At 39.4% G+C, this 134186-nt stretch overlaps 2 protein-coding genes across 2 annotated transcripts; both read right to left on the bottom strand.

Moving 5' to 3' along the window:
- Positions 1-57289: 57289 nt before the first annotated feature.
- SLC35D3 (solute carrier family 35 member D3) lies at positions 57290-60305 on the bottom strand. Its single transcript, XM_037520994.1, has 2 exons — positions 59674-60305; positions 57290-58640 (listed from the first exon to the last, which is right to left on the bottom strand). Exons 1-2 carry the CDS (start codon positions 60110-60112, stop codon positions 57820-57822), a joined length of 1260 nt encoding a protein of 419 aa, XP_037376891.1. The 5' UTR covers positions 60113-60305; the 3' UTR covers positions 57290-57819.
- Positions 60306-65361: 5056 nt separating this feature from the next.
- On the bottom strand, positions 65362-127718 carry PEX7 (peroxisomal biogenesis factor 7). Its single transcript, XM_037520454.2, has 10 exons — positions 127510-127718; positions 125745-125802; positions 124757-124907; positions 112375-112452; positions 111891-111999; positions 98023-98129; positions 96140-96253; positions 94139-94194; positions 78928-79027; positions 65362-65509 (listed from the first exon to the last, which is right to left on the bottom strand). The coding sequence occupies exons 1-10, from the start codon at positions 127637-127639 to the stop codon at positions 65441-65443; spliced, it is 972 nt and encodes a 323-aa protein (XP_037376351.1). The 5' UTR covers positions 127640-127718; the 3' UTR covers positions 65362-65440.
- Positions 127719-134186: the final 6468 nt, after the last annotated feature.

Below are 134186 nucleotides of genomic sequence, written 5' to 3'. Positions count from 1 at the left end.
CCAGTGCACAAGGATGGCCGGCATGTAAGTTAAATGAGAACATCAAACAGAAGAGTCTATCAACATGGACCGGTGCACCTGGGTCATAAATCAATTTCTTTCTGGCCCACACATTACCACCTCCACATCTTGAGATGAATTTTTGCTAAATTATTTGGAAAAACTGTTTTTCTTTGTTTCCTTTGTGGCTTCCCACATTTTATCTTCCATAAATCTTCTAACTTTTTCAAAGACTTTGCTCAAAACAATATGCCTATAATTATTTAATAGTGATCCAATTGTAGGTATTTTAGTAGTAGCTTTTATAATTTACTATAAAAATAAATGTGCATATATTAAATCTATAGTTACTAGAAATAAAGAGGGGGAATAAAATGTACTTGTCATATACCCATCCAGATTGAATGGCTATAAACTCATTAGGGTAGAGAAACGATTCTCTGCTAGGGGTGATTTTCATCCTCAGGGGACATCTGGCAATTTGGCACCAATTTTAATATTCACAGCTCTGGGGAAGGGTGCTGCTGGTGTCTAGTGGAAAAAGGCCAAAAATGCTGCTAATCCTACAAAGCACAGGGTAGCCCCCATAAAGAATAATCTTATTCAAAGATCAATATTTCCTAAATGATAAACTCTGGTGTAGAATTTTCCAAATATTTTCAATTGAAACATGTACATATTCATCCCCAAAAGAGGGATCATACTCAACTCTTTCATAATTTGTTCTTTTTGCTCAAAAATATATAACCCTTTTAACTATACTTATCTTTAGGGAGTCTCACTCATTCAAACTAAAGCTATCAAAATGGAAGATTAGGAATTATTTTTTCTAAACATCATGCTTTAATAATGTTTGAGTCTGACAACAACCAAATTTTAGATTAAGAACAAAGTTCTGGGAGTCCTTTAAAGATTATTAAACTTCTCACAAATGTTACTGCCTAAAGCTCATGACCTTCGCAGAGTCGCTGGAGGACTGAGCTGACTGGTTAGCTGCCCTTTGAGAAGTGGGACTTTCCTGCACTTAGTCCTCTGACCTCCCCACCTAAACTCTTGACTCTTGAGTGGCAGGTCCTTGAAGGCAACCTTTGCTTTCACTGTAAATTTTTGGTAAGCATGTTGGTCATGTTGGTCAACGATATTACTCCAGATTCCTTGGCCTGTGGCAGCTGCAAGATTTCTGTCCGTCTACTTTTCCCATTCGTTTGCATTCCTGAGTGCCTGTACAGATGCCGGGTTAAGGTTGTGGAAGCATTACTACCTCCAAGTCTTCCTCCAGGGCAGGTGAGGCTCCGGTGCTATGTGGTTTGTACCAGTTAAAGGAGGTTCCTTTTGCCCTCAGGAAGAGCTGCCCAATTTGTCTGTGGGTCACCCTAAAACTTTATCTCTGGCAACTTATTAAATTTGGAAGCAGATAAGGTATTTTCTCCCTAACCCAGCCTCAAGAGATTTCCTTTGATTTTGAATCCATCATTCTCTGGATTAGGTGATACCTGGAGGCTTTCCACAAACTTGGAAGATGGACACATGGTTTATGTGTATATTTTCCTGCACAGGTTGCTAAGGCAATGAGCATTGATGGGGTGAACATTATCTGCCCTTTGCCTATCCCTGGAACTGACTTCTTTGTAACATACAAATTAGACTCTTTGGACCAAATTCCCTCATCTGTGAAATGAAAATAATAATTGTAACTCCCTATAGGATGTGGGAGGTTTAAATGAGTCAATACCTTTAAAGTACTTTGAAGATTTCCTGGCATGAAGTAAGTACTCAATAAATGTCAGCAATGAAAAAAGCACCACAAGGCATATAAAAAATAATTTTTATAGAAGCACCATTAATTAACAAAAAAGAAACTGAAAATAAAAATTAATATTTACCAGCAAGAGAAAACTGTGAAATGAATGAAATATCCCTGTGCATGTCAACATGAAGAGCAAAAAGTGAATTCTAGAAGAATATAGAAAAACTAGTCTCTTACTTAGTTTTAAAACATGCCAAATTAAACACCATTCATATATATATGTATATATGTGTTAAAACTATAAGGAAAGGCAAAATAACAATTAATTTTTAAATTGTTTTTAAAGGCAAGGATATGATTAACACAAAACTCGGGACCCTGGTCCCTCCCTGCCTTTGGATTGAAGGAGATGAGAGTAAGACAGAGCTCACAGGGGCTTCAGTGGAATTGGTTTCCTTCCTTCAACACAGAAGGAAAAGGGTAATCTTTGATTATTCCATCAAGTGAGCATGCATGTTATACATGCCCTAATACATGTGTATTTGATTAGAAGAAAAAAACAATAATGTAACACCCAAAGCCCCTGAGTTTTGTGTCATTCTCAGTGTCCACTCTATCCCATTGGTCAAGGCATCTGGAATTATGAGAACTTTTGGATATTTTCCCTCAGGAATCAGAAGAAACAAGTATATTTATGGTCATCTTCTGTTTATAAAGCTTGGTTTTCAAAGTTTGGATTATGTTTAAAATTCCGAATAGGAAAGAGCTGTCAACAAATTGGTTAGTGGGGTTTCTATGGTGAAGGGCATGAGCTGAAAAACCTTGGCTGTACTGAGAACTGCCATTATTCAAATCTTCAATACCTGCTTTGGAAATGTGGGTTCCCTTCTCCTACTCACAGTTAATAAGTGACAAGCCACCAGGCAGCCAATCCCACTGACAAAAATCACACAGTGTTAAGAAATTCCTTCTTCATGAAGCAGCTACTAGCTGATCTCTGTTACTGATTTTAGTATGTAAGGAAAAAAGATTCAAATTTTAGATGCTCTGCCTTTACACTTCAGCTCACTGTTTCTTTCTGTAATACGCTTGCCTTGGTTACAAATGCTTGGTGATGACTGGCAATTAGAATTTGTTTGCTTTCCCTCAGTCCCATATCTCCTGCCAGCTTGTTGCTACCAGTTTCCAAAATGAAAGATTTGTGAAATTAGGGATTTAAACAACACTTTCAAGTGGAAACATCTTTTATCCAGGCACAATGAAGAACTTTAAACATTTAAACTTTGCCCAAAAATAAGTATAAATAAAAGCAGAATGAAGACATTTGCTAATATTTCTTATTAGCAGTCTACATCACCCAAACCCTAGCCTCAAAAATCTCAGTATCAAATTTCAACCAAGTTTTAACCCACCAGAAAACATCTCAGAGAGGGTCAGTTAGGCAGGACATGTGGGAAAGTGTGGCAGGAATGCAGGATTTAGTGAAGTCCTGGAAGCTGTCCTATGCATGGGTTTTCACACGCAGTAGACATGTTTGTTGTTAAAAGAATGGAATTAGAACACATATCTGGGAATTGCTAGAAGCCAGCATTCAGTTCCAAGTAAGGAAGCATTTTCTATTATTAAGGAACCTAATTCTCAACTTTACAAGGTGCCGAGTTCCCTGCTATGGGGAGGGTACAAGCTTAGGCTGGTTTCAGCTGAATCTTTTTCAAGAATTTCCTCCATGAGGAGTAGGGACTGGCACAGACAGGTATCTTCTACCTCTAAATGTCTAATACCTAACAACAACATTTGGGGGGGCCTTTCTGATGGCCTAGGGATTAATTTTCAGCTCTATCACCAATTCCTGACCAGGGAGCTAACACACATGGCGCAGCAGACCTCTCCTCTCTCATCTGCTGCTCCCCTCAGCAGTGTATTTCAGTCGATCCACCTGTTCAGTTGCCCACTCTGTCTCAGGTGAATCCTTTCACCTACTCCCACTCCCCGCACCTCTGGCCTACACCCCAGTTCTTCTATGCAAAAACAAACAAAAAAATTTGGAACTATCTTTATTCTCCCCCCTCTTTTTTTCCACGCAGGTCACTAACTATAACTTAGTCTCTGTTTTCCATGGACATGTGCTTTGTGCTAGAGAACCAAGTAGCATTTTCCCTACAATGTGACAGCCAGAACTTAGAAATTCTCACCTGGGCTCTCAGAGCAAGACTGAGCATTTTGAGCTCTCACCCATGTAAGAAATGAGTGTGAGTCTAGAAATATGACTTTTTAAAAAATGTCTCTCTCTTATTACTATCATGATTAAGACAGTCCCTTTTATTATCATTTTTTCTTAATAAACTTTTTTGGCTTTCAGAAAAGGAAATACCGCACAACCTAGGCTGGGAGCCATTTTGTTTCCATAAATTTCTTTTGACTCCTAGACCATATCTAGCTATGAGAAGTACAAATAAATGACATGTTAAGAACAGTTTCCATTTTAAAAACATTGCCTGTATCACCCCTCATTACCTAGAAAATTCCCAAAGGCAGTTAACCTTGGAATGGAAGGCTTTTTGCTGGAAGTATCAGGATATACTGTTAGATATAACTTAGTCAGTATCTCATTTCTTACTGCCCTCAAGGTCTCAGACATGCCTAAATCTAAAAAGCCATAATATTGTGCTTTTTCAGCAGGAAGACAAAGTGAAATGGAAAGAAAAGAGGCAAGAGGGGAGGGGTAGCTTTACATCTCAACATCTTGCACACACACACGACACCCAGCTCATCTGTGAAAGAAAAGGGAATAACTCTAAAAACATTCTCCTATGTTCCATAATGTAAGCTCCACAAAGACAGCGATTTTATCTTTTTTATTTACTAATATGTTCCCAATACCTAAAAAACTGCCAATCAGGTAGCAGTCATTCAATAAATATTTGATGATGGGGCTATATGAACCAGTCTTTAAAATTGTATGAAGTCGTGCCCTGAAATAGACCCACACAAATACAGTTCACTGATCTTTGATCAAAACTCAAAGGTAATTCAATAGAGAAAGGGTAATGTACTCAACAGATGGTGCCAGAACAATTGGACTTCAACATGAACAACAAAAAGGAATCCAGACAAAGACTTCCCGTTTTTCACAAAAAAAAAAGTAATTCAAAATGGATCATTAGCCTAAAAATTAAAATGTGAAACTCTTAAGAGTTCCAGAAGAAAGCGTAGGAGAGAAATTGGTGACCTGAGGTTTGTCAATGAGTTATAACACCAAAAGCATGATCCAGAAAGAGTTCTGGGCTACTGGAAGGTCAAGGGCTAAGTCTCTGGGTTGTACATGCACTTCTGGCACTTTGACAGGAAAGACAGAAAGAAGGCAGCTGAGTTGGAGTGATTCAGGAAACTGGAAGGAGATGATGGCAGAGGGCAGATAAAGATAAGGAGACCTGTGGCAGCTGTAAAGAACTTGGATTATACTTAACGACAATGGGAGCCTCTAGAGAGTTTTATGCAGGAGACAGATATGATTTGATGTAGCCAATAAATGGCAGTGGCTCTGAATCTGGACATGGGCACTTGTCAAAAAAAAAAAATATATATATATATATAACACAGAAGGAGAAAGTGAATTGTTTTGAGGATATGGAGGGTTGAGTTGCTTTTCCTTTTTTATTTTTGTACTTGTTTTCTAGAAGTTTGGAGTAGTATATGAGTTTAGTCTGGAGGTAACCACTTTTGCCAGAAATGCACATGTGAAGGAACCAGGAGGTGATTGGGAATATATGTCAAAGGAGTGAGGGAAATGACAGAATTCAAAAATTATTTATTCTCATAAATTAGAATCAGAGGGAGACTTAGCTGAGCTAAGAGACCATATAGACTGCAAAGAAGGGAAGCCAAGGACAGAATCATGGGAAATGCAGGCATTTAAAAGAGGGCAGAGCTATGTTAACAGAAGGGAAAAGGGTAATTATAAAGTTAACTTTGTCCAAACTCAATATAGTCTCTAACAAAGGAACAGAAAACCCGAAGTGAGAAATCTCTGGAGATGTAGCAACTAAAATGAAGACTCAAGGTTAGAGGAGCTATAAGAATCCAGCAGAAGCAATACTAGTTTCTACAATGGCAAAATCAGGATCCATTAAAGGGACAGAGTAGGTATATGGTCAAAAAAAATTAAGTTCCAGGAAATCTATGTCACAAAAATACTTGAGCAAATGTACAAGAATATAACTATATGATGTGCATTACAGTATTTACCATAGAAAAAAATTTAAACAATTAAATTTCCAACAATAAAAAGACTAAACAAAATATAGTACATCTATACAAGGCAAAATTAGTCCGTCTTTAGAATAATGAAAAATGTTCATGTGATTTGAAAGAGTAAAATAAGAAAAAACAGTGAAATGTATCAGATTTTTATAGACATACATGTACCTTACTATAAATACATGTTTATAGATATATTCATATCAATATATAGTTTTTCTTTCTAGTTACCTGTTTTCTCACTTTTCATCATGGTCTTGTGGTGTGGAAAAGAAAATTGCAGAAATTCTATTAAGAGCACATTTACTTTCTCTGTTATCAGCACCACCTTGAAGAACGGAAAGAATAGAGGAGCCTCTAAACTATTGCATTTTTAAAGACCAAAGAGTCATAGAAAAAGTAATTAGGATAGGATGGTGAACACTAAATGAACGGTATCTTTCCAATAATATCATAAGGACAGGCATAGTTTATAAGCTCACGTAGAAACATTCAGAACCGCATTTGAAATAAGAAAGTAAAACCAGATAAATACAGCTGAAAATGAATAATCAAAGGCTGTACCTGTTGGGCTAAAAACAGGAAACCATGAGTCTATAGTTGTAAAAATGATGATCAGTCTTCACCAAGTCACAGGAAAGGGAGTACATACAACCCTGTGAACTTTTTGCTTTCATTTTAGATGTTGTTTTTTTTTTTTTTTTTCATTTTAAATGTTTTAAAGAACCCAGGTAAACTCCATAGTTGCAAGTGGGGTGAGTTTTCTGAATATTTTCGTACTAGATATAGAACAGATGCTCACTTAGAGATGCATTTTTTGGTTTGTCCAGACTCTGAAGTACAAATACACAATGGTATAAACAAGTGTCCTAACCTCCAGTGACTCTGTCTTTTAAATACCATTCAAGGCTGGGCAGTAGGTATGATAGAAAAAAAAATTATAAAAGTGTCTGCGTTTATAAGGATTTTGTACAAACTAGGTGTCTGATGGGAGGAGTTGGTAAATGCAAACGTCTCTGTTACATCTGTATTTCTCGGGAAAGTACAGATGACAGTGCTTCAGGATTTAAGTTCGAGGTCTCCAGCAAAAATTTTTTTAACTCAGAATTTATCTCAGAAGGCATAAACTCCGCATGTCTTTGGCAGAGGAGGCCCTTGGTCTAGTTCTACGGAGCCATCAATGCCTGCGGGCAGTCCTCACATGCAAGCCCAAAGCCTCCCCGCCCACCCCCCCTTCACTTGAATGTTCAGAGCTCAGGGTCAGAAATCTGAGAAAGTTCACGTTCCAGACGCCTGCTGAGGGAGTGGGAAAGAATCGTGAGCAGGTGCAGCCTCTGCCGCTTTTCCCTCTGCTCAAGTCTGTGGATCAGCTTCAAGGAAGGTGGGTGGTGGAGCGCAGGGAACGGAGGGGAGTGAGGCAGCACACAGCAATTATGTCTTCCTGGAACTGCTGCAGGCAAGGCATGACATTTACATCCAAAAATGGCTCATTCTGATCCCACAGTCTTCCCAGAGGAAAGTCGGTCATTGCTTCATCACCCTCCCCTAAGTGCAAGGATCCTCCTTAATGGGGAGATCATATTATCAGAAGCCGCCTTGCACTCAGAACTGGAATGGGATTACTCCTGCGCCCAATGCTGCCCACTCCAACCTCCTCTGCCTGCCGACCTTCAGACCTGCAAGTTCTGAACTAACCTAGTCTTTGCACGGTAGTGTGGCCCATGGTGGGGCACAGCAGATCCACAGCCAGGTGATGAGTGTCCCATCCTTCCAAGCCCTCCCTCTACCCCCAGGAGCTAAACTATGCAACCTTTCCTTCATGCAACCCACCCCAGCTTCCATAATGATCTCCCCACAAAGAGGTTGCTGAAGTGGGTATGTCTTACCTCAGAGTCAACTCCCTAGGCAACTAGCCAGCAATTCTTACTGAACAACTTTCAGGTTTGCAGAAAATGACAGCAGCAGCAGGAGGATTCAAAAGAAATAAAACACATGGCCCCTCTAGCCAAGGGACAAAAGCCTGGACCGAGTACACCGATGTCCAGTGGCGACTCACACCGTCACCTGCCAGTGTGATGTTCCTTTAGCCAGACTTTGCATCAACGAACTCTGCTATTCCATTCAAACTCATACATCTGACCACCTTACTTACAATTTATACCCCTTCAGCAAGAACGAACTTTCTTGGAAGTGATTTTGAAAGATGATTTTCCTTGTGTTATTTGATTTTTGTTTTATTTTGGTTTTGTTCCTGCTTCAAAGCCAACAGAGACTTTATAGCTGATTTTTTTCAGACATTATCAACCATGACTCACAGCTGTTTGATAAAGGATAAAATGCTTCTATTTCTCGGGCTTGCCTTTCAAAATTAAACATTCAAGTGAAAAAATAACATTGCTCCCCAGTAGATGTCAGTGATTAAAATCATGAAACATTCTTTTTCAGAGAAGCTTCATAGTGCATCTCCTTCATTCCAGTCTGACCTAATTCTGAGCTTTTCTTTTAAGTGCATCTTGACTTAATTAATTGTTTGCAAGTTGCCCCTTGGAGCTGAGCTTATTTTGCAAATAGAAGCCCCTGAGGAACTTTGTAGGGTTCCGGAAGGCTCCAGGGGATATACTGCTTCCTGAGATTGGCTGAATGAAGCCTCCTTTTGTTCAGGGGATGACAAGCCTTCTAATGTATGCTCATCCCTGGATCTGCAAGCAAGCAGAGTGCCTGTGTACACACCGGACCATTCCCAGTGCTCAGAGATGCCACCAACTGCCTCTGTCTATACTGGGCAACGTCAGGGAGCACACTGGCATCTTCCACTTTGCAGAAGCAGCTGGACTCCTGAGGAGATGGAGCAGCTGCTGCCCAGAGTCTTCAGAAGATCTGATACAATAAGACAAATGGACTTTTCAATTCGCTTAAGACCAATTCTGTTTGAAGGAGAAGTAAGTCTGCAGCCAATGGCCATGTGCTCACAGGCAAAAGACATCTGTAAATTTCCTTGCTCTTATCTTTTTTTCCTTAAGGGAGGTGACTAGAAAAGGTTAAAGTCATTTTAATTGGTTTCTATAAGTCAAATAAATAAAGTATTATTTATCCTCCACCACATCTGGGCACTGGGGATATAAGGATAAACAGTATGTGTCCTGCCTGCAAGGCACTTATAAGGATTCTCTGTATACCGTTCATTTGGAATGAAGTATTTCACTTCCCTGCAGATAAAATCACTACTAAATTTATTTCACGCTTCTCTGATCTTTTTTTTTTTTTTTTAAAGATTTATTTATTTATTTATACAAGCACTGGGTACAGTCAGAAACACGGGAGGATGAGAGAATTCACCAGAGCCAGAGCGGGGAACAGAACAGGCAGATTGACCAAAATACACTGCTGAGGGGAGCAGCGGGCATGGCAGGAGAGGTCTGCGCGCCATGTGGGACCCTCACCTGTGGCCAGGGATCGAACCGGCGCTGCCGAGGCTGCGAGCAACTTCGCAGCCCAGCGCTCAACCGCTGCGCCACCAGGGGAGGCCCTTCTCTGACCTTTTGACAGCAATACCCAAGTTTTTATTTAACGTGGTAGCTGTAACAGGTAATGCCCTCTGCAGAGCCGGGATCTGATCACTCTTCACACCAGCAAGAAATCTGACAACAGCCTTGACTCTTCCTGCTCCCACACCTTCTCTCACAGCCAGACAGTCAGGCTGAACTGGAAAGTCTACCTTCTTGATTTTTCAAGTCTTACACATTTCTCTATTTCAGCTGCCACTGTCTTAGTTTAGGGTTTCATAATGTCTCACCTGGAATATTTTTAATGCATTCTAGTTCTTCACCCTGGCTTCAGTCTTATTCAGTGCTGAATCATTCTCCGTAATATATTAAACTGTCTTTTTATTTGCCAGTCTTTGTGCTACATTATAAACACTTGAAGGCAAGCACTGAGTTTTTTGTCTCTGTAACCTGGATGTCTAGCACAGTGATAAGCTAATAGCAGGTATTCAACCCATGCATGTTAAATGTCTGCACCCACAGTGAGTAGATGTGTATGTGTGTATGTATGTGCACTGAATGGTTTCCACTATGGTGATTTTACAGTTCTTCCCCTTCAGTTTACTCTCTGATGTCAATAATTACTTGGTATGTTTTTTAGCACTTTAGCAGCTTTTTACTCATTTGCTTCTGCTACCCTAATAAATTGTTGGTTTTAATCTGCTGTGAGCTGGCAAACCAGATAATTGAAGTTATTTAGAGAGTGTATAAAGCAAGGACGAATAGCTTCTGCCTGAGTCCCTCTTCTACAATTAGAGCAAAGGAGCTTCAGTGCATTGGTTTTGTGAGAGCTGTTTCTGCACCACAGGGAACTTGGTTCCACTGTCTTCCAGGTCATGGGAGTTGTCAATAAGCCTGGATTCTAGGTAACAAAGGGGTTACAGCTTAAAATTTTCTGGTGACCAGTGATATTAATTTCTACTTTTATTTCAATGGCAATCTTTCAAGTTTGCTTCTGGAAATGTTTAACCAAAATCTTGGTTTTACTGCATTCTAAAAATGCTAAATATGAATCTTACTAGAGAAAGTTAATGCAATTTGTCTCACTGGAAAGTATTTAGGATGCTATTTTTATCTTTGCTGTTGAACTTTTTCAAACAGTTTAATACTAAATGAGATAGGATGTCAAAATTCCTGTTAAAGTGAAGTTAGAGTACCCTCAATGAAAAATATATGGAGTTGAGCATTGTGCCTAAAATGTCCATTTAATCTTGTCCTTTATAGGTTCATTGTTAATGGATAGTTGAACAAGACAGCCCTAAATACTTCTCAGCCTTAAATACCAATACAGAAGATTGGTTTCTGCCATTCCTTTTTTTTTTAAAGATTTATTTATTTATGCATTTATGCATACAAGAGCTGGGGTACAGACCAGAGGTATGGGAGGTGAGAGGATTCACCAGAGACAGAACGGGGAACAGAACAGACAGATTAACTGAAGTACATTGCTGAGGGGAGCAATGGGCATGTCAGGAGAGGTCTGCTGCGCCATGTGGGTTGCTCCCTGGCTGGCCAGGAATCAAACTCGTGCTGCAGTGGCTGCGAATTGCTTCATAGGTTGCATCTTAACCCTTGTGCCACCAGGGAGGCCCCCTCTGCCGTTCCTTTGTATACTGTGGTTGATTATATTTAAGAGTGGAGATGCTGGATACATCTGGGGAGAAAATTGCACTGGGAATCAAAGTCAAATTATCCTCCATGCAAGCCTTTTAATGACCTCAGTTGAGAGCCCACACAGTCTCCTTTGAAATTGCCTTTCCCCTAAGTCCTTGCAAATGTAGACCTGGACGGTAAGGCACAATTATGTCCCCAGTCAATTGGAAGACAGACATCTGCTATGGACCAACAAATCCATAGACTGGACTTAGCCAACTATAGCTTTGACATGGGATTAGTGGATGGTTGTAGAGCACTTGACCTGCAAATTCATGTAGAATCCAAACAGAGGTGCCCTTGTTGGGTTATATGTCAGCAGGAAAAGCTGATCTAGAAAGAGAGGGAGCAGAGAGAACGTTCACTTTGAGGTCCTAGGAAAGGCACAGAGTGTGACCTCAATTCAGGGAATGATCAGTTATGTAATTTGTAGGGCCCAGTGCAAAATGAACACAGGGACCCTTGTTCAAAAGCAAGGGGAAATACTATTGAAGGCACTAAAATTAAGGATTTTTCCTTTGAGGATATTTTATTATTATAAAATATACAGAGGTGTTTTAATCATCTCTGGCTATCATAACAAAATACCACAGACTGGGTGGCCTAAGCAACAGAAATTTATTTTCTCACAGGTCTTTTTGAGATACACAGTTCAGTCCATAACAAGGGGTAATGGTGACACATTACATACATAAGAGCATACATTATGTGTATACAATGTAGATGTATACAAAACATATGTGTATGTATATGATGTATATATGTACATAAAGTGTATATAATGTGTGCATACATTATAATAGCATACATTACAAATTGAAGAAAATATTTTGTGTGTCATAATCTTATAAAATAATGAAGAATAATCATGTGTTAACTTGATTAATTATAAGACTTTTCTGGCTCACTTCTGCAAATATATTTGTATATCAAAATTTACGGTTTCAGTAACTTTGTTTTCAATTTATGTCACTGGTAGCAATGTAAGCTGTTCTTGGAAAATTCAACATTGCAAATAATTTTTGACAATTTTTAATTTTGAGGATGATCTGTCTGCTGATGCCACTGTTCCAGAGCTCTGAGGAGTATTTTTTTAGGCAGTGACAACATTGGGATAAATTTCTGTTTAATTTTTTGAAATACAAATGTTAGTATATCCAGAACAGATGATTCTTACAGAACAATTTTTCTAAAAAGCTTTAATCCTTCATACAAATCTGTTTCATGTAAGTCTGAATTTAATTTTAAATGTAAATTTGTACAATGGCATTTTAATATTTCCTCCTAATTTCCTGTAACTTGTAGAGATTATAAAAGAAACTGACTTCATACTATTTATATAATTCAAACAATGGTTTATGCATTCTACTATTGTCTTCAATTACAAGAGAAAATTAATTTTAAAGGTATTTTCTTCATTAAAATTTGGTTCATCTGATGCTTCATATGAAAATACTGTTTTTCTCCATCAAATATGGCGATTTTTAAATTTAAATTCTATTTCTAAGTTTGTAAATATTTGTTTTGCAAGGCGGCAGCAGTTTTCAAACCAGTATGAAAAATTCTAGTAACTCCCTGATAAGCTTTATTGCAATATCCACCCATACATTTTTATTTTGTAACAATTTACTGAAAAAAGTCTTACCTCCAATACTTACTATTACATCAATAGTTTCTGGCCAAAGATTTAAGATTTGTGCCAATGCCCCAGGGACCGGCTGAGGACACAGTATCAAACTGGCCTCACTCCATCCCAGGGCCCCTCCTCTCTCTAGTGTTGTGCTGATCTGCTACTGCCACTGCCAGAGCCATCATCACTACCAATCTGGGCTCAGGTCCCAGCCTTGGCATGTTAGCTAGGCTAACTGATTGGCATGCACACTGCTCAGGCCAACATGTATGTGTGTGTGTGTGAGATCTCCTCTGCTCATGTGCACGATCCACATCGCAAAACGTGAGTTCCTCATTGGCACATTCTGGCACCATCCCTCAGAAAAACAAGCCCTGTCTCTTGTCCTTATATTCCCATAAGATGATCCATTGTCTTTAGGAAAAAAGCCCCTATTCAGTGGGCACTAGAGGATGTACAGTCATTGCCCATTCTCTCTTCTGTACTAAAAGTTATCCTTTTCAGAGGCACAATATGCCACCTTTCCAGAATTCCTTACATCCAGAAGTAATTATATAATAATTAAAGTCAATGAAAAGTAATCAAAGTTCTGCTAAAGATCTCTAGGAAATGTGTGATTTCCTGGTGCATGCAAAACCTTCATTCTGTTCCTCTTCCTCCTGCCAGGATTGCAGACTTGAGGCTGGAAGCAGAACAATAGGCAGTGACAAGAATAGAGCGCTGGAACACTGTTCACTGATAACAAATGAAAGCAGCTACACTAACCCCAGAATGCTAACCTCTGAGTTTCTTGTTATATTAGAAGTATAAACTTTTTGGACTAGCCCTGATTCAGATTTCTATTACATGCAGCCAGGTGTAACCTTAATCGAGATATCCCTTTGCTTAAATTAGGTTGGCTGGGGTTTTGTTTCTTGCAACTTGCCGTCTGTGCCTTCTGTATATTTCATGGATCCCTCCCATGCACACGGGCCTTTGAAGATGCTTCACTCCTATCAACTTATATCTGCAGCATTTTGTTAGAGGGCTGCCCTCTGGGCAACAGTGCATAGAATTTGTATCTCCTGGCTGCTCTCTCTATCACTTGTCCAAGCCAGTATGGTTTAGCTTTAGAATTGAGCAAGAGTTATATCCTGTGAAATTTTAATGTAATACTTTTGCATGTTCTCACTCCCCCATGTTTTTCCCAGGGACATTTCTAAAGAAAAAAACTTCACGTGAAATTTCATCTCAGGGTTCTTTTCTTGGAAATCCAACCCATGTGCAATCCAAAGATCCCACATAGGTATTACCAGGTGCCATGGATTGAGAGTTTATATACCCTCCCTGATTGCTTTGTTGAAACCCTAATACCTAATTTGATGATATTTGGGGTACTTGGAGGTGAGGGTCTTTAAGAAGTAATTAGGCCATGAGAATCAGCGCCCTTACAAAAAAAAAGGAAGAACCAAGGTCTCTCTCTTTTAAAGCATGTGACAAGGGAAGGCCACAGCACACATCTCCAGGAGGAGGGACCCTCACCAAGAACCCATCCATGTGACACCTTCATCTCAGATTTCCAGCCTCCAGGACCTTAAGAAATAAATATTTGTTGTTTAAACCACCCAGGCTATGAAATTTTGTTATAGCAGGCCAAACTGCCTGAGATACTAGGGAATTAAAAGCCAATCAGTTTTGGCCTTTGTTCTCTTGTGGTTTCAATAGAAGTAAAGCTATCCTTCTGTCTATGCATCATGCAATAAGCTCCAAAAGAAATTCCATCCCTCTTCACATCCCAACTAATAGCAATCCAGGAATTTACTTATAATTCAAACATAATTAGATACTTTAAACAGACATGTATTTATCTGTTTGAATATAATATAAATATAATCACCATAAGAAGAGAATGCCGCTATCCTGATGCCAAAAAGATGAACGACACACACGCAATACACATCAGCCAAAATATTGACGTAGGGCTGTCTTCCACACTTAAGAAGAGCTCAAATGGGGAAGTGCTCCAGCGTGGTGCAGGCTGCAGGGGGCCACGGTTTGTGGCCCTCAGCCTTCTCACCACCTCCAACAACTGCACTTTTCTAAACCTAAGGTCCTAATTATCCTGCTGATACTTTCTGTTAGCTGTTGAAGACATGCATTTCAGAGGTTAAGTTACATGTAAAAGAAAATGTAACAGCTGTCTTCACAGTGTGATTATCATTTATCTTGATGCTGTGAATGTCCCCTTGATGTCGGCAGGGCTGGGAGCTGTTTTTAAAGACCTAAGTCAATACTTTCATTGAGAAAATTGGATCGTGCTGGCTGGAGGCTCAAGATGAAAAGCTCACGTCTGAAGGCTGGGATAGGGGCAGATGGCTCCAGGTTCCTTGATGTGATTTTATTACTTGTCTTTGCCCTATGCACTGTCTGGGGTACGTGAGGAGAAGCACAGAGACAGCTGGAGTTACTCTTCAGGAAGCAGAGGTATCTGTTCACTCAGTGACTATGAAGCAAAATGCTTTAGGTTTTAAGGAAACGCAATTTTTTGAAATTGGGGAAAAGGGACAATTCTTTTCTTAAAGAGCTACATCTTAATAACACATCCCCTTCTGGCTCCTAGCTTTTGCTGAATCTTTGTCACTCTAGAGTTCTACCCAGCCAGATATAGGAAATGTTCCAACAAAAACCACCATTATTTCATAGACTTGTAGAATTATAGAGCTGAAAAGGAGGACCATTTAGTGCCGAGTTCAACCCTTGTGCTTCAGAGAATGGGGCCCCTTGGCACTCTGGTGCGATGTAGGCATGTGCTTCACCAACAAGATAGCACATTCGTGTCAGCTGAAGATTTGGTGGTTGCATCAATCAGAAACCCCAACTACCTTCAAAACAAAAAAGGAAGGGAAGCGACTGTATGACCTTGAATACACTCCCAGAATCTGGTGGCACAGTCAGCATCCGAGACTGATTGGAAACTTGAGAAACTCAGGAACCCACCCGGCACCTTTCTCCTTCAGGAACCATGAATTCCTGCACATGCACACATGGCCACGAGCACCTGCAGCTCAGGTGCCCACCCGACGACTCAATGCCCCAACTACCCAAGAGGGAACCTAATTAGCCCTCCTCAGGGTTGCTGGAGAATCCACTGAAACTGCTGGCCAGATGTCCAGTTTTAGTGCAGTCATCCGAGGGAAGTCAGGGTCACTTGATCAGCTGTGTAAGAATCCCCCAGGCAGGAAATGATTAGCACATGAAATGATTTGTTCTCGTGAAAAGAACTGTCAGATTCAAACAGCATTCTATCACATACCAACAAAAGGCAATTCTGAAACAGAGGATATGAATAAAAATTTTGGAGTCCTTATTTCCAAATATGTTACTTGTCTAATACTCTCTCCTGTTTCTCCAACAACATAACAACCCTTGTGCTTCCTCACATGTATATGTCAGTGAAAACAGACAACTAGCTTCAGATCCAGCTTCACCTCTGGGTGATTCCACCTGTGTGGCTTCCAATAGATTGCGTCACTTTCCTGTGACTCACCTTCCATTGAAAATAGGGAGTAAAACTTTTATTTTATAGGGTCACCAGAAAGTTAGTAAGACAAAATACTCTCTTGGAGAGTGCCCCATGAATGGTGACTTTTATAAAAAGTACATGAATGCTTATTTTCAATGTGATACTTTGTAAGTTCCGTAACATTATCATTACAAATGCAATGAGAGAGAGAAGCTTGTCTCTCTTGGATTCCTTGGCGAAAGCACTCTATTTTTGTTAGGAAGAACTATTTCAATAAATTGATTGTGAGTGAGGATAAGACCTCAAGGTCATGCTTTACATGAGAAAAATGCGAAGTTGAGATGCAAGATTCAAGTTGAGGCATTTGTTTTGCTTTTGAGAAAGAGGGAAGAAAAGAGAGGAAAAGCAAAATGGTAGGTGGGGACAGAGTGAAAGGAGAGACGAGAAACTCTAGAGTGTTAAGCTCAGGTTCACTAACTACATAGCCAGAGGATGAGAGGGTATCAACAATGATCCCAGTATAATGCTATTCATTAAGGTTTTATTATTTATTTTTTTAAGATTTATTTATTTATGCATACAATAACTGGGGTACAGGCCAGAGGTGCAGGAGGGTGAGAGGATTCACCAGAGACAGAGTGGGGAGCAGAACAGGCAGATTGACTGAAATACACTGCTGAGGGGCTTAGTAGGTGAGTCAGGAGAGGTCTACTGCACCATGTGGGTAACTCCCTGGCCGGGGATCGAACTCATGCTGCAGAGGCTGTGGATAGTTTCATAGGTTGCATCTTACACCCCTGCACCACCAGGGAGGCCCTGCGCTAAGGTCTTAAACTCAATTTTAACAACCTATATTTGCACAAACATATAAATTGAAATGCACAGTTTTTTTTAAAAATATTTTTTATCTAGAAAAATAATACATGTATGGAAACAACCCAAATGCCCCACAATAAATGAATGGATAAAGAAGATGTGGTAGCTGTACGAAACAGAATACTACTAGACCATACAAGGGTGAAATCTTGCCATTTGTGACAAGGATGAAGCTTGAGGGGATTATGCCAAGTGAAATAAATCAGAAGGAGAAAGATAAATACCATATTATTTCACTTACTTATGGAAATAAAGAAAAAAAGCAAGTGAACAAACAAAACTGAGGCTAAAACAATTCCTTAGACTCAAACAGAATGGTGGTTACCAGAGGGCAGGATGAGGGCAGGAATGCATGGAGGGGTCTTTTGGTTGGTAACAGATGGTGACTGGTCATTTGTTGGTGGGTATGGTGTGATACACAGTTGATTAGGTGAAAAATTGTGCACCTGAAATATACATAATGTGGCAAACTAATGTCACCTCAAAAAAAAAAGAAAAAATTCAAATGAAAAGTTTATACCCATCTAAAAAGTAATAATACATATGTATTGGGTAAACGATACTGGAAATAGGGTCATTGCAGATGCAATTAGTTAAGATGAGGTCATACTGGATTAGGGTGGACCCTTCCTTCACTGATTTAGGAAAAAAACAAAAACAAAAACACACAAAGAGAGAACACCAGGTGAAGACTGGGACACTCGGGGAGAAGACAACCAGAGGCTGGATCAAGGCTGCCACAAGCCCAGAGACACCCAGAATTGTCTGCAAATCTATGAGGCGAGAAAGCGGCAAGGAAGGATTCTCCCACAATTCCCCCAAGGGAGGACTGCCTTGTCTACACTTTGATTTCAGGGATCTGTGAGAGAATAATTGTGTTGTTTTAAATACCCCAGTTTGTGGTACTTTGGTATAAAAGCCTCAGAAAATTAATACACCTTTTTTATCATGCATAAAATCCTTTATTGGAATAGTGTCTTTCTTGCTTCCATCAATTTATGTCTATGATATATACCAGTATAATGCTATTTGTTAAGGTTTAAACTTTATCTGAATATTAGAGACTTTCCCCTTATTATGTATCTTTGCTGAATTTTCTCAGTAATCTTACATCAGCATCTTATTTTCAGAATGAATATGTCAGGTCCCATTCCCTCCAAACTCAAACTTAATAATTTCTGTATATACAATGATTTATCACTTACTGACAAAAATTCACAATATGCTTACATTAAATAGCAAAGTCTCCAGTTCATTTAAATTAGGACTCCAGTCTCCAAAATTGATCTGCATTTATCAGTTTATTTATTCCAGAAAATTGGATCAATATGTTTTCAAAACAATTACAGATTGTAAAGCATAATTTAAAAAAATCAGTCTTTCCTAGAAGTAAAGGAAACTGGATTTTTAAATAATAATTTTATTAGTTATTATTAATATTAACATTATTATTAATAATGCATGCAGCTTTGATTTCCACATCATTTAAAACATTTAGATATGCTTCTAGCTCCACACCTCAGGGGCAAGAGAACTGGTCTCATAACATGTTTAGAAATTCTGTCCAGTCATTCATTTCAAGTAAATGATATAAGAGATATTCTGTCTCAAGTTTATGTTTCCACATTTCCACCATCCACCCAGCCCAAAGCCCCCACTCCAATCATGAATGTTTTTCCAAAATCCTCACCGCCTTCCCCAAAGTCTTCCCCCTCCCTAGATTGTAAGTGTTTGGACCCCACCAAATGCTTCAAGGCCCCCTCAGGAGCCACTGCACTTTGAAGCCTTGAAGCCATCCTCATCAGAATATCTTCGCCCTGGGGAACTTGCTACTTTCTGTCTACATTCCTCTCTCTCTCCCCAGATATTACACAATGGTTATCTTTTATCTGTGCTTAGTGTTTGAAATATGATTTATTAAGTCACATTCATTTGAGCAATATCAATTGTTACATTATGTCCTCAATTTTTTTTTTCAAATCAGATAATTTAAGTCCACCCACTTCACCTAAATCTGTGCTTCCAAATCGCCTGTTCTAGAAGTAAATGATGAGAACTGGCCTTACCTAAGACATTTTGTCAAGGGCCACGCCCAGCATTTCAAGCATGTCTGATGTACGCCAGGGTTGGTCCCTCGGCTATTTCTCTGAGCATTAGACACAGACACCAGCGCCAGTGAAGTTTTCTGACGTGCTTCAAACAGAACTTTCTCGGTGTGATGAAACAGTGGCTGGGCAAAGGGTCAGAGAGATTGGGCCCCTGTTCTACTTTGTTCCAATCTTTCATTTTTCAGGGCCCCAGTATCTTCGTTTGTATAGTGATTTTTTGTCCTAGATCTCTGGAGGTTTGGGGTTTTTGTTGTGCTTTGCTTTGTTTTAATTGCAGCAGCAGTAAAGACTTTTTAAAAACTTAAATGGGAGGAGGGATGATAATAGATAAAAGGGAGCTGTCCTGTGGGAAGTGAGAGAATGGGCCAGAAGCTGGCCTCCTGATCATCCTGCTCCTCAGCAGCCCTTGAAGCCTTCATGGCTTGAAACCTGGGGTGGCTCCTGGGAATGTACTGTGAAACCATTCAACTAGGTCAGGGTTTCCTAAGCTTCAGGCATCCACATACCAACTTATGATCTTGGACAGAACCAGCATCTACTGTGTGCTATTTCTTCATTCCTCCACTCAACGGGGATCTATTGAGTCCCATTCTGTACTGGGGGTTCAGCAAAAACACAGCCCTTTCCCTGGGGGCAGGGAGGTGGTGATGGCATTCCAGACAGCCAAATCTCAGGCATTAAGGAGTCCAGACCTGAGTTGCAGGCAGATTCACGTTTGTCTGGCTGTAGATAGGTCTACCCCTTATAATTGTGAATTTGGGCAAGTTATGCAAGTTTTCTTTGCTTCAAATCAGTTTCCTGTAAAATGAAATTCTACTTAGGACGATTATGGAGATGCAGTGAAGAACTTCCCACAAAGTACTGACTTCATACAAGAGTAGGCAAACAGAACTTGGTAATAGCTGCTATTTTTCTAAGGTACTTAGGTTTTTAACTTAAGTCATTTCTGGCCTCATTCTAACCAAATCAACTTAATCTACGAGTTGTGTATTTCCAACATATTGAAGATAAACACATGCAAATTCCATTTCAAAAGGTTCCTCACACCTACAGCCATTTCAGTACACATAGCCCGTGTCACGTCTGTAACGCCTTGGAGAAACATCCCCATCTTCATTTCTTCCAGCCTGACCAGTCTGTTGAATGCAGTGGCAGGACTTCATTTCCCCTTGCTCTGCTGTCCTTCCCAACCATCCTCAGAAAGCAGTCATTAAGTGCATAATTGTTGCAGTGCTGCATATCTAGGGATGACCTCATCCATTTCTTCATCATGAGGATGATGATGCTCCCAAGCCACAAAGGTGTGATGCAAACACATATCACCCAGGTCATACAGGGACCTCAACAAAGACAATCAACCAATACACTGAAAGGTGATCAAACATTTAGAAATCACATCCAACAGGAGAAGGAGTTTTCAAGAATAAAATCAAGAGTGAAGTCCCGGAAGTTGGCAAGGGGAGCACCATGTTCAGACCACAAGTTACCTGTCTTCCCAGGAGCCCTGTCCCTCCCCAAGGGTGGGGCAGCTGCCCAGAGAAGGTTGGGATACTCCTTTCTCCTGTCTCCATTTCCCCTGAGACAGAGACTGGGAACTCTGGAAGGCCAAGGGCTCTGGGGAGCTTACTAGCCTCCCACCTAGTAGGCCACAACATAGACACAGCCTTTTTTGGCCACCAGACCTTTCCAACCCCACCTCTTCCAACTACACATAACTCTCAGTTACCATGAATTACCTGTCATTTGTTTGTTGCAAGACTACTATGGCAACCACATAGAGGTGGAGAATCTCAGATGTGAAAGCAAAAATATTCCAGTGAGTGGGCTGTGGTTGGTCCCTGAGCATTATATGAACGCTCCCTAAATATATCCAATTTATGCTGCAATCTACACAGGGGCCACCACACCCCACCCCTGGGTACAGCTTACACTCAGATTGCTGACCACATTGGAAGCAGTCAAAGATCTATGATCTGGCCCCGTTCTGCCAGTTACCAACTAACTGTGTGACACTAGGCAAGAGTCAACCTCCCAGCCTTATTTCCCCTTTGGGAAAATCAGAGTGCTGGGTGGGAATTCTAAGCGATCCTCCATAAGTAGCATTTAGTCTGTCTGATTCCAACCATTTCTCTTTGCCATGACAGTCCTTCAAATATTTAACTGCAGCTTCACGTCATCTCTTTCCCAGCAAATGTTCCCCTTTCCTCCCACACATCCCTGTCCCTGTCGCGCCTGGTTTCCAGATCCCTCTCTGCTCTGGTCACCCTCCTCTGGAAGGGAGCCAGCTCATCAGTGCGGTTCAGATAAGGGGCACAGCAGAGCCTGCCTGGGACCTCTTCCAGAGCACCTGCTCATTGCCAGAACCAAGACTGTCTGCCTCAATTAGAACATCTGGTCACCTTCCCTTGTCCCCCTAATTCTATTGCAAAACCACTGGCTTCACAGATACAGAGGATTAGATTTAAAAGACTGGCTGTTAGGAAGTCAGAAAAGGTACCCACTAATGCATAACCTCCTATTTTCTCAACTGTTCGTTTAACAAAAACTCCTTGTAACTAGTCATGGGAAACTCCTCAACTCCTCTAAGAGTAGCTTGCTTTGGGAAGGATTAATGGGGAGCAAACCATTAATTCCACAGTTAAAGGAAAAGCGCCCACTTGGCCAAGAAGATACTGCTGCCACCTTGTGGTGGAAGTTGTATTGCATGTCTGTCCATCAACAGGACATGGTGCTGAAAACAGGGCATGGACACTAAAATATGGTAGGACTTCTGAGATAGAAGAAATTAATGGACATAGTCACGTAACAGAAACTTCCCCTAGTCATTCCCCTTTCTTCACTCCTCCACTCACCTTGTTTCTAGTCCTCTTTCCTATCAGGAACCAGATGAGCTTTGCTAATACCCAACAGCGTGATGCCCATCCGCCCTAGGAGAGTCAGGTGAGGCAGCATCTGCTCTGTGGTAGCAGACGTGGCAGTGACTGCCCAGCTCTGGCTCCCTCAGAATGTGGCAATTTCTGAGTCATAGTGACTTGCTCACTCTCGTTGACTTGCTCCTGCCTGAAAGGGGGGAAGCAGGGGCAGATTTCTCTCTCCTCTCCACATTCCTTCCAGCGACTAGAACCAGAGCAAATGTCTTTGTCCACAGTCTGCTAAGTGTGTCAAGGAAGCCCCTCGGGTCTGATTTCTATCTGTGCAGAGAAGGTGGGCTGTCTCCCCTCTTAGTACTGGTTGGTAGCATGCATGGTCTCCACCCTAAACTCTGCCTCGGGGCCTGCAGCTTGATGGGAGCTGTGGGATGCATGGCCATGGACTCCTATGGACAGTCCCTCCACATTCCAAGCTCCATGTGCTGGTCTCCACAAGGGTCAGCAATATGAGCTCCTCACTCAGCAAGGTGTTCCCATTCTTCTCAAGTGTCTTTCTACAGGGCTATCTATGGCCAAGAGGTCCAGGAGCAAGGATGACTGTGCATATCTGCCTAGCGATAATTCCCCAGGCTGATTTCAGGAAGCTTGTCGACCTTAAAATAACTTATTTTCCCCATCACTAGTTCACAGGTTTAGTAACTACACACACAAAAAAAGGTGCAAAAAGGAAGGTGGTAGTAAATTAATCAGTAGTGGGAGAGTGTGATATTAAGCTTATTTACAGCACAAACTGAAATTTACCTAAGGACCCTTTCCAGAGAGCTACAAAAAGAACTGTTGCTAACTTAGAGACAGAACTTGATGGTTCTGGTTAAAAAGTGATGAGAAGAAATCATGAAAAAAGGAGGGGATGGAAACAAGCAAAATGGAACATACCAAATAATTGCTGCATAGTCTGCTGGTGCACCAGGTCGAGAAGCCTCTGCACATCATAAGCCTATCGTTTATGAGGCAAAGGATTTGCAAACCAACCAGCTACCAAGTGGAGATGCGTAGCAACCAACCAGGTGCGGGGAGGTCATCGTGTGTGGGGACAGGGTCCCTGCCCGAGAGCTCTGTTTTTGTACTTACAGTACAGCAGGGCACAATTAGCTGTATCATATACCTAGAAAAAGATCTGGAAAGATCCATGTGGAACCGCAACAGTGGTTACCTTTGGAAGGTGCAGGTGGAAGAATAGGACTAGAGAAGAGTGGTGATGGGAATACTCACCTGAGACATATTTTTTTATTTTTTGCCAAAAGAATGTATTCCTTTATAACATGTGTGATTTAAAAAAACATGTTAAGACATATTAACAAAAGTCCAATAGGAGGAGCATGGGCATTGGCGGCACCACTGGTTGCGGCGACAGCTGCACACACATCTCACTAGCATCGCATTTTGGGCAAGTCACTAGCACTTGCCCAATAGCCTCTGTTTCCTCATCTGTAAAATGACAGTGTTAACACATAACTCACATGGTTGTTGTGTCAATTGAGACTGTAGCAGGAAGTACCTGAAATTCAGTTGGTCCTCAATATTTACGAGCGAGATCATTACCCAGACAGGAATTGAGGCAGGCTGCTGAGGATGGTGGCAGACGAAGAAAAAGAAAAGAAAGATGGAGAAACATTGCAGACACATGAGAAAATAAGATGACTTGCCAACAGGATTGAGGTATAGGACCTAAAGCCCCTTCCCTGCGCCCTTGATCACCACTAAGCTATCTTTCTGTCAACCTTTTCCCTTTCAGTCCACCAGCATGGTGCTATATGTGAGAATCTGAAGGAGACTGTGAGAAGAGAATGGAACAGGATGAATTCAAGACCAAATAAAGCTTGTAGTAATTCTTTTAAATATTTACATGTTGCAATACTACTTATGAAAGAATTTACAATGCCCCTGCTTCTGGAAATGAGTAGGCGCCCCCGAGAGAGATCCTAATCATTATATATCTCATCACTCCTTCAAAACACTCTCACTGGAGGTGTATCATCCCTAAGGAATCAAAGATTACTTCTTGAAGAACCAAAAAATGTTCATGTGTAAAAGACAGGTAAATGCATAATAGATACACAGACACAGAGAATTCTGTTGTATTACTTCATGGGGGACATTAGAAAGAATTCCTAAAAAAGGAATTCCTTCCTTGGGTGGAAGGTGACAATGAAATAAAAGTAGAAAGCCTGGGCAACTCTGAGGCCCAGGATTCTGAATTCGTGTGCATTGTGGAATCTCCACACTGAATAATAATAATAACCCATGAATAATACCACCAACAGCAATACACTGAAGGGATGAAGGCAGAAGAAAGGCACCTGCCTCTATGCATCCTTTGTGGGCCACAAACAAGGGAAATCATTCAATGGGCTTAAACAATAAACACCACTCACTGGTTCCATTGAGAGTTTAGCAGTAGGTAATGAGATGTGAAGGCAGGTCTCAGTTCTGGTCTCAGGAGGGAGGACATCCGGAAGCTCCCCGCAGGAACCTCCAGTAGCCTTCCCCTCTCAGCTCAATTGCATGACTTTTCAGAGCCAATATAGACAAGGTGCAGGGGGCAGGCTCCACCCAAGACCTGTCAGGACCAGCCCTGAAGAAAGGGATGGTTTTGTTTCTGCTGAGACTGGGGATCTGCATGCTGGGAAGGAGGTCCACAGAAACCCAAACATAACTGAGGTCCTGAGAGGAAGAAAGAAGAAATGGATGGACACTGGGCAAAGCATGGAGCCACTTAATTACTGGCTCAGATGTTCTTGAGCCATTTTAAGACAAATGGGCTTCCTCCATGTTGGCCCCATGTTTTACTGTATAGCTCTTTGCAAACCAAACCATTTCTAAATTATCTTGATCACATTTACTCTGGCTAGCTATTTAATGCAGACACATGCAATAAAGTTATATCTTTTCATGCTGTATGTACAATTAACAGTTCATTGTGGTTGCTTATTTAAGTGATGTAAGATATCTTTAGCTTAGGATTTTTCTGAGGGACAGAATATGGTATTGTTACAGGGCAGGAAGAGGGGCACCCCAGACCCCACAAACCTACCTGCTCTAAATGGGTTCTGCCATCCGCCGCATCAACACAAAACATATGAGACTTTAATGGGAAGGAACTTTAACACAATTAGGAAACAATACAGAAAAGACAAAGAATATAGTTTCTAAATCAAGCACCCAAAGTTACCCGGCCCCTCGTCGGTAAAAGTCCATGCAAATGGGATTGGCCCAGACAAAGGCCCCAAAGCCTGCCACAGTCTAAAGCACCTTCCAGTGAGGACCCACAGAAAAGGATCAGAAACAACCAGACAAGTCTGGAAGGAAAAGAGCAAAATCAAAAGCAAGACAAAACTGCCATTGTCACCTCCCCACTGGTCTCTCACCCACATCTGTGTCAGCCAGTCCACGACCAAAAGGCAAGAGCAGTTTCTTCATGTGTGTCTTGGCTCCATGTGCCTCCTCCAGGCCTCCTTCTGGCTCTCCCTGCTTCCTTCCTACCTCAGTCTCCTCTGCAGCTTCTTCTCTCTCTGCTCAGCTCTACCCTCCCTTGGGTGGGGCAGGAAACCTGGAACCTCCCCCTTTCCTGGGGACCACCCTGTTACAGTGTCAGAACAGGCACATGGATCTGAGAAAGTGGAGAAGACAAAGATAGTGGCCTTAGTTAACTGTTCTGAGCTAAGTGGGTGACAATGGGGAAGTCTTCCTTCCTCCAAGCTTTGATTTTCTTACTTATAAATACGAAAAGATTACCAATGACCCTGCCATCCCTCAGATTCTGTGTTTTGAAACAGGCTTCTACTATATTATCGATTATAGAGGTTTGTGGCGTTTCCCTCCTATTGTTGCTTTTGCTAAATATTTTGGATCCAATTTATAATTTTTCTGTTATTTTAAACAGAAGCAAGCCCTTGATTACAACGATTTTTTGATAGGAAAATATAATTTATTTAACCATAAACCATGTCAGCTCACTGTTTCCAAGATGAAACATTTGTACCAACAAAAGAAGACTATTGTACATAGTTTCAGACAATCAAGCAAACTTTGGATGGATGCATGGATAGATGCATGGATGGATGGACAGATAGCTAATGAATAAATGTTCTCTCTAATATTAGGTATAATTCACAGGTGACACAGGAAATGAAGAGGCAGGTGCATGTCTTTCAGCATTTAAGGGTGCTGGACATGGGCCCTATTTTAATAATTGGCCTACGGATGGCTCTGCATCTTGTGTTCACATTCACAGCACACTCTATTTGCCAGCATCCCAAAGGACTTACTGGCATTTTCATTAGACTATCTGCTTTCTTTCTATTAACACATCTGAACTGGATGTTACCCTTGCTGAGGGGGGACCTTATCGAGGACTAGATGGCAAGAATAATCTGTGGTGGCAACTGCTTTTCCCTTCTCCCTTTTCTCTAAGGATTATGAGCTTATAAAATTGCTATAAAAGAGTCATAGTGTTTTCTTTGTATGTAATCTCTGATGTAAAAGTTAAATAATAATAATGAAAACACTACACTTTGAACCATTTACAAAGTCACTAAAAAATTAGATTATTAAGAGCAATGGCAAACTTGCTGTTTCTAAGAGGATATTTTAATCTAGAGGGACATTTTTGAAAGCACTTTTCCATTTTGTTCTAATAAATCTATATAATCAAATAGCTGTTATTTTTATTATTTAAATGTTCCTAGCTAGTACATAAAGGCTCCTTGACAAAAGCAAATTCTAATACCCAGACTCAGAGCCGCCAGGGCATATGCTTCCTCATGTTCCCCATTCAGTTGAAGTCCCACTGTCAACACTCCGGTGTGATTGTTGCTTTAGTAGCCACTTCCTGCAGCTGCCATCTGGCTGATTAGAAGGGGTAAGGCCTAGGGTGACAAGTCCTCAGGGCATTCCTCCAACCCTTTGGGAAGCAGAAGGAAATGCTTGGGACTCTAATTAGATACCCAGGAACCACTAATAAATAGCTCAAGCAGCCTTGGAGAGAAGAGGGTATGGGTCTGCAAGCTGATCCCTTCACGTGCTGTCTTCCACACACTCTGCATGCTCCCCTTTCATTTAAGGAAAATCTTTGTGTTTTGGGTCCCATTATTAGGAATAGAAGAATTTCCACTTTGCATCAGGGCTATGAGCTGTAGAGACATTTATCTGTGAGTGTCCGTTATGCACCAGGTGTGGCATTAAATTCTGGGAATACAAGACAAGTAGATAAAATCCTGACCTGCAAGTGTTTAAAACAGTCAATTCCATACACCCTCCTACCCTTTCTTTACCTGTATCCCACACCCTGTGTTGCCGGTCTTTTTTTTTTTTTCCATTGGTGTGCTTTAAATTTTGATCCAAAAAATAAATAAATAAATAAATAAATTTTGACCCATCTAGTCCATGAAGTACAGATTGTGAGCTCAGACTGGACTGGAGTCCCAGATCTACCTTTTATTAGAATGTGACTTGGCCAAGTTACTTAGTAATACCTCCAGACCTTGGTAGTCTACTCATCTACAAAGTGAGGGAAAAGGATCACTTCTACTTTTTAGAGGTGCCAAGATGTTAAATGAATAGGACCTGTTAGCTATCATGAATAACACATCATTTTCTCTTGTGTTATCAACAGTGGGTGTTGTCTTATATTTCAATTCCTTAAAAAAATCATATCTGAGATCAGAAGACAGCAATGGCACAGTCATACAGTGTCAGAAGGAGCTGAAACACATCAGTTGGTTTTCTGATCATTGTTTATTAATAAAGAAGTTGAATGTTTCTTTACAGATTTTTTTTCTCCCTTGTGTCAGGGTCAGACTCTCAGAATCCCTGGATGTGAGTATTTCTTAGACATCTGGGGATACCCCAAACTATGTTTTTAGAGAACAAGAAGTTTGTGCTTTCTTTAAAAATGGAATTACTGTCTGTCACTGTTTCCTGTGATTATAAGACAAAAGCATGTTCATTATATAATTAAAGTCAGCAAAGTATAACAACAATGCAAAAAAAAAAATTCATTCGGTATCCCAACTGAAATAAACACTAGGGACATTTTCACATCTATCCCTCCATACACTTCATGCACATATATTTCATAAAATGGTAAAGATAAAGCCAACAATTGTTGAGAATTTACCATGTGCCAGATACTATTGTTAATGCTTTACATATATGTTCACAACCACCTTGTGAGATAGGTGGTAGATACCAATGCTACCCAAGTCCAGCTGAGGAAACCAAGCACAGAGATGGTAAGTAACTTAGTCAAAGTCATACAGCCTTGGGCCTCCCCGGTGGCACAGCGGGTTGAACACTGCTCTTGTGAAGCTGTCCGCAGCCTCTGCAGCACGGGTTCAATTCCTTGCCAGCCAGGGAGATAGCCGCATGGCACGGCACGGCAGACCTCTCTTGCCTTGCTCACTGCTCCCCTCAGCAGTGTCTTCAGTCTGTCTGCCTGTTCTGTTACTCGCTCTGTCTCTGGTGAATTCTCTCACCCTTCCGTGCCTCTGACTGTACCCCAGTTCTTGTATAAATAAATAAATCTTTAAAAAAAAAAAGTCACACAGCCTTTAAGGAATGGAGCTAGAAAGAGGCAGTCATGATTCAAAGCCACACAGTGTGGCTTCTGAATCCAGGTACTAAACCACAACATACTGCTTTCCCAAACAACACGTGCTTTTTTCACTTCAAAGTATAACATAAAATTCTTTCCAGGTTTTTAATATAAATCTATGATTTCATCACTTAATGATCCTAGTAGTAGTCTATCACTACATGTATTTATAAACATATTTATAGACTTCATTAATTTATTTCATGATAGTATTTATTATTTCTATCCTTACAAATATATACTTATATATTTAACTATTCCCCTTTTGTTGAATATTTAGGACCATATGCAATTTCTTGCCATTGGAAAGAAATGTTACCATCATCTTTATAAACATAGATATATCTGTGTCTTGTCATTTTCTCAGACTACCTCTAAATAAAATGACAAAACAGTGAGTATCCACCTTTTAATACTTCTAACTGCTGGTGCCAAGTTGCCCTCCAGGAGGCCTTCCGGCAGCAAGGCAGGGGACATGTGTCCCCCACTTTTCCAACACTGATAAAATTTTTGTCAAACATAAAAGTGAAAACATCATTACTTTTCAAATTTTTGTTTCTTTTGAGTAATAGTTGAACATGTCTTTATTAGTTCAGGGCCAAGAAGCCTTCTTTTGAGAATTTCCTGGTGGAATTTTAACATGTGTCATATTGATTGTAATTTTATTTGATTATTAAATCTTTTGTCTGATATTACATGTTGATATAGTTAATGATCATGGTAGGGAAGAGTTTTTTACCCAATACAAATTAGGAATCTCTATATAGATGACTGTAGGGTAAATGGTTATCAGACTTTTCTGCCCTCCTGCCATTAGGGTTGATGATGGATCTTCAGTCCTGAATGCATGCCTGATGGTAGACACCTGGAGTAGGGTGTGGGCATATGTAAGTGGGTACACCTGGGATGAGAGACTGGCCTTATAAGGGCAGCATCATGGGGACGCCAACAGAACAGAGCAAGAGACCAGACCAGACCAAGAGCAGAACAGCAGAGAGCAAAAGAGAGGGAAAAGAGCAAAGAAGCAGAGGCCACGAGAGAACACCAGAGAACCCAGAAAAGTGTGAAGATTCACTGGGGGCTAGGAGGCCTGCCAGCCTCCTGGCCCCCCAGCACCGCTGCCTGCCATGTACCTGGTAAACTCAATAAAAGCCTGAAAAACCCACTGAGGGCTCCAGGACTCTCCTTGACCAGATCTGCTAGGATCAGAGAGAACCAGCACTGGCGCTTCCTGCTGCTACAACGACCTTTCAATCTATGATTAATGCCTTAATCACCACATAAAAATACTAATAAGTTGAAGCCCCGGCTTTTATAATAACGTTAAAGGAAAACGTTGGAGGAAAAGCAAAACACCAGTGTAGGGTAAGGTAAAAAGTATCAGGTTTTTCTGCCCTCCCGCCGTTAAGATAGATGAGGGAACCCTGCGGTCCCGAATGCAGGCCTGACAGCGGGCACCTGCAGCAGGGTGTGGGCATATGTAGGTGGGATTCACCTGGGCTGAGACTGGGCATTTTTAAGGGCGGCGTCACGGGGATGCCAGCAGAAGCCCAGAGAAGAGAAGCAGTAGAAGCTGAGAAGCAGAAAAGCAGAAGCGAAACCACGAGACAGCCCAGAGTGAATAGTAGGCAGGTCTCCCAGGCCCCCAGCGCCCCTGCCTGCCATGTGCCTGGTAAATCCCAGTAAAAGCCTGCAAAAGCCACTGAGGACTCCAGGACTCTGACTCCTCCCTTACCCTGTCTGCTGGATCAGAAAACCTGCCCTGTGTCTTCCTGCCACCACAACCAGGTTGATAAACAATTTCACAGGCAAGGAGCTGCAAGCTTAGCACCTCGGCTACATCCTTTAACTTCTCTGAAACAACTGAGTCCACTTTTCCCAGTCCCCCAGCCCCAAGGTGCTTGCCTCACTGTGGCTTAACAGCCATCATGATTTCCTCCTTGTCCCTTCCTCTGGCCAGAGAAACTTTGGGTTCACCAGTGAGTGGCAGCCTCCTGGCCAGCTCGTTCTGGTCATCTGGGTAGCTGGTTTCGCTTGGGGCTTTTTGATGAGCATCAGGCTTCGGTGGTGTCACAAAGCCCTGGCTCAGGGCCAGCTACTTCATTTGCAAAAGGAAAATATGAGGCCCCTTGATTTAAAAAAAAAAAAAAAAAAAACACAGAGAAAAAGTTTGACCCTTTTGATTAGTTTGTCTCCTGACCTTGGGTGGTGTTTCTTATTTGCTATTTAATGACACACCCCCACGAGCACAGGGACACTCACGGGGCCAGAACAGACGCTCTAAAGCGCTGGGACCCTGTCCCCCGACTTCGCGCACTAAACTGAGCGCAGCACCCTAAACTCCCGGAGCCCAGGCTCGGCCCAGGGTGGGGCATGGGGCGAGGAGAGGCGCCGGTTGAGACAGCCAGGGAAGCGGGGAGGCGACTGGAGGCACTCCACTGTCCCTTGGGACTTCACTTGAAATCATTCAGAATTGCAAAGGCGGCGACTGCAGAAATTGGGGGGTTCTGGGGGCTTCTGGCGTGCGGCCGTGGCGCGAGCGCTGTGGTGGCCGTCCACGCGCCTGGCCCGGCCTCGGCTCCCCGTCTTCGCCCGAGCTCCGCCTTCCTGCCCGAGCCCGGGTGTGCGTGCACGGTGCCACATTTATCTTACTTCCTCCGCCTCGCCACCACTGAGCTGGTTGAGATAAGCAAAAGCAGCCACAAGGAAAGACAAGATGCCCTTCTGTGTGAGATCGGTGAGAGCGCGAGAAGTGCATTCCACTTAATTACCAGGAGAAATTCTCTGGAACTGCTTTCCATACTATTCCTGGAACCAATTAGCCAGAACCGTTCATTTAGATGCAACTTGAAGATGCAAAAACAAATAACTGTGGTACTGTATGTTAACAGCTTAAACAGCTCCATTTGTTTAGCTTAAACAGATGAATAGCTTTCCAGAAATACACAGAAGAGCACTTTGGGCCTGATGAATGCATAACAATGACAGCTGCAAAGTCACAAAGGAAGTACCATTTAGGTGGCATTTGCTAATGGGTTGTATTTGGGGAGAAAGAAAAATAAGTTGTTAAAATAATGTGAAGCCAAAGCCAAAATAGAAGCCATCTCTCCCTCTATTTTATTTTATGAATTAACAGCTGGATTACCAGTTTGGATTAGGACCTGGTGGAGAAGGATCATAGTATTTAATAAGAGGAGACTGTCTCTACTTTGAGTTCACATTTAAAGAAACCATATTCACAGCATACTTTTATAATTGTATGAATATAACATTTGCTTTTTCTTTTGTAAAGCTATATGCTAATGATGAGATAAATACTTATGCTTAGAGACATGTTTTTATAAATTCCTGCAGAATTTCTACAAATAGGCAGGTGACTTGCAATTCCATTGAACACAGATATAAGCAGTACTAAAAAAATGAAACTGGTTTGCAAATATTTTCTTCACTTTTAAAGGTGGGTGTTCAAAATAAGTTAGCAAAAGTGTTTGATAAACTTTCGTTGAAGGTTGTTAAAATGTTAAAATTTTATTTCATCATTTTGTTTCATCTGTTTATTCAAAGATGATTTTTAAAAATTAACTTACTGGGGCCTCCCCGGTGGCGCAGCGGTTGAGCGCTGGGTTGCGAAGCTGCCCGCAGCCTCTGCAGCGCCGGGTCGATCCCGACTGCTCCCCGGCCACCGGAGGAGGGTCCCACATGGTGCGCAGACCTCTCCTGCCGCCCGCTGCTCCCCTCAGCAGTGTGCTTCGGTCCTTCTGCCTGCTCTGCTCCCTGCTCTGGCTCTGGTGAATTCTCTCACTCTCCAGGGTCCCACATGGTGCGCAGACCTCTCCTGCCGCCCGCTGCTCCCCTCAGCAGTGTGCTTCGGTCCTTCTGCCTGCTCTGCTCCCCGCTCTGGCTCTGGTGAATTCTCTCACCCTCCCGCGCTTCTGACTGTACCCAGTGCATGTATAAACAAAAACAAACAAACAAATAAATAATAAAAAAAAAAAATGCCTCTATAAAAAAAAAAAAAAACATTTAAAAAAAAAAAAAAAAAAAAAAAAAATTAACTTACTGTTTTTATACCTAAAGAGTCTAATCTTAATGCAGGTGATTGTGAATTATGTTGATGACAGTGTAAGCCTGATAGCAAACGTTTCTCTGAATTTATACAGACCTGTCAAGTTGTGGATGAATAGACCGACCAGAAAAACAGCCTGATTCTAAATGAACTTGAAATGTCCTTATAAGTATTGCACGTAAGATAAAGCTTACAAAATAAAGACTCTTAGCAGTTTTGAAAGTGTGGAGAGGTAATATACTCTGGTTGAAAGATAACAACCACATTATTCCAGCTCTAAGGACATTTAAATTTAATTTGAGAAGAGTAAGCAAGATCTGCTGCCAAAACAGTGCTAATGTCAAACCAGGAACATAGAATCAACCTGCCCAGTCTCTCTCCTAAGTCCTCTCTCCCTTCAAGTTGCATCCTGTCTCTCTTCTAATCTTGACCTGTTTTATAAACTTCTCATTGTCATCTTAGCCTTCATTTTGTTGGGGGGAAAGGATGCCCTGAATAAACTCCACAAATAGGTTTTATGGACTCCACCCCCACTCCAGACCAAAGAGAACCACGACACCAAGGACTACAAATCCCATAATGTCATCATCACCGAAGGGAGGATTGCTGGGAACTGAGGGTAGAGTTAAGCAGCCAGGTTTGTTATAACACCAGACCATGGGGGTCTCTTGATTTTTCACCAGTTCTCAGTGTGCCATTGGGATTCCAGCTCAACGGAACTGGTAGGACGCATGCACGAATTTATCTCCTTCTCTTTCCCTCTGAATTACTCATTTCTTCACTTCCCCTTCTTTTGTAAATAAACCTTTTATTAACCTTTTTGTGTGAGCCTGCAGTTGAGTCCTATTATAAGTCGCTTTTCAGTGCGCAGGTAAGGACCCACAGTCAGGCCACCGATCTCATATCAGGGTTGCCCTCTAACAATTTCTCTTTTAATTGAAATCCTGAAAAAAAAAAATCAGTCCATCCAACAACCCAAGACAAAAACTCTATGTTCTAGAGCTATGCCCATAAGGGTGAGTCAATGCCCAATTTACAACACAAAAGAGGAGCCAGTCATGGTCAAAACATGAATTAACTCTTCTCCTGCCATTTCAATTCACCCCAACGTGACTGGTGCTGCTTTCTTCCTTCCCACTCCTTCTCTACACCCCACTCCCACCCTTGCCCATCCCTTCCTTCAAAAGAGTGCTCATCACACGCTCATCAATGTCCAGCTTGCCCTATTCCAAGGGTTCTTAAAAAGGGTTCAGGAAAGTGCTAAGGGAATGAGTTCCCAGGTCCTCCACATCTCTATTGGCCTTTTACTAAAACCATTCTACTTGAGAAAGCACCTGTGGTCCAGGTGTCCTTCTGGCTCTCTGCTCCCATCTCCTTTTTCACAGGCATCTCCCTTCTCTACCTAAAAAAACTGAAGGCACACCCTTCACCTATCCAAGACTTACTACTTTTAAAACCCCTTGAGGCACTCACAATAAAGTCAATCTGAAGTAATACTGTTGGTGTTGAGACTGCAAATGACTCTAACTGTAACAGGGTGGTCCCCAGGAAAGGGGGAGGTTCCCTGCCCCCAACCAAGGGAGGGTGGAGCTGAGCAGGAAGAGGAGAAGCTGAAGAAGAGACTGAGGAAGGAAGGAAGCAGGATGGAGCCAGGAGACCTGGAGGAGGCGCATGGAGCCTAGAGACACGTGAAGAAACTGCGCTTGTCTTTGGGTTGTGGACTGGGTGACACAGACGTGGGTGAGACCCTGTGGGGAGGTGACAATGGCAGCTTTTATCTTGATGTTGATTTTGCTCTTTTCCTTCCGGGCTTGTCCGGTTGTTTGTGACCCTTTTCTGTGGGTCCCCACTGGAAGATGCTTTAGACTTGTGGCAGGCTTTGGAGCTTTGCTCTGGGCCAATCCCATTTGGATGGACTTTTACCCACGAGGGGACAGGTAACTTTGGATGCTTGATTTAGAAACTAGATTATTTGCCTTACCTGTATTGTTTCCTAGTTTTATTAAAGTTCCTTCCCATTAAAGTCTCATATGTTTTGTGTTGATGCGGCGGATGGCAGAACCCATGTAGAATAGGCAGGGTTGCGGGGTTTGGGCTGCCCCTCTCCCTGTCCTATAACATAACGACTGACCAACAAATATTTTTTTTTTAAGATTTATTTATTTATTTGTTTGTTTATTTATTTATTTATTTATACAAGCACTGGGTACAGTGAGAAGCGCGGGAGGGTGAGAGAATTCACCAGAGCCAGAGCGGGGAGCAGAGCAGGCAGAAGGACCGAAGTACACTGCTGAGGTGAGCAGCGGGCGGCAGGAGAGGTCTGCGCTCCATGTGGGACCCTCCTCCAGTGGCCGGGGAGCATCCGGGGATCGAACCGGCACTGCAGAGGCTGCGGGCAGCTTCAAAACCCAGCGCTCAACCGCTGCGCCACCGGGGAGGCCCTGACCAACAAATTTTTGCAAGTGGCTTCTGATTCTTTTGAAAGAAAAGCTGATTGACCATAAAAGGGATAGATAGATAGATAGATAGATAGATAGATAGATAGATAGATAGATAGATAGATAGATGATAGATAGATTTTCATGATAGATCACTATGTGACTTTGTTAGGATAGATCTTAAAAGAAATGAATTTCCTAAAACAACAGTAGTTTCATTAGCAACTACTCATTCAGTGATCAAAATGTCTCAATATATCTATAAAAATGACAAATATAATGAGAATTGGAGCTGAATCCTGTCTCTTTCTGACCATTAGTAATATTCAACCATGAATACATGAAACATCTATTAAATGCCTCATTTATCTCATCATAGATACAGTTCTAATAGAACTATATTTTTAAATTTAGTAACTATTAACATTTGTAATGTAATGAGGACCAATTCGGTGCTACTAATAATTGTAATGATAATTTAATTCTGGAAGAAAATCTTTAAACACTGTGGATGTTGTGGTCAAAAAATTAATTATAATTTATATGCATATTTTTGTTTCAGAAAAACATTTAAGGCTTTCAAGCATAGAAAACACTGGATAAAATTCTATCTGGGAATGGGATATAAAGGCACCAGATTGAGGCAGATGAAGAGCCCGGGATGCAAACCTTAAAACACTTCCAGGTTCATGAAGCATCAACCTACACTGCATAAGTCTGAGGCTTTGCCTTCAAGGTTACACTCTATGTATTTCTTTTGCTTCACCTAGTCTTCTGACTTACTACTGAGGCATCTGTATATTATTTAGCTTCTCTGAACTTCAGTGAGCCTAGTAAAAAATGGGGGACACAATGCTGCTTTACAGACTTGCATGAAAGGATTGAAGTAGAGAACGTGCAGAGGAGTTAAAGTGCCCGCCTGTCGTCACTCATCAGTCAATGGCTCTGCTATTGTTTGACCCTGAGGATGGTATCTGATAAATAAATACAAAATCAGACAATAATCACTAAAATACATGAAGGATTATCATCCCCAGAATGTTTGATTTTAGAAGAGTTATAAACAGGCCATATTTTATCACATGTATGCACATATGCCACAATCACACACATGTGCTCATGTGTGCACACACATAGAGCAGGTTGTCTCACAGGTAGAAGTTTTCCCTGTTTTCCTTTCCCAATGCCTGTCATCTTTGCTGACACTGAGATGTGACCTCTCTGTGTTCAACAATGTCCGTGTTTTCCAAACAAACCTGCAAATGGCAGAGAACGTGCTTTCCCTTTGCAATAATCATAGCTATAAGCACTTAGTCATAATACTTTAAGCATAATACTTTAAGAGATGAGAAGACACAGTTTAAAACTGAGAGCGTATGTTTGATTTCCTCTTTTCACTGCTTACTTAATCTTTTCTAGTCTCACAACACCAAAACTGATATTTTTCTGTTTGTTGTTAATAATGTGCTGAGTCATGACCAGAGTCACAGCGAAACTGAATGTTCACCCAAACCTGCTGTGTAAGATAATTTTATTCACTCAAATATTTATTCATCCATAAATGTTTTGGAGTGCCAGGCAACTGTGGTGGGTGCAGAGGATACAGAAGAAACAAGTAGGAAAAAATTCTCTGCTCTCAAGGTTTTTTTGAGACGAATAGGGTAGATCAGTTTTCTTTCAATAGACTTAAACCCAAACCGTCAAGGCTTAGACAACCAGGGAGAGGCCAGCTGATCTCCTGAACCACCTGCTTCTTGGGCTTCTCTTGCTTCAGCTATTTCTATCACCATTTACTTTGCCCCCAGGGATGAATCATCACCCCTTTACCTGTCTATAGAACAGGTGAACCAAAAACAGCCTGTCAACTTTTTGTAAATAAAGTTTTATTGGAACCCAATAAAACTCATTCATTTATATGTTGCCTGTGGCTTCTATTGAACTGCAACAGCAGAGTCGATGGTTGTGACATAGGTGATCTGGTCCCCAGGGACTAAAATATTTACTATTGATAGCAGATCAAATTGATAGCAGACCAAACTGTTAAGAGGGGGAAAAAAAGCCATGATATCCATTCTAAGGATTTGTGCCACCTACCCCGCCAGGCAAAGTAACCAGACTCTAGCGTGCTTGAAGGTCTTTAATCCGTAAGAGGTTCAAAGGAGAAAATGAGGTGGGGAGAGAAAGACTCCTAGTCTAACTCTGAAGTCACACAGCCAAGGAGGCCAAGCCCAGAATGAGGTGGCTGAGGCAAAACTCACTCACCCACACTTCCCAGGAGGAAGGTAAGGTAGAACCCCGAGTTCTGGAAAAGAAGAGGAGCTAAAATGTACCACCCAAGATGAATTCATGAGTGAGCCAGAATGGTGGCTGCCATTGTCTCCAAAGAGAGCTGGGTCTTAATGCCAGCCAAAGCCCTAAAAACTCCCAGTGAAAAAAGACCGGAAGACTTGTCCTCCTCCACCCCATGTCTTCCTGTTCCTCTCCCTGTTCCACTTCGGCCAAGCCACTCCTTCCCAGAAGCCCCCCAGCCCCAATTTCAGGAAATCAGGTCCATAACATGCTGAGAGTTATAACACAATGTCTCTGGGATGCCTGCAGGCAGGAAATGGGGGTGGATTCGGGAAAGCTCCACCTTCACTACAACCTTCTCACCAGGCCTGTCTCTCCTAGCACTGTCTGTCTAATAATAATAAAGACCACACCTGGTCTAGAGGTGTGACCCCAGCCTGCACCATCCCTTAGCTCCTCTTAGAATAACTGAAAAAGGGTCATACTTTAAAAAAATATTTTACTAAATATTTTCAGAAAACAAACCAGAAATGAATAGAGAGAATAAAAAAGCATATAAACATTTTGACACTGGACTTTGGCATCGGACCCTGTCATAATTGTCTTGGCACAGCATGTTCCTTGTGTCATTAGTTTCTGTTTTCAAATCCAGCCCCAAATGCCAGGCCAGAGCTGCAAATTAATGAGCTCTTCTATTCCCAGTCTAGTTCTCTGTGGAGATCACCAACTTCAGATCCAACGTGTGAGAGCTGCTTTCTGGATAACTTGAGGCCCTTTGGTCAAAACCCCAACAGATTTCCAGTCTGGGTTCCTCCTAAACTCTTTTCTCTCAGCTTCAATAAATATCCAAGTGCTGCAGAATTTTCTCTAATGACTGAACCAACTATTGAACTCACCCTTCAGAAAAAAAGCATGCTTGACAAAGAAAATCCCACAGTATTAAAAACTAATGGTGTCGGGGCACAGGGGGAAATACACTGACCTCACTGGGGTTCCTCTGCAACTGGGCAGATGAACAAATTAATATCAGATAGGTTAGGGAAAAAATAACACGTTTGGAGAATTTGCATGGCTGTAATTCTAAAGAAAAATGAAGCAGACTAGTGATATTTATCCTCTGGTTAGGGACCTGGGGCACTCAGCAGGGGCAGTGAGACATAACAAGCAACAAGATCACCTCCTTTTTACTCTTGCAGTATAAATATTAGCTTCCCAGAGAGGACATATTTACTGATAAACCAACACCTGATGATACCCCCCCCAAACTATATTCTTCTAGGTTTCAAAGGGGAAGCAATGACTGTTTGCTTCTTCAATTAGGAAAAGTGACAAAGGTCAAAAACCTTTTAGGGCCGTCATAGCTCTTAACTTAAAATAATCTGCCTTCTCTTAGTAGTGGTGATAGATTTCCCCAGGCTCCCAAGGTCTTTATGGACCTTTAGTTTTTATCAAGGTGACAGTGATTGGAAGAGACAGACCCATTCTGAAGATACTGACAAAAACCCATCTGACCTTTCCGGGAAGACCACCCCACAATGGTCAATACAATATCCTAAAGAAAGGGCCACCTTCATGAAGCAGCAGAAAGTTGACTCTATTTCTTAACTCCCAAATTAAGAAACCCTGTGTCCTAGAGAATATATAAATTACCCGAGGAAATCAAACTTACTGAAACACAATAATCTGAGAACATGAGAAAAGTGCATAAGTAAGTGTAGTTATCAAGGTAGCTAATGGAGGGCTATGAAACATGGTCAGAGGAGCTGGAGAGGGGGAAGGGGAAGACCCCTCTGAAGGGGTGGAGCTTGGATAAAAAAACTGAGAGGGGCGACCTGTATTATGACTAGGACCTCTCTGCTTCCACTCCCAATTTCTCCTCTTTCTATTTCCTCCCTGGTAAATTACCTCAACAACAGTTGCCCAGCAACTAAGGTATTAATTTTGCTCAAATAATCACACTTTTATTCCCATTTTACTAGTAAAGCATCCACTCAAAATGGAGGGAGTCTGACTAAATAGTAACTGTGAAAGGCTGTCTCTCACCTAGGCAAATGAATTTTTATAAGTCTAAGGTAGCTGCTTTCAGATATTGATTTCCACATAAGGCACAAAATTTCCTCAGTATTGCATACTCCCCACCCCCCCACCCACTCAATAACTATTTTTTAACTCAACAATTTCCCTTCATCACAGAGAATAAATATTCTTTTCCTTATAAATTAAGTTGATCTAGATTTTGATATAAAATAACCTGAAGAGACTTCTTAATAAAGATAAGATTACGTGTAATCATTTGCCTTTGGATTTTATCTTCTACTCTATATTAGCACTTTGAAGGGAAAACAGAGGAGGTAAAAACATTTTATAACTAGTATTTACTTCATTTCAAAAGAACAAAATCTTTGTTTCTATGGGATCATTCGCTGCTATTTAGCATCCATTTCATTCTAATGGACACTTTGTTTTGTTTTACAATTTACATTTGAATTCCAAATATTTTACTTTGATGCATTTCCAAAGGAAAATTCAGATACTTTGTCTGGTTTTTTCTTTTAAGTGTAATATTAAAATCTCATTCTATGCTATTCCTCTAAGTGCCTCAATAAAATTTTCAAAAAGTCATCACCTTTGTTCTATCCATGGAGGTTTATTGAGGGGGGGTGGGGATGTAAGAAGAAGATTAAGGGAATGTTTTCATCGCAGAATTGTTCCAGGATGAAAGACTCATAGGAATATAAAATGTGTTTCAGAAGAATTAGGAGGAAAAAGCAGAGGTTGGGAGGAGCCTGATGCTGTGGGTGTCAGACCCACAAGAGCCTGCTCACTCACGGCGCGCACAGATCATCTGACACGGTCATGCGAGCAACAGAATCTTATATGGTTTTTAGTCTTCCAGGTAGCAGAGAAATGATAATGTGGGTGGATCAGGAAAAAATGAACTCATTTTTTTATTTAAATTACTTTTGAGCTAGTTCTAGACCGTGGAGGAGTTGATAAGCCACCCGGTTCACACACACTCACACTTCCCCACTCCTCCACAGCCAAACCAGTTTTTCACAGACTTCTGGTCAACACATCACTCATCAAATCACATTTATGGCGGAATCGATACATGGAGGTATTGTGTTATGGCCTGGAGCGACAGAGGAAAGAATGCATTTCCTGGCCCTAATGGAAAAACCAGAGAAGTGCACAAATAATCACAACCCAGGTGAGAAATCTACTGCTTGAGCGGGAGGCCCTGAGCCAGGCACCTAACCCCGCTGGGGATGCGGCGTGGGGAATGAGGGAAGCCTTCCCGGGGGAGGTGCCCCTGACTATGTTTTGAAAGATGCACAGGAGTCACCCAGGAAAGGGAAGGATGTCCCTGCCAATTCCACTTGCACAATCTGAGGACGTGAGACATGGAGTGGAAAAGCTGTTTGGAAAAGAAAGCAGGGACAATTTCACAGGGTCTTGGGGGCTATATGAAAAGTTCAAACTTCATCTGAAGTAGATGGGGAATGATTACGAGGACTGGTAAGAGGGGATGATCCGATTCACACGCCAGCATCATCACTGTATGTAGGCCGCACCTCCTCTTCAGGTGGCTCGATCAGGAAAACCAACTTGAACAGAAGGCAAGGCTAGAGCAGTGAGTGGGACAATAAAGAACCATGGGATTTCAAAATATTTGTAAGGAAGGGACATCTAGAATACTGGATGTGGTTAGTGAATGAGAGCTAAGGTGACAGCAAAGATAGTGCAGTTTAGGGCAAAGGAATAAGAAGCTGCAGAGAAGGAGGCAGTGGCGTGAGTAGCAATGGTGAGCACAGTTGAGATGAGCTGAGTTTAATCCATGGAAATATTCCATGGTTAACTGATAAAGATAACTGACACTGGAAGACAAGGCAGGGTAGAAAGACACATTTGGATGCCATCCAGGGATTGGGAGACAGTCAAGGTGTAACAGGGTGGTCCCCAGGAAAGGGGGAGGTTCCAGGTTTCCTGCCCCACCCAAAAGGAGGGTGGAGCTGAGCAGAGAGAAGAAGCTTCAGAGGAGACTGAGGAAGGAAGGAAACAGGATGGAGCCAGAAGGAGACCTGGAGGAGGCACATGGAGCCAAGACACACATGAAGAAACTGCGCTTGCCTTTTGGTCATGGACTGGGTGACACAGATGTAGGTGAGAGACCCGTGGGGAGGTGACAATGGTGGTTTTTGTCTTGCTTTTGATTTTGCTCTTTTCCTTCCAGACTTGTCTGGTTGTTTCTGATCTTTTTCTGTGGGTCCCCACTGGAAGGTGCTTTAGACTTGTGGCAGGCTTTGGGGCCTTGATATGGGCCGATCCCATTTGCGTGGACTTTTACCCATGAGGGGACGGGTAACTTTGGGTGCTTGATTTAGAAACTATATTCTGTGTCTTTCCTGTATTGTTTCCTAATTGTGTTAAAGTTCCTTTTCATTAACGTCTCATATGTTTTGTGTTGATGAGGCGGACGGCAGAACCTATTTAGAGCAGGTAGGTTTGCGGGGTCTGGGGTGTCCCTCTCCCTGCCCTGTAACAAAGGGGTCTTATGAAGCCCTGGAGAACACCTACATTTCAGGGCCCCTGAGAAAGTCTGAGAAGGAAATAGCAGGTGGATGGAATGAAGGCCGTTAGAGCCGTACACAACAAGGAGAGGAATGTGTCTGAGAGAGAGAGAGAGTAGTCAAAAGGAGCAGATGCCGCAGAAAAGTAAGCACGGCATCTTTGAGGATCTCTGCAGGGCAGTTTTAGTGGAATGATCAGGTTGAACCCAGATCTCAAAGACAAACTAAATGAGAGTGAGAGATGGTTACACAAGAAGAGCAATGCACATTTGAATTTCAAGAGGCCCGACATGGTAAGAAGAAGGGACAGAAAATAGAAGGATATGGACGTTATGGAAGGTTAGGGAGGGGAGGAGAAATAGAAGGGGAGAGGGAGAGAGAAAACATGAAATTGAAAGAGAGAAAGAGATTGGCAGAGAGTGAGAGTGGGGTAGAATGGGGAGTGAAAGAGAGGAGGGAGGAAACTTGAGTTTTGTTTTAAAAAGACATCATATTCTATTTCCTGCCTGGTGAGAACTCAGACTAATCTAATCAAATTCTTGTGTCTTAAGTCCAAAAAGAATGATGTGTTTGGTACAGGAGTTAAGTATGGAACACATACTACATGTCAGAAGTTTTATGTCTTTGTTCTCTTTAATCATTCCAGAAGTTCCACAACATTTTTATACTGTCTCCCTTTGAATGATGGAGAAACTGAGCCACAAAAGCTCAGTGGTTTGCCCACCACCCCTGTAGGTGACAGTCGAGCAGGAGTTTGGCCCCTGGCTCTCTAAAGCACTAAGGCCCTGGGAGTGAAAGAGTCAGCTACCTTCGGGTACTTTCAATTCTAGCACTCTGTTTCCTTCTCTGTGAAGTGAAAATTTGGACTGCAAGGTCACAATCACAACTTGTTTACTCCCTCTGGGGCGCCATGCAGTCAAGGCCCAACTGTTCCATTGAAGAGGCAAACCACTTGGTAAACAAAGCATGTGAAAATTCATCTATTTATCTTCTTGCCATTTGAGCTCCCCTCTACACTTGAGCACACAATTCTATTATTTTCAAACTCTAATTTAAGTATAGGAGGAATTGAGTTAGTTTTAGCAGCGAAAGTGGCTGTCTCAGCATGCTGAAGACCCATTACATTAAACACAAATGCCCTTCCTGGGTAGTTTCAGAAGAGCTAGTCTGGTAAAAGAGATCTTTCTTTTTCCTCTTTATACCAGAATTCTTATATATATATATATATATATATATATATAAAGAATTATATATATATATATAAAGAATTATATATATATATATAATTTCTTGAGAGAGAAAACTTCATTTTATATATATTATATATATATAATTTTAACTTTTCATTGATATTTAACATAGTGTATATGCCCTAAATATTTAGCTTGGTGAATTTTCAAGATGAACACATCCATATAATCAGCACCCAAATGGTTGACTCTTTTTAAAAATTATTTGTTCTTTGTTTCCACAGTTATAAAGCTTACTTGGTAATTCAACTCTCTACCTCACAGTGAATTTAGAAGGGCTAGCTAATTATAGCTTTAACTGTAAAACACTTTGACAAACTTGAAGTAGTTAGAGAGCTACTTAAATTGATTATAATGTCACATGGTTTCTACTTAAATTATTTCACCTGGGAAAATGTCAAACTGTCCTCATTAGCAGATCATGAAGGAGAAAGATTTGAAATTCAACTTAATGGAGACTTGAGAAATTTTTTAACTGTTGGTGGCTTGTTACCTGAAATATTCCTGTTTAAGGTTTGAGTCAAACTCCTTCCTCTTCCAAAACTCTAGCATTCCTTTTTCTGTAACAATGGGAAATTTTGTGTTTGAAAGTAATGGTGGTGCCCCAAACCTCCATGACTTATATGTTGGTGTAAGGTAAATGAAGATTGCTCAGGCATTTGCGTGGTTGGCTTCTGTGGCTATTACCTGTGGCCTGATGCAGGAGGCATTTGGGAGCATGGCCTTGGGGTACGCATGCCTCAGGGTATACACCTGGAATATGGTGTGGGCATGCGTAAGAGGGCACACCTGAGCTGAGAGACTGAGGCTAAAAGGGCAGCATCACAGAGAATGGTGTGTGGCAGAGGACAGTACACAGAGAGCAGTGAAGAGAGCATGAAAGAGAGTCAGGGAGAGCCCAGAGTGAAGATTCACCAGGGGCTGGGAGGCCTGCCAGTCTCCTGGCCCTCTGGACCCCCTGCCTGTCCTATACCTGGTTGCTCACTACAAGTGGTGTAGAAAGATCATTAAAAGACTGAAAAAGCCACTGAGGGCTCCAAGTCTCTCTACCCATCTGCCCGGATCCATAGAGAACCTTCCCTGTACCTTGCTGGCACCACAGTTGGTCATTGTCATTAGTTTTTACTGGTTCTCAGCCTCCTTCTCAATTCTTGGTTTTCAGGCATTGGAAATGATATTTTATACAAAGCTCCATGCAAATTCCAATCTTCTACAGGCTTCTACAGGCTTGGATGGCCTTTCTGAGCCTGCTCTTGCTCTAGGTCTTTTCTAACGTAGAGGGGCACAGTGAGAAATAGCTGGATGTAGGAGCACTGAACAAGAAAACAACAGGCCTATTCTGGGGACTATGTTTCCACTGCTTCAAGAGATGAAACTTCTGGGCCTCCCCGTGGCACAGCGATTGAGCGCCGGGTTATGAAGCTGCCCGCTGCCTCTGCAGCACCGGTTCAATCCCCTGCTGCTCCCCAGCCACTGGAGGAGGGTGCCACATGGCGCGCAGACCTCTCCTGGCGCCCGCTGCTCCCCTCAGCAGTGTGCTTCGGTCCTTCTGCCTGCTCTGCTCCCTGCTCTGGCTCTGGTGAATTCTCTCACCCTCCCGTGCTTCTGACTGTACCCAGTGCTTGTATGTATGTATGTATGTATAAATAAATAAATAAATAATAAATCTTTTTTAAAAAAAAAGATGAAACTTCCGTGTGATAAGGACTCTGATGGTGAAATCTAGAGAATCCCAGAGTGAACAGCATGAAGAGAAGTCAACTACATTGGGCGATATTTTGATTCCAGAAAGTCTATAGCTCATCAGCCCTTGGAGTTATGCCCCCAGTGCTGTGAACTGAAAAATTGTGCTGCTTCCTGTGTCCCATGAACAAGGCTCTCATTAATAGTGTTTATATTTCCTCATGCTGTTTGTGTCCAATCATTCCAGTGTGTCTGGGAATTGCTGGAATGTTAAGTCCCCTTCCCAATAGTTAGTTTGATAAAGCTAACACTTTTACATATTCTATATGGAATTAGTTTTTCTTGCTACCTTTCCCCAAGATCTGGCTCCCAATCCAGGTTTGTACTCACTGTGGACAGATAGGTCTGGTGCCTTGTCTTCCATGTTTACAGACTTAACCAACTGAGTGAAATTTAGCCTAACTTGAGTAGTTACTTTATTTTTTCTTGGTACAAGAAAACTTGCTTGAAAACAAGTTAGTTTGCAAACTGAAAGTGTGTTGTTTCTTTTCTTTCTTTCTTTCTTTCTTTTTTTTTTTTTTTGCTTTTGGTACTGACTTGTGTACAATTTGGGATTGTTAGGTCATTTGTGTACATAAATCTTATCTCCCCAAGGAGAATGTTAGTGCCAAGGAACTAAGTCTTATACATAATCCAAAGTACCTAACAGCATAATGTGCAAGAAATATTTGTTAAATGGTTGGTTGGTCAAGGGAAAAGATCTAATAAGCCATATTAATATCTCATTTTTTAAAATTGAGGAATATGCTACCTGATTTTGATCTGTGATAGTACTGTATATATATTCAAGGAGTCTTTTTCACCTGTAAGTACAGCTTTAGACAAAAAAGCAAATCAGCCACTAGATAAGGTTGAGACCACTCAATAGCTTCTTTTAATAATTCTAATAATAGCTTCAGATGAGAACCAATCATAATACATTTTAGAAAATGTAAGACTTCCCCTCTATGAGCAGCCCTCTAAGACCACGCCTCTAAGGCCACCACATAAAAAAAAAAAGCTAAATGTTTTGCTACAAAGTATTTTAGATTATATTCTTACTCTCAGCTTTTCCCATTTGCACAATGTCAGGAAAACATCACCAAATATATCTCACCATGAAAATTATTTCTCAGCAAAGGGCAACACCTCTCTTAGGCAAATACATGAGAATGACATAAATGGAAGAAAATAAGAAAGGTAATTTAGGCTGCATATAAACAAGCAACGTATTAATTTCAGTGACCTTAGTGAAGACAGTCTTTATAAATCTTGAATAGTGGGATTATTAAGTATTTAAATGCAAAATGTGGATATATCTGTTTTGCTAATTAAGATGTCTGTTCAACACAAGTATTGGGCATCCTCATTTAAATAATTATCTCTTAGGCTACACTTCTATGTTGTATATTAAGAGTGTTCAATCAGGAGAAATTCTAACCTGCTTAGGAATGTTTGTTAATGAAAATGTAATGTTAATGAAAAGATTTGGAGATTTAATTGGAACAGCTCCAGTTTTTTAGAAAAATCCTTAAAGTGAAGCCAAGTGTAATTATAACTCGTATTGTTCATCTAGAACTAATAACATGCTCTGCCAGGTATCTGAATGCATCCTCAGTATACACAGAAGCAGATCCATCCAATGACCCACCTTTACTTACCCTCCCAAAGCTGGACTCTCTATTTGCTCCCACTTTGTTAGTCTCCCCAAATATCTACATCTATTCTGAACCTAAAACAAAACAGTTTGTAACTTTTCAGTTTATATAATAATGACTTGCCTAGGAGGCTTGAGGACAACAAAATTTGCAAGTAAGAGATGAATAGCCAACTTCACAAAAAGGGAAAAAGAATTAACTGGATATCTCTGGTATACTTGGTTTTAATATTTTGATGACAAAACAAAAGCAGGAAATTCAAGGAGGATCTTGAGTCTTTTCTCGTGGTCTGCCGCCATTGAAGGGCCTGTGATCCCTGAGCAAAAAGATGAGTGGTTACCTACGCCAGGGAAGGGATTAAATAGGCAGAATTCAGAGGATTTTTAGAGAAATACTCTGATGATATCATAATGATGAATATGTGTCATTATACATTTGGTCAAACCCATAGAATATATAACAAGAGAGAACACTAATGTAAACTATGTTTGTGTCAATGCAGACTAATTACTTATAACAAATGAATCTTGGAAATTGAGGAGGTAATGCGCATATGGGAGCAGGGCACACAGGAAATCTCTGTGCCTTCCTGTATGAACCTGAAATTGCTCTAAAAATGTTAAGTAACTTCGAGCTTTATGCTCCTTAAGATTCCTCTGTGGCTTCTTCTCTCACTCATTTCTTTAACTTTCTTGTTGTCTTCTTTTTCTTAGTGTTGTCTGTGGATATTGCCCCACTTCTCTGCCATAACTCAGTAATAACTTAGCTGCAAACTGTTCTCTTAAGACTTACAGTTCTTAAAACTTGGGGGTGACTGGTATCCCACGATGTCTTTTATTGTGGGGCCTCATTAAGGAGACTATTGGTTTCCAAGGGGCTCAGTCATTTCCTGCTTATTAGTTATATTGATTACCGCCTCCAGAGAACTGTCAGAAATTCTGCACAGATATTAACTCCACAATACAGAGAAAATGTGTTCATTTGCCAAGAGCGATTCCAAACACTTCAAAAGATTAAAGTAAGCCCAGGACAACCTCACCCTTCATTTTTTTTGGTCTGACCTATTTCTACCTTCCCTGTCTGAACTGTTAACAATGTTCTATATTATTTTTTCATGACAAGCATCCAAGCCAAATAAAAAAAAGTTTTTAATGAACATTTTTATTGGATTGAGTCAAAGCAATCTCCTAAAACCTGACTGTGTAGAGCCCCAGGGCACCAAGAGTGCTCTTCTCACTGAGCAGACCTCCAAACAGCCCTCACCATGCCATCCTGTTTCTCTGCCTTTATGTAGAATGATTCTTCATCCAGCAAATTCAATTTATACCACTTTATTTTCCAAGAATGGCATTATATGGAAATCAGGCTTACCAAGTGAGCTATTTAAAAGGAGCTTATCATCCAGCACAGTTTCCCATTAAATGTAAAAACTGAAGCTGTGTTTTGATTTCAAGACTTTGATTTCTTTTTTTTTAAGTCGGTCAACAAACATTTAGTGGTATGGTAGACCAGGTTCCAGGCACAGTGTTGGGCAGAGGGGAAGAAGAGAGCAGATAAGCCAGAGGAATTCTTGCCTTTGTATGATGGCCTACTGTCTCTCTTTCTATAATCAGCACTCCACATAGTTATGGAATTAAAGGGGATGGTATTTGTTCACAAAGTCATTCATCAAATGAGAGAGGTCGTGCCAGCCTGTGATTGCAACAGGGCTCTGGAAGGCTTAGGTAATATTAGGCAAAGTGAATTTCCCTTTCTACCATTACAATGACAGTAAGTGACTATGGAAATGGCCACTTACCAAGTCAGTAATAGTGTCAATAAAATGTATTGCAAATTTTGGAAGACAGCCACCAGGTAAATTGCAAAATGTGGGAGTTTTCTTTATCTGCCTACCCAATTCATTTCAAAATTGGACATCATTCTTCAAGAAAAACAGAGAACTAGCAATTTGAGTTGGCTTCCTTATTATGGGTTGTTTTAAGTGTAACTGGGCATGGCTATTATTGACGAGAAAGACTGGTGACCCTCTGGGGAATTGGGCAATCAGTGTGAGAGCTCCCCATGTATGCCTGGAGTTTTAAATTTCAGTCATGACCTCTGTAAACTCCCACTAATCCAAGACAGAGGTGCTACGTAGAAGAGATTTATAACTGGTGGTGTTTTACTAAATCAAACAATAGATTAGCACTCTAGACTCATTATAATTGTATGGAAAGTCCAAAAGCAACTCTCATTCATTAAAAGAACTTTAATACAAAGAGACACACAAAGACAGATACACACACATACACACACATACACACATTCTCATTTACTCACTCAGTGTCTGCATAAGCCAAATAGCCCAACTAAAAGCAAGAAATTAGGCCACTGTCCAGATATCTCTAAATTGGGTACTCTGCATCGAGACACAAAAATATCAGGATGATCAGAGTTTTGGAAATTTTTCAAGCAGGTGTTTTGGCATTAAATGGTTACATTCAAGCTTCCTCTCTTCCATCACACCAGAGAAGAAAGTTGGCCCCGAGGCAGGAAGGGATCAAACATATTTGGAATGACATCATGTTGGAGGAACAAAACTCAAACACAAGCCTTTTGTTTTTTTAATAAGTAATGCTTCTTTCTTTTGCATCAAGTTTATTTTGCAGATTATTTTCAGAACATATGACTGAGATTAATTTGCTATTACACTCTTGCGAGCTTTGAAGATCTATCCAATTAGTTTACAATAAAGGAGACACTTGAGAATAACAATGGTTTCTATCCTTTTGTTGTCACATTCTAAATTGCTTTCTGTAGCGAAATAAAAGGAACAAATAATAAATGAACATGACTCAGAGAGGAAAAAACTGGTTTTGTTCTTCTAAACATAGTTGATACATTCAACTGACCCTCTGTTGGCATAAGGCATGTACTATTTCTTATTTGAGTTCTACTGTAGTGTGTTGTCCTCATTGAAACTATCAGCTGTTGATGAAATCAATTTAAAAAATTGCTTGATGGCATCTTAACTTATATACAGTTGTGTGCTTTGGGGAGTTCTGCAAATTAAAAGTGAAATTACACAGCAGATACAGAGGCTGTGGAGTCCTGGACTAATCCTGGTTGTAAATTGAGAACTGGCAGGATGTGGGAGGAAGGAGTAGAAACAAGAAGACAGGAAGAAGTTCCCCATTCCTGTCTCTTGCTTTGCAAAATCATTGTCTTCTCACTGTGAGAAGTGAGCTTGGGACACTAGCTAAGCTGCTGAACTCAGATTAACCCTGAGCACGAAAGCTCCATAGACGCATGTGCCTTTCTCTCTCAGGAATCTGAAAGTAGGGGTAGGGCCTGAAAAGCAGAAAGCCTCACTCACAGGATTAGTGAGGCTCCCAGTTTTCTTCTGTCTATGTTTTGACGTTCCCAAGCTCTGTCACAGCCGGGTCAAATGTCGTGCCCACAGCTGAGCCCTGAGGCTAAAAAGAAAGGGAGGGAAGGGCGAGCAGGTATCTTTAATGTTTTTTTAAACAGCTTTAGTGCCAGGCAATTCACATACCATACAATCACTCATTTGAAGTATGCAATTCAATGGATTTGGCGATTACATTATAAATCTCTTAAGTAAAAATATAGCCATAGGACCTGTATGTGCCCTCCTCTCTCCCCTTCCCATGTCCATGATGCCTTAATCCCCAGTGTGGTGTTTGGAGGTGGGTTTTTGGGTGATTGAATTAGGATCAGGTCAAGGGAGTGAAGCCCAGGATGGGGTCGGTGCACATATAAGGGGAAAAAATAGAGCAGATCACTGCGTTGACCATGAAGGGATAGCAAGCGGGTGGCTATGTCAAGCCAGGAAGAGCCTCTCGCCAGAACCCCGCCATGCTGGCGCCCTGATCTTGGACTTTCAGTCTCCAGGACTATGGAAATAAATGTTTGCCGCTGAAGCCATCCAGTTTATGGCATTTTGTTACAGCAGTCTGAGCAGACTAAGAGATATATTTATCACAGAATTTGCCATTTTAATCATTTTTATGTCTACAATTCAACGACACTAATCACATTCAATGTTATGCAGCCATCACTACTATCTTTTCCCAAAACTTTTTCATCAATGAGCAAGCTTCTTTTAGGCAGTGATATGGACATTGTCAACATCCTGTCCATCCACCTTTCCTGGCTGCAACTAACTGTGGGGAGACTTGGGAGCAGAGGCCGAGGTAGGCAGGCGGGAGCAGAGCTCCCTAGAGCACAGGGCAGTCTAGGAAGAAGGGAGAAGGTGCGCCTGGGGAAATCTGCAGTTCCCACCGGAGACACTTGTTGAAAACAAGTTCTTTGTCTTAGCCTGAGATTTTTGGGCTGGTTTCACAAAATACCACAGAATGGATAGCTTAAAAATGACAGAAATTTATCTCTCACAACTGAGGAGTCTCAAAGTCCAAGGTCATGGCACTGATGTCTTCGGGTGAGAGCTCCCTTCCTGGTGGCAGATTTCTCACAGGGCAGGAGGCATAAGGGATCACTGTGGGGTCTCTTGTATAAAAACAGCAATTCATTCATGAAGACTCCCCCCTACTTCCTCACTTAAACACCTTCCAAGGGCCTCACCCACTAATACCATCACAACTGGCATAGATTTCAACATTTGAATTTGGTGGGGAAGGAATACAGACTTACAGATCCTAGCAGTGGTGTAGGGCACAATCACATATTTTGAATAATATTCTATAAATTTATTTATCCTCTATAGATTTTGGGGGCGGGCTATATTAAGGAGTCACCAAGCCCTCAGTGTCTTTATTAGTGGGTTATCATACTCAACAGCAGCAAAAAATGAACCATATTTATCAAGAACTCTTGGAAAAAGGAATTTGGGAGAAACAGAGGCTTTGTTCTTCTCATGAAAGAATGTAATCATAAGCTATTATTCTGATTTTGAAGAGGCAGTTCACAAGACAGAATCCATGATACCAAAGTGCACACAGTATCTTCCTCTGACCCCTGACTCAGCCCCTGACTCCCCTCCACTGTGACAACCATTAGTGCCAATTCCTTGTGCAGTCTTCCAAAGATATTCTACACATATAAAAGGATGTCATCCTTTTCTATAGACACATTGTAAGATACAATATGTACTTTTATATACACTTTTTCTTAACATATTTTGAAGATCATCACCAAACAGAACGTTGTGTTTGTTTCTGAATAACAGATTTGAGCTAGACCATAAATTATTTAACCAGTATCCTTTGAATAGAAATTTAGGAATTTTGTAAATTTTGGTAGGGCAAACAATGGTTTGTGCCTTTTACATACATTGTTTTGCCCACATGCAATTCTATCTCTGAGAAAAATTCCTAGAATTAATTGCTGGATAAAATGTGTCTGGGTTTGGCTTTTATGCCAGAACACCATAAATGCGGTGGTTTAAACAACAGAGTTTCTGGCTCATTTTTAAAACTTTGGTGAATACAAATACAGATACATTGTCAGGACTGGAAGATAAACTTCAGAGCTTATATTGCACTTTCAAAAATGTTTCACTGGTTTTAACTGCCAAGCCAGCATTTTAGAACATAACCTTTCACGTATATAAATCACTAGTTACATTAACTATCAAGAAATATTAAAAAGACAACAAGCCACTCAGAAGTTGACACATTATGCATACTTAATGTTTGTTGAATCAATTAATAAATAACAATGGATGGGTGAGTGAACACTGGTGTTGCAATTTAAAAAAAATTAGCTTTTCAAGTATATTTTCTTTTTGAAGCAAAATTAATTTTCAAATTTCAAATTTAAATGACAGTTTGTTTCAATTGGAAGAAAAAGAATGCTAAACTAAAGGTGACATGAGAACAGGAATTCAGTCTCTCTTGCTCTGCCAGAGAGAATGAGGTGGGCAGCCCCAGGCTTGTTCCCTCAGCAGCACGATGAAGGAAGGAGGATACAAGTTCTTTCCCTCCTCCTTGGTTGCCATCAGCATATGTTTGTTCATCCTTAGGATTGGCCATTCATGGCTGCAAAGCAGCTGCTGTCATTTCAGACATCACATCCTAGCCAAGTGTGTGTAAAGGCAAGACAAAGGGAGTCTCTTCTGAAGAGCTTCTTGCTGTCATAGAGAATGTGCCAGAACCCTCTCCTAGCACACTTACTCATCTCATTTACTGGGTGAGTCACAAGCTCATCCCTAAACATCACTCACATGATGGCATACAGGTCCACCACGACTGCTTTAGAAAAATGATGATTAATCAACGAGTGAACCTGCCCACCTTCCCTGAACACACTGCTGCTTATATCTGTGCAGGGCAGAGTCGGGGATGGGTGTGGGGATGGCGGGTGTGCCACCAACCAACCTTGTACTAGTTATAAAATTTTCAAGAATTTTCAGAAAAGGTGATGTTTTAATAATTGTGACTTTCCATATTTTAGGACATGGTAAAGATTATTATTGGAGAACAACTATTCCTTTGTTAGAGAACCTTTCTGTTCACTTCTTGAGAGTATGAGGAACAGAGGGACTTGAGTGCTAGGGCCAGGGAGATGGGAAAAGAGAGTCTCCTGAGGTGGAGCAGGCCCTGCCAGGTCGCAGGAAAAAGGAACATGTAGAGCCTCTGAAGGCAGGGATGTATGACCTTGGCTTTCAAGTTTTCCATTTTACATGGCCATGCCCTTATAATAGGTGGCTTCAAGAACCTGATAAATCTTGTCAAATACATCCTTCTGTCAACTTTTCATTAACAATACCTTATGTAAGAAAAGGGAGTACAGGAGGAAGAGCTGAAAAAGCAATTGCAGAATAGCGAGAAGCAATGAGTCCAGAAAAGACAAAGACTTAGACCCAGAGGGCAGATTAGTGTTTGCCAGGTGCAGGTACAATGGGGAAAATGGATAATGACTCCTAATAGGAACAAGATCTCTTTAGGGGATGATGGAAATGTTCTGCAACTAGATGGTGACAATGGTAGCACAGTTGTGTAAATATACTAAACATATTAAAGACTAATGAGCACTTAAAATGAGGGAATTTATGGCAAGTAAATTATATTCTAATAAAGCTGTTGTTTTCAATTGACCAGCATAGGAGTCACAGCAGGAAGTAATTAGCAACACACAGCATGAAGGGTGAATCCTCAGAACTACTAGTAAAGGTCTGTACTCCCAAAGGCTGTAGAAGGAGAAAGAGTTAAATTATTTTATTTGAATATTAGAGGAGAGATTAACCCAAAAGCCTGGAGAGCTTGAGGGTACTTGGTATATAGTACTTTATAATACTACAAACAATAATAATTAAATAAATATAATAAAGGGTCCTTTATAATAGTAATTCACCCCCTTCCTCTACTCTGCTTTTCATGGTACCTCAACTGCTGTCTCCATCCCTTAGTGCTCACAAACAGAACTATGCACACACACACACACACACACAGCTTGCTTCTGAGGACATAAAGTATTAGCCAGGATTGGCTCACTGATTTGCAGGATTAATAAATACTGGAAATGCCTACCTTTGCTCCCACAATCTCCAGCTTTATGATATCAGAGGAAAGGCATCTCATGAAAGGATAGTAGTAGAACAGAAGGGCACTGGGGCCAGACTATCTGTGTTAAATCGCACCCCAGATCTACAGGTTACCAGCTTCAAGACTCAGACAAGTTATTTAACCTCTTCGTATCTTGTTTTATCCTGTGTGTGATTGGGATAATATTAATACTAATCTATATGAATGCTTTGAAAATTAAATGAATTAGTTCATGTAAAACATAACTGCACCTTGCAATAGAAACACTCCTAATAGTAAACATCAGGTATTATTAGTTATAATAATATGAAATACAAAGCATTTCTCCCATTTCTAGTGAACTTGTGAAGCCTGAATGTGGGAATCAACTGATTTTTGAGCTGAAGAGAAAGGTGACAGGTAAAAACCATGGTTGTTTAGACCATAGGTGATACCTGCTGCATGGTAATTTGCTAGAGACCAGAAAGGCCTATCTAGCTGAAATACAAAAGGAAATCTTCAATCAGTCAAGCACTTATAAGTCTCACCCAGCTTTGTCCTCATGAAATAGTGCTATTTATTGCACAGACTATGTGCCCTTCTGACAATAAGTAACAACTTTTATAGGACAGTTTCATCTCTGCTTAGCAAGCCACAGTAACATGCCCACACCCTCTCACCTGCACAGCTCTGGACAATCATTTGCCCCAATGTTTCTGACTGGTCTATGCTCAATTAACAACAGAGGGCTAGGCGACATTTAGAGCTAGGACTGCAGCTGGGCCAGCACTGAGATCTATCTGACATCATGCTGTGCTGAAAGGTGAGAAAAGGCAGGTGAACACGAGGCAGGCCTTCATCTTGAAGAACTGATACAGGAACAGATTGTCAAGGCAGGAACCCAACACCTAGCTGGGTACAGAGTAGGAGTATAATCTCAGGTGTGTGGGAGAATCTGAGCTGTCAGCTTGACTGGCTGGTCAAGCAATAGTGGAGACTACCCTCCTGCAGTGATGTGGTAGAGACAGAAATTTCCATTCTGCTCAACTTAAGGTCTGGCTGAAGTCCAGAGGTCGGGGTGGTCCTGAGTCCATATCTGGGCTCAAGTTCTGCTGGCAATGGAAGGAGGTAGAAACCAGGCAAGGCTTGTGACCTGCTCATGCCTTCTCTGACTGATTCCTAGGCAATCACAGCCTGCCCTGCAGGTTTACTTTCTTGCCCCATGCAGAGACCCCCACATCTTGCTCAAATCAGTGGATGTGACAGAGCTTTCACTTTTGATCTTCCTGAGTTCTTCTCATTCTTTCATACTCATACTGTGCCTTCTTACCATAGGTTCCTGTGGTTACTTTTATGTGGCAACATGGCTAGACTGGGACGTCCAGTTGTCTGGTCAAATAGTAGTCTACATGTTGCTGTGAAGGTGATTTTAATGTGATTAATATTTACAAAGTAGACTATGAGTAAAAGGGATTGCTCTCTAGAATGATGGTAGGCCTTATCCAATCCATTGAAGGCCTAATGAAGAAAAGACTGAGTTTTGCAGACAAAAGAGGCAATTCTGCCTCACACTGAAAACATGAAAACTCTGCCTGAGTTCCCCACCTGCCAGTCTGCCCTACAGATATTAGATTTGTCAACTCCCATAATGGCCAATTTCTTAAAATCCCAATCTCTCTCTGAGATCCATATACATATATGCATACCTATATCTGATAGCTATCCCTTTCTATCTATAATCTATCATCTATTCATTCACATATATCTTGTTTCTCTAGAGAATTCCAAATCTCTACAGGAGCTAATTTTTGGCAGCAAATGCAAACACATTTTTAACCAAACAGGAATTTTTTCAGTGAAAAACATTCTATCCATTTATCTGACAGAGTTATTTAAAAATATATACTTTGTTCAACTTTGCTGCTTTTCATTAATTTGCAGCTTCACAGGTTTGCAACAGGGTCTTGCTTTCTGGTACGCTGACATTAAAATGAATGTTTACTTTTAAAGAAGTCATTACATCCCTAGCCAACCATTGCTAACTGCAGCCATTCCAGGTCTCCTACATCTTAAATGGCTCAAAGAGGTACCTATGGAAACAATCAATCGCCCATTAAAACCAGTCACCGGGACCTGTGCAAACCAGAATAATTGCACTTGTTCATCAGCTTGTGATGCCCAACTGAGGGAGCCGGAATTTCATTTTTACTTCTGCTTTTTCTTAGCTTTGGCTTTTGGAAAATACAGAAAAACATAGGATGCTACCATCAGCCTCAGGAACATGCTGCAAATCCTAGAGCATCTTCACTTTCAAAGAACCTCTCCCAGAGGGATTTGAAAGCCAGGCATCTCCTTTGTGTACCCTACTACACACCCCAAACTCCAGGCTAAGGGGTGGCAGCTGGGGGTGGTTTTCAGGCTAAAGCACAAGGCAGGGTTTTCCTTCCTTGGAAAATGAGAGTGTTTTGTTGTTTTAAACTTCACGTCCATGCTCACATAGGACACTTCCCTTGCCTGCCTCCCAGACAGTGGGCACATTGAAGGCAAACATAAACTGAACTTAAACGCCTATGAAACAAATTTCTAACGACCACCCTTTAGTAGATAGACTCATACTTTATTTTGACAAAATTAGGATAGAAAAATACCACAATGTGAATATAACCTTGGCTCTTTTTGTAACATGGGTTGTGATGTGCAGGGCGACATGGAACAGATTGTTTCTGTCTGGGCTTCAGTTCACACTGAAGTAGAGCTCAGTCACTGCGTTTGCTTGAGCGACTATTGGACACAGCAAAACTGGTTTTAGACAGGGCTGTGGCATTCAATAATATATATGACAAACCAGTGAACCCAAAAAACTTTTTAAATAGCTTTATAATGACTAAAAGTCAACTCCTTTATTAAAGCTACTTAGATTTTCAAAATAGCTTTAACACACTAATAAATATGTAAGAATAATAGAGCACATATTGAAAAACAAGTGAAAATTATAGTAAACATGATATATCAATGTCTATAAACAGTAAACATTGATTCAGTGTGTAGATAGATGTCATTTCAAGAATCTACTCTTTACCCAGCTGGCCATAAAAACTGCAGTTCTAACTATCATCAAAATGCACCCTGTATGTAACCTCTGAGCTTATTTCAAGCTGTCATTTCTATACTCCATCTTTGGAAAGAGGGGCGCTTAGTACATGCAGATATTTGATTATGGTTATACGGACAAAATAAAATGTGCCAGGAGTCTGCAGCTCAAACTGCTGCCTTACATTGTGAAGCACCTGCACATTCTTTTGTCTCCGATGCTTCAGGTAAACTCATGCTAAATAATTCATGTCAGTGCTAATTTTGTTGCTGTAGTCCCTTTGAGCTTCTATCTTTGCTTCCTTTCCCCACTCCTCAAAGAATAAAATCGGATGGCTCCTCATTAAAATACGTCATCTGTAACATATAAAATAAGTGTATGTACATATATACATTATATGCATTTCCTTTTCAAGGACTGGGTAACTCCTCATTTTCTATCAAATATTCCTTCTTCATATACTTGGTTCCCCTAACTAACCTCCACACTTCGAGGTAGGCGTCCTTCAAGGACTTCTTGCTCATTTCTTCTGAGGTCTGAGAGCTCCTAACCGCCAGCGGGACTCCTCTGGGGCTGCCCCCTGCCTCTCCCCTGCCCTGCTGAGAGGAGCCACCTGCTGCCTTCCCACCTTCTGACCCACCATTTCCACCCTCTGCTGGCAGCTCCTCCATGACAAACGGCAGCTGGTCTCCACTTGGCTGAGCCTCCTCTCCCGTGGGCTGCGTCTCCAAGTCCTCGTACTTGCTTTGCTTTCTGGTCTCCAAGAACTTGGCCACACAGTAAATGATGGAGCCCAGGGTGTTCACCACGACGCCGGCAATGAAGAGAGAGGTGGGCTCCACGTCGCTGAAGGCCACCATGCCCACGGTGATGGTGGCGATGCTCTTCACCACGCCCACGAAGCTGGTGGTCACGGCGGAGTTGATGTAGGTGCAGTGCAAGGTGGTGAAATTCATGGCGCAGCCGATCAGGATGCAGGCCAAGAAGATGCAGACCATGGCCGGGTCCTTCCAGCCCGGGAAGGTCCAGGCGTGGATAGAGTCGGTGCTAGCGAAGGAAAAGACTATCAGCAGCGGGGTGGCAGAGACCGCGATGACATACTGCGCGGTGAGCGGCCCGTGCTCGGTGTCGGCGCTCGCCTTCTGGATGAGCACCAGGTAGGCGGCGTGCACCAGCACCGCCAGCACGCCCGTCACATACCCGATGGGGTCGCCGGTCAGGTCGCCAGCTCCTGGAGCGCGCAGGAAGACGAACACCCAGGCAGGGAGGAGAAAGAGAAGACAGCGAGTTGAGGGGTGGGGGTATCTACTGCGGGCAAGTCATAGGCTTGGAGAGTGGCCCTGGTTCGCGCCCCTGTTCTGCCCACTAGTCAAAATCGGGAATGCAAGCCCAGTCAATGCCCAGCGCAAGGCAGGAGAAGAGGCGCCTTCTTTGCCCTGTCCTCGGGGCACCCTGCCTAGCTCTGGCCGCAACAAGGCCCCCCCCCCGCCCCCCGAGAGAGCAAATGCCCTCGGGGCAGGTGCGTGGCTTCTCGGGGCTGGCACAAAGGTCCATGAAGGGCCCGTGGGACCCCGATACCCCCTTCCCGTCGGGGGACGCCGGAAGGAAGAGGGAGCCCCAGCTAGTGGCTTCTAAGCGCGCAGGGCTGACCAAGGTTGAACAAGCCCCCCTTCACCCCGCCTCGGAAAGGTTCCCCACCCGCGGGCTTCCATCTCCCTCAGTTTCGCCCAACCCCGAGCGCAGGTGGGTCTCAGTTCGCCCCCTTCTGCCTCGCGCCGCCACCCGCACCCCCGCGCGGGACGAGAGACCCCAAACTAGCTCGGGCGGCCCAAGCCGTGTTCCCATCGTTCCCTCCCCCCAACTCACACCAGCCCCGCGTGACCCCAGGAAGTTCGCGGCCCCCCTCCTTCCGGCTCGGGCTAGGTTCGAGCCGGGAGGACTCCGGCCCGGGCTCGGGCGCGCTCGCCACCTCTCTCCGAGGAGGACGGAGTGTCGGGGGGTGCGGGAGTAGAGCGGGACGGGGAAGGGGTCCGCGGTGCGGCTGGGGTGCGGGTGGAAGCCTGGCCCCGGGTCGGGGTGAGGCCAGAGTGCCGGGAAGGCTCGACTGGGTCCCACACGTGCCGTTGGCGAGCCGCGCGTTCAAAGCTCTCCGCCTCTGCGCCTCCGTCTCCCCTTCTGGAAGTGAGGGCGTTGTCCTAAGTGCCCCCCGCGGTCTCTGCCCGGTGGGGAGGGGTGGGCCGGGGGTCGGCGCGGGTTCCGCTCACCTGCCAGCGCCGCGCCGCAGGTGGTGATGAGCACGGCGGCGAGCACCCCCGGCGAGGGCGCGCCGTTCTTGAGCACCAGGACGCCGATGAGCATGGTGACCAGGGGCAGGCAGCGCTTGAAGACCACGTACATGGGCAGGCTGAGGCCGCGCAGGGACCAGAGCGTGAGGCTGGACTGCAGCGTGGAGAGCACCGCCACCCCGGCGAAAGAGCGCGCCAGCCTCAGGCCGAAGGGGGGCACGGCGATGAAGCCCAGGCGCCGCAGCAGCTCCAGGCTCAGCGCCGCGGTGGAGCTGGTCAGGCACTGCACCAGGGTCAGGAAGGTGAACTGGTAGCGGCTGATGAGGAACTTGAGCAGGATGTTCAGGGAGCCCGAGAAAACCCCGTGCGCGATGGCCACCGAGATACCCAGCACGCGCCCCCGGCACAGCCGCCGCATCGCGCCGGCCCCGCGGCCCCCGGCGGTGGCGAAGCTCGGGGATCTGCGGGCGGGAGCGCAGAGGGGAGCCGGGAGACGCCGAGCGAGGGCGGCGGGGGTGCCCGCCCCACGCCGCGGCGAAGGGCAGGGGGCGCCGGCTCGGCCGCGGAGGGCAGCTCCAGCCGGGCGTCCTCGCTGCCAGGCGGCTCCGCGTCCGACTACCCCGCGGCGCGCGGGAGGCAGTGACGGGGGCGGGGGACTCCGAAAAGTGGCAGGGGTGGGGGGGCTGGTCTGAGAGGAGTGGCGGGAATCCTAGCGACAGCGATTTGTAAGTAGGTGACGAGCCACGATGGGTTGTGTCCCGCGCGGCTGCACCGTCAGGGAGGCGCCCTGCGCAGGGAAGCTCCGACGACCGCTGCGCGCGGGCCGGACCCCGCTCCCGCCACGCCAAGCGCGCTCCTTGGCCGGCTCTCGGGGCAGGGCCCGGTGCTCCAACAGCGCCGGCAACCCTTGCTTGCTCCCCTTCCTTCTGTTTCTGAGTCGAGGGGCGCGTTGGTTGGCGGGGTGGAGAGAATCCCCGCCATAGCTAAAGATTTTAGAAACCAAAGCGCTCCTGGGACAAGCACATGTATTAGCCGCAACCAGGCAGTGCCCCCAGCCTCCCTCCTCCGAGTTGGTCTTGCAACCCACGGTTCCTCCCGCCACCCCTAGTCCAGCTGCCAGGGGAGGGAAAACGCTGGTGCCGGGAGAGCTGAGCTGCCGGGCGTGTTCCTGATTCCGGCGCCAGCGCCGGGACGTTGAAGGAGCCCACGGTCCCGGGCGTGCACGGGCGCAAAGACCAGCCCCATAGTGTCACCAGCACAGGGCGCCCCTGTCCTAGAGCCTTCTAGGAAGGAGCCTGGGATTACGCCCCGCCGCTCCGGGGGAGCCCCCCGGGACGCCAAGGGCTGGTGGGGTTGCGGAACCTGGGGGTGGCTGCAGACGCAGACGCTTGAAGTGCGGCAAGGATGGGAAATAAGCAAAAGGGCAGAGACCACGGTCTGGACTGAGAAGCCTCCACGGTCCCGGAGTTCCAGAGCAGCGCTGCCGGCCGGGGAGTGAGCCCGGAGGAACTGGCGGCGTCGCGGGGCGGGGGGAAGCAGGAGAGGCGGGTGTGGCCGGGGTAGGAACTCCCGGCCTAGACGGTGTAGACTCGGGGCAGCGGTCTCCACATCCTCGGAAACCTAACGCAGGCTCCAGGGCCGTCGTGGGTCGACTTGGGGGGCAGGACAACCCCTGCTGGGAAGGGGTTGACAACCTTCCTCTGGCCAGGGCACGTCTGCGCCCCACTTTACTTCCCATTTAGCTAAGAGAGCAGCTCCAGCCAGGCGGAGCTCAAGACTTCGGTGACCCTTTCTTTGATCTGAATATCGTTCCCTAGAACGCAACGCCCGGATCCGTAAATTCAGCATCAGCAAAGGGGTTCCATCAGCCGAGGTCACCGCCAGAGCTACAGTTTTGTGCTACCTAAAATTTTGGGGGAGAGACATGAGAGGGAGAGATATGAGGGAGAGAGTTGGAGAGTTGGAAATAACAATTTCCAACAGGGATGGCAGCATAACTGTTGCCTTTCTTCCCGGCCAGCTTGGTACCTGCTGGTTGCACTCTTTAGCGACCAACCCGCCAGCTCGTGTGCAGAGCGCCAGGCGGGTCCACTTCCCTGTCCCTGACTGGTGGGCACTAAAGAAAATGCTTTGGAATTGGCCCACAGTGCCAGCTTTCCAGGAATGACACGGAAAGCATCCTGAAAACCCATGCTTCCCTTTCCACAGGGAATCATGGTTTTTGTTGCTAAAAGCTGTAATTGCACGCTATTGACTATTCCGGGGACTCTTTTTTCAATTGTTGATGTTCTTCCTTTAGGAGATAATGAAATCTGAAGAAACAATTGTAATTATGTGTATGTAAGTGTGGTGTGAACATACATTTAAAATATACTCACAAAAACCTTGAAAATGAACTTTTTAAAGACATCAGCAAATAACGTATCTGCTTCTGGGGATCATTCCAATTAGAGCCATCCTAAGTGACTATTATAAAGAACTGTCTGCACAGACCTAGTTTTGGAGTGATTCATTTCTACCAGTAATTATAATTGCTTCCATTTGTGATACTAACATTAAGTAAAAGATTTGGGGCTGATTCAGCTCTCTTACCCTTCTCATTTAGGCAAGAAATTTAGCTTAATATTTGAAACCTACACTGGCATAAAAGAGTACATTTTCTATATTTTATTGCATATAATTTTTTCCCATTAGGGCTTTATTTAAAAAAAAGTTAATACTTTCTCCCACACCAGTTACTAGATAAGTTCCTAGGGAAAAATCAGAAAAATAAAGATACTATGTTTAGCAAGATTAATGGAACAAGAAGATAGACATGACGGTTAAAAAGCTATTTGATCTACAGGCAACAAGATACTAAGGTCTACACTCAAGCTCCATTATCTTTGGAGCTACTCAGTAAATCTGGATGGTATTCAATAAATCATTTGGTTCATTCATCCAGCAGAGCAAGTACTTTGTGCCAGGCAGTGTGTTGGCCACAGAGGACTCCAAGATAAGCACACATCTTAATTGTTAAAGGTTCACAGTGGAGGTGAGATGACTTGATGAGCTCACTGGGGTCTTCTTGTAGCAGAAAAGGGAACAGCAAGGATAGCAATAAAACCATCTTGAGGGGAGGAGGTTTCCTGGACAAGCACATGCATTGCAGCTAGGTTATCTCTTTCAAATAAAGGCCTATTAAATAAGAAATTATTGAGTTCATTTTTGAATGAGCCAAATTATAGTCAAGACTTACAGTTGAAAAGGTGCCAAAGCCAGAAGGGACTGCTGGCTCTCAGTCTGGATCTTCTGGGACCTGTGGTAAGGTCACTTACTTTTTAGCTCTGTAGACTTGGAAACTCAATTTTATTAATACTCTTAGGAATGATCAGGATCTAGTCACCAGAGTTCCACATCTTTACTAGCCCTCAGTGGATCAACTTTTATTGTTTCTAAGAAAAGGAGGCCTTGTGGCATGGCATAGGTTTACGCACTCACACAGATTTCAAATGCCAGCTCCATTACTTCCCAGATATTGTAACTCCTTAGAGGCTGTTTCCTTGTCTGGAAAAGTGGGTAGGCTTCCTTGCAAGCATATTATAAAGATGAAAAGGGGTATCATGGGCCTCTCTGGTGGCGCAGGGGCTAGAGACAGAGCTGTGAAGCTCTCACCAGCCAGTGCAACATGAGTTCGATCCCTGGTCAGCCAGCCAGGGAGCAACCCTCATGGTGCAGCAGACCTCTCCTGTCTCCCCACTGAGCCCCTCATCTGTGTATTTCAGGCAATCAGCCTGTTCTGCTCCCCATTCTGTCTCTGGTGAATCCTCTCACTCCCCGCATCTATGGTCTATACCCCAGTTCTTGTATGCACAAATAAATAAATCTTAAAAAAAATAAAAAGGGATAACATGCAAAAAGCATCTTACAGGGAGTCCAGACCCCAGAAGATGCTCAGGGCTGTAAGACCCCTGCAGATGGGGGAAGAGCTGGGAAGATGACAGGAGAGAGCTCAGAGCTCAGCAGCCTGGAGATTAAGGCTGGTTTTCCAATCTGGAGGGAATGACTGGTTGTCCTCTTAAAAGTCCAGAGGCTGTTTATGAACTACCAATATTAAAAACCTTGATCATTCTCTTTCAGGATCATATCCATTTCCCTTTTTTCTAGTTTCTCAACCTTAGCTCCAGGGAACCCAGTGAGTAAGTGTTCACCCACACTCTTTCACATTGATAGACTTTAAGAACTTGAATTAAGTATTATGAAGTTAATATCTCCAAACATCTCTGTCTGAAAAAGAGGGAAAAATAAATCAAGGAGATACTAGTTTTTAAATCACAAGTATTTGTTTCAAAGCATGTATGATAGGTTATTTTGTTAATAAAATCTCTTGCATTCTAAAAAGAAAATGTTATTTTGTTTCATTGTAAATAAGATCTGGGTTAAGTATTTTAAAAGATCTATTAGAAATCCCATGATACAGAGAACACCCACTGTGAACCTGCTTTTACTGAACTGCACTGGGGATGATGCCACCAGTTCACATGGAGGGAAACAACAGAAACAGCTCTAGGAACCCATCATTGTGACAGCTCTAAGGATATGGTGAGATCCTTGTTCCTTACAATATACTATTGTTAAGAAGTGTTTTATTTTGGAGGGTTTCTAAATAACAATTAAAATTGATGACCTCAGAACTAAAAAGAATTGCATTTTCCCTAAGATTATTCATTTATTCATTCAAAAATATTTATTGAGCACCAATATGTGCTCATGTGCTCCAAAGGTGCTAGGGCCATGCCTATTTGGCTCTAGGACAAAGTCCTCAACTTCAGGTCTGGGTATGAATTCTGTGCCTCACCAAGCATCCCAATTAACCTGCCAGTAGCCACTTTCTAGGACTCTGAGGCCTATATTTTCAAACCTCACTCCCAGCTCTACTTCATGTCTCCTGTTCTATTTTTTATAATGATTATTTTTGTACTTTCTCTTAATTGTTTCTAGAACAAATAAAGAGGTATATAATATGCAATTTCCTTCATTCTGATTAAAATTCTCAAAAACTTGTTAAAAATTTAATAATTTATGTTATTTTTCACAGTGACTAGTCTTTAAAAAGTATGATAGAAAGGTGAGAAAAAATAGAAATATAGGGTTCTGGGTAGAATATCTAAAAAGCTTTGAATAACTACGTATGCTCTTAACTTATCTTAAAGAATGGCACCACGTTCTTGAATCATCAGTTTTTCTGTCAAGCATATAGTAGATGCTCAGTGAATAACTGCTAAGTAAAGTAAATTTATACTAGAGTCTTGTGTTCATACCTATACTATATTTTAAAAGTAATCTTGTTGGGGATGCCACAAAATGATAAATGATTAAGAGATGTAGTTTATTTTTCTCAATAGCAGTTATTATGATTTACATAAAAATGACAAATTAAAAATGAAATATTTCACTATCAATATAATCTGTGGGTCTTCCATAATTTAATCCATTTTACAATACAGAGATTAACAGACACTACAAGATAAACCATAACATTAATTATTTCTTAGGATTTTAAGACGTATGGCTTAAGTATCAGGCTTAAATAGTGAAGAAAGTCTTTATCAGCTGCCTCAAAATGGATTGCAGAACAAGTTTTTAAAATTTTAAATCTGAATAGCACATAAAAGCATTATGTCTCTATTATCAATAGTTAATTTATTTCCTGTAAAGTAGTTTCTTCAGTCAATAAGCCTCGTTTCTTTGTTTCTTATAATGTATCTCAGACAGGCATACTGAGACAAACAGGGTCATATATCTTTATCGTTTCATCCCAAGCACAGTCAGCCACCTAGAAAACAAACAGAAGAAAGAAACATAACCGACAGCCACTCACTACAAGAATTATTCAATGCCAAAGGGATAACTTTATACAAAATAGATAGTCATTCTTCATATAAATTTTTTTTTAAAAAAAATACCGACCTTCAAATAAACCAAAACATAAGATTTAATCTATAGTTTTCTGCAGGCTTTCTGCAGCTGGTTCCCAAGCTTTAGCGGGCATTAGAATCACCTGGCGGGCAGAAGGCGGTCCCAGTCTTCACAGTATCAGCGTGACTGGTATCACCTAAGGCTGATCTACAACCTGGGCTCTTTAAACCATCGCACACAGACAGGAGTCAGAAAATCCATTAATGAAACATTTTGTACACATATTCATTTTGGGAAGAGTCAAGAAAGAATAATATCCTTCAGATTTATCAATTCCCAAACTCCCCCAAAGTTAACCTAGAGCATTTATGAACTGTGAAATATAATCACCCAGGGAACTTTCTAATACGCAGCCAGAATCGAAAGAGAACCTTTTATAAAAAATTTTTTGATGTATTTCAATGTTCTCAACTGGACTTTTGTTACATGCACTACGCTGGAGAATTTTTGAAGTATTTTAGGTGCAGCAATATTTTTGCTGTTGACTAGTAAGAAATTTAAAATTTAGCAGGATCCAAGTATTCTCTTTAAAGAATGAGGGGAAGGAGAGACTAACTTGCCATCAATATAATGAAAAATACGTTGTGCCATATTTTCACATTTTTATTTAAAACCTAAGTTTCAAACCTGGTAGACTGCTATGTGGTAGGAAAAGAGCATGAGAAAAGGACTAAAAGAGATGAAATATAACAGAGCCATCCTTTAAGAAAACTACTACCCCTGGGCCTCCCCCGTGGCACAGCGGTTGAGCGCTGGGTTGCGAGGCTACCCGCGGCCTCTGCGGCGCCGGTTCGATCCCCGGCTGCTCCCCGGCCACCAGAGGAGGGTCCCACATGGCGCGCAGACCTCTCCTGCCGCCCGCTGCTCCCCTCAGCAGTGTACTTCGGTCCTCCTGCCTGCGCTGCTCCCCGCTCTGGCTCTGGTGAATTCTCTCACCCTCCCGCGCTTCTGACTGTACCCAGTGCATGTATAAACAAACAAACAAACAAATAAATAAATAAACATGCCTCTATAAAAAAAAAAAGAAAACTACTACCCCTACCTGAAGTATTACAAAACCAAAAGTTTAGTTTCTTGATTCTATTCTACTAAGTCATGTATCCAAAATTTCTACCTAGAATACATGAAAAGAATTTATTAAGCTGTTTATTAATTTATTAATCATTTAAGCTGTATTTAGTAACTATTTTATTTGAGATTTGCATACTGCTGAGTTCCAAATAGCCTGAAGTGGTTTGTAGGTTAACCCACAGGATCAAATAAAGCAAGTTACAGATTTAAAAAAAAAATCTCTTCTAAAAGGAACAAATGAAACTAAAGCTTCTGATGCTCAGCATCAGAACTGAGCATATTATCATACTCAAATAGTAACTGGGCCCTACACTGTATGATAACTAAAGAGAGGACAAAAGCAAGCTGGGTTCTATAGCTGTTTTCTAACAACAGACACATATGGATGTAACCACTTTCGTATACCTAAATCTGGACAGGATCTTCTCTTTTAGAGTCAGGGATTATATCTTGATCAAATCTATACTGTTTTATAAACAGAAAACCTTTAATAAATGCTTGCTGAATGAGATAATCCATGTATGAACAGTTTTTTTTCCTTCCTTACTAGGGCTAGTTGAATAGAGCCTTGTTGATAAACAGCACCTAAATGGGTATGTGGTCAGAAATCTGGGTCAAGGCAACAGGTTTTACAGGACTTTCGCATGTCATGAACATTAGAGAGGCTTCAGAGAGCTTTATTCTATATCAAATATTCCTCTATACTAAAAGCTAGTTTAAATGTAATTTAAAACAAAATTCGTAGATAGATACATCTTTATATTCAGTCACTTATTCAACAAATATTAACTGAGCGCCTCCTTGTAGCATAAGGTAAAAGTATCAGGCTTTTCTGCCCTCCCGCCATTAGGATAGATGAGGGAACCCTGTGGTCCTAAACACATGCCTGATGGCGGGCACCTGAAGTGGGTACACCTGGGCTAAGAGACTGAGTTTATAAGGGCGGCATCACAGGACCTCCAGCAGAAGCCAAGAATGAACGGAAGCAGGAGAGCAGAGAAGCAGAGAGAACACGAGAGAAGGCCAGAGAGCCCAGATAGAGTGAAGACTTGCTGGGGGCTGGGAGGCCTGCCAGCCTCCCGGCCCCCCAGCACCCCTGCCTGCCATATGCCTGGTAAATCTAAATAAAAAACCTGCAAAAGCCACTGAGGGCTCCAGGACTCCTCCTTTACCCGGTCTGCATGGGATCCTGGAAAACCTGCCCTGTGTCATTCCTGCCTCTACACTCCTTTATGTCAGATGTATGCTGAGGATTGTCCTCAATCCTGTATGCTGGTCTCTGTCCCGACAGATCTTGGCTCTAGGGGAGAGACGGATACAGTGCAAAGTGATGAATATGATCACAGGGGTATTATGGTATGGGGTCCGGCAAAAGCATGTAAGTGGTCATTATAGCCAAATGGGAGTAAAATGCATGCTTTCAGAAGGAATTATTATCCAAACTGTACCTTAAATAAGGAGTGTGCCTTTGACAGCAAACATTTGTTGTTACTATTTGTGGGGTGGGGACATGATAAGGAGAAGGAAAGTCTTCTAGCCAGTGGAATAAAGGTAAATGAAGAACTAATAAGTTCTAGCTGTAGGACAACTAAACTGCATTGTAACTCCTCTGATGAAACAATCTTTCGAGAGAAGGCTTTTTTTCTAACTTCTGTCTAGGGTTTCTTGAAGACTGGTGGCCAAGGAATATCTTGTTTGAAGCTCTTCCCTTACAGTAAGTGTGCAAGTGGCTCTACCTCATTCCAGATTCTACCTCTTTGGCCTAAGGATATTCAGGTAGAAAATTTCTTAACCTTCAAGCCCCATTTGTAGTACACTTCATCCCTGTGCCTATTTGGCTTCCTTTAATCTAAAATTAAAATGCAAATCTTTTCATTAAAACTCAAAAGTAAAAAAATCAACATTAGAAGAAAAAAATAGTTTGTGAAAATGTTATATTTCTTTACTTAATGTAAAACTCAGGGAATCAATCTTCTTCATTATTATTTTTAAAACTGTCATCTTCTAGAGTAGTGAAAAATAACAGGTTAAGATTCCATAGATGTTTTAGTTATTTCATTTTGATTTTTTAATAGCAAAATAGATCTAAGTTTTAAGAATCAGTGCACTAATTAGAAGTAGACTTTTTTTCTATCGTATTAATGTGTCAATTTCTTTAAAACATAATGAAGCATTCTTGAAAAACTGAGTAGAAATTGATTATCTACCAATATATGGCCTATTAATGTCTAAATACGGCTATGGCATATACACCATTACAACATCCTACATGGAATGCTTAAGAGTGACTGTATTGACACAACAGACTAACACCCAGTGATCAAAAAAGATAAACTCATGCCATTTGTGGCAACATGGATGGAGCTGGAAGGGATTATGCTAAGTGAAATAAGTCAAAAGGAGAAAGATAAATATCGAATGGTTTCACTTACCTGTGGATTATAGAGAAACAAACAAAACTTGTAAGCAAACCATAGATCTGAGGTATACAGCAAGGGAAGGGGAGAAAGAGGGATCAAAACAGGACAGGGAAGAGCACAAGGCACTATGGTGATGGGAGAACTATGGGGACTACACTTGAGGGCAGAAATCAAATACTGTACAAGAATGAACAACATGGGCCTCCCCGGTGGTGCAGCGGGTTGAGCGCAGTGCTGTGACACTGTCCGCAGCCTCTGCAGCAGGGGTTCATTCCCAGCCGGCCAGGGAGATTCCCACATGGCACAGCAGACCTCTCCTGTCGCACCTGCTGCTCCCCTCAGCAGTGTATTTCGGTCATCTGCCTGTTCTGTTCCCCACTCTGGTGGATCCTCTCACCCCCCACATCTCTGGCCTGTACCCCAGCTCTTGTATAAAAATAAATAAATCTTTAAAAAAAAAAAAAGAACAACAATGTAATAAAAACATTTAAAAACAACAACAAAAAGAGCAACTGTATTAAATAAATATTTCAGCATTTGCTATGTGCAAGGTACTGAGCTAGATCCCATCACAGACCCAAGGTTACTAAAGAAACAAATCCAGTCAATAAGTAGTTTATTATAAGAATTTATCATTAGTGGAGCCAAAAAACTTGTTTATAAAACATCATCAATGATAAAGGTCTTAATAAATGCAAATTTTGGAAAAGGAAGCACTTCATAATGAAATACTAAATGTTAATACATCTACAATTTATAAAATCATATTCCTTAATCTTATCAATTCTCTTCATTTTATTAAAATGTATACACATGCCACGAATAAGGTTAATTATCACGATTGATTTACTGTGGCTGTTAATATAACAAAGAATTCCTACTGACTCATTAAGAGATTTATTTTTTTTAATATTTTATTTTATATAATTCTTGTATCATTTTTCATTTTTGCACAATGTATGCATTTTCATTTTGGTTATATTCCCCGTACAATTCCCACCCCCCTTATTTTGGCCCTGATCCCTCCTCTTCTCCCGGCTCCCCACCCCCATTAGTCTGTCTCTGGTTTATAGTTGCTTGTTGATTTTGATTTTTTCTTTATTATAATTAGTCTTTTTCCTGGTCCCTTATTTAGGTTTTCTAAATTCCTGCTATGAGTGAGATCATCCGATAGTTTTCTTTTTCTTTCTGGCTTATTTTGCTGAGCATGATCCCTTCCAGCTCCATCCATGTTGCTGCAAATTGCATGAGTTTATCTTTTTTGATTGCTGAGTAATATTCCATTGTGTATATGTACCACATCTTCTTGATCCAGTCATCTATTTTTGGGCATTTGGATTGTTTCCATAGCTTAGCTATTGTAAATAGTGCTGCTATAAACACAGGGGTGCAGGTGCCCTTTGGAATTAATGTTTCTGTGTCCTTTGGGTAAATACCTAGGAGTGGAATTGCTGGATCATATGGAAGCTCTATCTTTGGTAAGTTGAGGAACCTCCAGACAGCTTTCCATAGTGGTTGGACCAGTTTGCACTCCCACCAGCAGTGCAGGAGAGTTCCTTTTTCTCCACATCTTCGCCAACATTTGTTGTTGCTAGTTTTTTTAATATGTGCCATTCTCACTGGTGTAAGATGGTATCTCATTGTAGTTTTGATGTGCATTTCCCTGATTACAAGTGATATTGAACATTTTTTTCATATGCCTGTTGGCCATTTGCATTTCCTCTTCAGAGAAGTTTCTTTTTAGCTCTTCTGCCCATTTTCTGACTGGATTATTTACTTTGTTTTTGTTGAATCTCATCAGCTCTTTGTAGATTTTTGTGATCAGTCCTTTATCATTAGTGTTGTGTGCAAAAATTTTCTCCCAGTCATTGCGGTTTCTCTTTGTTTTGGTTATTGTCTCTTTTGCTGTACAGAAGCTCTTTAATTTGATGTATTCCCAGCTGTTTATCTTTGCCTTCACTATCACTGCTTTGGGTGATGCATCTGTAAAGATGTCTTTGAGGTGCATGTCATGTAGTGTTTCACCTATATTTCCTTCCATATATTTTATAGTTTCAGGTCTTATGGCTAGTTCTTTAATCCATTTTGAGTTGGATTTTGTGCATGGTATGTTAAGAGATTTACTTTACTGACAAGTTTTCTAATTCCTATTTATCATTATATGCTTTTCTCTTCTTGGACAACTGCTTTTGTTCTTGGGAAACAATCTGTTGTAATAATCTGTATGACATTTGGCCACTGTAACTAGAAAAATAGGCAGAAAGATGTAGAAAGAATGAAAGAAATCACTAGTAGTTAATTTCTAAATTTCTAATTCTGAAAAAGCAACCCAGTAATTATGTTACAGTTGCGGTATAGATTAAAGAAAAGACATGTTTTACTGATTCAACCAGCTTACAATAGAAAGTGAATATAGAGGAGGACATGGTTTATTATGTTAATCAATGAAGCTTATGTAAAGATACAAGTTGATCAGTATACTAAAAAGTCCTTTACATTCATTCACTCAATATTTATTTAATTGATATATATCAGGTAGTTTGTATTAATCCACTATGTATGCAGCTCCTGCTACATAGTTGGCACTCAAATATTTACTGAATAAAAAAACAGGAGGGAAAAATTTGTCCTGAACTTTGAAAATCTAGGACTTTGTACAGGCAGAGGTGAAGGACAGTAAGAGAAACAGCCAAAAAATCAAAAAGACTTCAAAGCAAAGTCGAGTAGGAACCAAGAGCCCAAATTAGGTTTTTTTAAAAAGTAGTTTATGGTATGTAAATCAGCTTTTTAAATTGATTTGCAGAAGCAAATATATTTTCTCTATATTCTTGCTATATTCAAATCCATATACTCTATATTCTAAAGCAAGGAACATGAATGAGAAAATAAGATTACTCAGTAATGGAAGCCCAGAGACAAAGGCTTAGTTGCATAAATCTGGAAGCTCTCAATGCAAGAGTGTTCCACAGAGTACAGAGGTAAAAATTACACAATTATGAAAGCATCAAGAAGGAAACAGCAGAGACTAATGCCTGAGGACATTGGATGCTTCTGGCACATGTTCTTTCAACACTAGGCTGTGACAGATGCAGAAGGTATCACCTCAGATAAAAGGTGAACAGGATACAGTTATCCTAACTACCAATAATGCTAGTCCTCTTCTAAAATCTAATCTTCCAACCTCATACTAAGAATTTTTAAATACTTTTATTAACTATAATTGTATAATTTTTACCTTAAAATTATATAAGTACTTGTTTTCTCCTAGCCATAACATTCCCCAGACACAGCTCTGAAGGGTCGGAGTGTGCTCCTAAGATGGGTGTGTTAGCCTGCGTCTACTTCCCTCTGTACTCTGGACAACCCTTTCTAAAATAGTGGTATAGGTAAATCTTTGCTCTTTCTTCTAATTTCCCAATTTAATCATGGGAAAACAATAAACTTTATTAAATATATAAAGGTTATATAATGGGATAAACTAATAATATCTATTTTGAAACTAATAATATCTATTTTGAAATAACAATCTCCCAGGGCCTCCCCGGTGACACAGCGGTTGAGCGCTGGGCTGCAAAGCTGCCTGCTGCCTCTGCAGCGCAGGTTCGATCCCCGGCCACCGGCAAGGGACCCACATGGTGTGACAGACCTCTCCTGTCGCGCCCACTGCACCCCTCAGCAGTGTATTTCAGTCAGTGTGCCTGTTCTGTTCCCCACTCTGGCTCTGGTGAATTCTCTCACCCTCCGGCACTTCTGACTGTACCCAGTGCTTATATAAATAAATAAATAAATCTTAAAAAAAAAAATAAAAAAATAACAATCTCCCAGAAGGAATATATAAAGATATGTAAGCCAATACCCAATTTATAAATGCTTAACTAAACATCAATGAGCATTTGAAAAAGTAGAGTTGATACTGCAGAGCACAAAGTCAGGAATTCTAAAAATACAATAATATGGAAAATCCCATTATATAAATGGGTATATCTCAGGTCCCGATGCATAAAACTAAAAACAGAATAAAAGGTATCCAATTTAGAAATAGCAAGGATAAGAGGAAATGCCATGACTATACAAATCATGATCAGAGGGGCAAAAAAATCAAAGAAAAAAATTTTTCTAAAGTGAAAGATAAGGTTGGTCTGGTTAACAAAAGCGGGCACGGAGTATTTCTCAGCAATTACCCTTAAAGAATGACCCCAGACACTTATTTGTCAAGTTTTAAACCTTTAAAGATAAGATCTTACATTTTGTCAAGAAGAAAGGAGGTATAATAAGAATGCTTTTGGATCTCATTTTTCAGATCTTTAAGAAGGAGAAAGTTAAAAAGAAAAAGAATTATAAATATAAGAACTCAGATAAATCTCTTTTAAGGCAGAGAATATATTAAGATACAGAAGCCCTAAAATAACGTCAGCAAAGACCTGCAGCTATTAACATCACCACAAAATCAACAGGTTTTGAAAGCTGATGAAAAGGCACTTTCCAAGAGATGAGAGAAAGAAACATTCTAAGAGAAAAAAACTATGAACGAGGGTGAAATTAAATTAATATGCAACCAGTAACTTGACTACATAACATGTGAATGAAGGATAAATATGTTAAAAATAACTTAAAATTACCAGCTCTCCAACAAAAGATTAGTATGGTAGATTTCTAATGATCACAAATTCTTTGCAGCTACTCCCATCAAGAGGTATCCATCTTTCTCACTCTTAGAATCTGGGCAGGCCTCATGACTTACTTTGCAACAGAAAAGATGCCATGTGATGGCCAGCTCTAGTCCTGAAGACAACTTGCAGCGTTTGTCCCTACCCTCTTGGAAACCTACAGCCACTAAGTGCAAATCCTGGGCTCATGAAGTCAAAGAGCACCTTACCTTAGACATGAGAGGCCATCTTGGATTACCCAGCTCCAGTGAAGCTACCAGATAAGTGAGCCAGAGGCACATTGAGTGACCCCAAGCAAGACCGACAGAAAAACTGCTCAGCTGAGTCCAGTGCAAATGGCTGACTCACAGAACCGTGAACAAGTAAAATTGCTTAGGCTGTTATGTTGTAGGGTAGTTAGTTATATAGCAGTCGATAACTAGAGAAAAATAAATGAGAGAAAAGTAGGGAGATACCCCAAGAACTTCATTCTTATCTCCTTCAAAAGGAGCTTAATGTTACTTGATATAAACATGTTAATACAAAGTTTGTATTAAAATGTGTTGAGGATATGTAAAAAATAACCAAAATTTTTGTTTTGAGATTATCATCTTAGTTTAAAAGGTAAGAAGAAAGTTTAAAGTTCAAACCAGAGGGGCCTCCCTGGTGACGCAAGGGGTTAAGTCTCAGCACTATGAAGCTATCCGCAGCCACTGCAACATGAGTTTGATCCCCTGACCTCTACTGTCTTGCCTACTGCTCCCCGCAGCAGTGTATTTCAGTAAATCCGCCTGTTCTGCTCTCCACTCTGTCTCTGGTGAATCCTTCTTTTTAGAATTCCTAACTTTGTGCTCTGCAGTATCAACTCTACCTTTTCAAATGCCCCCATCTCTGGTCTGCACTCCAGCTCTTGTATGCATAAATAAATCTTTGAAAAAAAAAAGTTCAAACAAGAATATAAATAAAATGGAGAAAAAAAAGATAAACTTTTAGAAAAAAAATCTATGGGGAGAATAGTAAAAACTCATCATTGAAAACAAAAAGTAGATCCAAAGACTCAGATTTACAAAACCCTTTCTTCAAATAGGTCCCAAATCTAAGAGGTCACAAAATCTTGATCTAGTGACCCTAGATCACATATCTATCACTTTTAATCTGTTTTTTAATTTGTGTGTTTTGACCATTTACTTTTTATATAATTGTTGAAATGACTGGATTTAAAGGTTTCTACATATTAAGATGTCATTTGTAAACACAAATTTTTACTTCTTCCTTTCCAATTTATTTAGATCCCTTATATTTCTTTTTCTTGCCTACCTGCTCTGGCTAAAACTTCCAATATGATATTGAATATAAGTGGTGAAAGAAAATATCCTTGTTTTTATTCCCAGTTTTAGGGAAAAAAAAAACACAACTTTCAGTTTTTCACCATTGAGTACAGTTGGCTGTGAGTTTTTTCTATATGGTCTTTATTACATTGAGGTAATTGATTACTTTTTATAATAATCTCCACTACTGGCATATTAGTTATACCTCTTTTACTGTAATTTATTAGTAGCTATTATATGTGTTATAATATACATCTTGAATTTATCAAAATCTGCCTTCATATAAAGCTACATAACTTCACATGCAGTAGTAATTTTACAAGTCTAATTCTCCCCTCCCCCCTTCTATTATTGTTATACATTTTACTTTTGCATATATTATACAATCTCTTTTCACCCTAGGTATTTATTTTTTAAAGTGATAAAATTAAGTTCTCTCTCTCTCTCTCTCTCTCTCTCTCTCTCCCAAAAACTTCCTTTAACATCTCTTGTAGCAGAGTTGTGCTCTCAGCACAACTTGCTTATGTCCAAAAATGTCCTCATTCTTTATTTGCTAAATGAGGGCACATCAAGAACTGCCTATTACATATACTCCCTAGATAAAAAATGAACTTCAATTACTAAAAAAGTCTCTAAGTCTCTTCCAGGCCCTATAGGCTTTGCAAAGAGCTTAACTTGGTCATCCATACTTATGAAATGTTACCCTGGCTTATACCAACTTATAGTCTAAGAGCCAAAATAAACTGGAAAAATTCCTTAGATTTCTCAGGAAAAAAACTGATCAAATAAATGTTCTTATATTAAGAATGATCCCCCAGAGCCATCTTTGACATCTTCCTCAAAATTACAGACAGAAAAAAAAATTAACAATGCACTCAAAGATCTGAAAAGAATGTGCTTGATTGATTTAAAAAAAAAATTAAACAATATTCAGGTATAATCATGTAAGCTATAGTAACTTTTCCCTGTTCAATTCTTCCTTTGATTAATGGGCTAGAGGAAGAATTTGCTCTTTTAGTGACATGGCACCAACTTAACTACATCACCCAGGCAACTCATGATCAGGTGAATTTGAACAACTCTGTAAAGCCCTTCAAAAAGCTACCAAGAAGATGATGACACAAGCTCAAAATGTACAAATCTAGGCAAGACAAATTCAAATGCAGCAATTAACGAGTAAATTACCCTTTCAAAAGGACATATTTCCAAGCTCATTATAACAATAGTGCTGTTCCAAGGAAATACAGGCGGAACTTACTGCTTTAACCCTTGTCTGTTACTTGGCTGAAGAATAGGTTGCTAATATTTATACATTTATACTGATAGCAGGGGGGGCGGATTTAATCTCTTCCAGGCAACTAATAAAAAAGACCTATAAAGTCCATTGGACTTTATGGCTCTTGGGAATACAAAAATATTATCAAAAATAATATCACAAGAAATAGTATCAAACAATATTATTGGAAACCACCTCCCCAAATTGCCCATAGGTTTATCACAGGTGCTTTATCTGCCCACAACATAATCTGGGTAAGCCAATTCATCTCTGTGGGCCACTTTCCCTTACCAACAAGCTAAACTGAGAGATGGCAATCGGATTTAACCAACAGCTACCTCTGAAAGGGTAGAAATGAATAAAACGGTCTACATATTTTCTCACTGGGTTGAAGCATCCCTGTGTTCAGAGTGATAGCACAGAGGGATTAAAATACACTTTAGTGATTTCCTTTAAGCTTCATAATGACTCATTTTACAGGTCAAATCATACAATTTGTTTGGAAAATCAACTAATCTCACAACATTTTAACATTTTTGTTGCATTTTTCCATCCTTAATCTTCTGCATTGGTCAAAAGAAGAAATGGAATTTTAAAGACTCAACTGGTAAAACTGATTGAATCCTTCAGCCTCCCCATGCCAAATACTCTGCCTCTGGTTTTGCTTACCCTTAGACCAACACATTCTGGCAAATATAGACTATCATTGTTTGAAATAATTATAGGCAGGACTGTGAAATTAGATCAAGGCCTATGCAACCAATCCTTATAAAAGGGGCTATTCTAACTGACTGCAAAGAACACATCTGAGCACTTAAAAAAATAATTTGAATTTGGCAACACAGTCATTCCACAGTGCATACCTGGGAGAGGAAGACCACCGCCATCATGTCCTCCAGCCAAGAGACTTCATATACTGGAAAAGACATCTTCAATTCCTTTTGGAAGGGACCCTACCAGGTATTGCTGACAAATCCTTGTGTGCTAAATCAATAAGTACTGACTCATAGATTCAAGTTTTTCATCTTAAAAAGAATCCTCCCCCAAATGGATCTCTCAGGTTTTGGACCCACTAAAACTAAATTCATTACCAACAGAGCTCCTCATGGAAAGGAAGCAGATGACTTCTGATAGAGACAGCTAGCCCAAGACTCTGGACCAGGCCTGCATATCTTTCTTTCTCTACAATGAAATGCCTCCCTGAAACCCTTAGGCTTCTGGTCTAATAATTGGAATACTCTTACTTTTAGTATTACTTCCCACTATGGATAAATTATCCTGGTGGTTTTACTAATAATACCTTTGAGACCTCATTAACCCTCCCCCTCATTTCACTTTACTCTTGGTGCTCATAGTAATTGATCCTCTAATAAGAACTGACAATTTTTCTGAACTAAACTGTTCATTCTTCACATTAAAAACTGCACTGATGTCATTTGGTCTTTTCCTGAATTCAAAGCACAAGTCACTATTTATTCTTTAAGATATATACTTTTAATTTTATTTTTATGTATGAATCATTCACTTTTGTCTTATTTTTCATACCGTCATCCCTTACATCTCTTTAACCCTTTTTCTTTCCTCTTCCCTCTTCAGCTCAAAAATCTCAATTTGTTTATTAGCACCCACAAGTTACTCTTTAAATCAACTATCTCAAATTTTCTAACTCTGTCTCAGAAATTTCTTACTTTTATATTTAGTGCTATTGTAATACAGAACTATTTTGTCTGAAGGTAAAAAATTGCCTTTGTTCAAATAGCCCCCAATTTGGCTCAGGCAAGGAACCTAATTGCTGGATATGACACATATCCCTGACAACTAGTGAAAAGCCTACTTTTGATCCTATTTTCACCCTTGTCCCAGATTTCCCTTCTTAATCACCAATACATGCACCCTTCATCATTTCTCTCCTATCAAGTAAAATTATACCAACCCAGGCAGCCTTTACCTTGCCTTTACTTAACTCCCCATGTAGACTAATAACTATAGCATTTAATTCCGACTATAATGACATAAATGTTTATAACCATAATTTCCCCATCCTTCCAAATAGTGGAAAGATCCACTTACTATCCTCCTCCATCTTTGTTTTCCTGCTTCTCTTCCAACATGAGGGTGACAATCCTGAGAGGGAAATGATTAGTCCATCGTAGCATCCCAACTACTTAGCAGGAGCTGAATCTCAGACCACATGCTCTAGAAGTGTATCAACCATTTCATTCTTCAACTGTCACCCTTTCCATGGGGCAAGGTCAATGTGAAAACTTCAACATGTTAGGCACAATACTTTTGGGAAAGGTTCATTGAAAAGCCAATCTTTCATGAGAAGAGAGACAGGGCCAAGATTCTGGATACCTTTTTGCTCCTAGTATTTCAAATGCTCAAGTTCATATAATAAGAGAGATCAGACTGATTAATGTACACTGTTCTACCCTAAAGCTAACAATATTATTCATAAAAACAACAATGCCATACGGATGGCTACTTGTGAACTGTATGGGTTAAAAAAAAAATCAGGTGACAACACACATTACCTGAGTAGGACTCTGAAGACTAAAATCTAAACCACAAGTAAACTCTGTATGATGTTCCACTGTTTCAAGAAGAGGATCAGGATTTGAAAAGTTCCAGAATCTGTAGAGACAAAAAGAAATAATTTAAGCTAAAACTGCTTAAAATATTTGGTCAAAACAGGTTCAGTCAATTCATAAATGCAGAGCCCCACTATCCTATAGGAAAAATCTAGTAAAACTACTGGATTATGTAAAAAATGAAATTATTAGTCAATCTACCATTATAAGAGATTATTATATCCCCATCAGTTTACCTTATAGGATGATAGCTTAATAGCTTTAGGTACATTTTTTAAAAAAATACACTGCACAAGTCATTTGAGATGAGAGACACTAGGCTTTTGTAGCAATGTCTTATGGCACTCATGACCATAAAATAAAGATATTAGATTACATAAACTCTAACATTTTATAGTTTCAAATACTACTTCATTTATCAATGCTGACATGAAAAGACCTTGGGTTTTATTTACATTTCAACACCAATTCAATTCTTTAAAAAGAATCTGTTTTCTCATGAAAATCTCTTTAATTCTAAAACTTTTTTGAGGCACTGCCTCTCTTATAGATTCCAGTTACTATAATTTCTAGAGTCAAGAGATACTGAAATACGTTTTCCTGGGCCAATATTAAGTGTCCTATTTATCTCCTAGAGGCTGGGGGTTGTAATATTTACCACAATATATTTCTGATTTCTACTATACAGAGAAGAATTTGATGATATTTTCAACACACAAATGAGTATTTTATTTCTAAAGCTTATTTGCTCATCAACTTTTTTACCTGACTCCAAACACACCATAAAAATGGCACATTCAGAATCAGAGTCATACCCCAATTCAGATTCTCAAATGATCTATGACATGGAACTGAAGGTTTAGCAGATCTCTTTGAAAGAGTAAACACACAAAGCCAACAGTCACAGTTTGTTTAACCTGGTGGTATTATTTCCCTAATAAACACAGAATTGGCATTATTAAGTTAGAAAAGGACTGTTGCTATGGATAATCCACTATGTGGGTGCCAGAGAAACAATAAAATGAGTAATTTGCTGATCATTTAAACTGAAATTTACAAAATATTTAAGAGTGACTTTACTTTTCAAATAGATGAGGTCAAACAGATGAGGGAACAAGCTGCTGTCCTCAGAAGTCATAACAGTGGTCTCCACTATGTTTGTGTATTTGTTCCTTTGGATCTAGAGACAGTGAACTGTACTGAAATCTAATTTTCTAGATCTTGATAATGTTTATATAAGCAAAAGTAAACTGTAATTGTGTAATTTCATTTCTAAAATATGGTTATTCATTTGCATTATCTGAAACCACCCAATGATTTTGCATATAACCATTATGTTGCCCAAAATACTCAAAATAGTTTTTAAAATATGTATTTAATACAGAAAAAAAATTAAAGAAAAAAAAAGAGTAGAAAAGTAAGTCTGAACCTGTAATGAGATTTGTCAATAAAAATATATTCTATGGGGCCTCCCCGGTGGTGCAGCGGTTGAGCGCTGGGTTGCGAAGCTGCCCGCAGCGTCTGCGGCGCCGGTTCGATTCCCTGGCTGCTCCCCGGCCACCGGAGGAGGGTCCCACATGGCGCGCAGACCTCTCCTGCCGCCCGCTGCTCCCCTCAGCAGTGTACTTCGGTCCTTCTGCCTGTTCTGCTCCCTGCTCTGGCTCTGATGAATTCTCTCACCCTCCCGCGCTTCTGACTGTACCCAGTGCATGTATAAACAAAAACAAACAAACAAATAAATAAGTAAAAGCATGCCTCTATAAAAAAAATATATATATATTCTATGAAGCTATATACACTGGGCAGGGGAAGGACCTGAGACAATAAGCTTTCCACAAGCAAGGGAAAAGGGAGATGTGATCAAGTTCTGAACTAGTAGTGTCCATAGCCAAGTTGTTCCAGGGGCTCAGAATGAAATTCACCTGTGGGAGTTCATGGAGAACCACCTTATGCTTATGTAATGAAGAGCATCTTCCACATCTCTTCAGGAGACATAGTAATGTTTCTTGGGCTGCTCTTCATCAGTCAGTGGTGTCTCCCCCAAAGGGCAGGTTATTAGAAATCATTCTATGAGAAGGTCAATTTGATGCAATCCAGGTATTTGGTTCTCTGACTTCATTAGGGATTCAGACTTTATTTCAGTAAAATTCAGGAGCTAAATACATTTTAGACAAACCATAAAAATTGGTTTCTTTCAGTAGAACTTTCTAAAGATAATAAAAAAGATTTGTTTATACGCTCCTGATAAATTATTGGAATACGGAGTCTTTTTTTTAATGGAAGGTCTTATGGAAAATTAGGATGGCTAACAAAGACACATGTGAAACCATCTAATTTTAGTCTGAATGTGTGATAAGGGAAGTAACACATGCAGAAGGGCTAAAATTTTATAAAAGTTACTTTGAATTTTCTCTAGCATGTAGCTAAGCCTGCAGTCAAAGTTCCACATGGTTTCATGCCACAAAGTCACACTCATCATCATTTTAACCTGGGAAAAACCCTCAAGTATTTATCTGCATCCTGCAAAACAACTTCATCACACAAAATTCATGCTTTGTAAAACTCTAGGCGGTGAATAGAGGGTTTGTCTAAAGGATGAAATAAAAATGCTATTACTGGCTATTAAACTACTCACTGGTCTTACAGAAATTATGTAGGACACCAAGTGTATATCATGGTAAAAAAAATTATGAGATTTATCTCCAGGAGAATGACTAAGTAACCAGACCAACATCCTTGCTGGAGACAACTAAAATGTCTAGATAAAACAAAATCAAACAAACCACTAGCACAAAAATTTCATTACAGTTATCAATGAAAAACATTCAGGTGAAGCCAAAGTGAAGACAAACCCAGAACAGTAAATGAAACCATGAAGTCAGATTTTGCCCCGCTAAGATTTGTTAAACAGGGAGATTAAACTTCAATTTTCTTAATCTCAAGGGGAGAAATAGCCAGGAAAATCAGAAGAATTACTATTACTATTCATCACTTAAAATTAGTTTTCAGAAAACTGAATGATCAAAAACAAACTAAATACAGTAAGTTACACAACTTATAGAGTTTCTAAATACAGTGATTTCTAATGTAAGTTGAGAAGACCAAAGGCTAAGCAATTTATCTGTTACAATTTTTAAACTGCTAATAGTATTTTTAATAACCAAAGAAATATATGTATTTCTTCCCTCACTCTCGAATGGCAACCATTGTAAACAGTTTGATATATATACTTCCAGAATTTTTCTGTGTATCTCCATCTAAGTTCCATGGGAAGCGGTGAGTTATAAGGAGAAGATGACAGGGGGAAAGTAGGCAGTTCAGCAGATTTTCTTATATTAAGAAAGTGGGCAAGGTCTCTCTTTGCAATTTTCCCTGAATTTCAGGGTCCTATGATTCCTATATATCCCAGTGTCTTTAGCATCTACCACACAAGTAAAATGGCTCCTTTTTATTGAAAGAATTTAGGCTACATAGATCATTAAGTGGTCAAATAAGGCATATTATTTTTAAGTGAAATGTTTGTTATGGCTAGCATACATACTTCTTGGTGCCTTTTTGTCTCTTTGCTGATGAAATCACTGACTATTTAAGCCCTCTCATGGGAAGTAAATATACTGGACAGGCTTCCAATGATTAAAAATATTACAGAACTGTAGGAACATTTTTCATTTAAATTGGAGATGGAGAGAAAAATTAATCATAGTACTATGTCTTGGTTGAGTCCCTTCTGCCTTCTGACTCCACAATTCTTTAACAAAGCAAATATGCAGCACTGTGTTAAACAAAACATTAACACGATTTCAAAAATTAAGTTGAAATTACACTGACTAAAAGGTAATTTGAAATCTCTGTACTAATGCTTTTGAAATGTAGCCAATAGATGAATTTAACAGAATGTTTAAGATATATATCAAAGTTCTTCCTTTCCTTTCCTGTTCTCAACTTATGAGTTAGTCAATAATTCTATCACAGTCTTTCCTAAAAGCAAGAAAAAGATGGGGGGAATGTTCTGTCTACTTTTAATGCCTTCTGAGTACCTTGATTTTAGTTGGTTTTTAAATTTAATTTTAAGCATATCAGTTATACTTTCCTATATTTGCATGACAGTGATGAGAAAAAAATGTTACAGTTTCTTTTCCTGTCATTTACTCATTCATTCATTCCAAGTACATGCCAAGTATTTCTCAGAACACCAGAAGGAAGAGAGACATGGTGTCAACCCCTCTACAGTTTACAGAGTGGTGCAATAGACTGATTTTTCTTTAAAACAATCACAAAAACACAAATGTAATTTCAATTGGCAAGTGCCCCAAAGACAACAAAAGATGATGTAACAATGATGTCTTGAGGAAGTAACAGTGAACTGAAATATGAAGGTGAGGAATTAGCTGTGGAGGGAGGAAAGAAAGCACTCTGCACTTTGTCAGCCAGGAGCCTGATGAAGTGTGAGAGAGAGCCCCAAGCCACTGGGGCAGGAGACGGATAGGCAAGCAGGACCAGATCACACGGGTCTTTCAGGCCAAGTGAAGAATCTAGCATTTTCTCTGAAGTGTTCAAAAACAAAACCCAAAAACACCTACACCTTAAGGGTTTTAAATAGGAGATTTCTATACCCAGTAATACCTTTTTCAAAAATTTTTAAATAAACTTTTTAGAATACTTTTAAATGTACAGAAAAACTGTGATGATAGTAGAGAATTCCATATTTATGGCTTCTATAATAATACTTAAAACACTTTCATGTATTTATTTGTTTATAGACCTATTTTTCTCTTAATAGCCCCTTGATGTCAAGAACAGCAGCCTCTTCTTTGTATTTCTTGCATGTACAAAAGTGTTTGACACATGGCATCCAAAGAATGTTTCATGTATGAGTAAATAAATTATAAATGCCTTTATTAAAAGATAAAGATAAATATATAACAAAAGCCACTTCATAAATAAGACAACTTTTAAATCACCCAAAATATTTGGTTTCCAAATAATGGACCCAAGACTCATTATATTAGACATTCAGAAAATACACATCCCTCAGCTTTGCTTAGGATGGTTTTCCCCCCTGAACATTCTGATTGAGTAGGTCTGTATGGAATCCAGAAATCTATTCCCAGGAAATATTAAAATTTAACCAGCTAGGTTGGGAATCACCAAAAGATATAAATTTGATAAAATTACCTTTTTTTTTTAATTTTAGAAGATGATGAAATGAAAGTAAAAGCTAATAGGGCAATGATCTTCAACACTGACTACATTGGAATCAACTGAGAAACATTTAAAAAAAATACTGACATGTGAATGCTATCCCGAGAATTCTGATTTAACTGTAAAGTTCAAACATATTTCAGGGGATTGTAATATACAGCCAACATTGATACCTCTGCCTTGGTGCAAGGCATTATCCATTAATTGAGAATCACTGATCTACGCCAGCAGTTCCTAAACCTAGGTTACATCATAATCACCCAAAGGGATTATGTTTTAAAAACATATTCATAAGATTTGGATTGAGGATCTGCTTTAGAAATAAGTTCCCAGGTGATGCCAATATTGTTACTGGTCATAGAACCACACTTTGAGAACCACAAATCCAGACAGTTGTTACTGGTAAGAATTTATGCATACATTGCAGATCTCTTAGTGAAGGCAAAACTCTGGGAGAGGGTACAAATGATAAGCAAAGATCTTCATAGGAAAAGTAATTTCCATATAATTGCTACAGAATTTTATAAAAGTATTAGCTCATATAATTTGATTAACAAAGCAGTCCAGGTATAAAAGGCTGCTGTGTCCTTTACGGCTGAAAAACAACGAAAATACCTACTGATATGTTGGCTCTAGCTTCCCAATAATAATGAACAAAAATGGCCTAAAACTGAGTCTCTCACTTCTCCCAATCCACCCATGGCAAGAAAGATTTCAGTTTTCAATATTTTCTCTTTATCTTACACTGCTTTTGATCAGCACAAAAACATCTTCAAGGTAAATACAAAGGGCATTATTCACATTTCAGAAGAATATGCTCACAGAAATGAAACAATCATGGTGACATAGTTAATAAATGGCAGCCCCAAAGCAGAGAATTCTCTATAATACCCATTAATTTTTATACTGCAAGAAGCTGCGACTCACTTTTGTTCCATAGCTGGGGCATGACAGAGAACGGGAATATTTGTGGGGAGGATCTGGGATTTTTCAGTTAGTTTCCCATAAAAACCTGGAAGCTCAAATGGACCTTAACCAAATCAGGCACCCTCCCCAAATCCTTAAATTGTAAAGAAAATAAGATGAAGCCCACACCAACACTCCATTAGTCTACTACCATACACTCAAAATCAAAACCCTAAAAATTACAAATTCAAATAAATCTGTGCTCTTGTGGAAAAGAGTGTAGGGATATTCCTTTCTCTATTCTATACTTTCTTGTATATACTTACTGCATCCCCTCATCTTCCTTGCTGTCTTTTCCTACCTTAGGTATCACTCAATTGACCAATTCTTTGTGTAACCTCACAGATTGCAATCCTTTTGAAGTGAATTTCCAAGAAAATATGGACCTATGGACTTATTATTTTATTATGTGTATAGCTCTTGGAGAGGGATGAAAAAATAGAAATTGTAGACTAGCAAAATAATATTATAAAGAGTTAAGGTTTCATTCATTAACTCAAAAACACTTATTGGATACTGTAGGGTAAGGTAAAAATACATCAGGCTTTTCTGCCCTCCCGCCATAAGGATAGAGGATGGATCCTTGCGGTCCTGAATGCATGCCTGACGGCGGGCACCTGGAGTAGGGCGTGGGCAAATGTAGATGGGATTCACCTGGGCTAAGGCTGGGCTTATAAGGGCGGCATCACGGCATCATGGGACGCCAGAAGAAGCAGAGAGTAGAGAAGCAGAAGCCACAAGAGAAGCAGAGAACAAAGTCACCAGAGAATGCCGAAGATCCCAGACAAAGTGAAGACTTGCTGGGGGCTGGGAGGATGGCAGACTGGCACCCCTTGCCAGCCGTGTACCTGATAAATCCCAATAAAAGCCTGAAAAGCCACTGAGGGCTCCAGGACTCTCCTCCTCCACCCGTCTGCTCGGATCATACAGATCCTGCTCCGTGTCCTTCTGCTGTTACAGGTACAAATGTTCATTTATTTGCAAGATTAGAGAATTGTTTTGGAACTGGTAATAAAAATAAAATTTAATACAGAAAGGCACTAATTGCTTGTTAAATAAGAATATGATTACTTTTCAAGGGTTACTGAATAATTTTCAAAGATGTCTTTTAGCATATTCAATAACAAATATCAAAAAACTATAGCATATTTACAAACTTTTATGGTTAAATATGATAAAATTCAAGACTTAAAATTTCTCTCAAATACATTAATTGTAATATTTTGATTAAAACATTAATTAGATGTGTATTTTAGATAGGCTGACTCCACTTCATCACAATCAACATTAAGTCTGGGAACCACATGTCACAAAGTCTGAAGAACTCTGACAAATTAAAGGAAACCATTAGCTGATGGAGGGTCTGCTCTGACAGTATTTATGGCCACAATCTATAAGGATGCAGGATGATTTTTTAAAGAATGCCACATCTCAACAAGAGGAGATTCAGGAAAAAGAAAACCAACCGTAGTGTTTACTGCCTACTGGTACACATTAAAGAACCATGAAATAATTCTGCAATATTTTCAAACAAATAACTGACTAGAAAATAAAATGGTAAGAATTCTATCTACTCACAAAATAGCTATCAATATCTTAGGAATAAGAATAGACTACACATATCTGAAACCGTATGTAACTGGAACAAAAATGTAACTACCTAAAGCAAAAATGAGCATCTCACAGTACAAATGATAAGGAAACAAATGAGGTTGCAGTAAAACTTCATTCCACACCTAAATGCTGAAGTAAATTAAACTTACAGCAGCCACCTGCTGTGCTTTGGTCATTAATTAGCTATATCAGCATGAAATACTTAATGTCATTATTTCTGCAGCTTAGCATTTATTAATAAACCCACTTGGTTTTCAGGTTGTGGAATGTCTGCACCTCTTGTAAGGATCTCCTTTATTTAAACAACTCTCCTCAACTGGATAAAACAATGGTGGTAAAGGGGAGAAGCCAGATACCAACAAAGGTAGGTAGAGGAAAACCGAAAGAGCACATTAAATAACTGTTTCTGTTCTGTGACAAGGTATGAAAACTAAGGGGGAAGGAGATAAAAAGTCAGTCTGTAGAAAGAAAAGGAATGATGAAGTAGGCACTTAGTAAAGCATTTTCAGTGTCTTCCTTACGATTGTTATATTTCTGCCCATGGACTCTGCTGGATCCCATATCCTGTGAAACATTTTTCCTCTTCTATTCAAACTAATTCAAGATGGTTTCTATTTTATACAGGAATGTGCATTCAAGAGAATGTGTATGTGTGCATGCACACACAAACACACACACACTAGATGATACAGTAGAGTAAGGTACTAAATGATACAGTAAGATAAGGAATTCTTGTGTATTCTGTTTAAGATGAAAACAGATAATTGCTTCTTTATTCTCTCTATTGTTCACTCCATTAGGTCAAATCAAATATCCCAAGATTTGAATATTTAGTTTGCCACATTTTAGACTAAGGATTGAGAACAGACGTCAGGGGTGAATTACTTATCCCTGAGTTCTTATGGGACAGAGCCAACTACTAACAGCTGACAGGTAGTACTGAATTGTCTAAATAGGCTTAGTATATGTGCAAATTACCAAGAAAGGGGAAAATGAGGTTTTCTGCTCAATTACTTTTTTCTTCAAAACTATACATATACAAATTAGATGCAGTAATCCTAAAGGCTATACAGAGAACAGTAGCCTCTCACCTCATACCCTTAATCTTTCACCTCCGAGGCTCACTTTAAATTTTTTCAGCTGTTTCTTCAGATACTTTGTATTTCTAAATAATGTGCTCATGACTTCATTGGGTTGTTTTCATTTTCAGATATTATCTTTTGATTTCCTACTATGGATGATGAGGCAAAGTAATATCTGCATTAGAAAATAAAAATATATACAACAAAATCCACTCAGTTGCCTTATTGAAGTGGCACAACAGAATTTTTTAATTATAATGCAAATTAACTGACAAAATCCTTAAATTTTCTGATGGAACTAATCAGCACAATTCAAAGTTCAAAGCAATGACTTATGCTGCACTAAGCTGAGGCTTAACATTCCTCACTCCTTTAAATCTATTTCTTCATGTGTTTGTCTTAGATTATGAATTAGATGTGGATTTGGGTTGATTCTTAAAGAAAAATGTTAGTACTAAATCCTGAAAACGTTCTGCAGTTATAAATCAGGGTATTTAAAAATCAAAAGTCTTACAAGTTTCTTTCTAATTAATGTATGTTGTTTCATTTTCGAGGAAATTATTTTCATTTTTCACCTGGCATTTAACTTGCAAAATTATACTTCACTTCATCAAAAATCTTTCCAGTGTGACAATAATTAACACAAGAATATTCTGATTTAAGTAAGTCAAATGGAAACACTCTTTTAGGACTTATTAAAAAAACATTTCAGCAAGCCCAGGAGTTATCCTTTACACATACAAAATAAATATCTTAACAATTAGATATGTAAAGCTCAAAGAGATTTATCAGTAAATGGTATATTAAAATTGATTGTAGGAAAAAACAAAAATTTATCTCTAACAATCAGAATACAGTCATTCTAAGTTTGTTAAATCATAAAACTTTTCAAATTAATCAGTACTAAAAACAAGCAAGCTTTCTCTTTGAAAAATAACATTTTCTTATGTCAACAGTACTTTACACTTTAAATTCAGTTTTATTAATGACTAACTTAAACATAATTAAAGTGAAAACCATAAATACAATACCAATAAATACAAATAAATATTGGTAAATACAAATACCAATAAAATTATAATGGTTTGCAGGCTTTTACATTCTGAGTGATGAAAGATATCATCATTTCTTATATAACTTAAATTGACTTACACTTATAAACATTTACTTAGTATATCTATGTCTCAGGTACTGCAGTATGGACAAAACAACAAAACAGACAACCCTACCCCTGTAACCAGGTAATGTGTTTTATTAACACAAAATATATTCAATACTAAAACATCCTTATAAGAAATATGTAATGCAAATATTCTCATTCTTTAAAAGAATTCAAAGACAACATTAAGTTTTTCTAATATCAATGGTGAAGTTTGGTGAACGAACCTTTGTTGCAAAGCGAAAAATGTGATAGAGATGCAAAGACATTTATCCCTAAGATATCTGAAAAGCACAGAACATTAAACAACTCTTTGATCATTTTAAGAATTCAATTACAGTTCCTGCAAATGCTAATTAGCATCATATCATTAGACACATTGTGTCTTTGGGGTATGATGAACAAATGTGGAGAAATTAAAAACTATTTTAAAAGATGAGGTAAAATGATCATCTGAAGCCACATTTGAGCTCTATTCAACCACATTTCTCATCTGTTTACTCTGACTGACCTTTTTTTGTGGGTAAGGGGACTAGGTAAAGTTGAAATGAAAGGTTTGTGAGACAGAGTACATATTCAGCTATACTATCTGTTTACTTTGGCTGACCTTTTTTTGTGGGTAAGGGAAAGAAAGAGAAGTATCTGCCCATGGAAATCTCTGTGCTAATAAACATAAGGATAAAAAAGCCCATCAACCACACCAAAGTTAAGACACTTACTATATAAAGGTAAATCCCACCAGAGTAAATATGACAAAGATAAAAGGTATTTCTGTATCTGCTGCTTTGTTAGAAGTCTAAGTTTACTACATTCCAATTAAAGATCTTTTCCCCACTCATGCCATATAATGAAGTTGTTGATCTTATTTTACAATTAAACAATATTAAATACCACATTTACTAAAAGGCATTAACAAGAAACAATTTCAGTGTCTTATTTTACATGAGCAAATAGCTTATTTTTTCTCAAATGTTTTTAATTTAAAAACTAGTAACCCACAGAAAAATTCAAAGAATAATATAATGAGCACCCATAAACCCTTCACCTAGGTTAACCAACTGTTAAAACCACATTTGCCTCTCTCCCTCTCTATACACAGACATATCAAATAATATGTTTGCTGAGCACTTTAGAAATAAACTGCGGACATCATGACTTAAATGACTTTTTGTGATTCTGCTTCTTTTAGCAATTTTGAACAGAAATATAAAAGCATATATCTATAGTGGAATACAAAGTAAATACAAAGTTTGGGGAACACATATGTGAATAAAAAAGAGAAGAAAATTTATAGTGCACTTGACATGTGCCAGGAACTATGTGAACAGCCTTGCATATATTGGTATTTAAGTCTCATAAGATTTTATGAGTAAGGAAACATTGGCTCAGGGAGGTTAAGTAACTTAGAAACTAAATGTACCAAGAGCTACAGAGGGCAAATCTAGGGTTTTAATCTCTATCTTTATTTTCTATGATATTATGCTCCCTACCAAAGAAATTATTTTATTTTATTTTTAAAGATTTATTTATGTATATAAGAACTGGGGTACAGGCCAGAGGTGTGGGCGGTGAGAAGATTCACCAGAGACAGAGTAGGGAACAGAACAGGCAGACTGACTGAAATACACTGCAGAGGGGAGCAGTGGGCGAGTCAGGAGAGGTCTGCTGCGCCATGTGGGTTGCTCCCTGGCTGGCTAGGGATCGAACTCGTGCTGCAGTGGCTACGGATAGCTTCATAAGTGGCATCTTAACCCCTTGTTGTGTCACCAGGGAGGCCCCCAAAGAAATAATTTTAACAAATATATAACGTATAGGTCAGAGGAAAAGTAGAAGTAGTCATACGTGGCTATGAATTTGAATGACTCCCACACATTAACTTTGTATAGTGTACCCTTGATCTGGCTCATGCTACACTACTCGTCGACCTTTTTTTGGATCCCCTTTATTTCAATAGTAGTTCCCTCCTGAAGAACCTATCTTTTTGCTTTTCTTTCTCTAACTGTATCTCCCTTTATTTCAACTTATTAACTGAACTATCGATAAGTTAATGACCTTCAAATATATATTTACAGTCCTAACTGGAGTTCCTGAAGAATATAAAACAACAAATTGGAATATTTAAAATTATAATAAAAAATCTACAAATAAAAGAACACCCAAATCTACCTATTTAAAGAACACATTTAACTCTTTAAGAGGTTTTGTGGGGAATACAGAACTCAACCCAACTGGGTTTTAAACACCAAAGAGTTTTAGAAGATCTAAAATACTTAAATAAAGCTTTTGGCTTATATATTGAACTTTACAACCTGGTAACAGAAAATATACCTTCTTCTCAACTGCATATGGGATATTAACAAAAACTGATCATATATTAGCCTCCCCAAATATCAATGTTTCAGAAAATAATATGATTAAAAACAGTACTCTCTGACCACAAAGTGATAAAACTAGAATTCTAACAAATTTTAAAGAATTAAAAGGCACATTCATGTAGAAATTAAATAACTTCTACTAAATAACTCTTGGAAGAAAGGGAAATACAACCAGAACTTATACTTTTTTCAAATGATAATATATCAGAATCTATAGCTCATATTTATAACAGAAACCAAAAATACTCATAAACTTAAGCACTATGTTAACAAAATGAAAAAACAAAATAAATTCCTGTCTCAAAAAGCTGGGGAAAAAACCAGAAGTACCAAGACAGAAATAATAAAAACAAAAGCATTAATTATTAAGGTACTGAACAGAAAAACAGTAGCTCTAATCATTGAAACAGAAGAAATTAAAAAGTCACGGCACTACTTTATTGATATCTAAGCAATTTGAAAACCTATAAGCAAAGGATAATTTCCTTCGCTGATCCAAATAGAAAAAGCTTAAAACATATTCATTTCTTTAAAAGAAATAAAGCTATCAAGAAAGTAGTCCACATAAAGCACTAAGCCCAGATGGTTTCACATGGGAATTCTACCAAAGCTTCAAACCCAATTAGCCTCAATGCTGCCTAAATTGTTCCAGAACTTTGAAAATGTAGGAAAACTTTTTTTTATGAAGAAAGCAAAACATTTAAACATAAGACAAAAAAGAAGAGAGGAAACTATAGATCAGTATCATCTTTAAACAAAATATCAGCAGATAAATCCAACACACAGTAAGAAAATGATACATAGAGAGGAGAGATTTAGTCCAAGAATGCAAGATTGGTTCACTAATACCATAAATTATATTAATGGCTGTAAGAAAAAATATCATGACTATCTTCATAGACATAGAGAAAAGCCTTGAACAAAAATTAAAATCCATCCCTGAAATTAAAAAAATAGTAATCAAGAAAAAGAAATGGATGTATATTTTCTTAGCATGATAAATAACATATACTTTGTCTCAAAGCTAGCATCTTATTTTTAACAGGGAAACAACAGAAGTATTTTACTAAACAAGAATCAGAAATTCTGTAACATGAGTTAACATTATATTAGAGTTATCCTCCAATGCAACTAGATAAATCAATTAGAAGCATCAGAATTGGAACGGACAATGTAAAACTATTTTTATTTGTAAGTGATATATGATCCTATAACTGAAAAACCCTAAAAAATCACTGATCTTCAGGTGGCAGACAAAAAAAAGACACTCTCAAACATTGCTATTTATAATGGAAATTGGTATATTCCTTATGAATGGGAATTTGGTAATATCAAATATCAAAACTACGTATTTACATTTTAACCTAGCAGTCCCACTTTTAAGAATATACTCGTTAATTTTCTAGCAATGTGAACATACATATAAGGTTATTATCCACAATGCCATAGTTTATTTTAAAAATATTTGAAAAAAAGCTAAGTACTCATATGTAGGAGTAGTTGAATAAGCAATATAATATAGTCACTTCATGGAATGTTATGCAGAATGAGAAAGATCTTTATAAACTGATAATCAACTGATTTCGAAGATACATTTTAAGTAAAAAAAAAAAAAAATCCAGAGTACTCTACTTTTTGTGTATGAAAGGGGGAAATAAGTAAATATACACGTCCATTATCTGATCGAGACTCATTATCTATAGGGTGTGGGGCCCTAAGAATGGATTGGAGAGAATAGAGGAAATATATCTTTAGGTATATCTTGACTTTTGAAACAGTGCTAATGTTTTGCTGCAATAAATCAATGAATCAATTCAAATCAGTAAGGTTAGGAGGAAAACCCTAAAACTGAATACACACAGGAACAAATGTCTCAAACCAAGTTTCAAATGAAGAGCAGAACTAACTTAAACAACTTTTAAAAACAGCATTTGGAATAAATGAAAGAGCTAAACAAATGCTGAACTCTAATTAGTGAGATTCTCTTTTCAGATGCATGGCTTTAAAACTTGGAAACCGCTTTCCAAGCAAATCAAGAGCTATAAATTTTGGGGAAAAATAGAGTGTGGGAGGGAGAGAGCTACACATGCATACATATTCATACATAGATACATATATACACACATATACTTACATTTACATACACGTTCACAATCATTCATATATTGATATGGATTTTTTTCATCACTTTATATGAACTAATGATGTGAACATAATTAAACTTGAAGAACGAAATTTCACAGATATGAAAAAACTAAATTTAAAAGATATTGGCTATGCAATCTGTAACATGTTGGGTTGTCGGAAAAGCCATGATGCATTTTCGCAACAAAAAACAGAAAAAATACATCATGACTTTTCTGACAGCCCAATAGAAAGGCATTACCACAGAAACAACTGACAGAAAAATGATAGTTTGTTTTTTGAGTAGGGGAATAGAAATTGTGTTAGGTGACAGAGATTAAAGGTTAAGAATAAGATAGCAAGATGGAGTTAGACAGAACTGAGTTATGAGTTGGAAAAAAAGACTTTTAAGCAGAGCAGTGAGGCAGATTTTAAAATAGCAAAGAATCTATATATATGGCTAGATAATAAAAACAGGAAAAATATAATATTAATCCTAGTGGCAAATATTCGTATGTGCCCAGCTCAGATTATGTTATTAATAAGAATAAACACATTACCTTTCATAAAATTGCAAAGATGCAAATGCTACTTGGTATTTCACAATGAAACTTATCAAAAAGCCACTGTACCTTACAGTAAAATCATAGGAGCAAGAGGCCAACACAGAAGCATGAAATGGTGAAAACTACAAAAAAGAAAAGACAATTTGAGGTTAATTGTAATTATAACATGCTACTTCATATGGTCATTACCTGGAATAGTATAAGATTAAAGTTAGTCAGGACTATCACAATTATACTTTTCTGTACCTAATATGCTTTAATTCAAGGCAAATAACCTTATGGCTTTATAGAGTATCCATCTATTGGAAAATACATCTTTTTTACATTCTCCAAAGAAAGTCATCCTTCAAGCTTTAGATTTATTTAGAATAAAATGTTCCCCAAATGTTGCTATTCTGGAAAAATCAAACGCAATTTCCTATCAGTATCCAAAAAAAATTTCTACAAATATAAGGGATTTAATTTAGTATATGATAGTACATACATAATTATATATTTTACTAACTTATGAATATATACTATGATGTATGATAAAATGAATACATATCCTATATATAAGCACAAGTATCAAATAAACATCAAAATGTAATGTAACTTAAAAATATCTTTTAAATAATTTTTGTGTTATTTATATATCACAGCTAATGAAAAGATCAAAACCAAAATTATAAAGACCAATAATGTCTTTTAGATAAGAATATATATGCTTTAATAGGCTGTCCTTTGCAATGATTTCAGTCTTTTCCTTATTAGTACTTTATAAACTATATACAAATGACAACTACACTTGAATATAGCTTACAGCTTACAAAATTCTTTATTACATTACCCTATTTAATTAGAAAATATCTTTCAACTATTAAGCCCTGTGGGCCAACACTGTATTTCATCTGCTGCATTGTAGACTATAGAAGTTAAAATATTAACTTAAATTTAGAATTTTAAAAATAGGAGTAATATAGTTATCTTATTGAAAAAAGCAATAAGGCATTTTTTACCTTTCATGTAAAAAACAAAGAATGAAATTAGAAGATGTCATTTAATAAGATGTGTTCCACTGTGACTTAGTAAAATCTACCTAACTAAAAGTTGGGAGACTAACAAGTAAATTTATAGCTGGAACCCACTGAAGGAAAATTATGAAGACTAAACACAAAAAGTAAATTACCACAGCTAAAAAATACCAAAAGGAATAGATTGAGGATGACAGCATGAGGAAGACATTTGCTGGCTCATTCCTCTGAGATGTAGTTTGGAGCTGCCTCCCTACTCCCCACCAGGCCAAAATGCCACCATCCAGTCATGTTCAACACCCCTCTGATGGCTGGTGTCCAATCAGTGCTCCTGAAGGGGTGGGACCATCTCCACTGCAAGCCTAAGAAATAAAGCTAGAGCAGCACTGTAGTCGCATGGAGCATTTTCACCATACACAGTGTGCACTCACTACATCCTAGCACCCTGCTGAGTGCCTTATTTGCATTACCACAGCAGCTGGAGGGTGACTGTGCTATCACACCCTTCTTCCAGGTGAGAAAACAGAGCCACAGGCAAGCTGAGGTCAAGAAGGTCAGAACAAAACCATTAGGGTACGTCCTGGGTGATATTTTTATTCACATCAAGAAAAGCCACTCAGAACACCCAGGAAACTTGCAACACTCAGGATTTCAAGAAAAGATGGGGATTTTCAAACTGATTGCTGGCTGGCAACCACTTTCAAAAGACTGACCAAAAGTGCCCAAGGCCAAAGACCTGGCATGAGACAGCAGGGTAGGGAGCCCAGGCAATCTGAATCCAGAGATGGGGTTCTGAGTCACTTGTCTCTAAGGGTTCCCAAATGCATGAGCTCCTTTTTTAAGTACTGATTGTCTACATTGCACCAGTTCGTTTAGTTACTTAAAATATTGTACCTAATTTTAGCTTTCAATGTTCATTATCATTAACTGAGAAACAAAAACATGCACAAAAAAGGTATCAATAATCACAATCCTCATGCACATTTCTATATATACTTCATTGATTATATTTTAATTTTTGTTCTAGATACACAAAGAAAAGACAGGAACTTACTTTCACTCTCCTAATAGCATAGGTGTGACCAAGAAGTTCAAACACTGGTTGTCTTACATTCCTCAAGTCCCAGCCTCTCAAACTACAGTCAACTGCCCCTGTCACCAGCAAATTCTGAAAACAATTCAGAGAAAAGTAAACTGTGACATCTATGCAGCTAAGTAGTCCTCATGCTTCTACTAAGAACAAAATCTGTATTTTGCTAATTAATTAATCCAAACACAGGTGTATATATAAAAAGCATAGAAAGGAATCAAAATGCACATGAAAAAGCAAAAATTTGCATGATTTGAAAGAAAAGGAACTTTATGTGCTTAATGTGTTCGATGGAACTCTATATACAACAGAAAAAGCCATAGTCCCAAATAGCATTGTGCATTCTACAATCCACCTTTAGTAGTAGTAAGTACCTAAGGTCTAAAAATTATATCTGACAAATGAGTCCTCCTTTCTCTTCAGCACACACTTTGAGGTTTTACCAGGCATTAAAAGGCAAGATGCCTATTAGTTTAGGAATATTTAAAAGAACAAACGATTATAAATTAAATTTTTATGTTTTTCTAAATTTAAATCACTCAATGTCCCCAACACTCAAGGGCTACCTCTTTAACATCTATCTAATCATATCTGACAATCTATGAAAACAGCTGTAAGTCTCGTATCCAATAGGTTTTATAAACCCTGCTATGGAGAGCCCAAGGTGAAGCCAGAGCTCCCAACGAACAGGCCCATCCTATTCAAGTAGAATAGTAATTCACTGTCTGAATATGCTGGGCTTCAGTCTAAGCTCATTTGAGGAAAGTTTCAATAATTTAAAGAACTTTTTTTTAAACAACTCTCAAGCATATACTGGCACCTCCTTAGAAGTATCACAAGTATTATAATCCATATTTTCATTTTCCTACATGGGAAATTATTACAGAGATTTGAACTGTAATCAACACTGAAATTTTTATTTAAGTATGATTGAATAAGTTCAATAATTTTTTAAAATCTATTTTATTTTTATTTAAAAGGCTCTGCCAGTACAATGTTCTCTTAACTTTGATGAATTAACTTAAAACTCAGAAAAAACAAGGATAAGTTTTTCCTATTTGTCACAGTCAACAGACCATTTCAGGTACATAAACATACATGATAGTATAGCAATATATATTTAATCCATTTCTATGTCTACTTCATATGCTCATGTGGCTAACTAAAGCTTTGCTTAAAGTTACACATGGACACTGCTCTTAATAGTAGCATGAAGATTGGTTAAGCTTATTTATTTATTAATTTATATGAATATCTATACATGTAAACTACAGTAACTGATTTTGGAGAAAACCAGTTCAGCCTCATGAAAATTATATGGTATATGGTGTGATGTCAGTCATGGTCTTGAGTTTCACTTAGTCATCGTGTGGCCCTGCATGCATTATATAATATCTCTGAGATGAAACAAAATTTTAAAAACTGATGGACTGTCAAATTAAAAATCAAGTTACAAATAGTTCAGTAGCCTATGAGCAGCAAAGTGAACAAAAAATGAAAGGAAAAGATGACCCAAATTATTGGGGTTAAGAGCAATAAAGGAAAAAAATACACAATACTAGAAAAAATTACATAAACTGTACAGCAGTTACCCAAATAAACAAGTAAGGCTGCACTATTGAACTTTCAGAATTTCTGTTCTTCTTATGCTTTTTTTATGTGCACTTAAATACAATTAATGCTAATGCAGGTCACTTACTGTCACCAATTATAAATGAAAGGGACTGAATTTAACTTAATGGTCTGTAAACACAAACAAAATCCACACAAACAAAAATAAAACGAAATCTGGAAATTTCACTATTCATGAAGAGCTCAGCAGCCTAGGACAAAGTAAGACAGGGTACCTCATTGTATTTACACCAATCACAACTCAAAATTTCTGCCTGATGTGCTGGAATCACAATTCTGACTCCTGCCGCCTTCATATCCCAGATTCTCAGAGTCTGGTCACCTGGTGAAAGAAAAGACTTGATCACTTTCATCACAGTATTGGGATATTCAGTGACATATGGTGCTCATGATGATGGGTGAAGAGAAAATACACTACTCTCACTATTGGAATACTGCCATCTATCCATCACAGAAAACATGTATTATTTTAAACTATAATATTGCATAAGAACGACCAAAAATGAAGATCTACAGAAGGTAATATATTATGATAGTATTTTTAGATCTATTCAAAGCAGGAGAATCTGAATCTCACACTGATGTAAGCACAGCGATGAATAAATACACACTTTTTTTTTTTTCAGGATAGGAAATGGCCCTAAAAATCAAGCCTCTGTAACAGAATATTCTACAAAATCCAAATATCAAGGGCCTCCCTGGTGGTGCAGGGGCTAAAGTCTCAGCACTATCAACTATCCCCAGCCCCTGCAGCATGAGTTCAATCCAGGGCCAGGAAGCTAACCCGGATGGCGTAGCAGGCCTCTCCTGTCTCACCTGCTGCTCCCCTTAGCAATATATTTCAGTAGATCTGCCTGTTCTGCTCCCCTCTCTGTCTCTGGCAAATCCTCTCACCCCTTGTACCTCTGGCCTATACCTCAGTTCTTGTATGCATAAATAACAAATATTTTTTAAAAAATCAATAATAACAATTTAACTGTTAAATGTGGGCAAAGTCTACCAAACCAAAATGGAGAATTTTTAAATCTTAGCTTTTACATTTACTACATTTTAATGGTCTAGAAGAATATTCTTCTCCTTGGGAAAAGGTTGGAAAAAAAATCTGAGGATTATATTTTGCATTGTTATAGAAATGGTTTACACTGCTTAGTTGCAGTCACCCCTGATTAAATAGTTCATATGTTATTTGTCTTCAATTCTTGGAAACTACAAGGAAATAAAAATATGGCCAGATGAATAAAAAACAGAATATATAAATACATTTATTTATTTATATATGAATATCTATACATGTAAACTATAGTAACTGATTTTGGAGAAAACCAGTTTAGCCTCATGAAAATTATATGGTATATGGTGTGATGTCAGTCATGGTCTTGAGTTTCACTTAGTCATCGTGTGGCCCTGCATGCATTATATAATATCTCTGAGATGAAACTTTTATTTCTAAAAAAGAAATAGAATGCTCACATGCAGGTTGGTACAAGAATTTAGTGTAGTAGAGCTTCTTGTAATGTGCCTAATAGTAAACACCTACTACCATGGTAGATACTTTAAAAATGCTAAATGTTAAAATTATCCTTTACTTGCTTACATCTATTTTCCTATATTCCTGATTTATGTGGAAGCTGCTTAAGAAACAAGAATGAAGTTTTTGGTAGTAATGAAATGCAGAGGTTATTACAAAAGGGGGCTTTGGCGTTCCAAAGCCTGGTTCTAATCCTGCTCTATCATTTGGTAGCTGTTGATATTTAATTAAGTTATTTAACTTGTCCAGTTTTCAGTGTCCTTATCTATGTTAAAATATCTGCCTTATAAAGTTAAAGTGAGGTTAGGTTTAAAACAAACAAAAAAATAAAACAAACCCATAATAGACACTCCTGTCCCTATAATAACAACCCACATAATTGCTAAAATTTAGTTAGTGCTTACTATGTGCCAGATGTTCTAAGCATTTTATATGTGTTAACATTTATATACATCACAGCAAATGAGACAGAAATTTTAATATGAAAATAAATTTTTGTAGTAATTGACAAATGAGAAATCAGAAACACAAAGATGAAATAAGTCACTCAAGACAGGAAGTGACACATTGGGACTTGGAACTGGCATGTCACCCTCTGGGTTTCCAGTCTGTATGCTCCACAACTACATTCTGCTACTTTCTAATGCCGCTGGAGAAGTGTCATACAGTCAACCTAAGATATTATTTTTTTGTTAATTCTGTAAATTTGACAGAAAACATTAAATCACACACACGTTTAACACATTAAGGTACATTGACCCCAGAGTTATTTCAGAAATTAAAATAATAAAATAAAACAGGAAAGGGCAAAACCTCTATTATATTTCCACTCACATTCCCCATCCTGCTAACCACAGAGCTTTACCACAATCATGTATTTGGAAAGCACCCCATTGGTCTGTTTTTATAGATACATAAATTATACATTATTACTTGTGTGAGGGGTTTAAAAATGATTTTATTTATAACCACCATGCCCCTATTTTACAAAAGGTTGAAAACTGCTCTTATAGAAGAGAGTAAAGTAAGGATTAATTAGGGATGAGCAAGAATGAAAAATTTGAAAAAACCAAATGGTAACTGTTTAAAATTGCTACAGACTAGAGCTTCAAATATCTTTAAGGACCGTTAATTATAATCACTGTCTATAATCTAGGCAACATCCAGTAGAATTTGTTTCAAAATTCTAAATAGCATTAATAAAATCATCTTTTGTAATTTTTTGTAGCCTTTGAAATATCAAGCAGGGCTGCAAGGATGTCTAGTGTTCTGTCTGCCAGCAACACCCATTTAGGAAGAGTGTCCTCCCCTCACCATGCAATTCTAGAAAGACCTGTACTAAACACAGTTGACCAGACAGGGACAGGTCCAAGAAAGACGAATCATAGCATATCATTTCCATCCCTGACCACAGTTAACAGGCCATAGGTAGTAACTGTGATTTTTGTGAAGTATAACTGAAAAGATAATGTCATTCCCTCTTTTATGATAGAATTTACAGGGTATTACACTGAAAAGCTGCTAGTGGCTACATTGTCTCAAAGTATGGAGAAAGCCAAGCTGCAGAACCAAGTAAACAAACTGAGAAAAGACCAAATTAAGGACACAAAATATCCTAGGGCTAGTCAAGCATCCCTTCTTCCTTTTCTGGGGGTAGCTTTTCTTTTTTTTTTTTTAAAGATTTATTTATTTATACAAGCATTGGGTACAGTCAGAAGCATGGGAGGGTGAGAGAATTCACCAGAGCCAGAGCGGGGAACAGAACAGGCAGACTGACGAAATACACTGCTGTGGGGAGCAGCAGGTGCAGCAGGAGAGGTCAGTCGCACCATGTGGGACCCTCACCGGTGTGGCCGGGGATCGAACCGGCGCTGCAGAGGCTGTGGGCAGCTTCACAGCTCAGTGCTCAACCACTGCGCCACCAGGGGAGGCCCTCTGGGGGAAGCTTTTCAATAAATCTGGCAAAGAGCTAAACAGTTCAAGTTCTATGATCTGTAGGTAAAGAAGATCCCTTATCCTCATGGAGGGAATTAACCTAAAACCTCAGTCACTAAAAGACCCACTTCCCCCATCAAAAAAAGATTTGATTCAGCACAAGGCTCCCACTAAAATAAAGGAAATATTTAAATGATGTATACTAGCCTTCAGAAGTTTATACTTAATATCAGGTCTATACTATCAAGCCTATAATGTGTGTTATAGCCACAACTAAAGCATTCTTTGTGTGTGAATGATGTATAGTACTAAACTGCAATGAATGTTGTTTAGGAGATTAAGAAGTAACAGTTATTCTAGAAACAATATGGATGACTCTCACAAAATGTTGGGCAAAATAAACCAGAAACAAAAGTATAAAACAGGCAACATTAGTCTATGGGAAGATTTGGCAGGACAGTGATCACCCTAGAGTGGGATGGTGGGAATTAAGGTAATGCCTGATAAAGTCTAAAAGGAAGGTTGTAAGAGAGAACTCTCAGAATGTTGTTTCTTGATTTGGGTGCTGGTACACAGATGTGTTCATTGAGAAAATCCTTGCATTTTACACTTAAGATTGTGCACAGTTACACTTCAATAAATTAAAACAACAAAGGCTAGGTGGATGGTTATTCCAAATTTTTCTGGCACAACATTTTGAGCCTTTATTATATTCAAGCAATATTAAAAAAAAAAGGTCATAGCTTAGGTTGTCCATTCTTCCAGTTAGACACCAAAAAAGAGAGAAATACTCTGAAGAAGTTAAAAATTCCACTTCCTTGACTATTGCTTCTGATGCACACATTTGGCACTACTCCTCATCACATGGCTTTGCAGGTAATGGTACAATGACTCATTCAACTCTTCTAGACACCAGGAAATCTGTATTTCTATTGTATTTTAATTGTGTTTTCCAGACAACTGGGCTTTCATTATCAGCTAGACATTTATCAGGGGCCTGTGATGGTGCCACAGACCCACCTGAATTACCAGCTTCTCTTATCAGCTGCAGACCTGCCACTGACAGCAGAACCAGTTAGCTCAATGCATGATATAGGATAGGAAGTGCTGGCTCTACTATGTCTAATTTCAAAGGGTGGCGGGTAAGAGGAAGTGGGGCAAGAAGAATGAGCGAAAATATTGAGTATGAAACTGTGAAGTGATCTGAGTCACAAAAGGATGCACGCTGGCCAAAAAATTTAATTGAAATGCCAGATGCCCATCAGATGCAATGTGACTTTTTTCTTAGAACAGAATGAGAATTTTTTAACTACTAGAGCCCACATGTTCAGGCATGGCTATGACTTATGCAATTACATGGAGCCTGTAATAGCAGTAATTAAGTTTTCATAATTCAAAAGAAAAATTTATTTCATATTAATCGCTTTATGTAAAGAGATCAAATATTCTTCCTTTCTATCCCATATACTTTAGAAACTGGAGTTCTGTATTAATATCACTGTCATGAACTAGACAAAACATAGTGTCCTCAGAGAACTGTGCTATAGACGGTAAATCTAGATCAAAATCTCAAGAAATTTCCCTCCTTTTGGGCCTGACTTAGCCAATGATAACAAATTTAGTCTTTATTTGTAAATCCCATACAACTTTGGAAGTAACTAAATTCATGGAATAATTTAAATATTATATTCCCAGATACCTTAAAATATAAATCACTATAGCAGCTGAATGACATAACTGTGTGCCACAGGATTAGACATAAACACATTTTGATCGCCTATACATTGGATTGCCTGTAAGCTTCTGTCATTAAAAACAACTATTTTATAATTTTGTGTTCCATTAACTGAACTTTTTTATGCAAATTGCTTTATTTTTTATATATTTTTTTTTACATCATTGTTCATTTTTAAACCATTTTTTGCTTCCCCCACCCCCTCAGGTATAGTCCCCATAGCGTTTCCTTCCCCAAGGCACCCGTGCACCATCACCTCAGACCCCTGTGCTCCTCCCTCCCTCCCTCTGATCCCTCTCCCACCTCCTCCTCCCAGGATGTCTCTGATTTATAATTTTCTGGTTTTGTTTTGTTGTGTTTTATATTGTCATTATTTTTTTACACTGATGTCTTATTTGGGTCCCCAGAATAGAGTATGTTTTATAGCCTACGCCTGTATGTAAGCATGAAGACAAACTTTCTCTCTGAATTCAGCAATCAAGCTATTCTGTGAATTTTAAAAAGGGATGAGTATATTTCTATTAAAACAAACATGTAATTCCTATTATGTCAACAGAAATATACCATTAATTTGGTATCTCAAGCAGAACTATACCATAGACTAGTAGACTTTCCAAATCAGGCTAATCACTAGGTTCAGCTGAGGTAATTAAAAAATCTATCTCCCAGGGGGGCTTTTGATTCAGTAGAAATAAGATAAGAGCCCAGAATTGGTTTGTTTAGGTTTTTTTTTTCCAGCTCACCCAATGATTCTGATGATAGGCATGTTTTAGGGTCCCTAGACTAGTACGTCATTATACAAGCATGCATTTCAGATACCACCTCAAGCAAGTTACCCCAAAATTCTGTTCTTAATTTTAGTTCTCAGATAACCAGTGACTAGTCATTCTCACAGCACACCGGCATGCAAAGGCCATTCAGATGTTCATACATGTCCTGTTCTCACCAACGTCTATCCTTTGCTTCTGTTTCATCTCCTAACTCTTACGTGTTCATAAGGTAACACCTTCAACACTACCCTTCTGACACTACCCCTTCTGTAACCAGCCAAACATGAACAGTTCAGGAATCTTTGGCTATGCTTAACAGAATCGGGGGCATACATGTTAATAAAACACAACATTTATATAGCTCTTACTCTGTGGCAGGCATTGTTCTAAGTCTTTTGTTTAGGTTCATTTAATCCTGATCAAGACACCATGATATGGATACTGTCATCACCTTATTTTTCAAATGAGAAGAAGAGTCAGATTAAGTAGCATGAGCACAGTCATGCAGTGGTAGTGAAAGCGGACTGTGATCCCAGGCAGCCAGCTTGAGTCCATGCTCCTAATCACTGCTGCTAGCTCTCCCTCAAAGAACTTCACAACCCTTATCATTTGACCTGTTGCTAGTTTTTTCTTGGCATCTCTCCCACTGGACTATATGCTCCAGGAAAACAGAAACCCTGTTTTGTTCCTTACTGTATCTTCAGTGGGGAACATTCAATAAATACCCAACTGACTAACAGTATCACGCTCAGCAATTAAAATTAACCTCGGGTATGTTTTGTTTTTTTATTCTAATAAGATGCTTACTCTCCTATCTTATAATAAAAGTATTTTTAGTGTTTGGCTGTGTAAGACACTTAACTATATAAAAGAATATCACTACAGGAAATGCATAAAAACAGGTTGGGCAAAGAAAATATGCAAAGTTTGCCTACTAATGTATAGTACATAGCTTGGCAAGCAAATTTTCTTGACTTACTTGAAGTGGAAAAGGCACAGTGAGAGCTTCAGAGCTTATACTAACCTTTACTTTACCATAACCCCTTCAAGTATTTTTGCAGAATGGAAGAAAAACTAAATCTTTTCAACTTTATTAAGCAGGCTAATATTTAAAAAGTATCACAAAGGAAACTATCAAATGCTTGATAAACAAACCATCTAATGAGTTTACAAAATCATTTAACCTAGCAGAAACTGGTTTTACCATATCCAGTTTCCCCTACAAAGGAACTTACTTCATAGTCCACAGGTCCAGTTGATTTTTATCAACTCCCTCTGACATTCTTTAATCTTTGGAAGGACAACTATTTTAATAATTGCTGGACCCCAAGAATCTATCCATGCCCAACTAATCAGGATTCACTTTTTCCATTCTTAGTGTATGTACTTTGAATACCACCCTCTCTCATTTCCTATTTCCAGGTACACAAGCTAAGCCAGGCCTAACCCAACCAATATATTACATGTGCCTGCCAAGGCATAGTGAGTAGTTTAGGAATATTCACACAATCTTCAAAGGCAGTAAGAGAAAATGATACTTTCCTAGATGTCTATGAAGGAACCTGTCACTTTTTTCTATTGGATGGACTCCAGAAAGGATGTGGGGGTTAAAGCAACTGCCCTCTTGCTATCACATTTTATCTGACACTGAAACACTCAACAGAAAATACAACAAACAAAATGGCATGAAAATCCATCTTTGACCTCTCCATCCATCTATGTCTATAAAGGCAGATCAATTCTGGACTTTTCAACTACATGAGCAAAAAAATTATCTTCTTTAAAGTGATTAGGGCCAGGCCTCCCTGGTGGCGCAGCGGTTGAGCGCTGGGTTGCGAAGCTGCCCGCAGCCTCTGCAGCGCTGGTTCGATCCCTGGCTGCTCCCCGGCCACCAGAGGAGGGTCCCACATGGCGCGCAGACCTCTCCTGCCGCCCGCTGCTCCCCTCAGCAGTGTACTTCGGTCCTTCTGCCTGCTCTTCTCCCCACTCTGGCTCTGGTGAATTCTCTCGCCCTCCCGCGCTTCTGACTGTACCCAGTGCTTGTATAAATAAATAAATAAATCTTTAAAAATAAAAAATAAAGTGATTAGGGCCAAAATTTCTCTGACCTTCAACCAAAGAAGTCCTAGCTGATATGACCATTATTTGTGTTCATTTTTTTTTTAAAGATTTATTTGTGCATACAAGAGCTGGGGTACAGACCAGAGATGCGGAGGATGGGTGAGAGGATTCACCAGAGACAGAGTGGAGAACAGAACAGGCAGGCAGACTGACTGAAATACACTGCTGAGGGGAGCAGCAGGCGAGTCAGGAGAGGTCTGCTGCGCCATGTGGGTTGCCCCCTGGCCGGCCAGGGATCAAACTCGTGCTGCAGAGGCTGCGGACTGCTTCATAGTGCGGTGCTTAAGCCCTTGCGCCACCAGGGAGCACCCTATTTGTGTTCATTTCTAATCTAACGGATGAAGGCAATGTCATTAAACAGATGCTCTTTCTCTGTGAGTGAGCAAGTGGCCATTCTGTTAACAAAAGATGACTTTTATATACTACCTATTTACAATATACAATCAGTTTCAAAAGCTAAGTTTTGAAATTATATTACTAACCCTCTATAAAATCTTTTTCTGCTATTCTATTCAGTTTCAATACTGAATATTCTACAGAGAGCAACCAGAGTCAATATTACACACACACACTGCAACACAAAAGGCCCATGTAAAAGAAAGAGATGTATGTGACTCAATCCAAATAAAGGACTAATATACACAATTCTGCCTGATATTTAAATAAATGCAGCTGTATTAGTTCACAATTTTGTCATTGCCAGATTTTACATTAAGTCACGGGCATAAAAAGAACAGTGATTAAAAACAAACGAAGACAATTTTAGAATCTTAAATAATATAAATTAACAAAACTACATTCAATAGCAAGGTAAAGAAATGTTTCAAAAGCAATCTGCTCAGGAAGTTTTATTTACTAATACTTTTCCAAACATGCAAAAGTATACACATAATTAATATTAGTTTTTATTAATTTTAGTTTTAACAAAGCTCCCAGAAGACATATCTTCACTGTTTCACTAGAAGGAAAGCAAATTTCACTTCATTCTGTAGATAGATCTATCATATACCACTAATACTATCGAGAGTTTGAAATTAAACTGTAGATGATAAGGCCAAGGAGCATCCCTACCCTAAGAAAATTATGCTAATGTCAACCTAATTCACATTCTTACAAGAATTTTAATTCAACTTGTACTAATACTCTACGAAGTAGGGCTTTTCACCAGCAGGAAAATTATAAAATGGTAAATGTATAACCATTATGCTGAACTGTGGTCATCTTACAATTTGACTCATTATCAGCATGAAACTTACTAGCATTTACATTACCTTAAAGCATAAAAGACAACGAACCCAAGTTATACAAGCAGGATAAAGGGTCAGTTCATTCAAACAAGTGTGTTAATATAGCTATTATTTACTTAACATACATCTAATCTTATGATTAACTGTGCCATAGAAAGAAAAAAGATCAAAGAAAAAATTTAGGCTTCACAAAGGAAATGTGATAATAAAAAATATTACACTGTCCCATTTCCAAAAGACTTGATTATGGGGAGGAAAAATTGACTTAAAAAATGTAGGAATTTTAAAAATAATGATAATAACTTTAAGTTTACAGAATATATGGCTCTTTATTCTATAAAACAATGCTGCTAATTTTAATCAGCAAATAAAACATTAAGTGTACCTTTATACAAAGATGTCATTATTATCCTTTATTATTTCAGGATCTGAAAAAATTTCTTAAGCATGGGGTGGTAGCATACATTCAAAGAAGTATGAACCTATACTCCTAAAACATATACGCTGTTACTAACCAACACTGCCTCAAAGGAAAACTGTTTTTAATTCGTATTATTTAAATGGGCATATCTGGAGACTCAGCAACAACAAAGAAAATAACCCAGTCAAAAAATGGGCAGAAGAGCTAAAAAGAAACTTCTCTGAAGAGGAAATGCAAATGGCCAACAGACATATGAAAAAATGTTCAACATCACTTGTAATCAGGGAAATGCAAATCAAAACTACCATGAGATACCATCTTACACCAGTGAGAATGGCACATATTAAAAAAACTAGCAACAACAAATGTTGGCGAGGATGTGGAGAAAAAGGAACTCTCCTGCACTGTTGGTGGGAGTGCAAACTGGTCCAACCACTATGGAGAGCTGTGTGGAGATTTCTGGACCTACGAAACATAGAGCTTCCATATGATCCAGCAATTCCACTCCTAGGTATTTACCCAAAGGACACAGAAACATCAATTCCAAAGAACACCTGCACCCCTATGTTTATAGCAGCACTATTTACAATAGCTAAGCTTTGGAAACAGCCCAAATGCCCAAAAATAGATGACTGGATCAAGAAGATGTGGTACATATATACCATGGAATATTACTCAGCATTCAAAAAAGATAAACACATGCAATTCACAGCAACATGGATGGCGCTGGAAGGGATCATGCTCAGCGAAATAAGCCAAAAAGAAAAAGAAAAATACGGGATGGTCTCACTCATAGCAGGAATCTAGAAAACTTAAATAAGGGACCAGGAAAATGAATAACTATAAGAAAGTGAAAATCAAAATCAACAAAAAACTATGAACCAGAGACTCTTTTGGGGGGCTAGGGGCCGGGAGGGGAGGGATTGAGGTCAGAATGGGGCATTTGCAATTGTATGGGGGAATATAAAAATAAAATTTATTATTTCAAAAAAAAATAAAATAAAAAAATAAATGGGCATATCTGTCTGTAGGTAAGTTACTTAGCTGAAGGTTTTCACATCTGAATGTCTTCAACCTAATACGTGCAGAATTCAGGGACATTTGGTTATTTTTAATTTTAGAATTAGAATTTTTAGAAATTAAAAATAATTTTTAGAATTAAAATAATAAACATAAAAAGTCATCACTCTTCCTAGTAATCAAACATGCAAATCAAAACAACAATTAGATATCATCTTTCATGCATCAAATTGGCTAACATTTAAAAGACTGAGGAGGGCCTCCCCGGTGGCGCAGCAGTTGAGCACTGGGTTGCGAAGCTCCCCGCAGCCTCTGCAGCACTGGTTCGATCCCCAGCTGCTTCCCAGCCACAGGAGGAGGGTCCCACATGGCATGCAGATCTCTCCTGCCGCCCACTGCTCCCCTCATCAGTGTACTTCAGTGTACTTCTGCCTGTTTTGCTCCCCGCTCTGGCTCTGGTGAATTGTCTCACCTTCCCGCGCTTCTGACTGTATCCAGTGCTTGTATAAATAAATAAATAAATCTTTAAAAAATAAATAAAAGACTGAGGAGGTACATCTGCTTACCATTTCAAGATCCAAATCTTAAAATAGTTGTTACCTTAACACTTTCAATATTCTCATTATTATAATTAATTCCTATCACCTAAACTGGGAAGGTCGTTGATACTACTTTGTTTAATCTGTAATATGTAATACACTAAAACTAGCTCACAAAATCATATAGAATTTGAAATTAAAATTTGCAAAGGTATAAAACCAGTGTTTTTAAGTAAGCACATTTGAAGATGATTAGCATTATACCCATTATATTTATGTATACCTTCCCCAAATGATTTAATTTTAATAACTCCTCACCCTGGAATATTCTGCGCAGACATTGGCTTCTTTTCATGAACCTTTCAGGAATTTAACAGATGGTTAACTATTTATGTGATTCTTTGTTACTTATTATTTTTTATTGAGGTAACATTGGTTTATACCATTGTATATGATTAAGAGGTATAGGTCCACACCTCCTCAGATGTATGTTACGACATCACAGCTACCACAAAAGCATCCATAATCCTTTGCCACAGTCCACTGGCTCTCTTCTCCTGCCTTTCTCCCATGGGAGGCTTTTACTTTCCATTTGGCATATTTCTGTGTTCTTTCATTTTCCTTTTTTTTTTTTAAATTTATTTATTTATTTATACAAGCACTGGGCACAGTCAGAAGCGCGGGAGGGCGAGAGAACCCACCAGAGTCAGAGCAGGGAGCAGAGCAGGCAGAAGGACCGAAGTACACTGCTGAGGGGAGCAGCGGGCGGCAGGAGAGGTCTGCGCCCATGTGGGACCCTCCTCCGGTGTGCGGGGAGCAGCCGGGGGATCAAACCGGCACTGCAGAGGCTGCGGGCAGCTTCGCAACCCAGCGCTCAACCGCTGCGCCACCAGGGAGGCCCTCTTTCATTTTCTTTACTATGCATATAGTCAGAATAGAGATTATGTGGGATACCATTTGTGATTTTTCTTTATAAACTTACTTTTGAAAATTACAAAAAAAGCAAAAACAGAATGATGATCTTACTTTGTCAATCAACACAAAATATGTTTATATACCTTTTTAACTCGTAGTAAGACTGAGCAGTCTTTGTGCTGATAAGCAAACCAAAGATTAGGTCATTTAAGCAAAGCAGTTCAGTGGCTTACAAAGAGCTAGAATGCTTCCCAACTTTTAAAGATTTATAACCAGTTATGATATGCCTTGACAAACTATATCTGTCAATTAATAGTTGTGTTCTAATTCAGATCATTAAAAGTCATGGCATAGCAGACATTATAAAATCACTAAGAATTGATAGTCCCACATTTTTAACCTATGAATTATTTGACCATGTGAACTACAACCAATTAATTATATGAGGTATAACTCCAAAGGCCTTCCAATGTCCCATGTACTATTTCCTCACTGTGGAGAATATTCTACCTTCTAACCATGGGTAGGAGGGTTATTCTGCTATCTCAGCTTCTCCACTGTCACCCTCTGGAAATACCTGTCAATGAACCTGTTCATGTAAAGTCAGGCTAAGAGGGAAGAATGATGGGGGGTGGAGAGTGAAAGCAAAGGATGAAAATACAAGACCTGTGAAGCCAAGAGCTACAGGGGTATGAGAAGGTAAATGGCCAGGGAGATACACTTCAGAGCAGCGAGGCACAAGGGGAGGCAGGGACAGCTACTTAAATGAGCATTTAGCTGGTAGTCTATGCTGTTTTAAATGGCACTGCAGAAACTGAGCAGTTTATCACAACTTAGATATGTTAGGCTGTTCAGGTTTTATATGTAATATAAATGGGCCAGCAAACCAAATTTGTGCATATTTATGCCACTAGTAAAGTATAATTGTTAAATTTCAATAAAATGAATTTCCTCTACAATAAAGGAGATAAATATAAGTACTAATCTTAGAATTGCTTATTAACATAAGTCAAAAGCAAAGAATCAGAAAAATAATACCAAAAAAATCCTGGCTACAGCTTAGTACCACCATATTAAAGATAACCCCCAAAAGGAGCGTAAACATCAGGAAAGGAGGCTGACTACATGCTAGACATTTTATGTGTACTCTCTTATTTAATCTTCACAAAAACCCCATTAGGCAGACATACTAAACCCCATATAACTGTTGAAGAAACTCATCCCATCACTCTACGTCCCATAACCAGCTAACTAAAGAGGGCTTTCAGAGTCTATGGTTTGCAACACCCTTACTTGCTCTTTGTTCCCTACCACTTACACCTCATTAAAAAATTAACATGTTGGGCCTCCCCTGGTGGCAAAGCGGTTGAGCACTGGGCTGCGAAGCTGCCCGCAGCCTCTGCAGCGCTGGTTCGATCCCTGGCCACAGGCGAGGTCCCACATGGCGGCAGAACTCTCCTGCCGCCCGCTGCTCCCCTCAGCAGTGTATTTCGGTCCATCTTCCTGTTCTGTTCCCCGCTCTAGCTCTGGTGAATTCTCTCACCCTCCCGCGCTTCTAACTGTACCCAGTGCTTGTATAAATAAATAAATAAATCTTTAAAAAAAAAGTACTATTTATATAAAAAAAAATAACATGTTAAGTCAAATGATTAGAATCACTGAAAGGTAATCAAACTTGGCTAATTCCTATCTAGAGGTTGGTAAAAAAAAAATGAAAAAGTCTAAAGAGCATCAAGAATAGTAATGCAGACTCTTATAGCTCAGAATCTAAGGTACATGGCGCCACCTACTGGGAAAGGCAAGGTCAACATTCACTACAAGTATTGCTTTGGGTAACACTCAAATTATTTACCTGAGGCTGAAGCAAAGCAACCAGGGATGTGGGGAGACCAGATTGTGCTATAAATAACACTTTCATGGCCTCTAAAGGTGCACAGAGACTTTCCAACAGTTGGATCCCACTAAAAATAAATGAATAGATTAATAATATTTAATGGTTAATTCGAATTTCTGCTTTTACATATATAATATATATACTATGTATATTTTTGTGCAATATACATATGCAATACACACATAAAAAAATTTTAAAGTCTATTTTTACATAAAGCAAGATGGCATTTAAGGGGTCAAATGACAAAATGCTGAGTTAATCATTAGTTTGCAGACAAAAGATTAGAAAATTTTTAATTCTAATAAATGTTTTAATATATTTTTTAAAGAAAATTAGTCATCCAATTGAAAATTTACAGAAGCATGTTCTAGAAAAGAAAAAAGTTAAGGGGAAGCTTTGGGAAAGAGAACATTTGCCTTTAAATAGTGCAAAGCTGACATACCAGTTTCACAGTTTGATCCCATGAGCCAGATATCACAAGCTGTTCACCTCTGGTTTGGCTCCAGTCAACACTATATACCTAAAGACATTTTAAAGGGTCATTTAGACTATAAAAGATAATCAAGTTCTATATTACATTTTATCTCTTTATAACAGTGATAACCAGTTAGAACAATTAATTCCATTTGTTGAAACATCAAATAAAGTCTTACAAATCCCAAAATGGTGTCTGAGAAATGGAAAGGTTATTTTGTCCATTGCTTCAGATTCATTCCTTACAGATAAAACTCCACTGTACTTTAACAGAATTCTACAGAATATTTTCAAACCTTCTTTACTAAAACAAATTATACATACTTTTAAACCTACCAACAAATCACTGTTTGCAGCACACTGAAGAAATGTCAAAGCAGATTAGAAGTTGGTCATCTAAAAAACCTTGCCAGGTCAATGTTTATCAGAAAGCATTAAAATTCAATTAATATCCCTATTTGGCCTTTCTTAGAAAAAGCTTGTAGAGACCAGGTGATCCTTTCAGATCTCTTGGTAAACAGTTTTCGTTATCCAATGCTGCTATTCTATGCTTCACTGCTCTCCGTGAACTACTTCAAATGAACCCTTTGAAAATTCATAGAAATATTTTTCATTTTGTCATTTTATATAACAGATTATATACAGATCACTAGTGCAAGCTAAGTTCAAAAAGATGTGCATAAAAATATTTATATGAAAGTAGTACTGATGTGGACTTTAGTATGCATGATTAAATGAGACCAGCCAACAGGTTATTTTGAATTTTAAAATTCTACCCCATTTATCTAGGAAATATGAGTGTTTATGGTTTATTGTGGCTTAAGTATGGGATACCTTTTCTCTGGTGCTTAGTGCAATGCTTAACCATGCTGGAGCCTGAATTTAAAAAAAAAAAAATCAGTAATATTGATCTAGTCAAGCCAGAAACTGTGTTCAAAAAATGAAAAAAGAACTACAGAAATAAGGATAAAAGCAATGTCAGGAAGGAAACTCAGTTTGATGCCCCAAAGAGAAGGACTCAAGGGGGGCCTTGAAGGCTGGCTAAATGTCTGTAGTACAAAGCAGAGTGAAAACAGTGACCACAAACTCCCCTAAAGACAGAAAGAGATATGGAAAGTACCCTAGGGATGAGGACTAGTGAGCATTGCATGATAACACCAATGGTTTTGTGCCTTGGGTCTGAGTAATGGTGGCATTAACAGAACTGGAAGACTGGAGGAAAGAAGATAATGTGTAATTTTAGACATAATGAGTCTGAACTGACAGCAAGATAGTCAAATAGACATGTCTACTAAGAACAGGGTTTGGGCATTAACCTCAAGGTCAGAAAAAAGTTTACAGCCAGAGAGATGTTCAGGAAACAGCTGAAAAGAGAGGACTGGATTTCATATCCCAACTCCAAGTCAATTCACTAATGTGTTCAGCAAGTACTTATGAAGCACCTTCTATAGACACAGCTGGGGATATGACACTAGACAAGACAAAGTTCTATCCCTCAGAATCTAATGCTTTAGCAGGTTATAAATAAATATGTGTAATATCAGGTTGTGATTTGGAAAGAAAAACTTATAAAACAAAACAAAGCAAAGAAAGGAGACGGACACAATGACAAAGACGGAGGGAGGGTCATTCCATGCTAGAGGAGTCAAGGAAGATTTGTCTGAGCAGAGACCTCAGTACAGTAGAAGACACCATTGCAGATTTGAGAGGAAAATCTTCTAAAAGAAGAACAGAGAAAGACTCTGAAGCAGGAAACCTGCATGTTTGACTAAGAGTGAGGTCAAGCAGTTAGGAGACAAGATCCTAAAGGGCCATGGTTACAAGTACGTACATAATTTCTCCTAAGCTTGAGACTCATCATGCTGTTGCTATTTCCCAATGGGCAAAATCACACAAAGTCATACATGATTTAGGGGAATATATTTACATAGTGAAAATATAGAAAATATAAACTGAAAATGCAAGATAGTGACTAGTCCTGGGTAGAAAGGAAGGAAAAAGGACGGAGACAGGAAGGACAGGATCAGAAGGGAGTAACCAATGGAATAGGTAATGGTTTATTTCTTAGACTCAGAGGTGAATATGTGATGTTCATTATATTACTTTTATTTATTATATTTTATGTATATTTTAGACACATGAAATATTTCATTGCGATTTGTTTAAAATCAATGTCTTCCCACTGATCTTAGTGTAAACTAACTGCTGTAAACACTAACTGCTCCAGGCATATTTTGTTTTCTTTCCTTCAGTCATGTACTTTTCTTTGCTCCAATCCTATTCCTCTGGCCTCTTCACCTGAATAGCTCATTCCTACTCTCCTTTCAGGGATGCCCCGTGCCTTCCCCCAGACAAGACCTTCCCCTCTCTTAGTGCTTAGTACATCCACAGCACCCACCACATTATAAATTAGATAACCAGCAGCCTACACTTTTCTCCCTTAGAGAGAGCAAGGCTCTCAAAAGGGCAAACACCATGCTCTTCATCTTGTGCATCTTTCCAGCCAGACCTAGTACAGGTCCTTGCAGACAGTAGAGCTAATCAAAGTTTTTGGAATGAATGAAGGAACAGAGAAATGAATCTACGTGGAAAGTACCTATCACACTGGTCTCTCACATCTTTTTCCTAGTCCCAATTTCCCCCTTTACTCCTACTCAAACGTTGGATATGGCAAATGGTTAAATCAAGCATGAAAAAAGAAGCAAGAGATGTAGTTATGCTTTAAAAGCAAGGTCCTCGAAAGGCCTATTTTATGAACTTATTCTTGGCAGTGGCAAAGAATTAATTGGGAAACTGCAAAAAGGAAAAAAAAAAGTGAACATTATTTTGTACTGCTTTATGAAATCTGAACCTCATCAAAATCAGAGTTTGAGAGGACAAATTTTATTACTGAAACCAATTCCCAAAGAGTACATTTCTAATGTACTGTACGGTACTGCCCTTTTTAAGTTGGTCTTTTTAATTAAAAATCATCAAATAAAAACTATGTCCGGAATGTCCATGCTTATCTGTATCAATACAAAGGAAAGGGACACTGACTTTTAATTACAGAGCTACTGGAAAAGGCTACATGTTTCTTTTAATGTAAAACTTAAATTTTTTTCATTATATAAATTTTAAAATATGCATAAACATAAAAAACAGCATAATAAATCCCCAGGTATCCATCACATACCTTCTATAATTATCAACACTTTGTCCATCTTGTTTCATTTGTCCCAATGCTAGCTGGCTGGCTGATTTCTGGAGTATTTTAACACCAGGCCACTTTACTCAAAATATTCCAGCAGGAAAGGACATTTTTCTTTTTTACATAAGCACAAGGTCATTTCACAACCCATCAAGATTAGCAACAGTTTCTCAGTATCATCTAATACTTAGTCCATATTTCTGTTTCACTCATTATCTCAAAAGTGCCTTTTCAGTTTATTTGAATCAGGGTCCCAACAATATCCACATCTTACACACAGTTCTGATGTCTCTCGAGTCTTTTCTAATACAGGGAAGTACCCCTCCTCCCAACTTGCTTTTCCTGTCCACAGCCTCCCTTCCCATGATATTTGTTTGTTGAAGAAAGAGTTATTGATCCCTAAGAATGTTCTACATTCTGGATATGGCTAATTGTTCCTCATAGTTCATGTCTTTCTTCTACCTCCCTATTTCCTTTAAATTGAAAGTTAGAGCCAGACACATGGTTAGATTCAGTTCAGTCCTTTTTTTCCCTTCCTATTATACGAGGAGGTGTCTAATTTTCAGATGACCCATTTTTAGTGATCCTAAGATTGTTCAGAGATTTATCAATATTAAATTAATGGTTTCAGCATCCACAGACAACCCTTGCCTAGACTCATATTTCACTAAGGAATACTAAATGATGATTTTCTAATTTGGTTATGTCTCTGCATTTATTAGCTAGCATTCTGTTATAAGAAATTTTATGCAACAAATGTTTGATTTTCCCATAATAAAATTCATACAGGAAAGGGATAAAAAATGGGAAAATAAATGATTCTTTATCCAATTTCAGAGTGAGTTGGTAGTCCTAGTAATCTTCAATGGAAACTAGTTTTTTCTAATTATTAGAATTCCATGCAATGATTGAAGATATACATGTGCGTATGCCGATGATGGGGAAGAGGCAGTATTTCAATTCACTGTGGTCATTCTTTTGGACAATCTAATGGTACCATCATTGGCCAATGAGAGCCTCTTCTAAACTTTTGATATTACCCGTTTCCCTTCATGCTTTTCTAGCTTTCTGACACAATCTTAGATTCATCTTGTATATTTACTGTCCAGGACTGAAATCAGCTCTTTCTCCAAAGATTCCTGTTCCTCTTAGTTGAAATCAGTATTATAAACATAATCTGGGCACTTAGGGATATTCACTGTGATTGAGCTGCCATTGCATCTGGGTCTTTAACAGACTAAAGAACTAGGACACATATACTGTTTTAGAAAGAGAATAATAAGTCAGTTTAAATGGATTTCTCCCATTCAATTTTAAGATTAAATGTTTCTATTTAGGCTTCCACAGATGGTTGGTGACATTAGCTAGCACTTGCTCTACTCTCTTTAACAGGGAAAAAGCAGTGTGCATGAGGCTGAATGATACCTGTCTCTTTCCAACGGACTCATTCAATTTTTGCACACACACACAAGCTTTGAAAATTTTATTAATCCTTTTTTTAAAAAGTTATATAAAATTATAGCCAAAGGAAAAAAAAGGAACCTGAACATCAGTATCACAGCTGGAACAATCTGCAGCAGCAGCAGGATGAGGAGAAGAGATTAATTTAGTTGATTTTCTGTGGTTGGTGGCTGTTCGCTAGTCTCATGATGATGGAAGCTACACATTTTTTCAAAGGAACCGAGAAGCTGCTGAAGGTTTGGCTTTCCAGGTAGCAATCCAACATCCCCAAACCAAAAATGTGGGGATCTCTGCACCATCCTGAAGTCTCAATAGCCTTCTGAAGGTTACAGTGTTCAGTAACAATAAGTGTGACAAAAACTGACAAGCAGGAGGCTTAAGTACTCAGTAAAAGCAGCATGTTTGTCCTTAAGAGAAGTTTCATTTTGAGCCATATGGTAGCCCCCTCTTACTAAAAGCACTGGGATTACGATGGGTGTGACACAATTCCAGGCTTCTTTGGTTCTATAAGAATTTCATGAAGCCGTCTCATGAAGGGTAACCATACCATACTTTTCAGGAAGAAATAGGAGTCCTTAATGCAATTTTCCCAAATGGACCAGCATACTGTATGGGCACATGAATTCTCACTTGCATAATTTGGATTTATTTCCCAGGGATGTGATTTTAATCAGCCAGATCAAACCCTGAAAATTTGGATGAGTGAGCGTGTCTCAGCACTTATGGATTAGTTCTACATGAAAGATGGTGTTGCTGCAAAGGATGTCACTCATGAGAGGGGAATTCATGATCTGATACCGGGTTCTGTCATGGATGCCACACTGTTCAATTCTTGAGGCTATTCGATGGATAAAATGAAATCTGATGGAACTTGTTAGACTATCCACATCACTCCAGAATCAGAATTTTTTTATGTTAGCTCTGAAACAAACTTAAGTTAGACCTCCTAGGATGACCTGATCAGGAAAGGTGTGTAAACCTTCAAGCCAGGAAAATCTGTGACCATCCTGTTTGTAAATCAGAGTTCTAACCATCACACAGTGTTTTCTTCACATTAGAAAATTAAAGGTTTCAAACATCTTGATTGCCAGAGCACTGTGCTTTTACCAGTTTAGCTAGGAAGCAACAACAGCACTGTTAAAAATAAAGAAAAAATGCAAAAAGAGAACACACATAGAGGGACGTGGGGCTGCTTTTTAAATATTGATAACAGGGGCCATGCTGTCCATCACCATCACCTCGTAGTTGCAAAAAGTCTGAGATGTAATGATAGTGTAATCACTTTGAATAGTATGCATTACTATATCAAGGAATTGATTGCCTTGCATGAATGCTCTATTTTATGTTTAGTTACCCTAAGCTACTCCCGCTGTGAAGTAGAAGTGTGTGTAGAAAAAACTTTTTGCTATATGAAAGTTTACAATACTTCTGAAAACAATTCCTTTAGTTTTATGCAGAATGCAATATTTCTTCAGGTATCATCTGAAATTCCTCATAGATAAGGATTTCAACCACATTAGGTGTTGGCTTCAGACTAATCATCTGAAATTGTTGCTTTAAATTGCTTTCAGAGTTTTTACATTGTCACCTCAAATTTCTAGAATGCATCCTCTGCTCATGTTATTGAAACCACTTCCTACTTCATACAGATGTTTTTGCAACAGCAATTAAAGTTATTCTTCCATGAGTCAAGTTCTCTTAAGAAAATAACTGCAGTTGTCCATTTAGTGTATTGCTATTATAAATTATTGCTTTCTGAAATTCAATTCCTTTTATTTTTTATATCTACATTTTGAATCTGTAGCCCCTAAATATTAGATAAAATACATATCTATTCATTAAGCGAATGTCTATTAAGGCAGCAACTTTAAACACTGTTGTATACTGGATCTATAGGGAAATCTTTAGGTAATTCTAATATGTAGTAAAGTTTAGGGTAAAAATAAGTATTCTTCTTATTTTACATTTTCATTTCAAACATCTAAATTTATAGTCTAGTCCTACCTAACATACAAAAAAGTGGATTAAGTAGAAAATAGGTAAAACCTGTCTATCCTGTCCTGTTTTCTGCCCACAATGTGTGGCTCAAGATCTACACAATTCTTCCCTCTCCTAAACATTCAAAGCACAAAGTTTGATCCCCAGCAAGGCATTCGGGGCCTGCCAGATATGCTCCTTGCCCACCTCTCCTATCTCATCTCTGTGTATCTTCCATCAATACCAAAAGGATAAATAATTCTGTTTAAATAAATAAGACCTTAAGCATACAGCACAACTTTACTATAAAATGTATATTGTTAAATACATTTTCTCCACAAAATACTAATAGTTTCATATGTAGTTTAAAGATAAGTTTTTTATAAACAATGATCAGAAATGAAATGAATTAAATCTTTCTCAATAACTTCAGCAAACTGAAAAGCCTCATTGTTTGACATGAAGACCATGCCACCACATACACTCTGCCCCAGCCACAACAAAGAACTTGTGGCCTCCTGAACAGGTCATGCTCCTCACAAGTCTGAAGCTTCGTCGTGTGCTTCCCCATGAGAAATGCTCTTTTCTTTTGGGCTGCCTAGCAAACTCCTACTAATTGCCCAAGTCTCAGCTCAGATAGCACCTCTTTTGTAATAGTACTTGGTTCCCCTCTCTGTGTATCTTCTACACGTGGGTTTTCAACATTTACCACATTTTATTAAACAGTTGCTTGAATGTACCAGAGCTCTCACCAGAGGTTAGCACCTGAGTCTTATTCAATATGCATCTGCAGTGAGGCATCTAGCACAGGCCTAGTACACACATGTGCCCGCAGTAGAGACTGAAAGACAGCTCCAAGTCCAAGCTCAAAAATACTAAACAAAGCAAAAAACAAACAAAAAAACTGAATGCTTTTACAACATGAGGATTGAAAAATGACACTGCATCCTATCAGTGGTAAAATCCAAAAAGAAAGAATTGAATTGATTCAACTGACACATAATTAGAAACTATGCTTCTCTATATAATTTTAATTTTACAGTTATAATTTCAGGGCTGAAGTTTTGAACTGATATTTTAAATTGCTCAGGAGCCTACTCCAAATGAATGGCTAGCATGACTAAATATGGAAAAATAAATATATCAAGTTCAACTGCATTCTCAATTTTGAAAAGAAAGGGAAGGAGGAAGGAGGAGAGAGAAAAGAAAAAATATCCCTTAATTGACAAATATGTTGTGCAATTTTCAACCTAAATGCATTTCTAAAGAGAACGAACTGGTGTTAAATGCATGATTGGCTGCCATTCTGCATATATATTTTTATAGGCATTCATCATCATAAACTTTTCAGCCACTGTCATTATCAAATAGGGTAAATGATAGATTCTTTGTATAAATAAAATCTTAACCATATGACACATTTTTACTATAAAATATAGAGTTAAATACATTTTTTCCACAAGATACTAATAGTTGTTCAAAGATAAGATAAGCAATGATGGAAAACTTTAAATGGATTAAATATTTTTAATAACTTCAGCAAACTGATAAGCCTCACTGACAATGAAGATAAAATTTAACTATTTTTTAACAGGTAACAAGCACACTACAATTAGATCTGGAAATAGATATTAAATTGACTCTGTCATCTTTAAAGTTGCTTTTAACTCACTCCAAAGAGTACAGTGCTGTAAATCATGAAGAAAGAAAATTCTCAATTCACCCTCTCTTTTTCCTCCATCTTGCTTAATCTTTTCAAATGTTCCCATTCCTATTGTATCCCTATTATATATTCAGCAGCAGGTTAAGCTAAAGGCATTTTATGGGGTTCAAAAGACATAATAGCCTCCACAGACACCAGTTAAGCACTATAAAGAATCTGATTCCTGCTTTGATGCTAAGTTTAGAAGCTACGCATATGGATAATATCCATGTTTTTCTTTCTTTTCTTTTCATCAAGATCTTCATTCCACAAGGCCGAAAATGTATTTTGGTCTGAAACTTCTTTTTGCTTCAGTACCTACTTATCTAACTATCTGAAAACATTGTTGAACATTTCTCAGTCATCAAATAATAAAATGGGTAGTTGGAGGATACCTAACCTGTTTCACATTTTTCTAACCCTGATGTAAGAAAAACAAGTGATTGCTCATATTTACTAAGTTCTGGTTCTTTTCTAAGTACTCACAGCAACCCTATGACACAGACTACTATTATCCTCAGTTCACAAACAAAGAAACTAAGTTTTAGGAAAAATGAGTGGCTTGCCCAAGGTCACAAGGCAGGTAAGTTACAGAGCTTCGACTCAACTCAAGCCTGTCTGAAACTATGCTGTTCATCCTTATACTAACTGTCTCCACTGGGAGAAAATGACTCATTGTTTGCTATTCTAACACATAATGTGGTGTGTCAGAAAAGCAAAAAGAATAGCTTCTCTAAACATGGTGTGAAAGAAAAATAGGAATCTGCCACACCCAATCACTTATTATATAATTCAGCAAATGTTTATTACCTGTCAAAACTCTTGTTTGATCTTAAATCCTTTCAAGTGTTTCTAAGTATTTGGTATAGAGACACTTTGAATAAATGCTGTATTTTTCTTTAATGAAAAGGGTCAAACATTTGGTCTTATAATACTGACCACCAGAAATTCTTTCTCTTAACAATCTCATGGAGGATGGCCTTTATGAGATTGCTGCCATTCTCTACTCATCACCTTGCTTGGTGCAGCTTGATTTTCACAAACAAGTGGTGAGAAAGACAAGGAGTAATGTTGGAAAACACAGTGATGGCTGGCTCTCCCACAGTCAATCCCTTTTCTTCCTTGCTTATAAAACCCCAGTTCTGACCTTTAGGGAAAGAAACTCTGTCTGCTCCCTGTCCCAGAGCTGACTTTTGTTTAGGTGAAGACAGGAGGAGTGGCTTGCTTCCCTCACAAGTGGCAATGTTAGGACCAGACACATAATGCTCCTCAGGCTCTGAGATTTATGCTGTAGGGTGTTGAGGAAGTTTTTTTCTCACTCATATAAGGAGTCCCAACACAAGGACGTTGATTTTTTTTTTCTCGTTGACCAAGCAAGGTGATGAGATGACACTTCAATCTACAAAAAGCACAACAGTAAAAGAACCCCTCCCTCCACCCCCAGAGGGTAATAGCAGAAAGGCAGGAGACCGAGGGTCCTCTCTTTAGAGCTTGTCAAGCCCCAAATTAACCAAGCCTGGACCCATTCTACTTCCACATACTTGGCTGCATGAAATAATAAATTCTGATTATTGAAGCCATTTTTAGTTGGGTTTTCCATTACATTCACAGCTGACTAGGCATGCTGATACAAATACTCATTAAAAACTGTTTTTGAAACAAAGTAAGAAGGGCAATCTAGAATAATCATCTGCCAACCCCAAAACAACAAGGCAGTCTTCAGTTCAAAATAGCCAGTTGCAGAATTATAGACTTACATACTCATTTAATAGTAGTTCAAATAACAAAAACCCAGGTGCTCACTAGTGAACTCAAAGAAACCCCACACTGTGACATGGTGGTGGAAATGCACAGCCATGCTGGGTAACAATATTAAAACGAGAGGTTCAAGATCATAGTGACAAAGTACTATAAAGTGCAGCCTGATCATCCCATATCTGCAATAAATTAGGTATACAACATTAAAAGCAACATTGAAGAGCAACATCCAAATGAGTTTACCAAGAAGGTGAGGGATGTAGAGATCATGGAATCTGGGGAGAGGCTGATAGAATTACAAATGCACAGTCTAGAATAAGGAAAACTAAAGGGGGCATACAGATGATTTTCAAGAGTTCTCCTAACCAACAGAAACTGGACTTAAACTCACCAATTCAAAGAAAAGTATTTGATGCAACAGTTGATTGGTATAGAAGGTAGTTTTGGGCTTCAGAAAAGTTATTTTGTAACCATCAAAGCAATCCAAAAGTCATTAAATAAGTCCTCTCACAAGATAGCGAAATTCATTTTCACTGAGATGAAGTGAAGACTTAGTGATCATTCATGAGGAACATTTTAGAAGATGATTTCCCACTGAGTAGTACACGCACTGCTGATTGCACAAGAGAGGATTTTCATTGCTACATATATTCCTAATTTTATTCTTTATATTTTTAACATATACTTTATATATTTAACATATTAACATACACTAAAAACTAAACAAATTATCAATCCTATGATTTCATGAGTATTACTATTTTAGGATAAATGAAGCAACAATGTAAAGTTGATTTAAAGAAAACCACTAAATCAATGTACTCATTTAAGGAAAGTAGATACAGTATTTTAAGATATGTTGGTTATTACTCTAGAATTTATATAGATAAGCAATAAAAGTAAAAAAAGAAGACAATAGCCTTTTAAGGGAAAGACATTTTAAAAAATTAAGTTAATAATATAAGTGATTTAGGAAGCTGCCAAAAATCATGAGGCTCCCCAAAATGTCTGTTTTTAGATATGCTGCTCTGTGGGGATTCTTGCATTGAACATCCTAAAATTTAAGTTCCTCTTCTACCAAAGATGTCTTAGTATTCAGTGATTCTCTGAAAACAAGATTTATAACTACATTTATTCAAAGAGCCTTCACAATAGAGAAATTATAATTTTTTATCCTTTCAGTTACAGTCTTATAAATAATGACTTTTACTAGCTGTAAGTATAAAATGATGTCTAGAAAGACCAATACTCTCGCATCTAGTAGCACTCACAGAGGGCCTTCTATGAGCCTGCATGAAACACAAACTTGAAAGTAAATTTGCAAGTTTTCAAGTTTGAAGACTATTGCTAACGTGAGGTAAATTTTAAAATATTAAGGTAAACACCGAAAGAAAATGTCTTTACCAACATGTTCATTAAAACTATGTAAGTACGTTAGTATGACTAAAGTCCAAACTATTTTCTATGCTACCCATACATACATACACAAAATCTAGACAAATGAACTAGATTTAGATTTTGAATTTCTTGAGTAGGCTCTGCTTTAGAGTCAGCATTTGATGCTCTTGCTCCAATATGTTCTGAAAATCTCTAGGAATCTTACTGAGTCCCTAAGGACAATCTTGTTATGTCTTTGTGAAAAGCCCCCCTACCTCTACCTTAAGGCAGTGCATGACCAGCATAGCCTCACAGCATAAAGAAAGCAAGGGGTCTCCTGGAAGAAATGGGCCAAGTACACTTACTACTGCAGGCATTTCTAATGACTAATGAGAAGTCTGACCTTTTCTTCTTTTCCCAGCTCCTTAGGCTAAAAAGTACTTTATGTTTGAACAGTCAAATAACATGTGACATCTAACATGTACAATAAACACTAAAGCTTAAACTTCTTGTTCCCTGAAAACTTCCCCTTATGATTCCACCCTCAAATGGCTTTCTTTTTTTTTTTTTAAAGATTTATTTTATTTATACAAGTGCTGGGGTATAGGCCAGATGTGCGGGAGGGTGAGAGGATTCACCAGAGACAGAGCAGGGAGCAGAACAGGCAGATTGAATGAAATACACTGCTGAGGGGAGCAGCGGGCACGACAGGAGAGGTCTGCTGCACCATGTAGGATTCTCGTGGGCGGACGGGATTGAACCGGCACTGCAGAGGCTGTGGACAGCCTCACAGTGCAGTGCTCAACCGCCTGTGCCAACAGGGAGGCCCCTCAAATGGATTTCATCCAGAGAAAAACAATCATCCCAGAAAGATTCCCTTCCTACCTCCTGAGTATGCTCCTTGTAGACTTGCAGTGGCCCTGTGGCTTTGGCAGTGTCCCAGAGCTGCAGAGAGCCATCACCACTACAGGTGATCAGGACATGTTCATTGTTCTCACTCCAGGTGACATCAAATAAACCATCATTCCAGTCAAAGCTACACCAGAAAAATCAAACAAAAAAAAATCTAGTTAGATATGATAGCTGAACAACAATCATAGTTTCACAGTTCTGTTTTTTAGCTTATTACATAGTCTAACACATCTCATTTCATCTTCACAGTATAGGAAATAAGTAGAGCAGGTACTTGACAGATACAGAAACAAGTTCAGAGAGGTCGCAAGAACCTTAATTATTAAGCCGGGGGGTAGAGTTAGCAGAAGGCAGAACCGGGTTAAATGAGGTCTCCGGAGTAGAGATAGGGTGTGATTTACAAGAGGGTGTGCTGTCACACCTGGGTGCTCACCTGGGTGCTCACTGTTTTTTTGTGGCTCATAAGAGGGGTTAGCAAGCACTGGAAAATACTAATTTAGAAATCAATAATTTCAACTTTTCTTACAAATTGTTCACATGAGCAATGAGCAAGTAGTTATTTTCTAACAGAATTTCCCTTTCTTCCTCTACTTCTGACTAACTCTAATGGGGGTGATAATGAGTCCAACAGTCACACAAGGCATGACTGCAATGTAAAGAAGAAAGGAAAAGAAGCACTAGCTAAGTCCCAAAATGGATAATTAGCTCCTGAATAAGTAAAGAAAAAAGCAAAGACAGGCCATGTCACACAGTTTATCATCAAGTTCCCTTTTTTAATGTTTAAGTATTATAATTTATAAATGGACTCAAAGAGGCAAATGCTTTAGAAGGGATATAATCCCAATTTTATGGCCAAAATGAGTTTCATACTGTGCATCTTATTGAACACAAAGATTCAAAACCTAATTCCAATAGTTTTCATAGCAACAGAGGATATATACAAGTTTACCAGTCACCTTACCTTCTAAAAATCCTAAGCCCAGATTCATTTTGATCCAATATGAGCAAGGTTCCACAGCCTAAAGAGAAAAAAAATACAGATTGTGTTGTTGAACCTGGGGAGAGGCTAGCTAAGGTTAAGGACGCATCAAGCACTGAATAGCTAATTTGACTACTACAAATGTCTCCCTACAGTTAATGAGACCATGTATATAAAAAGATCAGGACTGTGCTCTCCATTTCTGTCTTCCCAAATTGTGCTTTGGTCATTAAATATTAGACATATCATCTCACTTATAACTGGAAATAGATACAGCCCAAACAGAAGGCAGAAGTATTTGAGTGCAGGGTGCCAGGCACACAAACTTCCCCAAGAGGTATTTTCATCATTATTCACACATGAAAAAACTCAAATCTACAGGTTTCAAGGATGCTCCTTTACTACTTCACACTGCCACCCAGTAAATCGAAAGTACATGGAATTGGGGATTTTTAAGCAAAATACCTGGTGGAATTTACCATATACTTGGTGGCAGGTGCTGAACACAAAATATTCTAGAAGATGAACTATTTTATTGAAACAGCATATTTAAAAGTTTTGTTATAGGGATGGGCAGACCACTTCTACTTAAATATAACTGCCTTCAGGGGCCTCCCTGGTGGCACAAGGGGTTAAGCACCGCACTCCGAAGCAATCCAAAGCCTCCGCAGCACAAGCTCGATTCCCGGCAGGCCAGGGAGCAACCCACACAGCGCAGCAGACCTCTCCTGTCTCACCCACTGCTCCCCTCAGCAGTGTATTTCAGTCAGTCTGCCTGTTCTGTTCCCCGCTCTGTCTCTGGTGAATCCTCTCACTCCCCACATCTCTGGCCTGTACCCCTGTTCTTGTATGCATAAATAAATACATCTTCTAAAAAAAAAATTAACTGCCTTTTTAAAAATATTAACTTCTTTTGGGACATATTTAAAATATTATAAACGAGTCTTCAGCCTAATTGAACTTTTTAAGTACTGTAAATCTGGTTGTCAAATATTGTAAATTGCAAGCACGAAGAGCTAATGGTGGGGGGGGAAGGCAAAACTTCGCCTGAGTTTTAGAAACTACCCCACCCACGTTGCTATAGGACCAAACAAAATCTACTGAGATTTGACATGCAATGACTTGTTTCATAGAACCTCCGTGCATAAACGGTAGCAAGGATATAAAATCAAGAATGGCGAGTTGGCCTTTCCATGTGCTGAGACTTATTTGAACCCCAAATATACGTCTTCTTCCTGATGAGACAACAGAAAGTGAGGTCAAACTTGACAAAATCCCTGATGGCACTGCTGGGAAACTCCCAGACCGCTCGGGAGGACCCTTCTCCCTTCAGCAGGCCGAGGGTCAACAGTGGGAACTTGGGCTAAAGAGCAAACACTGGGGTGACGCTGCAGACCGTCTCCCCGGTGCTGCAGGTCCCGTCAGACCGGGGGAGGGGGCCATGCAAGCTCTACTGGCGGTGGACAGAGTGAACCCAGGGGGCGTCAGGTGGCGGTGGCGTCTGTGCGCCCTGAAACCCAGCCCCTTCCACAGGCTACTCCGCACTGCAAGTGGGGAAGGTGTAGACACTGCTCCACTCCAGCTCCCACAGCGGACAGAGGTCACGCGAGGCGGCGGCCGCTCTGCCGCCCCCTGGCGTCCACCTGCGGCGCCGGCTCCTGTCGGAAGCGCGTTCCCCCGCCGGGAGAAGCTGCGGCTCGGCGGGCACCCGCCCCCGCCCCGCTGGCGCGGCGCGTCCGGGCCTCACCCGCGATGCCGTAGTGCTGCGCGGCGGCGCAGGCCAGGCGGCCCGGCAGGTACGGGGAGAACTCGGCGGCATAGCCGTGGCGGCCCGGCACCCGCAGCGTCCGTGCCGCTCCGCCGCGCGCCGCGCTCATCCCGCCCGCAGCCTCCGAGCCCCGCCGCCCGGGCCACGGAACCCCTTCCGCGTCGGAGGCTGACGGACCGAACTCGCCAAAGTTAGGGCACCCAGGAAGGCGAGGCGGAAGTGAGGACACGCTGGCTCGGAGTGCTGGGTTTCTATTGGTCGGCAGAGGAAGGGCACAGACGCCCAAGGGAGCCATTTTTGTTTTGGGCATAACAAACTGATTTGCGCCGGTTTTGACAAGTTAGATGAAAAAGGGCCGCGGTTCTAGGATTAATGGTTCTGACAACTTTCGTTCTCGAGTATTAATTCCGAAACCATGCGGCGAGTCCGAAAGGAAGTTGAGTACTGCGTTGCTGTAGGAAATGCAGTCAAGTCGGGGTGAAGCCAACGACTGAATTAGTTTTTTCTTTTAATTCTCACTATATATGTTATAATAAGTGCTAGGATGCTGAGGCTAATGAAAGAAAACTAAGAATCGTTCAAGTCAAACATTTATGGAGTATGTACTAGTTGGAGGATGGCCATATATAACTTATCTGCCACACAAGGCAGCTTTGAGAGGTTAAGAAGGGGTGAAGCTAATAATTAAGCAAGGTCGACGAGTGTAAACCTAGTCATGTGGTCAGCTTAACTATACTCCAAGTATACTGGCAGGCATTTGAGATTCAAATGATGACTAAAATATAGTTATGCCATCAAGAGATAAGTCTAGTAGACATGTAATTAGTTAAGTGAATCAAAATATTGTAGTACCGTGAGAAATAAAGTGGCAATTTTAAACTTTTTCCAATGACCTTTTTTATATTTATTTATTTATTTATTTATTTATATTTAACATCATTGTTCATTTTTAAACAATGTTTGCTTTTTTTCCCCCCTCAGGTGTAGTCCCAATAGAATTTCCTCCACCAGTTCATCCATGCACAATCACCACAGTGCCCTGAGCCCCTCCCTCTCTCCTTCCTTTCTTTCACCTTCCCCCTCCCCCAGGATGACTCTGGTTAATAATTGTCTGTTAGTTTTTGTTTTGTTGTGTTGTATTTCGTATTGTTATTATTTTTCCCCCGATGTCTTATTTGGTTCTCCTATATTCCTCCTATTAAGTGAAACCATCCAATATTTTTCTTTTCCTTCGGACTTATTTCACTGAGCATATTTCCTTCTAGCGCCATCCATGTTGCTGTGAATGGCATGAGTTTATCTTTTTTGATTGCTGAATAGGATTCCATTGTGTATATATACCACATCTTCTTGATCCAGTCATCTATTTTTGGCCATTTGGTTTTTTCCAGGTTTTACCTATTTATAAATAGGTCTGCAATAAACATAGGGGTGCAGGTATTCTTTTGAATCAGTGTTTTTGTGTCCTTTGGGTAGATCACTAGGAATGGAATTGCTGGGTCATATGGTAGCTCCATTTTTAGTAGGCTGAGGAACCTCCAGACAGCTTTCCATAGCAGTTGGACCAGTTTGCACACCCACCAGCAAGGTAGGAGAGTTCCTTTTTCACCACATCCTCACCAACATTTGTTGTTGCTAGTTGTTTTGATACGTGCCAAAAATGGCAAAATTTTAAAGGAAATTGTCAGTGCTGGAGGCTGGAGGCAGGGAGAGCTTCACAAAGGAGGTGATCTTTATGGTGAATGCACACAGATGAGTAGGTTTTTTTTTTTTAAATAAACAAGAAGGTGGAGGTCATTATAGGAACAAAAATAACATGAGCAAACCAGATGGGGTTGCCAGGACTCAGTCTCACCAGATGGAAGAGATATGGTGAAGAAAATATTGGGTGGAAGGACTAGAGTGTTGTATTAGGGCTGGATCATTAGGGCAGAAGAGTCTCGTGTGTCATTCCAAAGGAATCAGATTTCTCCTGCAGTTCAAATAATTGGGAATCATCAAGGTTTTCAAAAATGAGAAATTAAACGACTGTATTTTCACTTTTAAAGATCTTCTGGCAACACTAATCTGGAGGACAGAAGTTGGAATTGAAAGCAGTTTAAAACACTTAATCAGTAGTTCAAGCAAAAGATGATAAGAACTGAAACAAAGATGGTAATGAGAATGGAGAGTAAGAGCTAGATAAAATTTTAAGGCAGTAACACAAAACACATGATATATAAGGAATAGAGAGGAGACAAAATGACTCCTAGATTTCTGACTTAGGTGCGTGGAGGGAGGCAAGGAATCCATCACTGAAATAGGGCCTATGGAAGGAGCTCAGGACAGAAATCTTATTTTGCATGTAGATATCATTTAATCTGTGGAAAGGACTTTCCTCCTGAGTGTAGAAGCAGACATATGCTATATATGCCTCCTCTCATCCCTAACCCTCATAAGCCTCAAATTCTTACCATCACCATGAACCTAAGATGGTACATAGATGCCTCACCACCTGGGCAGCGTTCCTCACATTTCAAATCCCTGCCTCAGAATCTCATGGGGTAATTTTTATAATGTTGATTCTTAGAGCATATCACAGATATATTCATTCAAAATCCTGGGGTGGGGGGAGGTACCTGGAAATAAGCCTTTTAGTTGGCTCCTCTGGGTGATTCTCACATGTTGGCTAAAGCACAGAGAAGAAATGCACTTTTGCAGAGAAGTGATCAGTGCTGACAGACACAATTTGGGCAATGAAAGCATATACTAGTAGCTTAGGAGGGAATGTGCTCCAGGCAAAACAAACCAGAGTTCTTGAAATGTTCAAAGAGGTAACATCCTGCACAACTGACATCTTATTTGAAGACCTAATTATTGTGAGGTTTCTTCCCTCCTGCACCTGAAGGAAACCACAAGAGATGAATTACTCTCTCAGCAAAATGGTTACCAATACAGGTTCTGGAACTAGGCTCATGTTGAAGTATTATAGAGTATATCTGAGAATTGAATTTCAACTATATACTGGTCAAATCTGGACCAACTGAAATATTGACAGATACAGAGTATAGCCTATTGAACAAAACAATAATCTATGAAATGACACTAATATAAATAAATAATGGGGGAAAGGCAAAATTTTTCCTTACAGTAGAGTTCCCAAAATACATTGCAACTAATACAACAAGTGAATTAGTTGCTGGGGTACAGGAAGATTTCCTTTTCCTATGAAGGACTTTAGAGGACTATGGAAAGTTTTAGAAAGCTCTGTAGATAAGTTAATAGTTTTGTATTAATTCTAATTTCCTGGCTTGAGATCACTGTATTTTGTTTATGTGATACAGTGTTCTTGTTTTTAGAAAATAGATATCTTAAGCACTTAAAAAAAATAGGTAGGGGGCCTCCCCGGTGGCGCAGCGGTTGAGCGCTGGGTTGCGAAGCTGCCCGCAGACTCTGTGGTGCCAGTTCGATCCCCAGCTGCTCCCGGGCCACCGAAGGAGGGTCCCACATGGCGCGCAGACCTCTCCTGCCGCCCGCTGCTCCCCTCAGCAGTGTACTTCGGTCCTTCTGCCTGCTCTGCTCTCCACTCTGGCTCTGGTGAATTCTCTCACCCACCCACGCTTCTGACTGTACCCAGTGCTTGTATAAATAAATAAATAAATAAATCTTAAAAAAAAAACTTTCAAAAAAAAATAGGTAGGTAGATAGATAAAACAAATGTGATAAGATGTTCCTACTTGGGAATCTGTATGAAGGGTATGAACTATTTTTGTAACTTCTGTAAACCTGTAATTATTTAAATTTAAGTTTTTTTAAAAGCTGAAATTGTGGTTTTTAGTTCTCCAAGTCTACTTGAAGATACTACTATATCCTAACAAGTAAAAAGATGAATTGATTGAAAATTAATGAATCTCCTTGGACCTGTAAGAGAGGTGAATACATAATGCTAATCTCTGCCCTCAAGATTAAAGAGGCCATGAATACATGGAGTTGTGGCTTACTTACAAGAACAGAGACTCTCATGCAGAAGCTGCCACAGAAACCAGTGGGCAAAACTAAGAATTAAAATCATCAAGGGGACCCAGACACAGAGGCATACCCACAATATTGTGAGATTTACCTCAGACCTTTAACCAGGTCTCCACAGTAAATATTCCAGAAAAATCACCTTCAGGTCTCATGGAGGGAGAGGGAAGAAACCCTTTTGAAATATGCCAGAACACTGTTCTTCATAACAAGGCCTGCTCTCAGGAGAAGCTAGTAAACTAGAACGCAACCTGCCCAGATTTTATCAGTGTCTAAATGACTGGAGGAAAGGAAATACCCAACTCCAGCCTGTTCTGGACATCCTCCCTTGCCTAAGGAGAGAGGAATGCAGGAATACTGAGAAATACTTGTGAATTTCACAGTCCAGAGAGGTAGGTTCACTAAGGACTGAGTTGTAATCATAGGAATATAGAATTCTATTCCTAAAAACCTGTGTATTGTAATTCCTTTTCATCAGGTACATCATGTCTAGCAATCACGAAAAAATAATCACAAAGCACACCACAATTTAAAGAGACAGTGTAAGCATTAGAACCAGACAAGGAGGGAAGTTAGAATCACCAGATAGGGAATTTAAAACCACCATTATTACTATGCTTAAGGTCTCTAATGGATAAAGTAGAGAGCATGCAAAAATGGATGGGCAATATAAACAGTGATGGAAAGTCTGAATACCAAAAAGAAGTACTAGAGATCAAAACACTGTAACAGAAATAAGGAACACCTTAGAAGGACTCATTAATAGACTGGACACATCTGAGAAAAGATCTTTACTCTAGAAGATACATCAATAGAATCTTTGAAGAACAGAAAGCAAAGAGAACAAAGACTGGAAAAAAACAGGATATCCAAGGACTATGGGACAACCACAAAAGGTGTATGGAACATACCAATAATAGGAATTCCAGAAGAAAGAAAGGAACAGAAAAAAAAATACTTGAAATCATAATGATTAAGGATTTCTCCAAACTAATGTCAAAACCACAGATGCAGGGAGCTCAGAGAATAACCGCAGGATAAAAACTTAAAAACTCCACATAGGCAGAAAATCAAAGATAAATAAAAATCATTGAAAGATGTCAGAGGGGAGAGAAACACCTACCAAAGAGGAACAAAGATTACAGAAGTCTTCTCAGAATGCATGCATGCTAAAAGAGCTCGTGCTGTAAAACAGGGGAAAACCAACCTAGAATTCTGTATCCTGAGTTGTTTTTTTCCAACAGTGAAAGAGAAATAGAATTCCTCAGAAAAGCAAAGAGTTAGGGAATTCACTGCCAGTAGAATTGCTTATAGGAAATGTTAAAAAAAGTTATTTCGAGATGGGGGTGGATAATGGAAGTGGATTTGATCTGAAAGTCGTATTTGCACCAAACACTACAGCTTTCTTTGATTTGCACCTCATGTATTCCTTTCTAGACAGAATTTCAGGTTTCTCAAACTAAAACGGGACAGGAATGTTGTAGTAGAGAGAATTTCTCAATCTCTTGCCTCAGAATACCTATTAATATCTCACAGGATGCTTGTGTTTTGTAGAATATGCTTTGGGAATGTCTGTCATGCAGTATTATCCATGGACAGTTTACCTGGTACTACTATATCCAATCTCTAGGTAAATAAAGGGGTTATTTAGAGAGAAGCAAGTAATACATAAAAAAAAAAAAAAAAGCCAAAGCTTGGATGTACATGAAGTGAGGAAGAGCATAGAAGAAAAAAAGTGAACGTAAAAAAACTTAAATCTCTTATTCCTAAGTGATCTAACCTGTAAAATTTTGTTCAAAATAACCTACCAAAAATGACATTAATTATGTGCGTTTACATATAAATGACACGACTATCAGTATTTACTGAAATAATCACCATTGTGTAGCAAGTCAAAGAGAAATTTATTGAAGACATTCAGAGCAAACTGAGGATTTCAACCTAGGTGACTGTGTCACATTTCTTTGACTACTGGTCCCCCCTTCAAATATTCTCATCTCAGTTATATAAGGTTTGTACAGGTGGACTATGTGCACAGAAGGAAATACATAATTCTTCTAGAACAGAAATAAAAGAGGCATCTGGTTACATTCTGTTTAATGGGAAAAGGAGGAATGTTATGTATAATACCAAATGTGATCACTTATTCTGCAGAGTCAGACTTTGTGGGACTAGCTCATGAATTGAGACTTATAAAGTTTTCTTTCTATCCTAGAGGGTGTTTGATAGCAGAGTGTCAAACTATCTGAAACAAAAGTTAATAAAATTGTAAAGAGAATTAGATGAATCTACTGTCACTTCAGCACTCCTTTATCAGAAAAGAACAGGTTCAGCAGACAGAAAATCAGCAAGAACATAGCTGAACTCAGCAACACCATCAATCAGTTGGAAATAACTGCTGTCTACAGACATCTTCATCCAACAACAGCAGAATATGTATTCTTCTCTAGTTCACATGAAACATTCACAAGAGGTGATATTCTGGGTCATAAAATACACTGTCATAAATTTAAGATAATGGAAATAATACAATGTCTGCTCTCAGACCATAATGGACTTAAATTAGGAAATAGTAACAGAAAGATAACTGTTGAGATTAAAGAGCACACTTCCACACTAGAGTCTAACCGGCTGGGTGGGGAATTAGCAGA

This window comes from Talpa occidentalis, unplaced genomic scaffold (assembly GCF_014898055.3).
Source record: "Talpa occidentalis isolate TD23 unplaced genomic scaffold, MPIMG_talOcc4v2.1 talOcc4.2, whole genome shotgun sequence".
NCBI lineage: Eukaryota > Metazoa > Chordata > Mammalia > Eulipotyphla > Talpidae > Talpa > Talpa occidentalis.
The sequence above is the reverse complement of the archived record's forward strand: the minus strand, read 5'-3'. Positions and strand labels throughout refer to the sequence as shown.

Bases quoted from the DNA above. Each gene is read 5' to 3' on its own strand.
- SLC35D3 (XM_037520994.1), bottom strand. From the start codon at position 60,112: ATGCGGCGGCTGTGCCGGGGGCGCGTGCTGGGTATCTCGGTGGCCATC. The intron at 58,641-59,673 runs GTGAGCGGAACC...TGCGCGCTCCAG, and splicing joins CTGCGGCGCGGCGCTGGCAG to GAGCTGGCGACCTGACCGGC.
- PEX7 (XM_037520454.2), bottom strand. From the start codon at position 127,639: ATGAGCGCGGCGCGCGGCGGAGCGGCACGGACGCTGCGGGTGCCGGGC. The intron at 112,000-112,374 runs GTATGTCAGCTT...ATTTATTTTTAG, and splicing joins GGGATCAAACTGTGAAACTG to TGGGATCCAACTGTTGGAAA. The intron at 94,195-96,139 runs GTAAGTTCCTGT...TCTTTTTTGTAG, and splicing joins ATGCTATTAGGAGAGTGAAA to TTTTCACCATTTCATGCTTC.